Source organism: Brienomyrus brachyistius, chromosome 1, assembly GCF_023856365.1.
Source record: "Brienomyrus brachyistius isolate T26 chromosome 1, BBRACH_0.4, whole genome shotgun sequence".
Classification (NCBI taxonomy): Eukaryota; Metazoa; Chordata; class Actinopteri; order Osteoglossiformes; family Mormyridae; genus Brienomyrus; species Brienomyrus brachyistius.
Genome location: NC_064533.1, coordinates 30513803 through 30657981, shown reverse-complemented (window position 1 = coordinate 30657981; position 144179 = coordinate 30513803). Strand labels below are relative to the sequence as shown.

At 43.9% G+C, this 144179-nt stretch overlaps 3 protein-coding genes and 2 long non-coding RNA genes across 6 annotated transcripts; 2 read left to right on the top strand and 3 right to left on the bottom strand.

Moving 5' to 3' along the window:
* Positions 1–4768: 4768 nt before the first annotated feature.
* On the bottom strand, positions 4769–24717 carry LOC125746022 (transcription factor ETV6-like). The gene is made up of 8 exons (XM_049019559.1): positions 24130–24717; positions 20636–20763; positions 9979–10143; positions 8026–8154; positions 6873–7355; positions 6617–6759; positions 5386–5486; positions 4769–5284 (listed from the first exon to the last, which is right to left on the bottom strand). The coding sequence occupies exons 2-8, from the start codon at positions 20670–20672 to the stop codon at positions 5182–5184; spliced, it is 1161 nt and encodes a 386-aa protein (XP_048875516.1). The 5' UTR covers positions 20673–20763; positions 24130–24717; the 3' UTR covers positions 4769–5181.
* A 13545-nt stretch (positions 24718–38262) lies between these two features.
* On the bottom strand, positions 38263–46392 carry LOC125738602 (uncharacterized). The gene is made up of 4 exons (XR_007396870.1): positions 46271–46392; positions 44732–44941; positions 38881–38972; positions 38263–38787 (listed from the first exon to the last, which is right to left on the bottom strand). It is a non-coding gene; the product is annotated as an uncharacterized LOC125738602 (long non-coding RNA).
* Positions 45782–130757, top strand: syn3 (synapsin III). 2 transcript variants are annotated; one of them, XM_049007703.1, is made up of 14 exons: positions 45782–45874; positions 52220–52761; positions 61506–61563; positions 71607–71698; positions 82449–82605; positions 83047–83136; positions 108788–108850; positions 114014–114156; positions 115369–115443; positions 115769–115871; positions 125289–125420; positions 125861–125897; positions 126656–126818; positions 127859–130757. In XM_049007703.1, the coding sequence occupies exons 1-14, from the start codon at positions 45800–45802 to the stop codon at positions 127986–127988; spliced, it is 1860 nt and encodes a 619-aa protein (XP_048863660.1). In that variant the 5' UTR covers positions 45782–45799; the 3' UTR covers positions 127989–130757. The 2 variants fall into 2 exon arrangements, with proteins under 2 accessions (XP_048863660.1, XP_048863670.1); XM_049007713.1 differs by lacking the exon at positions 45782–45874 and adding an exon at positions 45883–46680.
* Positions 63386–64290, top strand: LOC125738609 (uncharacterized). Its single transcript, XR_007396873.1, has 3 exons — positions 63386–63408; positions 63530–63583; positions 64165–64290. It is a non-coding gene; the product is annotated as an uncharacterized LOC125738609 (long non-coding RNA).
* Positions 84001–95888, bottom strand: LOC125738575 (metalloproteinase inhibitor 3-like). The gene is made up of 5 exons (XM_049007725.1): positions 95487–95888; positions 90067–90149; positions 88816–88927; positions 87607–87728; positions 84001–85801 (listed from the first exon to the last, which is right to left on the bottom strand). Exons 1-5 carry the CDS (start codon positions 95611–95613, stop codon positions 85541–85543), a joined length of 705 nt encoding a protein of 234 aa, XP_048863682.1. The 5' UTR covers positions 95614–95888; the 3' UTR covers positions 84001–85540.
* Positions 130758–144179: the final 13422 nt, after the last annotated feature.

The window sequence follows — 144179 nt, the reverse complement described above, 5'->3', positions numbered from 1 at the left end:
ATATAAATTCCCCCATTGTTTGTGCTATGGTAAATACTTGCATTGTATTCACTATTTTCGCGTTTGCCCTTGTCGAGTAATATCTGAACGCAGTCTGATCTTAGCGTGTGGATCAAAATGATTCAAATCAACACATAACTACAAAATAAACAAAACTAAATTGAATGAGAAAAAGAGATATAGACACAAAAGGGTATCCATTAACTTACCAGTACGTCCTATTGAGTAATGTCCGAACGCATTTACGTCTGAGGTCGATAGCGAACAATATACACTGATCGAGAGGTGCCTGCAGCATGTTATTACAAGTTACCGTAAATAAATAATACACTATATGAGCACAAATCACTGATATTCTAAAAAGTACATGACACAAAACTTACATATTTTGCATACAATTTTGTATAATAGCGGAGCTCATTGCTCATCAATTCCTTTGTCAGAAAGACGGAGATTGGCAGATGAAAGATGGGCAATTTTGGACAACAGCGGAGCTCACTGGACATGAATGTTGACAATGTTAAAGAACGGCCTAGCTTATTAAGTGTTAATTTTGGAAAGCGGCAGAGGTGGTTGGTAGTAGACGCACAGACAATCGACTTCCAGGTAGAGCAATCTGGTCTGTAACAATAGCTAGAACTGCTGTTTTTAAACATCTTGGCTCCACTAAAGGGAGGAGAGGAAAAAGGAAGCAGGCATTAAACTTGAAATAGTTTCAGTGCTTTCATCTGTGAGGGATTATTTTTCCTTTCCTGTCCTTTTTGTGAAATGACGGTGGAAAGCCTAAATATCTGTGTGTGAATGCCTGTTTCTTGTGTTGTTCTTGGGAAAGTCTAGCGATTGAGATCAAGCTAAAGATTAAGGCCTAGTTTGAGGCCTAGGAGGAGCCCTGCTGTAATGTCCAACAAGAAGCAAAATGTTTCTTTGCAATGTCAATGAACGCACACTGTGAAGTTCTTAAACACTGAAATACATAAAAACCTAATTACTTATATGCATTTTATTGCAAATTTAAACCAAAATCCTAATTCGGGAGGGACTCAGAGTAGAGCCGCTGCTCCTCCGCATCGAGAGGAGCCAGATGAGGTGGCTTGGGCATCTGATTCGGATGCCTCCGGGATGCCTCCCTGGGGAGGTGTTCCGGGCATGTCCCACTGGGAGGAGACCCCGGGGAAGACCCAGTACACGCTGGAGAGACTATGTCTCCCGGCTGGCCTGGGAACGCCTCGGGATCCCCCCAGAGGAGCTAGATGAAGTGGCCAGGGAGAGGGAAGTCTGGGCTTCCCTGCTGAGACTGCTGCCCCCGCGACCCGACCCCGGATAAGCGGAAGATAATGGATGGATGGATGGAAACCAAAATCCTAGCCCTAATTCCATGCTCAATCCTTATTCTAGCTAAAACCCTAATGCCAACCCTAAGGCTATTAGCAACCCTGACCATAACTCTAATAATAATCCCAACCTTAACTGAAATGCTAACCCTACCTATAGTACTAACACTAAAGCCAACTTTAGCCATACAGTAATGCCTAACCTAACCTTAGCAGTTATCCTAATGCTAACCCTATCCGGATGCCTAATACCAACTCTAGCCATATCTCAAATCCTAACTCTAAGTCAGAGTACTATAGGAAATCCACACAACAGGTGAACATGCCAACTCCACAGAGAGAGCAGGGTTCTGAAGGTATGAAGCCAGAGTAGGATTTGAACCCACAATCATGGAGACATGGTACAACAGTGCAAGTCACTTATGGACGACATAATGACCTTAGAAATGTATTTACAATATAGTATGTATTTAAATCTGTACATCTTTGCAACTGATTATTCTTGTTATGACCCCGGCCACAATTGTTCTGTTCTGCCTTTCAAGATGTTTGTTTTAGCGTTTGTCTTTGTCCTTCCATTACATCACAGTGCCCCTTTCCCCAGTTGGCCAGTTCCCAATTTACGATTTCCTCAAATCTTCAAACAGTATCTTGGGTTTGTTTTCTGTAACTTTAGTCTGTTGAGGATTGTGCTTTCATTGTTTTGTGCTGGAACATGCCTAACCTATTTGAAAACTTAAATAATCTTGAAAATAGGGTGTATTGACAACTGCATGTCGTATTTGGAGCACCTACTGACAAAAGACCTTGTTTGCTGCAACACCAGCTGGTTGAATAGATGAGCCGCACGAGGATTTGCAAGGCCAAAGCCAGTATGTGGTAGAGAGTGAAGGGTTGAAGGGTGTAATACTCATGAGGCTGAGGCTGCCAGGTTATTGATGTCAATCCATAGAAAGTGTGTCCATTAAACATGGTATGAGTGATCATACAACAGAAGACGGATCTACATGTAATCTGTTACTCCATTTGTCAGGGTCAGCACCTGTCCTACCCTGCCCTTTGTGTCTGCTCCCCATTTGGCCAGCAGGTGTTGCTGGGCATCTTGTTCTCTGTCCTGTCTCTTGTCCTTCATCCCCAGTGTGCTCTCCCTGTTTCCCAGCCCTTCGCATGGCTCAATGGGCTGAGTGTGTGGCTCAGAGACGGAGAACCTGCCAGCTGTGGGTTTGAGGCTAGCTTGTAGTTATTTTTGCTTCTCTGTTAGGTTTGCCCTGTTTGTGTCCCGTTTAATTACTTGCTGGCTAGTTTCAACCATTTTGGCTAGCTCAGTTAATTTAAGAATTTACATAATCTAACATCATTTCGTTTACATTTTTGGCCAGCATTTGATATTGAATGAGTGGTTGAAGTGTAAGAAGGGTAAAGGGGAGTTCCTGTTATAGAGATACAGGCTATCACATAATTTCTCCATCTCAAATATTTTCTTAGTGATGTGATGTTTATGAGTTCAGAATCCAATCATTTGTGTGAAATATGCTACAAAGGAGCATATTTAGTTTATGGAAAGCCCTAAGGAGTTATTTACTGTCACACTGACAAAAGAAAATGATAAATGATGTATATACAGACCCCGTGCATCTAATATTTGAGTTTCTGGTATATGCTTGTTATATTTACAAGGAACACACATAATATGGCAAACACAGGACAAACTATCATATGGAACAAAATTATGAGCGCATATGAGAGCGAACTGGTTTTTAAAGAATGATTCAGCTTACTGGCCAATATTTTACTCCCTCTCATCGTGGAGGAGTCGCAGTGTATTCAGCGGCTTTGGGCTCACGCAAGCATCTTGCTCATTGTCTTTTGCTATGTTTTTTGCAGAGAGGGCAGTTCTTAAGGATGCCAGGACTAATTACAACAAATGTCAGGTGCATGAGAAGGTTCCCTGTGCAGATCACAAGCAGCCTTGACAACAGCAGGAAGCCATAACCTGCTGTTTTGATGGGAAGTAATGTCACTATAGGAATGCAGGTGAGGCTGTGATGTCTTCCTAGATGTGATGCTTCTGACTAGGCATGTGTAAATATTGGTACCGAATGGCCATGTTTTGTACGCAAGGACTCCTCCCATGACAAATCCGTCGTGTGGAGTGGGAAATTGAGGCTGGTGGCCCTAATCAGATACATGGTTGGCAGGTAGAGATGGAACAAGCAGGCTTCACTAGTAGCCAATGGAAAGCATTCATGGTGTGGCTGGCCTGTTCAGTAGCCCACCAGTTCTATAATATTCTCTCAGAGAACAGGATTAAAGCTGTGTAGAAAGGCTCTTTCGGGCTGCCATGGCTGGCTTTCAATGCAGTATTTTCAAACCCTCTATTATTAGTTCTGATACTGGTTTGTGAGGACCATGCTTGCCAAAGTGGTGAACGTGCTTTGGTATTTGATATTATTTATTCTCCCCTGTTCCCCAATTGTCCGCAATGTCCATGTGTCCGAGTGTGCTGTTGTCCTGTTGTGTCGTAAGTTGCACCTTTGCTCCCTGGAGAACGTTATTACGTCTCACTGTGTGCTTTAATATATGTGGTTGGGAGGACAATAAAGTTGTACTACTAATACTTCTGCTACTATTTCAATGTTATAATCAACTCAATTAGTTGCAGCAGCATATATGACTTCAACAGAATTAAGCTTTTCTTTTAGAAAGTGTCCTTCCCAACATAACTACCCCAGAGGGCTGTAGCCATCCATACGCATGTATATTATGGAAGTGGGCAAAGCCAGAAAGACAAAGCAGATGAACAAACACTCCATGTTAGACTAAAGTGGGTCGGCGGGAAGGTACTTCAGGGGAGTCAACGTTTCACTGGCTATTTTGGGCACCGTAACCATACCAGTTTGCACTGGACCTGGATCTGCTACTTACTATTTAGACATCAAGTTAACTAGTTAGAGTTTCTTTAGCGTTTCTCACCATATCTTGGCATTGTGATGTGGTGGGGAACCATGTTTGTTTAGCAGTATTTCAGTCTTACAGGCTCAGTCCCAAACCCATGCGGCATGTGACTATGAGCCTTGATCAAATTCAATACTGATAAAAATTGTTTTCTCAGTACCCATCCTGCAATGGTTATGGTCATGTTGCATCTGCTAATTCTAGTGTCCCCAAGCTTATCGACGTGAAGAATTTATCTCCGTGATCAGTAGATGTTATTTTATCTTAGACAGATTCTTTTTTTCTCCCAGTAGTGTCTAGTAAACTTTATATTTACTTTCCAAGTGGCTTTTTTTTCTCCTTGCATAGATTCACTCGCACTCTCCATTACCAACATCTCCATTACCAACATCTCCATTACCAACATCTCCATTACCAACATTCCATGCAAATGTAAAGTTCCAATGCTGCTAATCTATACAAATAAAGATATAACTGACAACTTTGACTGTTGAATTTTAAATATTTATTATGCATTGAACACTCCCGCTCTGCATTTGCAAAGAATGTCTATCAGCACCATAAAAAAATCCCAACATCCTGAAATATGCACATAAATGCACTTAAATGGCACATAAAGAACATGAACTGTATATCCAAAACACTGGATCCATATCGTAAATCAAGCATGTATAGTATATATCCAAGAGACACTACTTTGGATGTTTTATTATAGATTCATATATAAAAGATATAATTGATCAAAATTATAGCAAACTTCACATAAAATCTGATTTTGAAGAGTGAATGTGAAATGTATTTAAAGTTGATCCACAGATTTAAGTTCCTCTTGTCCGGAAGATGGTTTCAGATGCTTTTCAAAATCCCCGTTACTCTGGCGGAGTGTCGAGCACATTCAGCATTCCTCCTTTACGTACATCTGATCATCGAGGTCTGAATCGAAGTGCTCCAACCTGTCGGTCTGGCCACTCATAATCTCGTCTGGTGTTTTCATGAACCTGGAACAAGGAGCAGATAACAGGGACAGGAGGAGCTGAAAAAAATGCTCTTGTGGCTCCAATGAAGCCAGTGACTGTTACTAAGCAAGAGGCAGGTTTACCGAAACAGCAGCCTCTGGCCCGGCTCCTTCCTGATGATGTTCAGCTTGTAGTAATGTCTCAAAGCTCTTGACATCTTCTCATAAGTCATGTTAGTCCTGTTCTGATTTGAGGAATGTAAATCACAGAGCTGTGTTAGTCCTATCAATTACCAAAATACACAAAATCCCAACTCCCAGTCTGACCCACAATTAAGCATGAGATAGTAAGTGCTCAAAGTTCCATCCATAAACATTCAGTTTTGTCAATCCAGATGGATAAGATTTAGCTATACTTCACCCTTAGAAAGTATCTGACTAGCATGGAGGTTAGTGCATGATGCACCAGGGCTGCCAACTCTTACAGCAAATCTATGTAATTCCATTATAAACCTAAAGTTAGCAACCTTATTATTGTCGGAGTAGTTTGTAAACCCTACAGACTGTTTACAAGGTGATAAAAGTGTTACGTACACGTAATTGTGTGTGCAGACTTATCTCGAATTGAAAATCTCACGCCAGCCAGCTGACCGAAGTTAGCAACTTGCTACATGGAGGAAACGGAGCATGGGGTGTCATGGTGCCTCTGGCCACATGGGCCTCCGAATGAAGCTCTTCCATTCAGATCCAGGTCTATGAATCAGGCCTCAGAACTTTTTTTTTTTTTTAGAAGCAGGCCTGTTTATTTTTTATGGCAGGTAACTGACTGTAATTATGCCCTTTGAACTGTGATCCGATTTTTTCCCGAAAGTTTAGTTTTGGTAAAAAGTATTTGAGAAAGTTTTCCTGTTTTATTCACCGTTTTTTTAAAGGAAATGTAATCTTGCAGTGCGTAATTCCATGACATCGTGCATGAAACATGTAGCGATGTATTTTTTTACAGCGGAACACTTGGAATGAAGCTGAAATTTGGGGATGGTTCCAAGACTGGCATCTATAACACATGATGAAATGAGCCTTAAACTCACCTGCTAAGGTAACGGTCACTTCCTGCAGCAGCATAATGACACTGTTATGCAGAAATCACCTGCACTTCTTAATCGGGTGATTCAAATTCCCTAAATCTCCCATACTCCCTAAATTTGCACATACAAACAGATTTTTTTCTCTCAAATGCATTAAAATCAAAAACACTGGCACTTATATGATCATATATCCATCTTCGGGGTCGTGGGGGTCCAGAGGCTAGAGGCAGCGAATGACCCAGGATGGGATATGATCCGGGACTTTGGATATTGTAATATAAGAATGTTACCTTGTGATTTCCCCAGAGCTGAGCGAGTCCATTCGGATCCATAATGCGAAACACTTTGCTCTCCTTGTCCTCCCATCGAATGTAGTTCTCATAGCGGCTATCAGAGAGAAGCTGATATACATAGTCCCACAGTAGCCTGCAGTCTGCAGAGGGGAAATGGCAAAGGGCCTTACTGCAAACAGACTGGCGGCAGCTGCAGCTCATTGTCAGAACCCTGGTGAAACAACAGCCCCTGGATCTTAAATGCCGGGCCTACCTGCGATTCGCCCAATCGGCAGAGGTGGCTCCTCAGGGGGAGATGAAGGCACCAAGATGTGGTTCTGGTACAGCAGCTCCTCCCGATTGGAGACCAGCGTGGACCCATCTCGCCCACTCATAGGGGTCATCCGTGCGCGTTTAAAATCGGCCATGGACATGCGTGTGTTAAGGAGGATGGGGTGCATGGCAGCACTATGCACCAAGTGCGGGTCGCCCTCATGTGGCGAGACGCAGCGGCCATTTGCGCCCTCTGCCGGTGACAGGGACAGCTGGTACTGTTCCTCAGGGTGGTGGTTGCTGTCAGGCAGCTGGGAGGTCAGCTGTGAGGGGTCCTCACGAAGGCCCGGCTTTGGGGGCGAGCGGCAGGAATTTGGCGATGGCTGCCTCGGGTTAAGAGGCGACCGGGGACGGTGGCGCAGCTCAATGGTGGGAGTGAACTGAGGAAGAGGCTCTGTACCTTGTGGAGTTCGACGTACCGTTTCTGTAAAATGGATTTATGGTTTTTAGGTTAAAATGGTGGATGGCCACACATCTTAATAACATATCCTACCACACCTGGAGATTTCATATGTTTAACCTACAGATAAGATTATCAGTGATTTTATAATATTTCCACTAGATGTCACTGCTGTACTACAAATTTAAATCCAAGAGGCTTGGATTTCAATGAATTAGCCAACGAATGAAATAAAATACACAGTCAACGGATACTTTACAGGCAAATTTGATTAAAATACACAATTTAACTCGCTGGCAAGAAATAGAGAACAACAATAAGGGGGACCATTTAATTAAGATCAAATTAGATTCATTTAATGAACGTCAGCATGTCCAGGAAAGACAGACGGTTGTTTTTTTTTCCCTGCTAAATTTTAAAAACCTTCCTTCTTATTTTTTCTACACTTTAAATTACAACCAGATAACATAATGAACATACTGTATAAACAATTTCATAGCCATTTGAGAGCCATTGCCAGGCTGTTGAAACTGACACTATACACTAGTTAAACTGCAAAGAAGTTGAGCTTTATGGAAGAATTCCACACCACTTTGCCTCTGATCATTTACCCTTGACGTTCACCAAATAGTTTAATAGTACAGTAGATGTCGAGCCAAGTGAAGTTAGCACATCCAGCCTTCCTGTAGCTCACCTTCAAGCCTGTGAAGCTGATGGTCCCCTGGCTGCGAGTGGAAGTTCCCCTGGTAGAAGCTAGGGGAGTGTAAGCCATGGGTCTTCCTCTGTCTCAGGATGTGCTGAAGCAGCTCATAGAGGACGTCGCCTGTGGATTAAGATGGATGCGTTAACGGGAGGCATTAGGCCGGCAGAGTACGGACTGCGTTTCAGAGGCCTGTTGTGCTTTTGAGCGGGATATTTAACCTTATTTATTTCAGTTAATATTCCCAGTTTTGTAGATGCTAAAATAATATGTTATAATATTTTGATCACTTAGTGTCTAAAAATGAGGCAAGACTCTACTTGAGGGGACACAATTAATGCAGTAGCATACTCTCATTTGATGTATTAATTATCCAGAAACTAAGTGTTAATTACATACTGAATCCATGTTCATGCATCATTAATCAATCATGATGGTTCGTGTATTTCATGCAGTGATTATATTTGTTTATTATTTGTATTTGAGTAGTAACTGAATTACTTGTGCTCCCTCAAGTGAGGTGTAGCCGGAAATGATAATCAGGAAATAACAACCTGCCACACATTTTACACCGGGTATTGTGAGAAGGCAGATTTGTCACACACATATACACGCAGTTCATATAGTACACAGATACTTAGCCTTAGTGAAAATGGAGACTTCAAGCCATGCACAGCTGGTGCTAAAAAAAGAACACTGGATTTGATCAGGTGACCAAGGACCAAAGATATGGCTGTACAATATATGAGATGAGCAGTATGCACAGCCTGCCACATAGTCCTTTAATAAGAAATATGGAAGGTGAAGCTTAGGACTGGCCACATTCAAGGACATGGCCTGTGAGGGAAGGTGTAGGCGGTGGACGGGGAAGCCCACTATTCACCGCCATCGAGACACTCATTTCCCACCTAATGTCCAGTACTAACACCCTGCTGAAAGGGTCCTCGCCGGCCAGCAAACACATCTGTACCTTCAAGCTGTAAAAAAACGTATTACCAGGGATCGACATAACTGGTACGCAGGTACGCATTCACATTTAAAAGCGATTCGTGCGGCAAATCAATTGTTGTAACGACGTGAATGTTTACGTGTTTTATTTGCATTTGCGCCGATATGACAAAAATATTGTGCATTTTAACCTTTATATGCTAATTCGTAATTCATTTGCGGTATACAGGTTAAAATGCACAGTCATTTCTTGTTATATCAGTAAAAATGTATATAAAATACGTACGCATTTGTGCTGTTACATTAATCGATTGCCACACGTATCACTTTTAAAGGTAAATGCGTATTTGCGTACCAGTTATGTCAATCACTGGTTATTACCCTAATATTAAATGCATCCCCCCCTCCCCCCCAAAAAAAAAAAAAAGTTACATACATATTGAAAATAGAACCAATGTGAAAACCATAATGTACAAAACACATTTCAAATGATGCCTTTCAATTATTAATCTTTCATTTGATTAATCATTAATTGCAATCTGGGGATGTGTGTGGGCCAGTGGGTGAGTGCCCGGGATCAGAAGGTTGTTCGTTCAAATCCTGTGGCCCACAGAGTTATGTTACTATTGGGCCCCTGAGCAAGGCCCCTACCCCCCAGCTCCAGGGGTGCTGCATGCTGGCTGACTCTGCCCTGTGACCCCCAAGCTGGCTCTCACCTATTTATGTGTTGCATGGAGTGCATGACAGGATAGGCTCGAACTCAGTTCTACATTCTAAAATTTTTCACCTTTAAACTTACTACATGAATGAAAAGGTATTTAAAAGCAGATTATAAAGGCTGTAGTGTCTAATGTATCTGCAGTCCAGGATTCCCCCAGCTTACCATGTCGGATTAGTTTTTTTTCCATAATAACAATGATGTCATTAATAGGTGAGACCTCATCCCTGGTAAAGAAGGGGACAGGTTCTCAGCCTGGCCCAGAGTGGAGATCCCCTCACCTGAGTGAGGTGAGCGGTATCGGAAGTCCTCCTTGGTGAGTAACAGCAATGCCTTTCCGTTCATCTGGAAGGTGTTACTGCCAATGGGATGTAGGGAGAACTCCCGCTCGGCCCACTTCAGCCACTGCGAGACATCCTCTCTGCTCCAAAGAGCGGGCTGCAGACCTGGGGGGGGGGCGGGACACAGTCAGCATCCGGCCTCAGTGCAGACCGACATCAACAGTGATGAATAGGGGTCAGGTTCACCATGAAGGACATCAGTTCACGAAGCAACGACAAACAATGGAATGATAACAAGCACTGTAACAATCGTAAAACAAGTTATACTAATAACTCTCAAAAACACAGATAGCAGAGATTCCTGAATGTGCTATACTGATACTGTACTTGCAGATCCGTTTTAAGGAACCGTATGGAGACCTGACATTACGTCCGGTTTCACTTGGGTATACAAATGAGCTAACAGACATGAGAAAGTCCTTTGTCATCACCAATGAGAAACAACAGGCCAAACAACTGTCAAATCACAATCACAGATGGTCGTTGAAGGAACATGAAGGATGTTATGGGTACAAAATCATGAATGGTTAATCGTGTTGCAAACCACACTTAGGCAACAATCAAAATGTTTAAACATCTGCAATAGCTGAGAACTTGCCAAGACACGAGAGCCTGTTTTCCTACGTCACAGTGTGAAAAGTGAAGAGAAACCAATGAAACAGTCAAAGAGCTGCTAAGTCTCATCAACCATGAGATGTTGCCTCCATGCCAGCAGGTTCGAGAGATGAGTCACTGATGCCTTCAGGGCTGACTTGCCAGTAGTGGTCCACAGGCTATTGTTAAAGAATGATTTAATAACTTATACCAAGCACCATGACTTTTTGGCCTTGGGGGGATCTTTAAAACAAGACAATGACTCCAAACTTACACTGAAGGTTTTGCAGGGCTGGGAATTGGTAGATACCTCCTGAATTGATGTTTGTTTGATGAACCGATATAAATAACATTTTTATAGTTTTTGCTAAAGAGCATTTCAGAACAAAATTTTAAGGGCTTGATGTTACACATATTTGTCGTGAGCTTTTGGTTACATTATTTTCAGTCTGGAATGCACAATGAAACAAATTGATACATTTCTTGTCAAGGGCAAAATATAAATTCACAAGTTCAACATAGAATACATTATGCTAATTGTGGTTATGATTTGGTTAAGAGAGCTGAAATACCCTCCCACATCACTTAAATCAGGGAACATTTTAGTTTCCCAGTAAATTATATCAACACCAAAGGCAGAGTAGATTATAAGACCAAGACTGTCAGTCGGCTCTGTTATACCGTACTTGAGATGACATAACTTTAGTATGTAACACCCTAAGCAAAGCAGAAAGAGCCTCGGCAAGTTAGTATGGAGTCATACGAGTACCATAAAAAAAAGAATAAATCTGTAAAGAGATAAGAAAATAAATATTGAATAAGAAAGTAACATAAATCCAAATTTAAAAAATTAAAATAAGAAGATGCTTTTCTTTATTGCTTTTGGTGTTCCTCAAAGAGGCAAGCTGTCAATCAACAGGTTCTGGGCGGGCCTTCCCACTGGAACACGCCCCCTCAGATGGAGTGAGTGTCAAAACATGCTACAACATGGCTGATTTTAGTCAAGGAAACTGTGAAACAAACAATTATTTGCTTATATTAAAGCCAGCTGGACTCGACAGGGATACATCCCTTCCCAAAGGACCAGTGGACCTTAGCCATTGAGATATGGCCAGCAATCAGGTTTCCTGACAACATGTTTTGTAGAAGCTTTTTAAAATGATCTGGTTGTCTAAACTTGTTTTGTGGAGTAGCCCTTTATAAGGAAAACTGGGGCTTCATCCTGTATACCCCAGTTAAGCACAAGCGTACTGAGATACTACACACTCTGGTACTGTAACACATATCGACAGAAAATGCAAAATGCTTAAGTGTACAGTATATAAATAGATCAATTGCCCAGGCACTACAACTATGTTATCATTTGTGTCTTCTTGTGTTTGGGGTTGTTCTTCACCGTAGCCTAGGCTATGTAAACATTCGTCATACAACTTCTGCACACTCATACTGAAACTTCTTAGGAGGCATGCTGTGATACGCCGACAGACTTCCTCATGTTCGATGTGATGTAAAGATTAATCGTCAGTGGTGCGGTGCATGGTAATCTATTCACTTAGCTGAAGATGGCTTCCATGCAGTACTTGCCAATGTGTGGATAAAGTGCACATTAAGGGCGCTGCACTTGGCATATTTGAGGAACGGGACACCCTTGGATACTTGCGCTAAGCGTGTGAATACTCCAGCTCTTTACATACACTTCCACACTTTGCGCCTTAAGTCAACACACATCACCAATGCGTTCAGCATCTCAGTGCGCTTGCAATTAAATGGGGAAAATGGGATGAAGCCTCTGTCATGGTGGGTCTCTCGCAGTCATGGTTCCACTGGGATTTCAAAATAAAGGTCACTGTGGCTCTCACAGCACTTCCTCCATCATACCTCTAATGTAATCTAATCAACTGCATAATAACTGCATTACAAATAATCTAATGAAAATCACTAAAGATACCTAAGGCTTCTGAAATTTCCTGATTTCCTCTGCACCTCCTTCCGCAATTACCACTATGATTCCCGAAATTCGCCTCTTCTCCTCCATTATTACCAAGGGACACCAGTTTGCATACTGCTACCGCCTACAGTACAGAGTGACGTACAACCCGACACACACAGTGAGCTACCCCAGTACAGCCTGTTCTCCTGCCAGCCCCTTATCGGAAGGCCCACTCAAAGCCAGTTTATTGACAGCTTGGCCCTTGGGGAAAAAGCAAAATCAATATGGAAAAAGCAATAAAGAGAATGCAAAGGCAATAAAGAAACACATTTATTTTATTTATTGTATCTTATTATTTTTATGGCATTCCTATGACTATTAACTTACCTTGAATGCCACGAGGAAGCTATCTTTTACCAGGAAAATCAGACCAGGCTGAAAAACGACTACTGAGGTTACAGGACTGTTTATTGCTACAGATATGTGACTGTACTCTGTAGGGGAGAACATGGGATTTCATTAATTATGATTGTTATGATGCAGTCATTTTTGAATTTTTATTTTATGAATTTATTTTTACAGTGCAAACAGGCATTTTGTTGAGTGGTTTTGTCATTCGGACACATTGACAGACACTGCCTTATGTTTATAACTGTTCTTATACTGTGTTTGTAGTTGTAATAATAAACAAACAATCTTAACACGAATGGTTTCCCTGCTGAACTAAAACTGCACTGAACTGTGAACCCAATCAGATACCTGCATTCATGCCTAGGTGTTTACTTTACAGATTCCAAAGTTTGCCCATTTAAATTGAGATGGCTGGGAAAGTCCCTGCAAACGATTGCTCATCCATGATAACGCCATACCAGCCTCACCTGTCAGTCCCTTAAACCAAGCCATGTGCAACAGGGCACGTACACATAACAAAAGTAACCAACATAACTATACTAACCTACATCCATCCATCATCCATTTTCCAAACCGCTTACCCTACTGGGTCGCGGGGGGTCCGGAGCCTATCCCGGAAGCAATGGGCATGAGGCAGGGAACAACCCAGGATGGGGGGCCAGCCCATCGCAGGGCACACTCACACACCATTCACTCACACATGCACACATACGGGCAATTTAGCAACTCCAATTAGCCTCAGCATGTTTTTGGACTGTGGGGGGAAACCGGAGTACCCGGAGGAAACCCCACGATGACATGGGGAGAACATGCCAACTCCGCACACATGTGACCCAGGCGGAGACTCGAACCCAGGTCCCAGAGGTGTGAGGCAACAGTGCTAACCACTGCACCACCATGCCCCTACTAACCTACATTTAAACTAGTATTCCAGAAGCAATTTTTTTAACCCTCATGGTGATATAAAAATTTTGACCTTGTAGAATCGCCCACCCCAAATGTTTTGCTATGCCCACCTTTGTCTCCATAACTGATACATTCACCCACAGGAAGCAGTCAATAAGAATAAACCTCAAAATATCACCCATCTTGAAAGGTTCTGCATAGAAAAATCATCCAAAATCCCATGAAATATGTTCCCAAAAGCACTGTAAAAATTATAGAAAACTACCAAAATTTCCTCAGAGAAACTATACTGAGTTCTAAAAAAAAGCTTCTGCAATCAATTAATTGAAATTGCAAATGCTGATATAATATTACTTTCTTTTTTTTTATCTCAAACACAAAAGCTGAGTGCTGTATTCTTCTTGGGTGATGGTAGAGTGTGAGCGGTAGACCTTAACAAAGGCTCTGCTTTAGCTCCTCACCAGGACGAAAGCCAGTCTTTACCCACACCATTTCTAACAAAAGAGATTTAAAAGAAAAGCAGGGGTTAGACTTTGCATCTTGGCGGAGCAAATAGGAGCTCCATTTTCCGTGAGAGTGAAAGATATGCCTGGAGGAGAATAAGAGAACGTGAATGAATCAGAGTTGGAGAAGCAGGGGGTGACAGAGCACCCCGCGGAGACGTGGGAGGGGAAACATCTCCCCTTCGAGATAAAAATCTCTTTACTGACTCACCAGCAATGGAAGGGCCAATCTCTCTCTATGGAAACACAACCTTAACAGTGCCAGGCAGACTGAAATAGGCTATGAGTTACACATTTGGCACAGGGAGAGCTAACTGGTCATTGTTTAAGGAATAGTCAATGTCAGCTGACAGTCCAGTCTCGTGAAGAAATGGAAAGGCTGGGACCACAAGAAGTGCACAAAGGTATCCGATCTGTGCTCTACCATGAAGGAGGCCTCAACTTCAATGGGCTGAAAACACACTGGTGAAATGCATGTATGTAGCACAGAAGTCATTCCAAGAGCCCTGAGCACATAATCACACAGACTGTCTGCTTCCACGCTCAGCGAATGACACCATGCTAGAGGTATAACTCAACCGTGCAAAGCAGGACAGCGCCAGCCGTGACGCGTTCCGCATAATATCGCTTTCTGTTGAATTATCGGCTGTATCGTTGAAAATTAAGTTTCCTGAAGATGCTGGTCTTGATATTTTAGTCACCAAGGTTAAAAAAATACTAAAAATACAGAGTTAAAAAATACTGACAGTGTACTATTATGATGAGGCTTTCCTCACTGTCATCGTATCACAGAGGTTGATGTCCCCACAGCTGTATATTCCCGTATGTGTGTGTGGATTCGGCTGCTCTGAGACAGTTCAGACGCCTCCCTTTATTATCTTGCGTGAAAGATTCCTTAAGACTCACCACAAGCTTGTCTCGTCCCCCACTCATACTGACTCACTGATATTTTGCTTCCATAAAATACAGGATCCGCGCTTAGCAGAGGGAAACCAGCACAGTGCTGTTATCAGTCTTCTGGGCATGCCACCGGAAGGTTCAAGGATCTTAACCCACTTCTGTTCTATCCTTAAATTAATAAAAAAAATAAGCTGTAAATAACTAGCTTGGTAAATAACTGTACAAAATGTACCTTTCTAAATATGCTTCTTTGTTCAAGCTAGAGTCAAAAGATATCATGGAAATATATTTGTTTTCTTATACTGCACAAACAGAACATTGTGGAGTCAAAGATCTGAGAATCTGCTTGGAAAATATACAGAATAACGGCATCGGAAGCCCATAAAACAAACACTAGGGTTTAAAAGGCTGAATTTTATCAGCTTCGCGTCGATGCCGTGTGTTTGTTCTTTCTTTGAAAGTGCGAAAACGTGGCCGATCCAGAGCTGCAAATGCGGGAGTGAGGCCGTCACGTGAGCCCGTGTTTACAATATGCACTCCCCTGCAATATTCAGGGGTCTCCCGCTGAATGGCGGAAAAGGCAGATTTGGGCAGCCCCCGAGGACCCCGCCGTGACCATCTGCGATGGCCTCGCGCAGCTGCTGAGTGGGAGGGGAGGAAGCTCTAAACAACTTCCCACAAAGCGCCCCCCTTGGCAGGAAGTCCCCCCCCCCCAACTCTCTCCTTCCAGCACAGGAAACTTCCTGTGGTCAGGCCCCGCAGCAGCTGTGCTTTTTATCACCAGCGCGCAAAGCAGAGCGGGAGAGACAGACAGAGGGAGGAGGAAAGACCAGAGAGTGATAAGAGAAGGTCTGGAGCTCTGCCACATATCCTTCTGAAGAGCTACCTTATTTTACAAGCTGCCTGTCTGCCAACCATCTGAAAATCTATATGCTTCACATGTCTGTACTGCCTCCACAGATTACCCATTTCTTTAGTATTGCGTTTGTTGTGCAAGTCTCTTAATTTTTTTATTAATTCTTAAGAAATGCCTGTATGTCACAATGCAAGGAATTATTATTATTATAAATCAATACTTAAGGACAGAGTCAACATTTCAAAAACGTAGCCCACTATTAAACAAGATGCATCTGCATATTTAAAGTAGCAGAGATTGGTGATTCATCGGTACAGTTGTGATTAAGATCACTTAACTGACAACATAGTTAACAATAGCTCTGATATAAACCAAAATTTAGATTTTGAGCAGAATTCTTTGTTTTTGTGGGGAGGGGGGGGTCACTTCCTGGTGATATTATTCTTAGGTAACCTTGGAGTAAATCTTAGTTGTTTATTTTGTTATGGGGGGGGGGGGTCCACAAAACAAATTAAGGCTCTTTGGGAATAAAGAAGGATGCAGGATGTAAGACCTATCACTTCTGGGGGGTGGGGGAGGGGGTCACCAGTATTTCCTCACTGTCAGATCTGCCCCCTCCTCTTATTCACACTATAGAAAATTTGACCTCCCTATTAAATCCTCTCCACAAAAACCACCTTGTTACATGTGGCACTGAGCAAGAAATTATATGCGGACATTTTATAAGGTACAAAAGTGACTGTATTTGTAAGACGGTGGCCTGGAGGTGCTCTTTGAGGAAGTCAATGAGGCAAAGCAACCAAAACTGGTTCCACAAAAAAAAAAAAAACAGAAAGCAGTCAAATTATCCTCCTCGGCACTTTGATTATAAAAGCAGTTTTCTTCTTTGTTTATTTGTTCTCCATTTCTTTCAGCCATCTGTAAACCGTCACTTTCTAATGAAGGAGGAAACTGGATCCCGGTAACATCAGCATGGGAATTACCCTAATCTCCTCTGCCCAGTGAGACAGGAAGCATACAGAAATTTCAAAACTGCAAAGGCACTGCAGGCCCTTACTTACAAACTCTTTTGTGTGCATGCATCTCTAAAACTCTGGTTACTTTCATTATTTATGTATAGCATTATTTTTGAATAATTCTGAAAACATATCCCACAAAGGCATATCTGTTCTCTAAATGAGCATTATATGGGGTGGATTGTCATCTATTCACACCCATAAGTCTATTTTTATTTCATTGGGAACCTGAGGTCAATTTTTTGCATCTATATAAAAAACACAAATGAGGTGTATATAAAGCAACCCAGGAAATGAAAGATTTAAGAAAAAAAGTAGTAGAAGAGTAATAAAAAAAAAGGTCATTTACTGATGTTTGTTCCACTTCACTGTGAGCCGTCCCTAAACTCGTTCAGCCATAAGGAAGTTTACGATGTGCCACGTTTTCACACCACGGCCACATCAATTAGCCACATCGATATACGCCCGAGTTGGAGATGAAACCACACTGCCGTACTCGAGATGACCCTCTGCGATCGAATTGAAACACTGCAAGTACAGCGCAATGTGAAATGAAGGCTCCGCCTTCACCAGCTTGGCATAACCTGAGCCGGCTCGTCTCACAGGGGAACGTGAATCATAGAAATGCAGCCGCGAAGTTTGATGGATGTTACATTTTTTTTTCAAACATAGCAAAAACATGTTTACGACGCAGCAGAAGTGAAAGCAACCTCTCTAATCTGCAGCAATCGCTGTGGTGTGAAATGGCATAATCATGCTATTAATCATCAAAATTTCACTGGTATTATTTAAATTGTACCAGTAATATTAAGGGGAAAATACAATGTTTCAAGCTATAAATAACAACAATGCATAAAAAATGTAGAAAAGGGAAGATTTTCACAACCTCACCCCCCTCCCCCCGACCAGCAAAATATCACCCAAAATCTGACAGTACATTACATCAAACCCTCTTTGACCAAAAATCTAAATCTAAGACATTCTCATGCACATTGTACACATTGCAGAAAATTAACTAAGTTAATTTTAGTTACAGAGTTGAGCTACATTATAATCTACCAAAATAAACTCATGCTTGTCCTAGCTTGTTTGCCTGTACATGGATCTTGTCAAATGATACATTCTTAGTTGGAAATATACATGTCCTATAATAAATAAATGTAATTAATTCCAATGAAATGTCATTAAAATGCTGTCGGCCTTTTGTATACCGCCAGACTCGAACCCATGGTCCCCAGTTTCATGCTGCAAGGACCATTGCGTAATTAAGGTGACCGGTGCTGCTTTTATTTGCCACCAGCCCAAGCTGTAGCTGCCACAGAGAAAGCCGTGCAGAAACTCCACCCTTTCATTTCATCAGCTGAACACATGCCCCATGCATAAAGATCTGCTTGCCTCAGCTCACTTTGCGCTGCTGCACAGACCCCGTTTCCTAAGGAAGATACCGAACTCTACAATCCGTGTTTTATTCCACCCTTGGGATGCAAGAACAGGCTCCCTTACAGATTTTTATTCTCCATTTTTCAGGAATGGCCTTCTGTCACTCAGGAAATTGCTGCAGAAAAACAGTGGCTTCCAGGTGTAGGAAATTTGCAGGAAATTTCCCTCCGAGACACAGAGAGACACTCTGTACTTCGGTCTGTCGGAAGTCCCATCAGCTTTCAGGACACCTAACCACGCCACAGCAGTGCTTTTTCTAGGGCTGCTTTTTCCCAAATTGACTCTTCATGAGCAGAATAAAAACCGAAACACACACCAACATATTCAAGCTGACGGAGATGCCTCATTGTGCAAGTCCTCTTACTCATTTCACACTCCTCCCCAGCTCAGGGAAACCTTCACACTGTTATGGATGGAAAGGGTGACTCGTGGCATTTATCCGAGGTCTCCTGTTCACATCTGTCACACTGGTAACATTCTTAAAAGATTATGGCCAGGCACTTCACTGCAGGCTTTCGGAAGGTCACGGCAGAATGCTTCCATGAAAACGATAGCCACTCAAACAGGGCAAGCTAGTCCAGCTAATGTGGCACCGGTGCCCGAGTAGGGGTCTGTACACCCGCCGAACCAGCTGCAGAAACAGAAAGTCCCCAGTCGAGATCTGTGGTCAAACCCTGCAGACGAGATTACCGAGAAGAAACAGTGACGGGCACAGCTGCAACTTCCTCACACTTTAATGGGCTGCACGGCGAGTTCTGTTACAACAGCCAGCTGTTAGATTACAGCTCTTTGTGGTCTTTGGGGGGGGGGGGGAAAGGGGCAGTTCATACTACAGTACCTCTAACATATTCTTCTCTTGCAGTGGGAATGAAAGTGTCACACATACAAATGTGAGGCAAGAGAAGCGGAGACGGTCAACCTACAAATCCATTTTTATGGGGCCATTTTTCCACTTAAACTTGCCAATTTTTCATATGAACTCTCAAAGGCCATTGCTCAAAAGCTTTATTTCTTTGTGACTGATATATTTTTTAAACTTTTATTCATTGCATCAATGTCCAATCAAGGACATTCAAGTAACTTATTTTCAGGCGTATACAGTACAATTTTTACAAAGAAATTCTTGCTCTTTATTCATAAAAATCACCCTGGCAACTTGCTTTAAGTATATGTGCAGCACTCATTTACACATAAAAATGCATTTAAAAATGTGAATGCAAAAAAAAATCTATTTTTACACTGCAAATATATCAAACTGGTTTCCAAGAGGCTACTTATTCATGCAAAACAAAAACCCTGGAATGTATCACAGCTGATTTATGACGTTACGCCAAGTGCAGTATATTTATAGTAATAGCTCATAACAGCTGTAAAGAGGTATGCAAAAGAAAATTTACTTTTCAAAGAATGCATGCAAGTGCATCTCCTGCGATGAAACAGCAATCTAACACAGCTGCAACATTCAAGATCACCATGGCAGGCAGAAGCAGACTGAGGATTCCATTTGTTTTTACACTTGTCTTCTTATGTCTGAGGCACTGAGGTGCAATAGCAAATTCACAGGTACGAATCTTTGCATTGTAGCCACAAGCGAATGGTTATTTCCTGATGCAGTCTCTGGGTATTTAGCTTCCTCAGAGGTCTTCAAACTCATGGACTAGTCACAGGTGAAAAGGGAGGAAGACTAAATAATTTATAGCTTGCAACGTTGTATTTTTCTTTTAATATTACTGGTAAAAAGTATCTGGTTAATTCATTGTGATTAACCTACATTACATTGTGGTTATGATCTAATCAATGTATTATGATTAACCCCCACAGAACCACTGGTATTGTGATCTCTCATTGAGTTTCATATTTCAGTACATTCCAGGTGTAACAGAGGTATCTCCTCCCAGCAGCCATGCAGAATTACAAAGACACATTGATGTACTTCTGGTATAGGAGCAACAGAGATTAAGCCAAGAGCACACAGCAAGGCTGGTCATCAAGGGAGTTTGCATACACATGAGCGGGTGTTTGTGCGGGTGTTTGTACTCACGCAGGTGTGCCGGCAGGCGAGCGGGCCCTTCCTCCATCCGGCTGGCCGGCCGCGGTGCTGGCGCATGGGCAGGGGAGGAAGTACAGTTTGGCAGGGCGCTCGCTCAGAGGCTGAAAGGGGATCTCCTCCTGCTCCAAGGAGATACAGAAACAAAGGCATATCTAGCGGGCCACAGGCTCTCCAGAGGCAGCAGCTGATACTGTGGCAATATGAAAATGGCATCATGGAGGTCCGTTAAAGAAAAGAATTCAACTTAAAATATCAACTGATAAAGCTCTTAATGTTATAGAACAGGGCTATTACAGGACACACCATTCCTGTTTATCACGCAAGAGCAAAATCGCAAAGAAAGAATAAGTCATATGTGATCCAATACTTGAAATAGTTTAAGAGGTCATTTTTGTGTTTGATGGCTTAAATTTTATATTTCATATACACACACACGTACACACATACATATACATACATACATACATGTGTGTGCATGTCTGCGTGCGTGTACTATATGAATAAACGTATTGGGACAAACATTGATGAAACAATGGACTGTTCTGAAGAGCTCAGTGGAGGGGATGCCAGCTTTGCAGTAAGTCAGTTTGTGGAATTGCTGCCCTGCTAGATGTTCCACGGTCAACTGCAAGTGGTGTTATTGCAAAGTGGAAGCATTTAAGAACAGAAACTCAGCCACAAAGTGGCACAAAGTAAAGTAACAGAGCAGGCTTGTTGAGTGCTGAGGCATTTAGTGTGTTAAAATTGCCAACACTCTGTTGACTCAATAACTGCAGAGTTCCAAACTTCCTCTGGCTTGAACCCCAGTACAAAAACCGCGCGATGGGAGTTTCATGGAATGGGCTTCCATGGCCGAGCTGCTGCATGAAAGTCCCACACCACAAAGTGCAATGCCAAACGTTGGATGGAGTGGTATAAAGCACGCCGCCACTGGACTCTGGAACAGTGTTCTGTGGAGTGACAAATCACACTTCTCTGTCTGGCAGTCTGATGATCGAGTCTGGATTTGGCAGATGCCAGGAGAACTTTACCTGCCTGACTACATTGTGCCAACAAAGTTTGTTGGAGGAGGGATAGTGGTATGGGGTTGTTTTTAGGGGTTGGGCTAGGCCCCTTAGTTCCAGTGAAGGGAACTCTTAATGCTTCAGCATACCAAGACATTTTGGACAATTCTCTACTTCCAACTTTGTAGGAACAGTTTGGGGAAGGCCCTCTTCTGTTCCAGCATGACTCCGCGCACAAAGCAAGGTCCATAAAGACACAGTTGGGTGAGTCTGGTGAGGAAGAAATTGACTGGCCTGACCTAAACCCCAATGAACACCTTTGGGATGAACTAGAATAGAGATTGTGAGCCAAGCCTTCACATCCAACATGAATACTTGACCTCACAAATGCTCTTCAGGATGAATGGGCAAAAATTCCCACAGACACATTCCATAAACTTGCGGAAAACCTTCCCAGAAGAGTGGCAGCTGTTATAGCTGCAAAGAGGAAACCAACTCCATATTGATGCCTATGGATTCAGAATGTGATGTCAAAAAGGTTCTTGTAGGTCTAACGGCCTGGTGTCCCACTACTTTTGTCCATATAGTGTATGTCTATCTGTGTAAGAATACTTAACAATGCAGAATATAATAATTCATTTCTGTGAATCAGACCATCTAACAACTAATTAATTAATAGAAAAAGAATCCCTACCCAGCATTTCCCCATAATTAACCATGTATACTATCGATCTAACTTTTGGTATACCTGAACACTTACATTTTTCCAGGTATGTTTTATAAAAAAAATCATCTTCACAAGAACTTCAGTCTCATGTATAACTTTAACACATAACAAAAATAACGTACATATTTTCCATGCACATTGCAGGAATTCATCCCAGCTAGTGCTTGGCATTGTTAACGGGAACAGTGTCGGCCCCCTTTCCCCAACCATCTGATGGGAAGATGCCCTGACTGAGCACCTGACTACCTCCTGTCGTGCTGTAATGAAGCTCGCACGGGGTCCAGCAGACTGCAGGGTCAGTAGCCAGAGTGGAAAAAACCATGGTACCATTACAAAGAGAACAATGAACCTCTAATCAGCACAACAAATAATTATGGCCTGATTCAGTGCAATATAAATTCCTAACAATGACCACAGACATTCATTTCATGCACAAAGTCCAAAAGAAACATAAATTAGAAATTATATAAAGTTATCTTACATTCAAAACTACTCTCCACCCATATTAGATTTGTGATGAGCCAGCGAAGTAACAATGTAAAGTATAAGGTGCAGAAGCCTAAATCGAGTATCAATGCAACACAGGACACTCTCTGTCTCTATCTCTCTTTCACTCACACACACACACAGGTTTTTTTTTTATTGTATCTTTGTGGGGACTCTCCATGCATTTCTACAGGGAAAACTCTAATCCCAACATGATGACCATAATCCCTACCCAGCTCTAACCTGTTTCTGTAGAAATCTGGATAGGAGTCAAGCTAAAATAGTAACAAGAGCCCTCATCAGACACACACACACACACACACACACACACACAAGTTTGCAAGTTCATATTGTCACCCACTGCCTAGGATATACAACTATGTAAGCTTATGACAAAAATACTACAACAAATGAGTGACGTTCTATGCCTGGTCCAACTGAAACCCTAAGGTTTACATACAAACACATATTTAAAATGTCTTTCAAGTAGATGCTCTGCTAAACTTCCACTACATTTCAAGTGAAACAGGGCCAAGGTGAATGTGCACATCTGGAGAGTGATGATGATATGGACCTCACTGCACAAACCTAAGCAGAGTCACAGAGTCTGTGATCTACAAAGTGGGTGAAGGATATATTACTGTATAGAGCTTCACTGGAATAAATAATTTTCACAATATGATTAATTCTGGGCAGTGGTGGCTTAATGGTTAGGGAAATGCACTCATAATTGAAAGATTGCAAGTTCGAATCCCTAACCAACAAACCACTGAGCAACGTACCACCCTCAAGCACTGGGCGCTGAATTAGCTGCCCCCTGCTATGTCACGTATGCAGAGAATGCATTTCATTGTTGTGTGCTGTGGTGTGTCACCAATGTCAATTAATCACTAAATTCTAGTTTTAAACCACAGCTGCTCAACTCACTGCAGAATTAAACGCGCATCTCGATTCTTCGTTAAGAGCTCCACAGGGTCCTTAAAAGCAAATAAGTGCTGAGAATCAATTATGAATTCACTACTCGTTATCCAAAGGAACCCGGGACCATTTACCCACAAACCAAGATCCATGAAACCGAAAGAAAAAACCGTGTCGCAATGACACTTTCTAAAGCGTTTCGTAAAGAGTGTTTTCAAATAAAGCCATAAAGCGCACTTTTCAACAAGCCGAGCAGAGCCTGTTGCAGTTTCATGTCAAAATGCACAGCATGGAGACTGTAAGGAGCCACTTTTGACGGTGAAGCGGAATCGAGCGAGCACGTCACTTACCGAGCCTTGTGTACAACAAACAGCACGATCAAAAGTCCTTGCAGCAATAGATAACAATAATTACGCGTCCCTCCGTAATAGTATCCTTTAATATGAGGATTAGATACAATAAAATACATCGGATGTGAAGAATCCGCGAATATCTTCAATGCACATCGCCTGGAGGTTCAGACCATGTTTTTCGCAATTCAGGAAGTTCTCCCTTTCCCCACTTTTCCTCTGTTTTTCTTTAAAAAATAATCCTTCATGAACACACTACCACTGATTTTCGGTCGCGATCCATTTAAAAACCATCCACGCCCGTTTGTGTTGTTAATGTTCTTTCCAATCTATGGTCATTGTTCACAAAGGACAAATTCAACTTCTCCGTTTCCTCCTTTCATTTCTCGGCCCATCGTGCCCCGCCGTCAGTTTCTTCCTGGAAAAGGCTGAAAGCAGAAACGGCGGATCGGGCAGCCGCTCATTGATTTTAGGCAGAGATGAGGAGGATCGAGCGCTGTGAGGCGCTGCCCCCCGTCCAGCGGCACTGCCCCCTTAAAGGGGACCGCGCTGCGGGGAAGCCCAGCTCTGCAGCACGGTGCGCAAAGCGGCGCATTGGGGAACAATAGTGAGATCATGGGGCCCGCTGAACTCTAAAAATGCATGTGCCTTTCTGATTGCTACAATCGATGCAAGCTTAAGTTTCAAGCTTTTATGTGTTACCTACACAAACACCGTACACACGGGTAGTGAATTGCTATACATACATACATACATATATACATACACACATGTGTTTATACTGTATGTGTGAGTGTGTGTGTAAATATATATATATATATATATATATATATATATATATATATATTTACAGCTATTGCACATTCTACCAGTAAGAGCAGAGTGTGAAGGTTGAATTAGCAAAGCAATAGCACAGCTGTGTATAAAATATTGCACTCCGCATATATAATGGGAGACATGAGAGTTCAAAAGAGGGCAAATTGAGGTGTGCTTCTCACTGGTGTATCGTGAGCCACGGTATCCAGAATAATGTCGGCACGCCACTCTGAAGGACGGACCGCATCTAACAGGAGTAACTGTAGACACAAGAGGAAGCTGTCTGACAGGGATGTCTGGGTATTAACCCAGGTTGTATTCAAAAACATTAAACCACAGCTGCTCAACTCACTGCAGAATTAAATGTGCATCTCGATTCTTCTTCAAGAGCTCCATGGGGTCACTGTTCATGGTCGGGCTGCTATAACCAAACCTTTCGTCACTCATGCCTATTCCAAATGTCAGTTTAAATGATAGCAACGGCACAAATCTTGGGCTGTGGACAAATGTACTGATTATGCACCAATACACACAGCAAGACTGGTGACAGAGTGGTTTGATGAACATGAAAGTGCAGTTCAACATCTCACATGGCCTGCAGAGCCAGCAAATCTACATGTTATTAAGCCACTTTGAGGTGTTTTGGAGGAATGAGTGAGGAAACGTTTCTCTTCTCTCTTCTCTTCTCTTCTTCTCCTCCACCAGCATCACATAGTGACCTGGCCACTGTTCTGCGAGAGGAATGGCTGAAAATCCCTCTGGGTAACTGTGCAGGACCTTTTGTCTGTCATTCCCAAAATATATCGATGCTGTATTGGCTGCAATAAATTATTGTGGTCTGAAACCAAGTGTTTCAGTGTCTGTGTGTGTGTGTGTGTGTGTGTGTGTGTGTGTGTATTTTATATATACACACGCGCACATACTGTACACATACACATACACCCACACACACTAGTAATGTTGTAGATAGAACATATGTTTATTAAGGTAAAGTCTCACTTGAGTATGATGGAAAACAGCGCCACTTGTCGTCAAAAATAAATCATTGCGTCTTGGCGGATATAGAACTGAGACACATGTCGACTTTACAATAATTTGTATATAAATAATTTGTGGATTAAATGCCAGTTCTTAACATTTGTTTTTTTTTTCTACAAACGAACAGAACGGAGATATTTAAGATCATGTATATTTAATTAAATATATTAAAGATCAGTTATATTTATTAAAATCTCTCTCTGGGGTTTGTAATTGTTCATCTTGGTTAAGATGGTACAGGAGCCTAAGTACCAACCAAAACGGTATAAGGGATACAAGGTCGTGAGTATTCATGTCAATACTGACTTAGACAAAGTTCTCATAATCTGACAAATTGTAGTAAAGGCTTAATAAACAGACTTTAATTTTAGCTGAAGAAGTGTTACTTTTTTTTGGTGATATTTTGTAACTTGGCTGAGAAGCCTTTTTGCTTTAGGCAGAATTATAAATTCCTCCATTTGACGTTTCAAATATATATATATATTTTTTTTACTTTTTTTTGCTGCCAGAAATCTATGGAGAACCAACTTTATTTCTGTTTAATTTCTTCAGGCTGTTAAATGTTTGGCAGTGAAACAAATATACAAATACTGTCAGTTTTATTATAGTGGTAAATATTAAAACCAATACTGGGCTGACTATTGTCTTGCATAAACAGGTATCTATGTTTCATGAAGGAGATTCAGTCTTCGAAGCCTTCTCTCACAACATCTCATGATCTAACGGGGCCTGTTCTTCATTCTCTTGAATTTTCATTGGTTGTGATGATTGAGTTTTTCCAGCATGTTGATAATTGTCCTTATGCTCCTTTTCAATCATAATGTTCTTCTGCAATAAACTAGGTCTAATCAGTATGTGCACAAAGTCACTTTCATCTGGTCATTTGTGATTCAAGTGAAAACATTTATGTAGGACAGTAGGTTAGAGCTCTGTGGCTGCATCCAGAATATTGTGGATTCCTATCCCTTTGTTGGTACACTGTCAGAAGAAAAGCTCATGGGAGTTTTACTTACACAAAAATGTTCTGAGGGCAGAATGGAAAATGATTGGTTCATAGGGTGTCACGGAACGGGGCGGTTCCGGTGCGAGAACGAGGCATGATGTCAGCAGAAAGGTGGGCGACCCACTTGTGGCTCACCAGACAGGGGTTTATTTACCGAAACAGAAAACACTAGGAACACTACAAAAACCAAAAGGACCACAGGGGACCAAAGGACCAAGTGTGTTCATGAAGGGGATAAACAAAGACTAAATTTACAAAAGGGGATAAACAAAGAGTAAATTTACAAAAGGGTTAAGACAGGCAGGCTACAAATAGAATATTCAAAACTACACTAACATCCAACTATCACAAACAACAGAACATTCACAATCAACGAACCACTCGGGAATCAAACAGAAGGAGAGACTAAAATACTAAGGCGTAATGAGACTAACACTGGACAGGTGAGACTAATTAACAAAGACTGGGAAAACGGCACAGATGAAACTAATTAACACAAAGGAACTAAAACAGGGAAACTAAAAACTAAGCAAGGAACAGGGAAACAGAATCGAACACTGGGGAATTAGACAGGTAACAATACAAACAGGGGCACAAGGAACAAAACAAAATACAAAATCACCAGACACAAGAACTAGAAAAACTCATACAAATGAAACACTAGGGAGTAAAATACGAAAACAAAGGAAGCAGGATTTGAACATGCAACAGAGCGGTATAGATAACCACATGCTTAACAATTTGAGCCATGTAGCTGATAAGGAACAGAGGAAGCACTGCAGACTGATAACACGTGGGACGGGATGGCCAGCGACACCTGCTGGCCAAACGTGGAAGGGACACAAAAGACTGAGACAACCGGCATAGGGATAATCAATCAGATTGTAGAAGAGGTGGGTCCAAGCAACTAAAGGTGGCTGTCTTGGTTCTACCTCCTCTAGATGCTTGGACCTGAGCTCCTCTACAAGGTCAGGTCAGGTCACCCTCCCTACCCACCCACCCAACGTAACTGGTGAAAAAGCAGATGAAAACAGGAAAAAAGCAGAGGTCTCTCCTAGATGTGATTAGCAGTGAAGGTTAATAAATAACTGCAACACTAAGACATAACTTTGTGCGTCACTTAGCCAATTCTGTGATAGGCTATTATGAAGAAGTATTATACTTTGAGTTTAATGATTAGCTGAGTAGGGTTCCCTTTATGTGATTATCCTTTACATTTTGCACAGGTTGGATTATTTTTCCTTAATCAAACTAAGAGCTACATACTGTACAAAAAATATTAAAAATCTTCAGCATGACTGAGTCTATTATAACAAAACTAATTTGCAGCAATCATGGGGTTCTGGATTTCAGTGAAGTGACTGATATTGGATCCGGAATGATGGATTTAAAAGGCAGTTTTGAGATGGACATGCAAAACCGAGATGTGTTTTGTGTTGCCAGTTTCAATTGGAGGAAAATGGTAATTTACAAAACTAAAAGTCAGATTGTGCACAGAAGTGGAATGCACTCAGCATAACAGTTTGCACTTATGCAAGGATTTTCTTTTGGGTGTTGTGAAAATGGAACAGGGTAAGTGATTTAAAATTACTGTGGATAAGGAGCTGGGGATACTGGAGCCAGGAGAAGAAGGGCGCATCTCGAGGCCTCATTTTAAGGGGCCTTTGAAATGGGACAGCTTTGTCGTGCCACTGTGATGCAGTCAGTCGTCAAATGCAGTGTCAAGGACCTGGAGGTTCTGGCACACGGACATGGCATAGTGCAGGCATGAACAGAATGCAGACGACCCACTGGCGGCTCACAGGAACACGGCTATTCGTTGAACAAAAGTGAACGCACTAAGAACACTACAAAATAAATGGACAGCGTGGGGCCAAAACTAAAAAGGGGAAAGACAAAGACTAATTTCAAAAGGTCGGGGCAACAAGGAGCAGGCAGGCAACAAAAAACAAAACACAGGGTTACCACTAAGACACGAAATACACCTAATTGGCTAATGTACACAACAAATGCTACACTGACAAACATCAATGACTCCAGGAGGAGCAGAACAGGATCAGGAACTTAAATACAAAAGGTAAACAAGGATAATACAGGACAGGTGAAAACAATCAACCAATCGGGGAGGATGCAGGACAACAAGCAATCAGGGTAGAAAACACAAGGACTGGCACAAGAAAACAGGCAACAAGTGAAACTAATAATTAACTCAAGGAACTCAAAACAACCAACTAAGAAATAGAATCTAACACCAGGAAATAACAAAGACAGGTAACACAACCAAAGCACAAAGAAAGAAACCAAAACCAAATACAAATCACAGAACACAGGAATGAGAAAACTGATAGAAATGAAACACAAGGGAACAAAATCTACAAAAATAGAGTAGGTGGGATTTGAACTCAAGGCAGGGGTACACAGGTCAGCACACATTCAGCTGATTCTGCCAGCAGGACAGGATGGCCAGTGACGTCTGGCAGATGACCGGGGAGGTGAACTTGAAAGACAGACGGGTGCTGACTCTAACCTGCAGTCTTAAAAGGCCGCAGACCCTGAATTGGGCCAATGCTTGCATGTTCAGAGGAGCAAGCATAGGGCATAAGTCAGGCGAACACTCTGGATAAGGTGCCAGTGCATCACAGTGTATAAGTCAGGCGAACGCTCTGGATAGGCTGCCAGTGCATCACAGTGTATAAGTCAGGCGAACACTCTGGATAGGCTGCCAGTGCATCACAGTGTATAAGTCAGGCGAACACTCTGGATAGGGCGCCAGTGCATCACAGTGTATAAGTCAGGCGAACACTCTGGATAGGCTGCCAGTGCATCACAGTGTATAAGTCAGGCGAACACTCTGGATAGGGTGCCAGTGCATCACAGTGTATAAGTCAGGCGAACACTCTGGATAGGCTGCCAGTGCATCACAGTGTATAAGTCAGGCGAACACTCTGGATAGGCTGCCAGTGCATCACAGTGTATAAGTCAGGCGAACACTCTGGATAGGGCGCCAGTGCATCACAGTGTATAAGTCAGGCGAACACTCTGGATAGGCTGCCAGTGCATCACAGTGTATAAGTCAGGCGAACACTCTGGATAGGGCGCCAGTGCATCACAGTGTATAAGTCAGGCGAACACTCTGGATAGGCTGCCAGTGCATCACAGTGTATAAGTCAGGCGAACACTCTGGATAGGCTGCCAGTGCATCACAGTGTATAAGTCAGGCGAACACTCTGGATAGGGTGCCAGTGCATCACAGTGTATAAGTCAGGCGAACACTCTGGATAGGGTGCCAGTGCATCACAGTGTATAAGTCAGGCGAACACTCTGGATAGGGTGCCAGTGCATCACAGTGTATAAGTCAGGCGAACACTCTGGATAGGGCGCCAGTGCATCACAGTGTATAAGTCAGGCGAACACTCTGGATAGGGTGCCAGTGCATCACAGTGTATAAGTCAGGCGAACACTCTGGATAAGGTGCCAGTGCATCACAGTGTATAAGTCAGGCGAACACTCTGGATAGGCTGCCAGTGCATCACAGTGTATAAGTCAGGCGAACACTCTGGATAGGGTGCCAGTGCATCACAGTGTATAAGTCAGGCGAACACTCTGGATAGGCTGCCAGTGCATCACAGTGTATAAGTCAGGCGAACACTCTGGATAGGGCGCCAGTGCATCACAGTGTATAAGTCAGGCGAACACTCTGGATAGGCTGCCAGTGCATCACAGTGTATAAGTCAGGCGAACACTCTGGATAGGGCGCCAGTGCATCACAGTGTATAAGTCAGGCGAACACTCTGGATAGGCTGCCAGTGCATCACAGTGTATAAGTCAGGCGAACACTCTGGATAGGCTGCCAGTGCATCACAGTGTATAAGTCAGGCGAACACTCTGGATAGGCTGCCAGTGCATCACAGTGTATAAGTCAGGCGAACACTCTGGATAGGGCGCCAGTGCATCACAGTGTATAAGTCAGGCGAACACTCTGGATAGGCTGCCAGTGCATCACAGTGTATAAGTCAGGCGAACACTCTGGATAGGGCGCCAGTGCATCACAGTGTATAAGTCAGGCGAACACTCTGGATAGGCTGCCAGTGCATCACAGTGTATAAGTCAGGCGAACACTCTGGATAGGGTGCCAGTGCATCACAGTGTATAAGTCAGGCGAACACTCTGGATAGGGTGCCAGTGCATCACAGTGTATAAGTCAGGCGAACACTCTGGATAGGGTGCCAGTGCATCACAGTGTATAAGTCAGGCGAACACTCTGGATAGGGTGCCAGTGCATCACAGTGTATAAGTCAGGCGAACACTCTGGATAGGGTGCCAGTGCATCACAGTGTATAAGTCAGGCGAACACTCTGGATAGGGTGCCAATGCATCACAGTGTATAAGTCAGGGGAACACTCTGGATAGGGCGCCTGTGCATCACAGTGTATAAGTCAGGCGAACACTCTGGATAGAGTGCCAGTGCATCACAGTGTATAAGTCAAGCGAACATTCTGGATAGGGTGCCAGTGCATCACAGTGTATAAGTCAGGCGAACACTCTGGATAGGGTGCCAGTGCATCACAGTGTATAAGTCAGGCGAACACTCTGGATAGGGTGCCAGTGCATCACAGTGTATAAGTCAGGGAAACACTCTGGATAGGGTGCCAGTGCATCACAGTGTATAAGTCAGGGGAACACTCTGGATAGGGTGCCAGTGCATCACAGTGTATAAGTCAGGCGAACACTCTGGATAGGGTGCCAGTGCATCACAGTGTATAAGTCAGGCGAACACTCTGGATAGGCTGCCAGTGCATCACAGTGTATAAGTCAGGCGAACACTCTGGAAAGGGTGCCAGTGCATCACAGTGTATAAGTCAGGGAAACACTCTGGATAGGGTGCCAGTGCATCACAGTGTATAAGTCAGGGTAAGACTCTGGATAAGGTGCCAGTTCATAACGAGACATAAGTCAGGGGAACACTCTGGATAAGATGCCAGTTCATCACGGGACATAAGTCAGGGGAACACTCTGGATAAGGTGCCAGTTCATCACGGGACATAAGTCAGGGGAACACTCTGGATAAGGTGCCAGTTCATCACGGGACATAAGTCAGGGGAACATAATCTTTCTCCCAACAATATGATAGACCAATTTTGTGAACCCCTACATTTATTCTCTGTACTTCAGACAAATCTCTGACAGCCCATTGTAAAATGCCACATGAATGGCAGGTCTTAACACAGCAAGGATAGTTGGCAATTCTGGGCAATCAAGGCATTAAAAGAATGTCCTGAAACTCTGCCAAAGTGCACAGGCATGTTGAATGTGTAAGTGAACAATCCAATCATAATGATAATTAAATGCAATCAAAGCTGACTGTAGCTTATAGCCATCTATACAATGCTCTATTCAAGTATCTCATACAGAGATTCCTATGTTTTCAACAGTAAGAGGGAGAGTGTAAATATCACAAAGCCTTACAAAAATAAAGTAACCTTGTAAGGTATATTTCACATGATACAATGAAAAGTGCAGTACTGCACTTGCACCTACCACCCAATATGCCCATGTATTTTTTGACTAAACCACAAACATACCATGTCTGGTTAATCAAATTTTGATAATTTTTGGGGAGGGGCGGCATGGTGGTGCAGTGGTTAGCACTGTTGCCTCACACCTCTGGGACCCAGGTTCAAGTCTCAGCCTCAGTCACATGTATGTGGAGTTTGCATGTTCTCCAGATGTCGTCATGAGGTTTCCTCCGGGTACTCCAGTTTCCCCCCACGGTCCAAAAACATGCTGAGGCTAATTGGAGTTACTTAATTGCCCATAGGTGTGCATGCGTGAGTGAATGGTGTGTGAGTGTGCCCTGCGATGGGCTGGCCCCCCATCCTGGGGTTGTTCCCTGCCTCGTGCCCATTGCTTCCAGGATAGGCTCCGGACCCCCCGTGACCCAGTAGGATAAGCAGTTTGGACAATGGATGGATGGATAACTGTATTCTAAATTTAAGATTTCAGAGTGCTTAATATTACATTTTGCTTACCCCAAAGAAAATTTATGTAAAGAGAAAATGTTACATTAGTCTTTCACAAGCAAAACTAAAAGAAAAACACAATTATCATTGAAGAGATTCACTAGGCAATCAGAAACTAAGTGGAATTTTCTCTCTTCACCATCAACTGATATAATAAAAAAACAGTTTTAGTTATTTAATTTATAGCAAATTACTATCCATTCAATTCAATGCACTTTACAATGTTTAACCTGTATAACTATATGTTTTCTTTGTGACAATCCTGAGCCAATAACCCAATTAGTAGTTACCATGTGCCTGGTGGCAAAAAAGGAAAGAAAGGACTGCAGCAGAAGACATATGGTCTTGTAAACACAATAACTCATCTCCAGTTAAAGAATATAAAAACATTACAACCACTGCCGTTTATTAGTGAAATCAATCAAACTGCTAATTGAAAGAAATTTCTCTCCAAATCAGATAACTTCTTATCTACCAGACACTGTTCTGTACTAGCAGACAAACAGGAAGAAGAGCTCACCATGAGTACCGGCACTTATTCCATCCATTTTTCACCACTTATCCTGGTCATGCTAATGGGGGCGGGGGACTCTGGAGCTCCCTGGCAACATAGAACACAAGCCTGGGGTACGTCCTGGATAAGCACGCCATGGGAGATATAGAGACACCAATTAACCTAACTGCATGTCCTTGGACTGCATGAAGAAACTGGAGCACCTGGAAGAAAGCAGCATGACACAAGGAGAACATGTAAACTCCACACTGACACATACACAGCAGGGACAGGATGCAGACCCTGGAGGTGTGAGGCAGGAGTGCTACCTGCAGAGCCACCATCCTGCCCACCTGTGCAGTATATATTTATGGACATATTAAAAAAAAAAAAAAACACCCCGAATGAACTAAAAACCCTAATCCACAATTAATGTCATGCATGATCATTCATAAAAGATACATTATTCATTGGGCCTGATATTGGCACAGAATTGATTCAATTAGATTCAGATTCACAAGCTAACGATTCGATTCAATTCAATTTAATTCGATATCACTACGATAGGATACAGAGTGTCTGTGACAAATGTGCCCTTGAGAGGTAAAGTGGGCTATCCCACATTGTTGACCCCTACCCCCTTTTTATTGAGTATTTTCAATCGGATAAGTTGCTATCATTCCTCTGTGCTACCTATGATATATATCAATTGTATGTTTTTCTCAAAACTTTGTTTTTGTGGGATAGCCACGTTACCTCTCAAGGGCACAAATGTAAAGGATTCTTTTGGATTCCAAAAATTGTAAAGAACCGAGATCCTGAGAGGAGAGAAAAAGTTTCGCCGATCACAAGAGTTACACAAAATCTCAAGATTATGCTGAGAAGAACGACTCTAGCACGACATCTCAGAAAGAGTGAGCTCAGAATTTGGTGCTCGCCGAATGAGACCAATCCCATGATTCCTTGTGGCCCAAGTACAGTCTTTGCATTTTTGGTATTGAGACTCACCCCATGACTAAATATGTAACAAGATGGCAGTGTGAGGCAGTTGCGCAATACAATTGCAACTTTGCTATAGGTTAGAGAGAAAGTCATGCCACATATTGGATAAGAGGACTGATGCAGGTAATATTCAGAAAATATTTCACAGTGAAAAGGCATAAATGAAGTAAATCGGTCTTCGAATTTTATGAATTGATTTTGAATTGTCAAAACCAGGATTGCGACTAATCAGAAAATCAATATTTTTCATACGCTTAGTTATTCAACACTTGGTCTAAGTTTCACCAAAAAAACCCATCCTAGCAAGTTGGAAAAAGGAAGATAAACCTCTTTATTGACACAACAGTGGACAGTCCTTATTATACCTGTTAGTGGAATATTCTAAGTAAACATACAAAGAATCACATTACAATATTTTGGGGTCATATGATGGTAATAGTATTGGTGTTTTTTTTTGCATCTTTATGAATAAACGGTCAACACTCTTGATTTGTTATCAAGCCAAGCATGTTTCTTGACCTTTGTACTGAGTATGGTGTACTTTTGCCAGCCCTGTCCCACCCAGTAACCAAATAAACACCATTCATCTGTATCATGGTGTCTGCATTCTAAGAACTGTTGAACTAAATAGTTTTGTTTTGGTCAACTGAACAACCCAGCTAAACTCAGGCATAGGTCATAGGTTTAAGGATAAGTAAAGGGGTCCTATTATCCTTCACTGATTTTTCCCTTTCCTTTAGTGTGTTACATAGCTTTATAGCTTTAGGTGCCTGTAAACAATCTACAAAGTCTTAAGGCCCAAAGTACATGCCAAAGTGAGTAACTCTCACCACAGAAGCTCCTCTTCTCTAATCTGCCTGAAACGATGTGCAGAATTCCTTATGACACTTGTATGTACAGTATTCATTTAATTGTCCATTTTATTTCTTAGTCGTTAACTGTTTTATTTATGTTTAGTCTTTTATATGTCTTCTTTTTCTTAATTGTTAACTGTGTGATCCCAGGAACCACTAAGCAAATTCAGTTGTAACTAACAATAAATATAATAGCATTCAATTCAAATAAACTCAATTCAATTCAAGACTGTCATTTTTTTTACAGTTTTATGTATATATATATCCATCCATTTTCCAAACCGCTTACCCTACTGGGTCGCGGGGGGTCCGGAGCCTATCCCGGAAGCAATGGGCATGAGGCAGGGAACAACCCAGGATGGGGGGCCAGCCCATCGCAGGGCACACTCACACACCATTCACTTGCACTCCTATGGGCAATTTAGCAAGTCCAATTAGCCTCAGCATGTTTTTGGACTTTAAATATATATATATATATATATATATCAAGAATACCAAGAATAAATGATCTTTTCATTTAGAACACTTTTATATTAGAAATGAAACTTTTTATTAACCATAGACCTTCACCTGCTTCTTTTATCAATGTACACTCACTGGAGATGGCTTCCTAATGCAGCATTTCCCTACCCAGTCCTCGGGGGAACCCCAGACAGTCCACGTTTTTGCTTCCTCTCAGCTCCCAGCACACCTGTACCAGGTATTCGGTGTTCCTGATTGGCTGGGAACTGGGAGTGAGCAAAAACGTGAAATGTCCAGGGTCCCCCGAGGACTGGGTTGGGAACCACTGTCCTAATGGATAATGATATCATAGAACTTTTCCCTGTCAAGAACTGAGAAATACAGATAGACTGGATGCTACTATCTGACTTCATATTTCCTTAGTGCATTTTCGAATGGCAGTCAGGGAGCAATATTAACAGAATCTATAAAATTTACAAGTAACAAATGTAACTGCATAGGATTTGTATCAGTCGGCGGGACAGGGAATATTGTCTGACTATCAGATGTAGGGGTCACTGGAGAGCAGTGTTTCCCAATCCGGTCCTCGGGGACTCCCACCTGGAAGGGAGCAAAAATGTGAACTGTCTGGCAGGGAGCTGGGAGGGAGCAAAAACATGGACTGACTGTGGGTCCCTGAGGACCGAATTGGGAAACATTGCTGTAGAGCAGGGGTAGGGAACCTGATCCATGGAGAGCCGGTGTGGGTGCGGGTTTTTGGGATGGCCTCTCAATCAGCCAATAACAGTGGATTCCAAGGACTGGAGTTGAGAATCGCTGCTTTATTATTGGCTGACTGAGAGGTCATCCCAAAAACCCGCACCCACACCGGCTCTCCATGGATCAGGTTCCCGACCCCTGCTGTAGTGCATCACTGTGGCAGTATGCTACATCATGTGATGGAATCCTACATGTGCAACTTCTGAAAAAAACATCCAGCTAGATGCTATGGAGACTGTTTAAGTTTTTAGAGACAAGATATTTTTTAAATTCTGTTATATATTTGACAGCGATGGGCTGGCCCCCCCATTCTGGGCTGTTCCCTGCCTCATGCCCATTGTTTCTGGGATAGGCTCTGGACCCCCCACAACCCAGTAGGATAAGCGGTTTGGAAAAAGGATGGATGAATATATTTGACAGTGTAGGAAAGGAAATATGAACTGAAATTCTCCTCTGTAAAGTTTAAAAGTGGGAGTTTGCAGGAATGAAGTCTTATGGCCATGAATGCATGGACAAAGTTTTCTGCATCATTAACAGCACTTTAGAGTCTGTTCCAATGTTCTTTGGTCAGTGTGCCTTCTGCACGCTGCAGATTTACATTTTTTATGGCTGATGCATTGGTAGAAAATGAGCTCATCAGAATCAGCTGGAAGTAGGCCTGATGGGTCCTTATTCAAAGTGAGGAAAAAGTGTGTCCGACAGAATAGGGTTATACAAGAACAATGCAATCCATCTGCATACCGCAAGGTCTAAAATGTGATCATCCTAATGAGTGGGACCTATTACATTTTGGACAGATCCAAGAACATTTGCAAAAGAAGACCTAACATGATCACTTGAAGATTCCATGTGAATATTAGCCCTCTCCTTTAATTATAAACTTGTGAGGATATTAGCAAAATGAGATAGTTGGCAGGAAACCTGAAAAAAACAGTCACATGCAGAAAGGAGAATCACACATAGAGAGGAGTGAGAGCCAGCAGAATAAGCTACCTGGAGCTTCATCGGTGCACAAAAGAAGCACTTGAACATGCTCAGCTAGACGGAGCTTCCGGTAATAGGCGAGGCTGAGCTTTCAATGAATTACCAGCAACAAGTGCAAGTTAGCATTAGTGCACTAGCTATACACTACAAACACAGCAAGAACCTCATACAGAAGCTGCCCAAATCAATGAGAAGTGCAAAAAAGCATTCAGCATACACAAGTGTCCACCTAAGGGATCACTGTCATTTGCCATCGGCTGAGCAGGGAACAGGGAACCAGGACGCAGGAAATGGAGAGTCGGGAACAAGGGGTTCATTCCGTAGAACAAGCAGAGTGAGGTACAAACAGCGAAAGACTTCAATGACGGAACTGGAGATACATACTCTTACACAGGACTTAATGAAACAACAAGAAACAGCTGGTAACACCGGGATTTCACATGAGGCTAACGAGAGGGGTGTGGCACATGGAAGGATCGGAGGGGGGCGTGTCACATGGAAGGATCGGAGGGGGGCGTGGCACATGGAAGGATCGGATGATCGGGCATGACAATCACAGGAACAGTTCAGTTGTACAGAGTGTTTTTATTAAAGGAAGAGTCACACAGACGACTTCATTAATATAATATTCTCTAAACTAGGTCCTAAATTATCATGTCCAACTAATCCATACATATTCCAAACACTTATCCAACACACGGTTACGTGGACAGGCCGGGGACATCCCCCAATGGCATGCAAGAGATTATAATCAGTGATCAGATTTTTTAATTCTTTCACCACGTATTTGCTTGATTTATTTGATTTATTGTGTGACGAAAGGATAGCAAATCTGCTCCATAAACTTGTGACTGACTTGTGTTAGAATTACTTTGACTACTGTCCAAATTTCTAGATAAAAGAAATGAAATACTTTCCTCGCGGGCATTTTTTTGTGATCCATAAAGCCCTTTGTATGTCATATGAATCAGACGACCAGGATTTCAGTGATGTTGACGTTTGATAGGCCACAGGAGCAGGCCTTCCTTTTGAAAGCTTCCACTTGTGTCAGTTGAACGTCACTGGATAGTCAGGTCTTGAAAATGTAAATGTACTCTAAGCATGAACTTTCAGATTCGATTTGAGGTTGCTGGCTCTGGCCTTTAGAATGACCATGGAGACCTGTGGTTCATCCCTTTCATGATTGGTCATCAGAGACTTCTCTCTGGAGCTTTTCCTGCAGTAGGTCTGTTGGTGTGTGGGGTAAATTGGTTTTCACATTGGTTTTCCTGCATGTAGATATCCAGTAAACCATGATAAAATTGTTTTACCACTAAATACCTGTTGGAGTTCAGCTAGGAGATGTGCTTCCATATTGGCTGAGAAGTTGCCGGACTTGGTGCAGCTCCTGGATATACTGGATTTGGTCCAACCTGTACTGGGTAAGAGGTTAGAAGACGGATGGATCATTGGATGGATGGAAAATCAAATCTTCGTTTTTGGTGACATTTTCTATTTCTAATATTTTTCCGTTTTCCGTTTATGACATTTCTTTGTGATAATCTAAAATAACAGGGACTTAGAAGTGGGATGAGAGGCAGTCGCAGTTCCAGCAGGAGCTTGAAGAGTGCTTCTATGTTACAGAGATCTGTGGAGATCACAGTGCAGCATTTATCACCAGTGAAGACCTGGAGAAAAAGTATCTGAGGGACCATGGTGGGATTCTGGAGTTCACCGCAGGGTCACAGGAATATGTACTGAGCTCCTGAGGTAATCTTCAAAGTAAATGTCATTTTAAAAACCCAGAGCAATCTTAGAAATGCACATTGATAATAATCCTGCTGCTTCTGTGTGAAGGCTGGTCACCTTCTCATTCTACCTTACAGATGTGGAGCAAACAAACAAGCTGCCAGATGCCAGGAGGCTGGTCAGAAGACGGCCCGTGTTTGTCCCTGCAGCAGCCATGAAGTCTGCGGGGAGAAGGTGCTGCATTCTGGGAGATATTTCACTGACTACAAAAACATGCACGGATCTTTGCTTTGTTAGTTATTGAACTGTGTGTATATTTCAGGCCAAGCAATTCAGAATTCTGTCGGGTGAACATGCGAGTGCTTCTCCTGCCAAGCCTTTATAAACCGGGTGTGTACTGTATATGCACATATATGCTAATGATGAAACATAACGTAATAGTGAAAAGACATGCAATTTAAATATAATGAAATCATATACATGCTGTGTATTCCCCTATAATGTGCTGCCATCCCACCCCTGCATCTCTAATATCACTCATTCTTTTCCTCTCCTTCTCTGTGGTTTCCTGTTGGATGGAACAAACTGAAACCCAAACTCCACCAAATGCAACACTCAGCTTTAAATCAGATCCCAGTTATATCCCAAATTAGATGGAATCCTCATATTTCCCCACAGCCATGTTTTGCTTCTCTCTGGGCCATTTTTTAATTGCACACTCAAGCAGGAATAATACAGGAAATACTCATAATAATCATCTCCATGAAGTATGATTAAAGATCATAAATCATTTCTACCTCATATTACCACCAAATTAGCATAAACAAGCAAATCTAATAAATTTTAATACACTGTACAAAAAAAAAGATTTTGAATAAATATTCAGACAAACACAGATAAATAGATAAATCCATCAAGTTATAGTTGATAGTTGCATGAATAAATTAACATAGAGAAAGAAATAATATAGGTCTTTCTTCTCTGTTCATTATTTAATCAGTCTGTAAGAGATAAGACTTCCATAAAAGCTAAACACAAATTCACAAATAGTGTAATTGTTGTGTGTGTATGTGTGTGTGTGTCTTAGTGTATGTTATGTATATTTAATTGTGGGGACTTAATGTCTAAATAATGTGAATGTGAAAAATGTATTTTGACATTGTGGGGACCATTTTTTCGGTCCTCACAAGGATAACCTTAATTTTTATAAAAATCTGTGACTGCAATCTAAAAACTAAAAATGTCACGTCTCGCATTTTGCTTGGTTACTTATGGTTAAGGTTAGGGCTGGGTTGGGGTTAAGGTCGTCATGTTGGGATTAGAGTTTTCCCCATAGAAATGAATGGAGAGTCTCAAAAAGATAGATCAGAAAGATATAATTACACACCCATGTGTGCGTGTGTGTGTGTGTGTATATATATATATATATATATATATATATATATATATATATATATATATATATATATGTGTGTGTGTGTGTGTATAATAATGGTAATACACAGAGATCCACTGCAGGTAGCTGCTTTTAAGTTAAATCCTTGTAATATTATTTCCAAGCATTCGAGTAACTATATTCTGTGTGTGTGGAGTTCACAGATTCTCTCTTGGGTTTCAAGTCAAAGCCTATGCCCAGTAATTGATTGGCATCCCTCTGAAAGGCTGGAATAGATTATGATCTCACTACAACCCTGTATTGGATACGTTGTCAGGGAAAACTGATGGATACATGCTCTCTAAATGTGATATGTTCCCAGAAGCAATACCTAAAGAATGCTAATATAGACAACGTTGCTTAAATCCCTACGAATCAATCAAATGACAGGATGTTGTTTTTGGCGCTGTCTCTTTAAATACATCATACAGGATAGATCTGATTGTAATCAGACAAGACTAGTCTATTCTGAGCAATTTGGCTGTAAATCAGATGAGCCGATGTCTCTTTGACAGACTAGTGACATAATATGTAACATTCAGCTGTGCCCCAAACCAGTGTTACTGAGGTAGATCCAAAGTTCTAAATTATTCATGAAAACATTGTCCTGATCCAAAGTAAAGTACATAAGTGAAGGTCCTAGCTAGTACAGTACATGCTCAGTGCCTGAGGGTGTCAGACAAACCTCAAAACAGGGCATCACGTCCATATTTCCTATGACTATTGTTGACTATTGTTTCGCAACCCAGTCCTCATTACTCATTGTGTGGGCCAGGTGTTCTGGGAGATGGAAGGGAGCCAAACTGTGGACTGGGTTGTAAAATACTTTTCTAACCTAATCACAATTATATTGCAACTCTATTGCAAATCTCACCCCAACCCAGTACAGGACAGTAGAGGGAACATGGACAGCGGTAGCCCCTGATGAACAGAAAGGAGACTGTTCTCTGAACTTGTCGTTGTGTGGGTAGCTGGTGGCACTCATGGGACTCTGAGGGCAGAACAGAAAATAATTGGTTCAGAGATATAACCAATCAGACTGTAGAGGAAGTGGGACCAACCAATCACATGTCTTGGTCCCACCTCCTCTAATTGCTTGGATCCACCTCCTCTATAATCTGTTAGCACGTTGCTGTACCTAATTAACTGGCTACTGACTGTGTAATGTGATCTAAAGGAAACTAAATGGAAGTTGGTATGCTGATGCTCAGCCGGTTCTCATGTGAACCTGCCCTATGGTAACAACTTAAAATCTGGAGCTCTCAAAATGCAAATTGCATCCATTTTACACTATGGCCACTTTATGAAATGGGGCAAAGCAGAAAGCCTAATCAATAGAAAGTGTTTTCTGAAATTACCTACTTCCATTAGGCCTGACAAATTGTTTGGACTTCTGCCCGGAGTGTGCCCAGGGAGCAAATGGTGTCACAGAGTGGCTTGGTGGCCCTCTGTTTTTTATGGGATGTACTGCATTAGGAAGGATCGCCTGCTATATCTTCCTAAGGCATTCATCGTACAGGAATACGGATCCTCTCTGTCAGAATGCATCAGCCGCCCTCCATGTCTTCATTTTACCTTAATATAAGTAAGAGTCACCACGGTAATGTAATATAAATCCCCCATGTGGTAGGACAGCAGCTTACAGCCATCTTGGTATTTTCTAGTTTCCAGGACACTTGCTGAGAGCAGAAGCCCACCAGCCGAGTGTGTAATAAGCAGCATTGCTGGTTATGTACTGGGCCTTAGCTTATGCTATGCCTGTGTGTTCAGGGTTATTTACAGCTACTGTGCAAAATCGATGGTGCTACGGAGTCCCACTCCTCAGAAATTTGGTGCTGCTTTTGCCCAAAACAAGCAGAGGGCAAATTGCTCTCATTTGGGCAGTGTCCGGCTCTGTGAAATAAGACTTTGCGTCCATGATCAGAAGGTCTCCAGGTCAAATCTTTTGGCTGGTAGAGTGATTTCACCATTAGGCCCCTAAGCAAGGCCCTTAACCCCAACTGGTTCCGGAATACGGCCAGACCCTGCTCTCTCATCCTTACACTGTGCTATAAGTGTAATTTTATTTCCAGAACTGTGATTGGTCAATTCACCATTTTAATTGTAGGTGATGGTGTAATTGTGGTAATTCTTTCATATATAGTACATAATGCAAAATTGCCTCAAGCAGTGGTGGAGGAACTTCATTTTGGGGTGGGGGTCATGCTGTTTAATATTATTTATCGGGAGACTGCCTTATTAGTATTTGGAGCACATATTAGCTGCCCTGTGCAGAGTGGGAGTAGTGTGGGAGATGCCCTAAGGACTGTGGAGAGGCACACATATGACATTAGACATAGTGGATGAGTTTTTGATGTGCGTTACTGGTGGGGGAGGGCACCAGAGCTTCAAGTTGGGAGCATTTGGCAGGAAATCGCACACCGGGATGCTCCCATAGACCAGTGTGCATCTCTGACTAGATATTCTGTTTAAATATTTAAGTTGATTCTCCCCCAGTCAGTGGTGCTGGGGGAGCTCTGGTTTGCCCTGGAGGGGAGTCAGAGCCTCTGTAATTCCATGGCTTCACCTCTTGACAGTAAAAATAAACCTCTTATTCTACATCATGCCTCTGCATCGCCACAGTCCAAACGAGGAAGCTGAGCAAACGAGGTATAAGAATGATTTTATATGCTGAGACTATAGTAAAATTTTTGGATTAATGATTAAGGCAAAATGTGCACCTGAAATGTAATGCAGCGCAAGGCTGATGGATTAAACCAGGGGCTTGGCAATCGCTGCATGAGTCACCACCAGGAAAGCTCACCTCTGACCTTCTGTTCCAGCGGGGGCCAGGCGAGGTTTACACAAGGTCCCCAGGGAACGGCTTTCCTTAACAATGCTCATGTGCCGACATTATTCTCGCATTTAAGTGGTGCTCTGTGACCCAGAGCAGTTAGAATGACCACATCATGATGGACTGTGTCAGTGGTGATTCTTACACTCCAGTTCCTCCGACTGCTTTTACTATGTCGGCCCTTCGTCCCTAATGGGTTTGCTGAAGCTAGTATTTGAGCGATATGTGATCTAGCCTAGCGTACAGCAAATCCAAATGAGCAGGTAGCCCTGAAGCTAATGCATGCTGGAATTTCACAGCACTGTGTGGACACTTTCACTGGAATCAGACAGGAAGGACTAATGGGAATGATTTCAGATTTTTAGACTGAGGTCAATCTTGGTTATTTGTATCGTCCTTGTGAAATAACGAGATCAAGGATGCCGTAATGTCAATATTAGCATTGCATCATTCGTGAGATGACGGATGGCTCAACAGTGGCGGTGTCAGAGTTAAATCGAATGCCTGCCAGCAGCCACCTGAGTAATGAATCCCAGTTAGCCCAGTTTGGCTGTTGTTCCCTTGTGACTTTATACAGGGTCAGCTGGGTGGATTTGAAGGCCAGTTTGGGGAGATGAAGGATGGTCTGAGTACCCTATGCGCAGATCTGCAGGCACCCCCCTACTGTATTTGTCTAGCTTACATTCTTCTAGTAGATTCCAGTGTTATGTTTTGCATGATGAAGAATTTTGGTTACTTGAACCTTTCTGATCAGTACATTTGTCCTGCCCTTTTTCAGACCTGTTACCCAAAGCCCAGCAGACAGTTTAGTATCATTACCTTATTTTATTTGTGTCCTCGCATAAAATATAGGAATTCATATCTAACCTCAGTTGAATTAATCGGGATGCTGGAGCCCAAGTTGTCAGATGAATCTTATTCTTTCCTGATCAGTCTGCGCCCCGATCCTTACCCTTGTTCAGGCCCACGGCGCATGATTCTTGGGAAAAAATGACTTCAGCCTGGCCACCATGGTGTGCCACCCCTTCCACCAGGGCCAGAACTTTTCAGGAGCCCCAAGCCAAGCCTTGGGAGACCCAAGGATCAGTTGGAGGATCAGTTCACGTCCTCTACAGCACAGGTAACTCGGGGTCCCTAGCAACTACCTACTGTCTCAATAGCTGGAACCGACCTACCGTTCTCCTAGGCTCTCTGCTGGACTCCATTGGGGGCCCACGCCTGGGACATCCTTCCCAGTTGTCACCCAAAGAAGGTGGGTCTGCCTGTGGTTAGGAGCTGGGAGTAGTGACTCAGCACTGATCAGCGCTGCTGGGCACAGTCTCCATGATCGTGTGAGAAGCTTACAGATCTGGAATGGAGTCTCTGTTCCATTGGCCTGAGAGGACCTGAAATGATGTGGGTGTTTCACAAAGATGTTGTCGGGTCAGCTTCCAAAGGTGGGTATATTATTCATACCCATGACCATGTACAGGAAAACGAGTTGGAACATGGATGGATGGAAAATATAAAATAACCTCATCATTATTTTAACATTAATATTAAATTTGCTCATAAGTAACTTTGCCTGTGGAAATTTTTCAGCTGAGGGCGATTTTTCAAAACCACCCTGAGTACAAACAGTACAATTCAATTAACTGGCGATTATACTGATCTAGAAACCTTGGCTTTTCGTGGGAGCCTGAGGAAAGGGCAAATTGAATTAGTACACTACTTCCTTACATCATAGGACATTCATCAAATAGCTAGTGTACCCATCGACTGAGCAGTCATTGAAGCTAATGGACCAGCAGGAAAATAAAAATATATTAATAAAATAGCATGCAAGAGTTGAACTATGGACCCTGATGGATATTCTTATAAATATGAAATGATGCTTAGGACAACCTTCATGCATAGGTCCAGGCGAACATTATTATTCTCTGGCCGCAGGATCTTAATAATAATACAGTAACAGACTTTGAATAAGAGATGCAGCTCCTATTGCAATACTCACTTTAGTTTCTGTTACATATAACAGCCCTTTCGGCTATATGTATAATAAAGTCGTTGATGTACTTGCCGACAATGTATGATTGGTAAAAGGTTGGTAACAGTTCGGCCATTCAACGGCGGGTGCGTGACATTACCTAATTTTAGCGCTGTTTAAATATTAATGCCATATTTGTAGGACTGAATGGGGCGGGGGCTAGGGGCGTCTTTTTAATTTCTGATACGACGCGACCAATGAGAAGCCGGCAGCATGAATGAAGGCAATAAACCGAGCGCGTCCCCAGCCTGCTTTGTTCAACTGGGAGGCGGCGGAGAGCCCCGAAAGACAGGTAAATAAGGGCGTCCCTTTGCAAAATACTAGTTAAAACGATTTTTAAAGCATTGCAAAGCGCTGACATTGGCATTATTAGTCGATCTGGAGCGTTAATTGCATGATCGGGTAAACGGAAGGTCTCAGTCGCTGGCGTGACTTTCCCATAAACTGAAGCGATCGCTTGTCAGTGTGTAACGTGGCACCGCTGTATAGATGTTTAATGAAATCTATAAATAAATCTTTATTTTCACAGTTGTAGGTATTGATCAAGTATATTATCAGATATTCAGATGATTCTTAGTTAAAGGGTCATTTTTTGTCGTAGCTCCGGGATTTCTTTGTGCCCGATCGAAACACAATGACTAATATTCTCTGCCAAGTGTAATAAAAATATGACGAAGCAGTCGGATACCTGCATGTATCCAATGCGACAGGAACCGGCGCGGATTTGGGGGGTGACTCAGACACGCCGGTGCGGTGATGCACTTGTTGAAAATACCTCTGGTCTGCCCCCCAAAACTAGATGCATCATTTTTTTTCTTTTTCTGAAACTGATAGTTTGCTACCACTTTTAAAAGATGCTGTACGTTTTTGTCACACCCGCTGCACAAGGACAATACTAATAACAGGCTGTCATATTTCCTGTAAAGGATGGGAAAAAAAGGATTAAAGTGACAAAAGTTGAAAGTGTTCTTGTACGATGAGCGGCTTTCAGGTCTGTTGTAGGATGATGTGGAAATGCAGCTTTGAGAGGGTGACTGCGATGCGGATCTGCTGCAGACCAGCGCTGGCACATGGCTGGAGTGGAGGACGCAGCTAAAGGTCCTTCACGTATCTCACTACATTACAAACCGACTGCCTCGGGGTTTATACTCACTCATAATGTACAGATGTTTTTCCCCACTTAAATGTCTGTTAAACCGCCACGATGCATTATAAACACTTCGCGCAAGAATATGATAATACGATTGCCCCTGGTTTTCGCTTTCATTTGTGACTTTTAACGTTGAGGTTCAGGTTGGTCTGATCCTGTGACCATGACATGAATCTAGCAAAAAAAAAAAAAAAACGCAGACGATGTACAGCGAATGCAACCGAACTCCCTATGGCGCTTCAGATTTCTATATGTTCTCCCACAGTATGCGTCCTTCTTTAATAATGCCTCTTTTCATCTCACGATACTTGCTGCATTTAATTAGTCCCTTATTTAATACTCTTCACAATGAGCCAATTTAACATTACTCTTTTGAGTAATTGCAAAATTATCTCTGTTGTTAGGTTACTTATGAAGGCAGTCTTTTATGAATGAACATTTGCGCTGATATGAAAGATATATGTTTTGTTGTTGTTATATCCATTTAGTTTTTAAAAGCCTTATTGGAAGCTATGTTAAGGTTTTCCTGGCCCGATGAAGGTTACTCCTAAGGGTAAATGCTAATCAGACTTGGGGTAGTGGGTACATTAGTATGACAGGCTTGCTCACGCCACAATGAGAATAGTTTGATGATATATGACTCCCACATTAATCAGACACCGCTTTGTGTTTTGCACTTCAGTAATACTGTATTTGTGCTGTATAACAAGATCATTTTTAAAACTTGTGAAACTTTGTTGCATTCATTGATCAGTACTCTATATGAATTTGTAGGTTAATATACGATGGTAGCAATATCATAAAAATGTCCCCATGTTTATTGCATCTGTACATTTTCTACACTGCAGTTGGCTCAGATGATGCCCTTCCTGTTCACCCCACTTCTGGGTAATGTTACCAAACACTGCAAACTGTGTGGGATTTTGGCAAGTGTGTGATATCTGACCCTCATTTAGGGCCATAACAAGGTGATTTGTGCTGAGAAGTGATAATGCAATATTGGTTGATCCCATCGGACCAAATAGTGGTGACCTGCTGATATACGTGTATTTTGTTTAATTAACACGGGAGAGAGAATTCTTCCAGTTCACGTGATCTGTAGCTTGGGTTGAAGGTCAGAGGTGAGACCATAATCCTGCAGTAGTGAGTAGCATATTGCATTGGGTGAGCAAAGCAAAACACCCCCATTGTTTGAAAGTCAGAAGAAATGTGCGAGTAATTAATTCTGACAAAGTCCAGTGGCAAATAATACGAGAAAATGGGGAAAAAAATAGAAATGGTTGCTTAGCAACAAATGGGGAGGGAGCTGGATGTGGTTTCTCGTCAGGCTCACGCTGGAGAGTTTCAGCGGAGTCACAGTAATTAGGTTCCTGTGCACTGAAGGTGTGACATGATGATATTGATGCAGCAGTACGATGACCTGTGGTGACTGGTGACTTTCTGCGTGACGTCAGACTAATCATGCAGTGAAATAAGTAATAAGTCCAGTATGGAAAGCAGGATCTCTTGATTAGTGGACACCTAGAAGTGAAGCTTGAATCTCCACGCATGTTGCCTTTTGAGGGAGCACACACAGCTGTGTGGATTCTCCTCACGTTTCAAAGCTTTCACTTATCTGCAAACCCTTTATTATGTCAGTACTTGTTTGCCCTATAGAGGAGGATGTGGGATGGATATTACAGACTCCACTAATCGCCAAACCAGTTCTCCCAGCAGCTTTTCTGCTACTGGAACCAGTTTTATTGTCACGATACTTTAACTCTGATACCATACAGATGTGATTTTACCAGAAAGTCATATTAGATCATGGCTGATGACAGGTCAGTGAAGCTGATGTACATTTTAAAGCAATTATTTATTTAGGATATTATTCAATCTGGAAATTCTGGTATGGGTGTCTAACACTGAAGAGATCAACACTATTAAAATATATTGAATCGATTGAATTGTTAAGGTAGATTGTGAACTTATTTTTTTTTTATGTTATGGGGACCATTTTTCAGGTCCCCACAAAGATCTGTTAATGCCATCAAATTGCGTGTTTGATTACTTATGGTTAAGGTTAGGGCTGGGTAGGGGTTAAGGTCGTCATGTTGGGATTAGATTTTTCGAATAGAAATGAATGGAGAGTCCCCACAAAGATATAATTACAGACGTGTGTGTGTATGCGTGCGTGTGTGCGTGTCTGTGTATTTCACAATGGTGTGGCGTCCCATCCAGGGTATCCCCTGCCTTGCGTCCTGTATATCCTGATTAAATGACTATGGGTGGGTGGGTAATGATGATAAAGATCAAAGTCATGCTGCCCTTTTCTTGGTGTTGGTACAGACTATTGCGTCGTCTGTCTGATTACACAGACTGAGCAGAGAGCACAACATGCTATTTACCGCGTCCGGAGCGTCGGATGTGTGTTGTGATTACAGAGCGGTGCAGGTTCGCGGGATGGCACCTGAGCTCCCAATGCGCGGCCAGGGGGGGTTCCTGAGACGGGCCCCTGTTCCAAGCCCTGTGTACGTTACCCAGCACTCTCATGGGCATCAGCTGGCAGTCAGGACAGAGAGCTTTACCTCACCTGGGTATTATTGAGGTTAGAAGGTGGTGCTTCGGGGCCAAATTGGTTTCTGTGTCTGTCCCTTAAGAGAGAGGCTTTCAGGACCATGCACAGGGGACAGCTCCAAATAGCCCCCACCCCACAGCCACTCTGACGTGTGTCGGCCTCAGGTTAATATGTGTGAAGAAATGGCATTTCAGGAGAATCTCACAAATTTTGTTTTTTAGAGTTTTTGTTCTGTGAACTTCATGGTATGAGGGAACTTCTGCGGAGTGATATGTGCTTTGGGTTAGACATTACAGAATCTACCAGGCCAAGAAAATGAAAACTTCCGTAAGATGCTGAAGTACAGGCAGTCAGCCTCCTGGTTACGAACAAGCTCAGTTACGTAAGTCTGTCTTTAAGGTGAATTTGTAGGTAAGTTGGAAAAATAATCATATAGTACATAATAATAGGAATAATTATACAGTAATAATTAAAGTAACTGCATACGGTTCTGTACTGAACCTCAAGCTAACGAACCACTGAAGCTACACGATGTTTTCATGAGCGTAACAAAGTAGTATTTCGTTTGTTATTATGAACCATTGTATTTAACCCAAATTTTTTGTATAATTGGCTTTATTGCAGTCCATTCATATGTACAAGTTGTCTGTAAGTTGGAAGTTCTCAACCCGGGGATGACCTGCATATAATTTGTGTTTTTATTATTTTATTTTTTTTTGGGGGGGGGGGGGGGGGGGGAATCATTACATTGACTAATTCATTTTCTACTACATTTACGATTTCTCAGCTCATTTCCTATAGTATATGTTTTTGTGATAGTTACACATTTTCTTTTTTGAAAGATTCATTTTTATGTTATAAGAAGGCTGTATTTAAATTATTGGCATTTATTATACCCAATCAACCCAGTTCTTAATGAAATGGCCAGTAAATTTCTAGACTTGAATTTCCTGACTCACTAAATAACTTTAAATGCTGCGTTTTAAATGCGATTTCCTGTCAGCTTGGTTTGACCTATGTGTGAAAGCCCCTAGGCCAGGCTTTAAGCGCATTAAAGGCGACGCGTCCGCGAGAGAGCTTCTCCATCACGCCAGCTATCTGCAGCCTCTGGGTAATCTCTCAGCATCTTTATGTGTATCCTTTTATCCTTTTGGTTTTTCCTTTTTTAGAAGTTTTTTCAACAGTTAAGACATTTGATTGGTCACGAGCAACAAGTGAGTTGGAAGGTTTCAGGTATAGCCGGAGTGAAGAGGAACTAAGACAAGAACACAAGAACTAACACAAGAACTAGCAAATGATCAATACACAATGGACTAGAAATGTGGAATTATCAGTGCTGTGAAAACGCATAGACCTGACAGCTCGTGACATGTCGGGTCTATGTAGTACTGCGGTGTTGCATATTTAGCTGTTGATGGTTTTGACTGCTTGGGGAAACAAACCAAAAAAGCTGCTAGTCGTTGTTCTGATGCTGAGAAACCTGCCAGCAGGTGCGAGAACATCTTCCGTCTTGGGCTCTGTGATAAACCTTCAATCTTATTATACAGCTGCAGCTGAAATATATGTGTACTAGAATATACACACAATTTTTCTTCTGCTGTATGATATAGTTTGTCATTTTTCATCTTGGATAGAAGTGAAATATATATATGGTTTTGAAATGTCTGATGTTTAATAATTATAAATTACTGTTAGTGGTCGGAGCAGAACCTCATTTGTCATATGCCCTTATCCGATGTGGGTCTCGCACAGTACAGTCGCACCTTTTTGGACTTCTGGAGCTGAGTACCTGTGAGAAACATACACAAGGGGTGAAAAAGATTGAGAGCTGAGGCGTGCTGCCTTCCATCTCCTTCCCTTAGCTGGGTGTGAGAACTCTCTGCCTGAAGGGGCCTTTTCTGTCTTCATTGCTCTTACGTCCTGTCTTCACCATGCAGGCTCACGTCTCCCTACGGCGATTCTTGTGCTCAGTGCTCATCATGCTGGTCACCAAATGGAAAAATAAGCCTCAGACAAACTCATCATAACACTTTCGATCCAAACACGCATGCGATGCCTCCGTTATCCTTGACGTCAGCGTTGAGTTTCCACATGCACGTTTATCCAGGAAGGCTTTATGTACCATCTCGAGGTGCTCATCCCCAGATCAATATGGCAAATGTTCTTTATGCTTGACCCTCCTGTAAACAAAATATTGCTTGGTGGGGTTCAAATCCATGTTTAATGGTTTCTATTTCAGAACTGGCAGCCCTATTGATTGATATTCAGCTAAGAGGTGTTTTACAATTTGAAATGAAAACATTAGACATTAGTACATGGATTTCATAATGTTTACTAAATTACTCGTCATTTCGAGGGAATCATCTCTATGAATACTTAGTATTGCACGTTTACTAATGTTTTTCTTTAGCTGCTTAATGGTTCTGCACTGCAGTTATTTAAGTTAATACGTATGATTCGCTGTAGGTTCAGTTTCAAGCACATAATCCTTTGCTGGCCATTATCGAAACTCATTCGTACATTTATACTTTATGGGAATACCTGCCTTTATTCAACTATTCCGATATTGCAGTTGTGATGGGATAATTGTGGGATAATTTCAGGTGAAATTATTTTGGTACTTTTGATTATCTTGTACAATTTTATGTTATTTTTGTGACATTTCTTACGTCTCTGAAATTTCCATTCACCCCATGATAGAATATTCAACATTTTGCTTTGGTACTTCCTTCACTCCCTGGTTTGAAGTTATGAATGTGCTAGTTTTTCCCACACAAGCAGCATGCGAAATGCAAGACGTTCTTAAGCCACCTATCTTTGAGTTGCCGATTGTGCTAGTGGTCCTGTAGGTGGCGTGGGTCAGCTTTCCCTCGCCTTTTATGCACTTTCCATTTCTTCCACCGAAAGCTGATGTCATGGTGTCTCCACAGGAGTGTGATCCATCCCAGAAAGGCCTCGTCCCACCGTCCACCATGAACTACCTGCGCAGGCGTCTGTCTGACAGTAGCTTCGTGGCCAACCTACCCAACGGCTACATGATGGACCTGCAGCGGCCGGACGGACCTGCCACTGTCCCTCTGCCCTCCCAGCAGGGCTCCACTGCTGGCCCAGGCCCTGCCTCATCCTCCTCTGCCTCCTCCTTTCTTAGCTCCTTCTCCAGCGTGGTCAAACCCTCGCAGAACAATCAGAGTGCTGGACAGGCGGACGCACGGCCTTCTGTACCTGCCATCTCCAAGCAGGTCCCGCCCACATCCGTCCCCTTGAAACCGGCCCCACCCACAGCTACCCCTTCCAAGCCGGCCCCGCCCACAACCATCTCCTCTAAGCCAGCCCCGCCCACAACCATCTCCCCCAAGCTGGCCCCACCCACGACCGTTCCTTCCAAGCCGGCCCCAGTTGCGACTGCCCCACCTACGCTAGTGCCACGCAAGCCCAAGATTCTTCTGGTCATCGATGACCCCCATACCGACTGGTAAGAGCACCTAAACCACTGGGCCGCATCCCAAGAGCTCGCCAGACTTCCTGCCCTGCTCTCACAGCTCTGGGCATTAATGTCTGTCACACAAACGGCAATGAATGAAAAGGTGAAGAGGGATCTGCCCTGATCACAAAAGGGGCGTGCAGGGTTTACACAATGTCTTGTTGTTATTGCCCCATCAATGACATAAGCAGTTATCATAAAGTGAAAAATGAGCAGGTGCAGATATTATATGGCTTCCTTTCTATAGTTGATATCATCATCATCATCATCGGAACCCTTTATTGCTGATGCAATATACCATGGCACCAGTCACAAGTACCGGTGAAGAGCAGGCCATCAACCGACCTTACATATACACAGACATCACAGTAGGGGGAAGACCGGCCGGGAGACAGGGGAAGTGAGAAGAATAGAAACAAGATAACATGGTGGGAGAGGAGGAGAATAAAAAAACACCCCCCAGAATGCACTCCAGTAGGGAGTACATTGTGGGAACCGAAAAAAACACCTCAGCAACATAAGCACATGGGCACTACACCTTACATAAAAATGACACGACTTGCAACGGGTAGCGGAAGGGGGTGTGGAGGTGACCCAGCAGAGACAGACAGCCATCCGGTCCTGCTGCCATAGAAACGGCGCTGGTCAGACCCGCCTGTTCACGCTGGGGGTATGAAGCGGCGGAGGCGTGGGATGGGGTGAGGGTAAGTCCTTGGGATTGGGGGAGAGGAATGCAAGAGAGTCTCACTGCCTTGTTCTTCTGGGGGAGTTGTTAGTTCCAGCAGCAGCCTTGGCCAAGGCCAGTGCTGATATGGGGGAGCCAAATACTTGATAGAATAAGGTTGTTTGGGTTTCCATGCGGGGAGCTGAAATTTCCAGCTCCTCTAATGTCCACGCTGATCTCCGCCATCCAATAATTTTTGCAAAGCTGTTAGCTTCTCCACGATGTTATCCAGTTTGCGATCCATCTGCACAGTCTGAGTGCTAACAGCTCTGCCCACTCCATCAATCATTCCGGCCAGCCTAGTGGGGCTTTGAGAGGCTGTCACCGTCTTCTTCAATCTTTGATAAACCAGGGCAATGCCTAATCCAATCAGCATAATACCTGTAATCATGGTTCCGAATAAGTAAATGTCTTCAATGTCCTCCACGGAAAGAGCTGCCAGGCACACGACCCTCCACCGCTCCCATCCGTCCATCGTGTAGCCCGCTGCGTACGTTCCTGCAGGACAGTCAGGTTCCCCCGACCCTAGGCTTCTCGTCGAGAAGATGGTGTCAATTGCGTTGAGAGACCAGCTGATCAAATCCATAATTTTTCGTAGTTTGGAGAGCAGGGCTGAGAGAGTCTCTTCACAGACACAGTATAAGACAGTAGACTAGACGAGACGAGAGGAGCGAAGCAGGGAAGATAAGGGGAGGGAGAGGGTAAGAAGTGCGACCGCCTCCGATGAGAGCCAAAGCCAGTGTTATTCTAGGATTACAGTACATTACAGGAGGCTCGTTTATCTTTTATCCCTGATTTAGAGCATCAAAAACTGCCCCATCCATTTGTGTGTAAAGTCAACTCTATTCTATGAAATAAGTCCATAAACTTTTGTTGCCCTGGTTACCGGAGCAGGTACCTGACCAATGGCTGCTCAGGACGCCTGTCCGCGTTGTGCTGCCTTCCATCTTAAATTGGATCATCCCTTAATATGGCTCCGTATCCCATTGCAGCCCTTGGGACTGGGGCTTGTCTGTGAGGCTCAGCTCTTTGTGTTACTGCCGCACCAGATCACATGTCATCTCTGTGGGTTTTTAAATCTTAACAGAAGTAACGATAACATTGACTTTATGAGGCCAGGTATAGTCCTTGGAGTTCAGGTTTGTAATGTTCACTTTAACCCTACAGCTGACCCCTTCCATACTGGTCCGAATAAATAGCATATTTTTATGTTTACACTTTGAAGTTGGAAGATTATGTACACGCAGGTTGAAGTTATTAAAACTCATTTTTTAACCAGTCCACAAATTTCATGTTAGCAAAGTCGGTTAGCGCATCTGTTTTGTGCATGACACAATAAATTTTTTCCAATGATTGTTTACTGACAGAATGTTTAAATTTTAAATCACTGTATCACAATTCCAGTGGGCCAGAAGCTTACATGTACTCTGTCAGTACTTGGTAGAATTGCCTTCATATTGTTTAACTTGGGTGATGTGTTTCAGGTAGCTTTCCACAATAAGTTGCTGGAATTTTGGCCCAATCCTTCGCATAATTTTCCTTCCGTTTTCGTTTGTTAACACAAAATCTATGGAGTGTTTAAAAAATGAATTTTAGTGATTTCGACTAAGTGTATGTATACTTCTGACTGAGTATTGTATTCTTCTCCTTTTTATGCAGTACTGTGAAGTGTTAGGCTACCATAGAAAATGACGCTTTAATGATCTGCACTTTGGTGATCTTATAGCCATCTAACAAAGTATCAGTAAATCTCTGGGGAAGAAATTCTTGTGACATTTTATGTTACTGTGCGTCTGCATCATTTTAACTTTTAGTTTGTGTATTTTCCTGAGCAGATATACACCAACTACCCAGATAAGTCGCAGATAAACTTTTAAGAAACTTGTTTTTGCTTTTCGTTACTGTTTAGTAGTAAAACAGTTTCAGAGTTTGCGGAAATATCTGAACAATGAATAAATTTGCTCAGCTGTACCAAATTTAATTACTATCAACATCGGTTTTTCCATAATGTAAATTAAAACCCCCGATACTTAAAGATAGACTAGTTTGCAGATCTCTCTAAAGTCTGCATTATATGAAATTCCCTGCATTGCAAACTTGCAGATTAAAATCTTTACATTCTGCCGTCTCTTTGCCGTGTTTGGTGTCGCCCTGGACAAGGATTTACAGTCAACAAATGGCTGCTCATTGTAAAGCTGTTTCAGGGAAACGTCAGTGCAGTGAAATAGCCGTGTGACGCCTCTCCGGCGAGACTCCAGGTTCTGTTCCCGGGCGCCTGTGTCAGTCGCACTTGGCCAAACGGCCCAGTGAACGGATCATTGACTCCATCATTCGTCAGGGTGTTATCATCCTGCTGACATTCAGCTTCACCAAGGCCCGTGGGTGGGACTGGCAGAATGGTGCTTTCCTCCAGAGGCGACATGTGGAAAGGAAGTGGGCGGATGACAGCGTACACACTGGGGCAGGGGGACAGGGGTGCTGACCGTAGTTCCCCCAGGAGGGTGATGTGGGTGTTGTGTTGTGTGTGGTTTACAGGTTGCTCTTTGGCCATTCAGCTGGGTGATGTCACTCTTAGGTCGTGTAGCATGAACTTGGGCTCTGGCCCATTTTTGTTTCATACCGTTGCAGGAGGATGGTCTTTGAGATGGAGGCAGCAGCAGCAGGTGCTGGCAGGTGGGAACAATGACAGCAGCAGCTGACTGTTAGGGCAAAGCTGACGGTCCCAGATTAGAGCGTCTAACCTGCGAATGATGATGGAGATGGGGGATGTGAATCGCTCACGTGATCTACGTCTCTCCCACCTCTTTCTTCATGTTCTTAAAATAAACCATGCAAACTGAAGCTAAGGACACATGAGTTATATTGAGCTTCTTTTCCCTCATTGATCAAATGTTTTGATATTTAATATCACATTTTTCATGCTTTTTTGCATGGGAATTTCTGAGTATTTCAATAGTGTGTTTCATTAAAAAAACTTAAGAGATTCTTCCACAATGCATCTCTGTTCTTGAGGAAGTACAATGATGATATAATAGGCAAAAAGGGCTACCAGTCTGGTTATTGAACAATCACAATACAGAATTGTGTCTGTCCAACAGTACAGTAAGGATTCCAGACATTATAGTCATTTTTCAAGTTCTCCATGAGGTGGCGCTGTTGTCCAAGCGTTAGAATGGCACATGACCAGGTGACTCGAGCTGAATCTCAGCCAAAAAAACATGACAAACAGCAGATGGTGCTGGTTGTTAACTCAAGGGTACTGTTTGAATATAAAAATCCCACTGAAAATGTAGCGTCTTCAAGTACCTAGTCTTGGTTCTTCTATTACTTTGGTCTGGAAAAACACAGCACTGTTTAGACAGTGTGGCTGATAACACTGTGGTTAAAGGCATAAACATGGGACTGTAGCACCCATTAAGGCCTTCAACCTTAAGCGATCCTGCAAAAAGCCCAGTGGAACAAATGGGCTGAACATTATAAGTTGTTTGCTTTTAATATCATAAGGGGAAGCGAAATAAGTGCAGAATCGGTTTTGGTTAGTGTCCTGTCTCAGACTACTGTGAGCCTACACTGTTCCCGGACTTTGAACCAGCAATGTTCCAGTTAAGCACATGTTCTTAGCCTTCCAGTCAAGGTTCTGTCAGTGAAAACAGATTTTCCGTATCACATGTCTAGAAACGTTTAAGCGGGCCTCTTGGGAGCCTCTCCTGCTGTGTGACTTTGACCGCAAAACTCACTTTCAAATGAAAGTGTTTGGAAAGCTGGTCCAATGTTGTCACAAAGCATGAATGGCAGTAATAAAGGTAATTGTCTGGAAAATTACACATCACAGCTGATACAAAAATTATTCTGCCTTTAAATGCTTGTGTTTTTAATGGTTGTCTAGCAAGTTAGCACGATGTTAAGGCTTTATTTACTTTTTAAAGAAAGGCAGAAATTAAAAGACTTATAACTGTTAGTTGCACAGAATCATTATATGAGTAACGTTGATAAAATTCGGATAATACTTATCCAGTGAGCATGAAGAGACACGGTATTAGAGTTTGGATCTGGACTCCTATTGATTTACTTGACAGTAAATCCCAAGGTTGTTAATATCTACCAGTGGAATATTTTTTGTGGTTTGGACAGTTTATTACTGTGAACTGCAAATTCTGTGTACAATTTTACAGCATTGCTGTGTAGAAAATATGAGATTCTGAAATTCTCTCCTGTTGCAGTAATTCATTCGGTCCTGCTTACTAGCATACATAATTTTACAACTGTGTTTCCATTATCAGCCGTCTCTAATGTCTAGGTCTGAGTGATGCTTATCTCTCATGTCAATTAACATATAAAAGTTTTTTGTCCCCTGTGACTGACTGCCATCCCATCCAGGCTGTACCCCAGCCTTGTGCTCTATGCTGTCTGGGAAATGCTACAGACCCCCAGTCACCCAGACTGCGATAGGTTGTTGGCAGATAGATGGTTATCCATAGATAATCCCTGTCTGTGTATCTTATTAAAGCAATTTATGTAGGTAGCATAAGCGCTTTTCACTTTGTACTCTGCGAGTTCTCCTGCAGATGCACAGTACCCCGAGAGAGCTGACTTTTCTCACACTAAACTAAATAGAGGATACAGTGTGCAGTGCAGGTGACTCCAATGTCGTCACGGTTCCAAGAGCCTCAACGTGCCTCTATAGATATTGTTTAAAAAGAAAATACACAATTCCCAAAAAGATATCAGATATGGTTACGTGTGTGCACTCTCCTGCACTATTTACTTCTTACTGAGGACATCGTTTAGTTTAGCTGTTAAATAGTGATAATTTTATATGTTCTCTGAGTCTAGAGTGCATCTCAGAACCTCAGCAGCTGGGTTTCAAACCAAAAGCCCATAACTGTGCATGTAATCGCCGCTGTGCATTTCGGCCTCATCCAGATGGGACAATATGACCCATTCCAAATGCATTTATGAGAGCTTCAGGCCGTGAGCACGGCTCAGTGTTTTCAAATATCCCCGCCGCAGTCATGTCTCTCAGACTGGCCCTCACATCACTCCATCTGAATTACGCCAGATGGTCCGTACATGTCTTCTTGTGGGGATACGTCCCATGGTGTCCCCTTAGCTCAGCCCTGCCTGTGTGAGGATGTCCCCCTGTAGGACTCGGGCACAGGGCTCGGACCTGGCTGGGCCTTCTGAGTGTGTTTCTGGCTTGTGGGAGTTTTACTTGCAAAAAGAGGTTCTGAGGGCAGAACGAAATATGATTGGTTCAGAGACATAACCAATCAGATTGTAGAGGAGGTGGGTCCAAGCAACTAGACGAGGCGAGACCAAGACATGTGATTTGTTGGTCCCACCTCCTCTAGTTGCTGTGAATTAATGTGAAGTCTGTAGATTTTGATCAGTCGAGACACGTGTGGGCACGGAAGGCTCCAGAATTAGTGCTTCTCCTTTCAGTTATTAACTCCTTACCAACCACTGTCTGACTAGTAACTTAACCACTGGCTGACCCTTATCTGACTGCTGCCTGGCTACTCGGACTAAGTAGAAACAGAAACTGCTTTATAGCGATTTTAAGTTTAGAATTAAAAGTGTAATGAGCAGCAATACAAACATTACTGTAAAACTGTAAACTATAGGAGTGGTGTGGTCTACAGCTAAAGTAAATATAACATGTGAAACAGAGAAATATAGGGAAAGTGAGGACCAATCCCAGGCCATGCTGATAGCAGCTGGTATGCGTCATGGACCCCATGGTGTCACAGAGTTAATGCCACATCTGGTGTATAAGATAGGATGGCTGGTACAAATTCGTCATACTTTCTGGCTTCCTGGAATGCTGCCGTTCACTGAATGATCAGCAGGGATAGTTTACTAGAATCTAATATTTGATGGAGTGGAATGTGGCCCATGTTCGGAAGGTCGAAGGTCATTGCTGGGATCCACGGGGCAGTGGTAGAATACCAACTGCTCAGTGTTTCCAGAACATGCGGACGAAGGAGCTCAGCTCTGGAATTTAGCCTTGAGGAAAAGATTTTTATTTGATACCGGCCATCAATTCCAGTAAAGCGAAGGCGTGTTTAGTTAGTGTTTTTTTAAGTGAGAGTGAAGCAGACGTTTTCCGTCTGTTTTACCCATAGAACATTTATATGAGCCTGGCTGAATATGTAACGTGGTGGGCACAGAAAATTGGACGGGCCAGACGTCTGTGAGCAGAAGGAAAGCAGAAGGGCAAATATTAAATAAGCTCGTCATAAGAAAAAAAAATGCCTGTTTCAACATTTGTGACTGAAATTGAGGGAATCTCCTTAATTCTGAGGGCGTTCCCACACTTTATACAGCTGTGGAACTTACTACTCACTTTGTGTGCCAACACACTGTCTGAAAACATGTTTCTGTCATGGTTAAAAAAAAGAACAATAAAACCTGGTGTAAATTGGTTTTGCTCATTAAATCAGTCTGCCGCCTATCCTACAACTGTTTATCCACTATAGTGTGATTATCCAGGGGAGCTGAGGGTCAGTCTTAGTGTGATGATGCAGGGGAGCTGAGGGTCAGTCTTAGTGTGATGATCCAGGGGAGCTGAGGGTCAGTCTTAGTGTGATGATCCAGGGGAGCTGAGGGTCAGTCTTATGTCTGATTATCCAGGGGAGCTGAGGGTCAGTCTTAGTGTGATTATCCAGGGGAGCTGAGGGTCAGTCTTAGTGTGATTATCCAGCGGAGCTGAGGGTCAGTCTTAGTGTGATGATCCAGGGGAGCTGAGGGTCAGTCTTATGTCTGATTATCCAGGGGAGCTGAGGGTCAGTCTTATGTCTGATTATCCAGGGGAGCTGAGGGTCAGTCTTAGTGTGATTATCCAGGGGAGCTGAGGGTCAGTCTTAGTGTGATTATCCAGCGGAGCTGAGGGTCAGTCTTAGTGTGATGATGCAGGGGAGCTGAGGGTCAGTCTTAGTGTGATGATCCAGGGGAGCTGAGGGTCAGTCTTAGTGTGATGATCCAGGGGAGCTGAGAGTCAGTCTTAGTGTGATGATCCAGGGGAGCTGAGGGTCAGTCTTAGTGTGATTATCCAGGGGAGCTGAGGGTCAGTCTTAGTGTGATGATCCAGGGGAGCTGAGGGTCAGTCTTAGTGTGATGATCCAGGGGAGCTGAGGGTCAGTCTTAGTGTGATGATCCAGGGGAGCTGAGGGTCAGTGTTCTTGTATAGCAAAGCCAGATGTCACCAAGTGGGAGCTGAGAGAGAGAGAGGATGAAAGAGAGAGAGAGAGTAATACATAGCGATGGGGTGATGGTACTAAAAAATAATTATTGCACAGGTTAATTGGTCTATTGTACAGTCAATTAAAGGACAAGGAAGCACAAGGAAGAGGAGGCGTTTGTCGTCTGGTCTTTTCCTCTCCTTCCCCTTCACTCCTGCTGCTTTTACTTTCAATTACTAGCCATTATGTTGATTAGGACACTTTCTGTATAAATGTTCAAGTCAAAATACTTACATAAATAAAGCTGTAACAGATCATTCATCCATCCATCCATCCATTTTCCAAACCACTTATCCTACTGGGTCGCGGGGGGTCCGGAGCCTATCCTGGAAGCAATGGGCATGAGGCAGGGAACAACCCAGGATGGGGGGCCAGCCCATCGCAGGGCACACTCACACACCATTCACTCACAAGATCATTCATGTAGTAAAATTTTATTTTATCTTCACCATGTCATGCTTTATAATGGCCAGTATTGTGAAAAAGGTTTTGGCAGAGAACTCTTTATCTGTCATTTGCAACATATCTCTATTTTATCCCTTGATTATTTTCTTTGTAAATGCTTTCCTTTGAGGTTACTTGCATAGGTCAACATTGTTGGTGTTTGTACAAAGCTGGTTATTTTAGAAAGCATTGCAGGCTGACCTTTCCCAACAGGGAAATCAAGGAGAGCCTTGTAGAATCTGTACTTGCAATGCTGCAGTTTCACATTTGGTCAGAGGCCTGTTCTCTAACCCGTTCCCTTCATCTTTTCTCTGTCTACCTTGCAGGGCGAGGTACTTCCGGGGAAGGAAGCTGAACGGGGCGTACGAGGTCAGAGTGGAACAGGTCAGTAGCATGTCTGAAGAAGCAGGAATGCTAGCATGTACATGTACTTATGGGTGAAATGGCAGTAGCTAATGCTGCTTGTGCTCTGGGAGGCCTACATTTAAGACTAGCATTATGGAAAAGGCATAAATCTGTTGATTGTCACATGAATGGATTTTGGCATAATAACTAGCACTTTGCTAGATTGTGTATAATGACTTGAATAACAAGCTGGGCAAAGAACAAAACATTGAAAAAGGAGGTTCAGTCCTTTACACGGATGATGGTGTTTGAATTGTCTGTTATTAAAATGGAATGTAAATGCCCACTTTTCCAAGTAGTCATACCTTTAGCTCACAGAAAAATCTGCAATTTATTTTCTTCCTGTTACTGTACATTTAGCAGGGTGGCCCCTTATTAAAAATTCCCAAACCTCTGTTATGTTTCACCAATAGTTTAACAAATTCCTTGCAATAAACGCATTCAATATTCAAAGTTTCTTTTGGGAAAACTTCCATTTATCTGATGGATTTCTGGTTTTTAAGTGTTTGCTGAAGATGCCTTCAGCCTTTTAGTTATGCTAAAGTAAAATGAATGGAGCTGAATGTTACAGTCTATTGTAATGTTTCTATGTAGTCTTTCTTGTTTCCTAAAAATGCCTGTTTAGCCCATAACACACCCATAATGGTTTCTTACTTGGATAGATGGACTTGCACTAAGACAATTCCAGTTGTCGCAGATGATTTTGCTTCTCTCTCCAAGATGGAATATGAAAGTCCCCTTCAGGGACGCAGCAGCCCGATACGAGTCCAGTCCGCTCTCCATTTGCTAATATATTGCATCATATTTTCTGGTTATAAGGAGTTGTCTTGTAAATGGTAAAACCTGTCGTTGTCATTACTGGAATGATCGTTAATCAAGTACACAATCTGTCTGCCTGTCTTCAGTATGCGATTAGGGTGTCCCTGGATGGGGTGCCAGCTCATCCCAGGACCCCCTCTCCCTCCCCCTCTCCCTGTAACATACACACATGCACACTAGAGGCACCAGTTCACCTAAGCACACAATCTTGAACTGTGACGGGAAAATTGGATTAGTTGTTAGAAACCCACCATGCACAGCGAGAACACAAACTCACAAGCCCGTGTCTGAGGGCCCAGTGTTTCCCACTTCCGGGTTTGTAAATGAACGGGTTTGTTTCATCCTGATGTAAAGCTGTTTCTATGTACAAACTGCACAAACCTTCACAAACATGATCTGCTCTGTACCTCTTTTCCGATACTAGATTTGATAGAGGTAATTGTGCTAATTTTATAGTATTGTTAAAATATCTCTGCAATGACCGCCCTGTCCTGGGTTGTTCCCTGCCTCGTGCCCATTGCTTCCGGGATAGGCTCCGGACCCCCAGCGACCCAGTAGGATAAGCGGTTTGGAAAATGGATGGATGACCCCCCCTGTCCTGGGTTATTCCCTGCCTTGCACCCATAGCATCTGGGATAGGATCCGGACCCCCCACGACCCGGAATAGCAGTTACAGAATTTGGATGGATGGATGTTAATATAGCAATGCTAGCATTGCCCTTACCAGCAGGACAGCACTACTTACTTACAAAACACTGATGGACGAAAGTGCATAAGGAACAGGTTTGCGCTGTTCAGTCAGTGTTACCCACCTCTGCACCGTGCTTTACAGTGAATTGGCGATGCCTGCACCCATCAGTACTTCCATCAACATCACCATGTGCCAGGACTCAGCTGTGGCCATCTTCAGTCCTCCTGGATAGCATGACATCCATAGAAAAGCTGTCCGGCTTTGTGACTGAAGGCATGTGCTCTGTGTGGAGTACAAAGAAGGGCTTCATGCAGGTGTCGTCAACTTGGCATCTACACATTCGCAATAGACGAGCCGAATTAGCTTGTTATCAAAGGTGCACTGTAATACCACCCACTATTGGCTTCAAAGCCTAATTTCTTCCTTTACATTCAGCCAGAAACTCACCTGCCCCTGAGATCAGCAGAAGTACTCTAACAGCAAGTGAAGGTACCCCAGCTGATTAGCTGATTCTCCCTTTCCATTTTGGCATAATTTTTCTGCCAACAGTGTCCAATTCTGAGTGGTCGATTGACCTGTGATTGGAGTTGATTGTACTCTTTATTGGAGCTGATTGGTCTTATGATTAGAGCTCGCACTGTAGCACCAGTCCGATTTGACTGATTGAGCCACTCAGTAAATCAGTATGCTGTTTACTTTATATAAAACATGTACCAACTTTTAGCAAACCTGTCTTAGCAATTTCAGTCAATAACTGGCATCCTATTCGAGGCTAGTTTAATAATATATATGCACCAATAGCAAATATTTGATGGAGGTCAAATAGCTGTATCCGTGTTTTAGAGTATGGGAATTTTGGAGTTTGGGAATTTTGGAGTTTGGGAATTTTGGAGTTTGGGAATCGTGTGTTTGCTTCTGTTTCTGCTTTCTGTTTTATTTCTGCCTGATCAGGCTAATGTTAGCTAAACTTTTGGCTTGCACCATGGCTCCCAGACGTCTCTGCATGCAGAGGCACACACCCAAGCTTGTCAGCACAAATTACATCAATAACAGGCCACATCGCTTTACAGTGCTTCAAGAATCTTGGAAGAAGAGGCCTTATTTGGATGCAGGCCTCCTACCCATTGTTCCAGACTACCAGATCTACAGAGAGGTCATGATTCCGGAGTATGAAGTGAGGTCAGGATGAGGTGGGGTGTAAAATACTTGTCCTTTTCCTCCCAGTTGACCCAGGATGACATTAGCTCTTGGGTCATTCGGGGCAACATCTGCTGGATGTAGCGTAAAGCTCTGAGAGGATCTGGAGGCCCAGTCACCCATGTTTTACACGATGGTGGCTGGGCCATACTTGGCTGTTCTGTGGTCGTCATGTCCTTTGATGGCTCATCTGCGTGGGCCAGGTGGAGGCCATGTGAGACATTCCACAGTGCTAGGAGAACCTGTCTGAGTCCAGCACTGTTCCCACCCACATCCAGTACAGCCTCGCCGTGGGCTGGCCAGCATCTTAGGAGGCCACCCTGGACAGCCAACATGGTGGTCCCACAGTCGGTGCGGGGCAAATAGGTCACACATTAAACTGTTAACAGAAAATCAATGTGCTTGCAGTATGGAGAACACCTGTATCAATGTTTTGGGTGGACAAAGGATACAGAGATCTTAATGACATTTACAGTACAGGTCATCCAAAGGTGGTCAAACTAACACTGTTTCACTGCATAGTCTATACTGCTGTGCTGTCATGTTCCCCTGGTTTGAGAGCCCACCATTTCAAACTATGATAAATGTAAATACACAGTATTTAATAGTAACCCTTGATTTGGATGGTCCACCTGCGGAGTATTTGTAGTATTTCAACTACTTAGAGATTCAACAATTCACAGCTGATTCGCTGTGTCTATATATGTTTAACAGAATATATACCATCACCATACCTACATATTCTTAGATTAATTTAATTGAATTTGACTACTCACTCAGCCGATTTTATACAAATTGCTGAATCTCAACTAAGTTGTTGAAATGTTACTCTGCACTCTGCATACTCTCTGTAGGAGGACTATCCAGAATAAACAGGTAATACTTTATTTGCTTGCTAATTACTTTTAGATTTTTGTACGTCCTTGCGACTGAATAATTTTCTGACGTGACCTAATACAAATGTTCTATTATTTTAATTATGACCTGAGGTGAAGACGTTAATACAATTATTCATTTCCATGGCTTCATATATCATGAGTGCGTTAGATCACATTTAGCGGCAGTTATTGGAGTAAGCAGGCTGACTGACTCGCCTGTGCTTTGTTAGGATAAGCTGAGCTCAGTATTGTGTGATTTTAGGGCAGAGCAGGTGAGGGACACAGAGAGGATTAATGGCCTTTATCCAGGGAAAACAAATTTTTTTGGCCAGGTTTAGTTGTTTATAACATAATGGTGAGAGGATCCAAATGCAGATGTATTGAGTTTATTTCCAAATCCTGAAATCCGCCTAAAATTAGTAGTCAAAACATGAGCAGGGTGTACCCCAGCCTCCTGCTCGCAGGGCAGTCAAGGGCATCGTGGAGAAAAACACCAAACGCAGAACCTGATTGCAAACCCGATAACCGTGCCACACGTCAGACAGAAGAACACAATAGTTAGGTTCCAGTGGCTCGGTGCAGTGTATATACCTTGAGTGGTGACAGAAAACTGACTCCTAATTTACCAAACCAGCTAAACAGGCTAATAAGCTACAGGTCAGGTATTAATCTGGTGAGGCAGAGACTTGCCTGGATGCAGGTGTGACATTGTTTCACCAAAGAGGCAACTTTAACCCAGGCTGGCAAAATATGGGGTGATACAGTGGCTCAGTGGGTAGCACTGGAGCCTCATGCCCACTGGATTGTTGGTTTGAATTCCACCTTTGCTCTTTGCTTGTCTGCCTTTGACGTTTACATTGTATATGGTTATGTTTGAGCCCTTGATGGACTGGCAGTGAACCACAGTCTTGTGCCCTGTGAAAAAGCCTCCACGGGACCCTGGGGCCAAGGCAAGTGGTCAGAAGAAGGAAGGTTAAAAAATCTCAGTGGTTTATTGTTATTATTTTAAATATTATTCAATTAACCATGTTTGAAAACCCTAATGCTGCGAATGTTTATTTGTACAGGAAAATACTGGAGGCTCACTCAGCATGGTTGACAAAATTGTTGAACTTTGTTTTTGTAACAGCTGAAGGAAAATCCATCCTAAATTAACAGAGTATATCTCACATCAATATAAACACATGTTTACCCAGCATTAAACAACTGAAGATTTGTGGTAAGATGTGTAACAAGATAAAATTACACTAATTTGTAAAGATTACAAGTTAATACTGTAGCTTCATTACCTCAAAACAACAACGCTAATTTTCTTGGGATAACCGGTTTATTTATTATGAGAAAATGACCAATAAAGTTGTCATGAGAAGACAAGCTTGGTTATCATGAGATAACGAAATTAGCGTTAAAAAAATAATTAGAAGCACGGCCATTCTTGGCTTCCGTGGGTTTTAGGATTGCCTGTTTGCTTTGGTGGTGATTCTAAGAGACCTCAAAAATAATTTTTTTAATTAATACCTATCAGCTTTGAATTAGTTTTACTGATAAGTTAAACTGATAAGAAAACAAGAAAAGCAATTATATGCTGTATAGGTTATTAAACAGTTATGCTGTGTTTTAACACACACTTATGCTGTGCATAAGATTGTCATATGAAGTGGTTCATATACTTTCTGTAATGAATGCGAGTCAGATATCCATATCATACACCCGTTCACATAGCATTCAGGTTCACCTGCTTCTTCTATAATTAAATCTGCATAATCAATAAACAAACAATGGATTCCTGCATGCGGACCTTCCTGCTAATGAAGAGATGCTTAACCCTCCTGATCTGAGTATCAGAACCAAGATAGACGTTAGAAAGTCACCACAGTCTGAGTCTGAACAACAGAGGCTGGGGTACACCCTGTACGGGGGTCCATCACAGGGCACGAGGCTGGGGTACACCCTGTACGGGGGTCCATCACAGGGCACGAGGCTGGGGTACACCCTGGACGGGGGTCCATCACAGGGCACGAGGCTGGGGTACACCCTGTACGGGGGTCCATCACAGGGCACGAGGCTGGGGTACACCCTGGACGGGGGTCCATCACAGGGCACGAGGCTGGGGTACACCCTGGACGGGGGTCCATCACAGGGCATGAGGCTGGGGTACACACTGGACGGGGGTCCATCACAGGGCACGAGGCTGGGGTACACCCTGGACGGGGGTCCATCACAGGGCAGGAGGCTGGGGAACACCCTGGACCCCTGTCCATCACAGGGCACGAGGCTGGGGTACACCCTGGACGGGGGTCCATCACAGGGCACGAGGCTGGGGTACACCCTGTACGGGGGTCCATCACAGGGCACGAGGCTGGGGTACACCCTGGACGGGGGTCCATCACAGGGCACGAGGCTGGGGTACACCCTGGACGGGGGTCCATCACAGGGCACGAGGCTGGGGTACACACTGGACGGGGGTCCATCACAGGGCACGAGGCTGGGGTACACCCTGGACGGGGGTCCATCACAGGGCAGGAGGCTGGGGAACACCCTGGACCCCTGTCCATCACAGGGCACGAGGCTGGGGTACACCCTGGACGGGGGTCCATCACAGGGCACGAGGCTGGGGTACACTCTGGACGGGGGTCCATCACAGGGTACGAGGCTGGGGTACACTCTGGACGGGGGTCCATCAGAGGGCCACACACACACTCACACACAGGTTTGTATTCATATCTTTGTGGGGACCATCCATTCATTTTCATGGGCATAACCCTAATCCCAAATTGTCCCTGCAAGGTCAAAGTAACAGGTTTTATCACATTGTGGGGGCATTTTGTCTCCACAATGTAATATATACATACCCCCCCCCCCCCCCCCCCACGACCACCACTACTTCCACACACACATAGACATACACGCAAAATCATGCTCTAGGGGCTAGAAACCCCCCATGACATAGGGAAGACATGCATACTTCACACATGCGGACTGGATGCAGGATTCAAGCCATGGAGGTATGAGGTAACTGACCAGGGAAATTGAGATCTTAAGGCAACAGTTGAACTGGTTACCAAGCAGTTGCTAGGCAGTGAGGTCACTAGTCTTTTACTATGGCAACAACATCTGCTAGTAGATGGATAAAATGAGCTATGCACAGCACACAACGGTTCTTCTGCCATTGATGGAGCTGTCGTCATGTGGTTGCTAGGCAATGTGGTCACACTTCCCAGTGTGTTTCCTGTTGTTAGGATGCAGAGCACCAGCTCTCTGCTAAGATAACAGTGGGGTAAAGGGCTGTGTTTGTGCATAAATGCCCTTTTTGTTGCAGTAAAATGACTCTATTTCCTTCATTCACATGCAAGTTGATTTGCCACTTTCACGTTGGATGTCTAGCTGTGTGTATTGGGCGGCTGGACATACAATGAAATCTCACTAATTGCCAGTTGATAAGTTTTTTTTTTAATACTCGTATTGTTCAAGACTCAAGAATCACCAGTTTATGTTCCGTGTAACATACATTTTTGTTTCCTTTCAGGATTTTGCAGTGTTTCATGATTAATTTTGATCATTATAGTGCACAAAATAGCAGTGTGCTACATCAAAATTATTATTAAACTCGGTGCGTTGGCGACTGCCCAGGATTGGTCACTGCCTGCACCCATTGTTCCCGGGATGGGCTCCGGTCCCCCCCCCCCCGTGACCCCAGTTGGGATTAAGCAGAAAATGGATGGATGGATTTTTAAACCCCTCGACCAAAGTAACTTACATGGCTTGTAGTATTAAATCTTTCCCATCGGAGTGTGTTTGATGAAATGTAACTTGAAATTTGATATATGAGCACAACGATTTCCTCCAATAGCTCCGATTGGTCACTTGGGGCATATCCAGTATCAGTATCTGCTTCTCTCAACATTGCTGAAAGGAGCAGAAGCTGTGAATGTAGTGTCCTCCTCAATCACCATTCAGTGAAGCCCCCAGAACACGATTAGCAGCTTCTTCTACGAATTAACATCATCATCTCTATTGAGTGCTCCAATGTAGAGCAAAGAATAAACTCTATGTAGCAGATGCCAGGTGACGCCCTGTGAGGTTTACAGGAGCTGCCTCATAATTTAAACACAGAGAAATGGACTTGTGCACAAGACATAGCAATTTGTTTGCATTTCTGTTCTTCTGGGAGTCTTTTAGGCTGACAGCAAAGATGCACATTTTATCAGAAATACACAAAATTAGCATATAGCCTCCTTTTAGAAATGTTGCCAGCTCCTTTACCTGCTCAGAAATCGTGTAACAGCATCTCGAAGATAGATTTAGGAGTCAGTGAATTCATCGGCTTTTGTGTCGACTGCTTTGCTAGGAATTAATCCAGGAAAGCAAATGTATTGTCTAAATGGTTACCATGGCAGCGAGAAACGGGCCCCATGATTTTTAAAGGCCAAATCCCCGACTGCTCATCCTCAGTGTCCTCGGTGCTGCCGACTTGGCCGGCAGGCTCAGGAGAAAGCTAGACGGAGCCAGTGCCATTCGCTTTTAAGGCATTATCTGAGCTCGGCCATCCTCTGCGGGAGTGTCACCACAAGCTTTGCCGGTCTCCTTGGTAGCTCACCTCCATTTACTACAGTTTTAGCACTCGATTCCTTCGATCCTCATTAAGTCTGTATCAACAGACAAAAGCATCACCAATTTGGATTGTGAACCATGAAAACCGTTGGTCTCTCATGTTGAGAGAGGTCCGTCCAAAGAATTATGGGTCTTTCTATTAGAAGACTGTTAACCACGAACCCCGCTGATTTGCTGCTGCAAAGCCTGCCCATCTGTCTGGCAGAGGGACATCTAGCGAGTATCTGCCCGGCGTCCGTCACTAACCCTACACACTGGCTGCTTTCTTCGTGCAGTGGCTAGTGTCAGTAGAGTGTCCATGCGGTTAAAAAGGGATCGAGCCAAGTTCCTGTCCTTGAGACAAGACACACAATCAAGACAGTCTGTGTCTTACTCTGTGTGTAAGATGATGGCACTCACCCCACATTCTGCTAATGTGTGCCCACATTCAGAAGCTCCTCTTCTGCAATCTCTGAAGTCTAGCAAAATGGTCGATTTATTTCTCCTCAGAGAAATCATTGTTCTCCACAGAGAGGAGAGACTGGCCAGTCTCTCACAGACTGACTCATCTTCATTTCATAATGATGGTTGTGCTTTCTTTATGCATAAATACTGCAGAGTCCTCATGAAATTCGCATTAAAATGCATGTTTAGATATAAACTGTATGATTCCTCTGTGTTCAGTGCTGACTGGACATCCCTAAAAATTCTGCACATTTTACACAGATGATATACGTCTGATATTCTGGCTTGAAAAGATGCAGCTGAACAGAGACTTTTTGTGGAGACATTCATCGAAATTTCAGCCTTAGGAAAAGCTTCATTTTTTGACACAGCCTTGTATTACAGGTGGCTCTGAAACCGAAGGGTGTTTTAATATGCAGGCGTCTGATTGAGGTGCTGGGTGTTGCAGTATTTTTTTCCTGTCCGTCTTCCTGAAAACAGCTGAGATGAATCCGCATTTGTGGAGCGCAGGATTTGTTGGCCGGTGCTATGAGTATCCGCTGCTGCCCAGAGGCACTGCAGCCACAGCCCTGTCAAAATATGATAAATCATAAATGTTTCTCTTAATATTACGCACGGCTAACTACACCGGTATTTTCCATACACACATAAATTGCAATGCTTTCACATTTGAAAACAGAATAGTTATTCATTTTAAGGTCATCATTTGGAAAACTCCAGACATCACGAAGGTCACAGATTACTTTACAAGACAAAGCAAAACTTAATAAAGGTGAACAAATATGCAGCGTTAAAAAAACAGGAATTAATAACTTTTGTCGGAGGAAAAGTAAACGTAGTGTTGTGCTCAATAAATTATATGTGATGTGTGAGCCGTGGCAAGTCCCTACACAATGGATGGCAGAAAGGCATACAAATATGAATGACCCACAGTGCCCAAAGAAGAAAAGCGTTTCTTAAAGCAGTTGTGAGGGACCCCCTGGCTGCCAACACCCTTTCACCAGGTACTCAGAGTTCTTCATTGATTGGTTCATGTATGCTGCAAGCTGGGAGGGACCACTGCTCTAATGTGTTAGACTTGGGGGTCCCTCCCCCTTCCATACCTGTAGGGAGACAAAGACAGAGGGACATTGGAAGAGTCTTGTATTTATTTTCACCTCTGAAAATCCCCGTTGATGTGGTGGTTGTGTATTCGGGGGGAGGCATTTGTGAAAATGGGTAATTGGAAATTCCAAATTGGTAGAAAAATAAGAGAAAAAGTGTCTTCAGGGGTTGATCAGGAGGCCCTTAACAATTAACATCCCTGCATGATGGGAATTAGTGGCAGACGCGGGAACATTTCGGTTATTGCACTTTTTAAAGCATGCTGTTCTGTTTTGCAGGCCGAATTTTCGGAGATCAACCTTGCATCCTACGTCAATGGTGGATGCATGATTGACATGCAGCTAACGAGAGGCGGGACCAAAGTGGTCAGGTAGGCTGGGCAGTTTCACATACCTCTAATGGCGTTCCTGAGGATGACCGTAGCTAGCTAATGGCACTGCAGACATTGCTGCATTAGTGTTGGACTATATTTCCTCTCATTTAATCATTGACATTGTATCTCACACTTATAATTTTATGAACCAATTGACCAGTTATGGGGTGGTGTGGAGCTCTTTGGGTTAGAGTGTCTGTTCGAATCGCGAACAGACTGATGCTGCTATTGGGCCCTTCAGCAATCCAACCCCCAAATCCATGGGTGCTACATGGTGGCTAAACCTGAGCCTCCTCCCCCCCCCAGATATAATATGTGCATCATGGAGACTAAGCTGGAGTATGCAAAAAGACAATTTCCCCTCCAGAATCAATAAAGTACCAGTAATTCATTTTAAATTTTAGAGTGGTATGGTATGGTAGCTCAACCAGGCTTTGTGTTTGTGGATGTTCCCCTTGTGTTCCTGCAGATTTTCCACAGCCACTTACACAGGTTTTCACTGGAGTCCTGGTCATCCATCCATCTTCTGGCCACTTATCCTGGTCAGGGTCACAGGGGGCCCACGACCCGTCCCAGATATAAACCTGGGGTACACCCACACACTGTCGACAATGTCTCTGGACTGCATGTCTAATGGAATCTGGCAAGAAATCAGGTTTCACTTCAAAATGTTATTTGGACATAGGAAATTGTTTGGTACTGAACAAATTCAACTGATGGTCATTCTTGGGTGGAATTTCTCTTTAAAATTGGTTGTACAACAGAAAGTATTACATGGAATTTTCATTGTTTGTGTTAAAATATTTTCTTAGTAAGAGGTCATGCCATCGTAACTGTAAGCGAGATGCTCAGTGACTATCAGAGCAAATTGTTTTGTGAAGTTAAAGATTTCCAGGACCAGTCATCTGGGCCTTTTGGGTTATTCACGGAGAATATGTTCCATCCATCCATCCATTTTCCAAACCGCTTATCCTACTGGGTCGCGGGGGGTCCGGAGCCTATCCCGGAAGCAATGGGCACGAGGCAGGGAACAACCCAGGATGGGGGGCCAGCCCATCGCAGGGCACACTCACACACCAGTCACTCACACAGGCACACCTTTGGGCAATTTAGCAACTAAAATTAGCCTCAGCATGTTTTTTGGACTGTGGGGGGAAACCGGAGTACCCGGAGGAAACCCCACGACGACATGGGGAGAACATGCAAACTCCACACACATGTGACCCAGGCAGAGACTCGAACCCAGGACCCAGAGGTGTCAGGCAACAGTGCTAACCACTGCACCACGATGCCATCCCATGTTCTATGATTGAATTACACATTGCAAAGGTTGTTCTGTAACAGGCAAGTCTAAAGAATAACATATGTAACAGATTATTATAACAGCATTGCCTGTGTGTTTATGACTGTTATTCTGTAAAAAGATCAATGGAGCATTGAAGATATTAAGACATTGTTTACTTTAGCATTTAGCATTCAGTATCTAATTGAGGAGTACAAAAACAGAAGCTTTTAGCCTCACATGCTGACTGAGAGGTAGGGAAGTACCTGGACATATTGCATCTTTTAAAGAACTGTCTGCAGTGTTACTGGAAAAATATCTGAATGGCATCCTCATACTGGGGCACCGCTCTGTAAAACTCACTGTTAATCTTGCTTGTGTGCTTTGTCATGAATCAGAGGTGTTCGATAATAATTTTATTGTTGAAGTCATCCATCCATCCATTTTCCAAACCGCTTATCCTATTGGGTCGTGGGGGGTCCGGAGCCTATCCCGGAAGCAATGGGCACGAGGCAGGGAACAACCCAGGATGGGGGGCCAGCCCATCGCAGGGCACACTCACACACCACAACATTTAGCAAGTCCAATTAGCCTCAGCATGTCTTTGGACTGTGGGGGGAAACCGGAGTACCCGGAGGAAACCCCACGACGACATGGGGAGAACATGCAAACTCCACACACATGTGACCCAGGCGGAGACTCGAACCCGGGTCCCAGAGGTGTTCGATAATAATTTTATTGTTGAAGTAAATGAGGTAATCTTTACCAAATTTGCATGGTTTACTGTACAAATGGAAGTCAGCCAGGCTCAGCTTGAATGTGCTACATGGGACTGTTTTCCCGTGGGCCCAGCACCTGCCATAAGGAGACATAATGGTCCTGTGTGATGTGGACCAGGCAGCAGTCAAAGGCAAAGACCTTGGTCAACTGATCCCCAGGTCGTGAAACTGGTTTTAGGGGCATGAGCTAATATGGAAGGTAGAGAGATACCATCTAGATATATAGTCAGGTTCACCTGGACACAAAGGGCTCTTGAACTAAAGTCCTGGAGAGAGACTGGATACTTTTCCACTTTGGAGTTGCCTTGAGTGAGAGGCGTGAGGTGGATTTGGGTCTACTTATTAGTTTGGAGCCCGTACTTTGGAGGTCTACGAGAAGGTTGACAAGATGGTTGCCTCCCTTAGACTTTGAGTCAGGGGATAGGCTCTGTGCGCATCCACTGAACATCAGTTTAGAGTGTCTGGCCCTCTTGGAGACCTTAGGTGGGGTGCTGGTAGGCTACCCATCTGGGGACTCCATTGTTCTCCTGTTGACTTTAACGCTCACATACAGTAGGTAACGACAGTGAAACCGAGCAGGGTGGGCTTGGGAGGAACGGCCTGCCTGATCTGAACCCCAGCGGTGATCTGTTACTGGACTTCTATGTTAGTCATATTTCGTTCCTAACCAACATTGTGTTTGAACATAAATGCAATTGGCATCAGATCACCCTAGGCCAGGGTTGACCTCTCAGTGAGCCAATAACAGTGGATTCCAAGGACTGGAGTTGAGAATCGCTGCTTTATTATTGGCTGACTGAGAGGTCATCCCAAAAACCCGCACCCACACCGGCTCTCCATGGATCCGGTTCCCTACCCCTGCCCTAGGCCATAGCTCTATGATTAATTATATAGTCGCGTCATCAGGTCTGAGCCCATATGTCTTGGACACTTGGGTGAAGAGAGTAGCTGAGCTGTCAACTGATTTGGATCATATGGTGGGGGAAGTTGCTGGACAGACCTGTTAGACCTAAACGTATAATGAGGGTGTGCTTGGAACATTTAGCAGAGGCCCCTTTATGGGAGATCTTCAACTCACACCTCTGGCAGAACTTCTGTCGTATTCCGAGAGGAGCTGGAGACATTGAATCCATGTGAGTCATGTTCCTTGCCTCCATTATTGCGGCAGCTGTCCAAGACTGAGGCCCTAAGGTTGCTGATTGAGGCAGCAATCCCCAAACCTTATGGCAGACACCAGCAGTAAAAGGAACCATCAGTCTGAAAAAGGAGGCCTTCCGAGCCTGGTTACCTTATGGGACTCCAGAGGAAGCTGACTGGTACCAGCAGGCTAAGCAGAATGCGCTTTTAGCAGTTGCAGAACTGTTGACCTGAAATGGGGATATAGTCAGTTGGTGGAAGGAGCACTTTGAGAACTTCTTGAATCCAATTGACACACCTTCCTTGGAGTAGAGCTGGAGGACTGCCCTATCATTAGTACTGAAGTCACTGAGGAATAAATGAGATTCACACTGATTTCCTGAAGGTTTTTGATGTTGTTGGGGTGTCTTGGCTGACATGCCTTTTCAACATTGCTTGTAGGTTGGGGACAGAGCTTCTGGATTGCCAGACGGGGGTAATGGTCCCGATCTTTAAGAAAGGGGATCCCACTCCTCAGCCTGACTGGGTAGACCAATTGGGCTGTGACCTTCAGCAGGCACTGGGGTGGGGTGGTTGGCACCCGAGTATGAAACTGCCGGGATGAGGATCAGCACCGAGAAATCTGAGGCTATGGTTCCCATCCATGAAGAGGTGGACTGCTCCTTCAGGTTGGGGATGAGTCGAGGAAATGGGGGGTCTTGTTCACAAGTGAGGGAAGAACGGCAACTTGATCATGCAGAGCAGTGCAGTGTGAGCTGTTATGCGAACATTGTACTCGTCTGTCATGAAGGAGTGAAAGCCAAGTTGAAAGGAGAACCTATTGATTTATCAGTCAGACTCTCTTCCTATCCTGACCCTGCGACCCAGACCCAGATACAGTAAGTGGTGGAGAATGGATGGATGTATGCATACTGTATACATTCGGAGTATTAATAAATAAAAACTGAATGTTAATACAAAATTTAAGTCATGTTTTGAATCATGTTAATTCAAAAGCAAAAAAAAATTTTTTCGCTGAAGGAAAAGAAGTGATTACATAATTCAACTAAAAAAACAGAGGAAAGAAAGATCTTAAAGAACTAAAAAGTTTAAAAGTTCTGCTTAAAAGTTCTGGGACGGAGTGGTGGCTCTGAGGCTAGGGATCTGTGCTAGTAACTGGAAGGTTGCTGGGTCAAATCCTATGAATGCCCAGAGTGATTTTACTCTGTTGAGCCCTTGAGCAAGACCCTTAACTTGCAATTGTTTCTTCCTGGGTATGATGTTAATCTACATCCGGCCCTACAAGGAGATTCTCCAATTTACAGGGAATAACTTTGGGGTTGGTGGCAGGATTGGCACTCCAGCCACTGGGAAAAAAACTCACACTGGTCCATTCGGACTAGCGTGGCACTGAGATATCGCCCACCGCATGGCTGCACTCAGGTTCTCATCCCTGAGGTTGTTTATCGTGTGGTGGGTGTGGCAACGCACTGTAATCAGTGCACACTCCTTACCTCTCCTTCTTCTTAGAAATTGTACTGCAAATCTTTTGATAAAATACCTGTAATGAAATATTTTTTGAAAGATGCTGTTTGTAGAAGTTTATTAATGACATTCTACAACATTTTATGATCTTTTTGTGGAATTATAGTTGTCTATCATATATTTCTGTTGACCATATGTGGTGACCATATGTGCACAAATGAGCATATTTAAAGAAAAACTCTGGTCAGTGGGAGTTCACCTCACCATTCTGCTGGGGTGCACATGTGCACCAGGTTAGTCGAACATGATTCATGCTGGAAATTTGTTATGTAAGTTTTAAGTGATCGTGGCCTGGACACTTACCAGTCATCAACGTGGCGTTTGGTGTTTAGGATACCAAGGTCTTACTTGTGAGAGATGGTGTCCAGGGGGAGAAGCTGTGCAGGGGTATGGAGTGGGGGCTCGTGCAGGTCCATGTGCTGCTGCAGCTGAGCTGGGGGGGGGCGTAGGCTGAATTATGAGGTGCAGATGGGGGGGGTGGGGGGGGGGATAGTGAGATGGACGACGGGCTGCTAGGGAGATCGCAGCTCAACACATACGTTTGCTCAGTGCTGGTCAAATCAATGACTTCTGAATGGACATAAGCATGTAAACCACCCTCATTATCAAAAGTCTCCAACATAATGGCTGCACGTGTACATCAGTGAAGTGGAACTTCAAATTATGATTGGATTTAAATGGCTCTGCTCTAAATTTAAGCCACATTTACACATGATGTAAGGTAGGTCTCAGGCAGAGAAGGTTTGCCTGGCTGATGTTTGCCTTTCCTGTTGTAATCTAAGAATAACAAGATTAAGAAGCCGCAGCCAACCCTATAAAGGAATTCATTCTGCTGCCAAGACTTGTTCCCCCAAAGAAAAGAGCACCACGTTTCTGAAAACCAACCAGCTTCCTTCAGGCTGGGTGGAACGTGCCACAAGCCAGGCACTACTGTGCATGCATAGCTCACAGGAGAGTTGGAGAAAATCAGGTATGAGTATTTACTAAATATAGTCCAGGGTGGAATCTCTTATTCTGTCAGTGAGTGATAAGTAAATATCATATGCCAGGGCACACATCCAGTGTGAGCCTTCACTTCTTTGAGTTGGGCCATATGCTCCCCATGAGGGGGATTGAAGAGGAAGACCCTGCGTGTGCTCGTGCCATCTATGGAAGGATGAAGAGGTTCGCGGCGATCTTCAGCACGCTGAAGGATGCTTAGAAATGCACTGTAGTGACAGTGAATGCTCAATGGTTCATCATTTCACTGGCCAGTTATCAGATTGGGGAGAGGCAGGAGCAGCTGCAGTTTAGCTGTTAAGTGAGGAATTCCTCGGTTCCGGTAGGCTGATGACCACGCCTGATCATTCTGTGGTGCTGGGGAGGCTTCAGAGCCAACATTGTAATGAGGTTATCCACAGGAGACAGGTTGATGTCCACGTCATCGGACGAATGTCTCATAAAAGCGTAGTCGTGACATCTCTCTCAGCAGTTATTATGGGTCATATGCAGTTGTTAGCCTGGCTTTGGTGGTGCAGCAGGATACCCTAAGGATGATGCCAGTGGAATGTGTCTGTCACAAGTGGGCAGCCTTCTTCATGCAGACTGGTACTTTGCTTGGGTACATTTGTCAAAAATAAAAAAATGTGAACTACTTAAATCACAAACAGTTTATATACAGTACCAGTCAAAAGTTTGCACACATCTGCCCATATGAAAATGCATTAGTACTATTCTGTACATTTTAATTATAAAGACATCCAAAGTATAAAATAATGAATATGGAATTATTCACAGACAAAAAAAAGTATCTAAAATAAATACATTTGTTTGGGGGTAGCCCTGTGGGTTGGGACTCAGGAGTTTGTCAGCCGAAATCCCAGGGTCGGTAGAGTTATCCCACCGTTGGGCCCTTGTGCAGAGCCCTTAATCCCAGTTGGGACTGGCTGACCCTATTGCCTCCTTTATGCCAGTTTCATGGGGCGGCCTCCTGGGATGCTTTTCCAGCTGTCCTGGAGGAGGTCCCATATATGCTACGCACTCATTGGCCATTTTTCCTTCACCATTTTCACTGTGCTCGGCTAAGGTGGCTAACTTTTGGCTGGTACTGTGTGATGTTCGGTTTGAAGCTGCCGGAACTCTTACCATTCTTATTGTGTTTGTTTAGTAGACACTTTTGTCCAAAGCGACATAAAAGTGAGAAGGCAGGGTCAGCTGGTGTCCCGGGAGTAATTAAGGTTAAGGGCACTGCTCAAGGGCCCAACGGTGACATCATCCTGGAAGCCACGGCATCTGGCGAGCTTCCAGTTATGGGCACGGAGTGGTAACCTACAGAGGCACGCACTGCCCCATCCAAAAAAAAAGGATATAAATAATAATGACATAAAAATTTCAGTACATAACATTGTTTTATTGTTGGCGGATCCTCAGGCCAAATGAACTTGTGTGAGAATGCAGATGGAGTGCATTAGTTTGCTGTAAAGATATGCTCTGCTTAGCTTATGTCACTGGGAACCGAGCTCAGGTTGCCATGAAGTCGTAACATCTGCTCTCCTGTTTGGAAAGTCGTAAATCACGCATGCGGAGTATGCTAACAATTCTTCTTATCCCATCTTGTATTGATTTAGTTTCACATACTTCAGATTGCATTACAACCGTGTGAACGGTTGTTTACCTATCATTTGATTTATTTTAGCTTTAATTAAGTTTTTTTAAATAACCTCAAGTCTCATCTAATCTTGATTTCATTAACAGTTTATAATCTTGGACATTAGTTGTCAGTTAATATTATAAATACGGAGCATTTTCTCTGGCATCATGCAAACTGCATTACACAGTATTAGATCACACACCCAGTTTGAAAATGAGATGCATCCCTCCCAGTTGACGTATACGGCAAACATTCATTCTCCTGTATCTTCTGATCCACAGTCACTCATCTTATTGTAACCATTTTCACAGGCAGAGATTTTATTTCGGCACTATTTTATATATTGCCGTGGAACTCAAAGGAACAGCTGCTTGTTCCTTAATCACTTACCGAGTCTGGGATTTCACCTTTGAATGACATCGGTAACCGAGGAGCTCCATGTTCGCCCGTGACAGTTCAGTGCTGTTTCAGCGGCCTCCCCAACACTTTCCATCCTGCTTTGGAGTTTCAAGTAATCTCTCCAGCTGCTCAGTGTTTTCCGAAAGGCGAGGCAGGGCTGATTGGTGGCCAGTAATTGCTGAAACTTTAGTCATTTGAAACAGGGCCGTGAGTGGCACTGTAGTATCATAAATCCTGGGTTAGGGGATTGATTGTGACCCCGGCTGTTTCTTCTGGGCACTTTTTGGTGAACTGTGTTGTGTGATGGACTGGCTTCCTTTGTCAGGCTTAAGGCTCACCATGGCCCCGTACTGAGTAAACTGTTATGGAAAATAGATGAGTAATATGTAGTAGTTATGTGTATGTTTATATTACATTACCCAAGTTTAGGTGCTGTGCAGCGATCTGATTGGTGCAATTTCCCACCAATCATAGTTCTGTGTTCATGGTTTGTTTTTTTGCCGCCAGTCATCTTTCTTAGCCCGTTGGCTTTGTGGCTCCTCCCAGTTGGTGGCTTTTCACATCAAACTTCTGCGCACTTCAGAAATTTGCCAACTCTGGCCATTCAGTTTAATCTCCTCCACTGGGTCTGGTAGTAGTATTCAAACAATCCTTTATAACGACCATTTATTCAGTTTTACTGCGTTGATTTTATTTAAAAAAATGAGCATATTAGCTGTTAAAAAAGGGCTGTTCTCAGTGGTCTCTGGGTGGCATGGTGACTCTGAAGTTAGGGATTTGTTCTAGGAATCAGAAGGTTGCCGGTTCGAACATTGTGAATGTCAGGAGTGGTTCTGCTCCGTTGGGCCCTTGAGCAAGGCCTTTAGCCTGCAGTTGCTTCGTCCTGCGTATGACGTTAATCTGCAAGCAGGTCCTCCAACTTACAGGGTAAAACTCGGCGGTTGGTGGCAGGATTGGCTCTCCAGGCACCAGAAAAACCTCACACTGGTCCATTCAAACTAGTGTGGTGCTGAGGTAACACCCACTGCACGGCTGCACTCAGGTTCTCATCCCTGAGGTGGTTTGTCGTGTGGTGGGTTTGGCAATGTGCTGTATCAGCATGTGCTCCTTACTTCTCTCTCAGTTTTTTGTGCAGTGATCTTATCCCTGCCTGGAATCTTCTTGTGCACATTCAGGCTTTAATATACAGGTTACTAGTGTGCTGAGCATTGGATCACATCACATTTTGAATCACTCAATACTGCATTAACACGGCTTGGTGTTAATCATGTAGTTTTTAATTCTCTTTAATACATGCCTCTAACAGATAGTGAATGCTGTACCCCGTGTATAAACAACACCAGGACATCCTAATACGCTGTCATATCATGGCTCGCCAGACACAGCAAGCAGATCTCAGATAGTCCTCATACTGTTTGCTTTCTTTTCCCCTATGAATGGCTAGACAGCCAGACAGGCTGCTGGTTCCGCACAGATACACAGCGATTATATCCTGTAAACATGTCTGACATCCAGTGCTTGTGCTGCACGGCGCATGCAGCCCGACACGTTGTAGGACCAGAGCGGGGAAGTGGTGCCCTGTGGTCATGGTGATGTTATGGAGGCCGCATGGCTTAGCGGCCCTCTAAGAATTCCTACTTCTTCTTACAGAGACACGCAGCCCTACCGCAGATCTCATCTCAGGTCCATTCTTCTGAGTAGGGCGAGATCCCACTCTGGACAATAGGTGGTGTTTGACTATTAAAGAAACATCTATTGCTCTCTGGCATTTACCAATTACAGCCAGGGCTGGGGGGGCAGGGTGGCAGGGCCAGGTCCTGGTCCTGGTCCTGGTCCTGGTCCTGGTCCAGTTCCTGGTCCTGGTCCTATACGGCATACTTAAACATGGCTTCACGTTATTCCACTGAAGAAAGACTTTTCCCAGCGAATGCATGTGTGGCTTCAGACAGTTTCCTAATCACCCACTGATGCACTCTAGCTCTGTCCAACCGGCGGCGAGTCAGAGTTCAGCCCTTGCTGGACCTCTTCCCGGGACGCTTTGAAACGAGCGGGATTTAGCTGTGTTAATTAGGCAGCCTGTCCCACGCTCCATTCCAGAACAAGTGCTTGTTTTTCCTCCTCGTCTTTCTGTACCCCTGAAAAACTCCTCCCCTGCAAGCAGTCGGCTGAAATGTAAAATGTGACTGTAACGCCTTTAACTAAGAAGCGCTAATGCGATTTGTGGTGCTTGAGAAGCAGCAGCTGCTCACACCAGGGACCAGACATCTCCGACTCTGGATTATCACGAGAGACTGAGTCAGTGTCCATCAGATCCCTGTTTAATTCATTCAATCATTAAGCAGCGCCCTTGCATGTATGGCTTTGCCACGAGACTATAATTATATGTAGCACAGAGGGTTGCTACCCGAACCTCATCTGTTTTTCTCAAATGACCATTTGTCATCAAATCACGTTAAAAATATCATTGTCATTGTCACACAGATGGGCAGTGACTACATGCATTTATTATATAATCACGCTAATATTTTATGTCACTTATGTTGTGCTGAGAATAATTAATTCCATGCCTCCCTTGAGTTAGGTTGAGCGTGGGAAAGCCAGCTCTCTGGCTGTTGTATTGATTATGCTCTGGAGCTCCTGTAGACTGGGCTACAGTCTGCTGGGAGAATCACAGTTGCTCATTTGATGTAGGCACCTTCTTAGTCATTCCCAGCATTGCAGCTTAAATATAGGTTGGGGTCCCATGAGACGCTACTGTATGTGTGTAATAGATGAAAACAGGGTGTTTGCTAATTTCAAGATAAAACTTAACAATAATGATTAAGGCTAGTAATAATCGAAGAGGATTTTTGGTCGCTGCTGTCATACCAGAATTTCATAATCAGGATACTGTATTTCAATTCAGGCCTTTTCTTTGCTCACTTTGGCCGGCCTGCACAGTGCAGATAGAGGCTTATTTTATTTTGTGTTCTTTTTCATGTTGTTTTGTCTCCCCAGGTCCTTTAAGCCAGACTTTGTTTTGATTCGCCAGCACGCCTACAGCATGACCCCGGGCGACGATTTCCGCAGCCTGGTGATTGGCCTACAGTACGGGGGTGTCCCTGGTGTGAACTCGCTCTTCTCCATCTACAACTTCTGCAGCAAACCTTGGGTGGTACGTCTGCTTGCCTGGCCTGACTGATGTACATGGTTTAATGGCTGTTATAGCTAGTGCTAGAAGAGGCAAGGTTTTAAAACAGGTGGTAGGTGGTAGGATTGCTGTGTCGTAAGAGACACTAATAGGCTAACACCAATGGACATTTATGAAGTTGCCATATTTGGTGATTTACGGTATACTGTAATCCATCCATCATTGGTTTCAGAGCCTCGTGCCTGTACATTTACACGTGTTGCTTCTTGGCATCACTTTCTTCATAATCATCCCACCGCAATAGCCAAGGGGACTCATGTTATTATGGTGCCACGTGCTCGTGACCAGTGGTGTAAAACACCATTATCAGAATCATAATGACAGTCACCATCATCGCCATCGGTCATTTATCTGGTGAACCGTGTGGTCTAACATGCAGCATTCATTGCTGTTTCATTGCTCCAGTTCTCCCAGATGATAAAGCTCTTTCATGCTCTGGGCCCTGAGAAGTTTCCTCTGAATGAGCAGACCTTCTACCCAAGCCATAAGCAGATGGTGAGCTCTCTTTGCCTCCTACTACAACTTTAAATTCACACTCTCCTACCACCATAATGATGGCTCCTACAGAAATAACAGCAGGTTTATAAGATGTGTGCAGAAGTGGGTATTGCTTATACCAGAATCATTTCTAAGTGCAAGTGCAGGGACTGCATTGTTAGGATCGTATTGTCTGATGATAATCAATTTGTGATTGTAATTATTCTGGGCAAGGTCATTTACTTAGAACTTTTTAGAACTTAGGCTTTGAACCTTTTTTTCTGGTGTCATCACACACATAGATGCTAAAACGTTAAGACATCCGCTGAAAGCAAAACATTGTTAGATAGTGACAGGGGAAATGATTTCAGACGTATAAAGATAAATGCTGTTATCTTTCAGAGTGAAGTAGCAGGACAGACATTTCAAAGCTCCGTTTTAAATAAGTCTCCATAATTGGTTTGAGTCTGCCAGAACAGCTAATTATTAAGCAAAGCAAATCACCAAAGGCTAGGCAAGGAATGGAGCTTTTTAAATTATTACGATGACATCAGATTTGAGCTTGGGGGGGGGAGGGGTGTATGTTTATCTTCCTATGTACTGTCAGGAAGCTCAAAGGAGGGTTTCCAATAGATGGCCTCTCTCTGGATTCTTCCTGCCATCATGTATGATGTTTTCATGAAGATTGGAACTTGCCGGCATTGCGAGCCAGACATTCCTCGCCCTGCAGATAAATAGGGAGCCGCGGTGGCCTGCCATCTGTTAGGGCCGGGCCACTTTCGTGGTGGACGTGTGGAACGGGGCTCAGACACACTCCTTACACAATTCAGTTACGCTAAAGATAAAGATAGTACCCAAATAATAAACACACTAGACATAAGGTACTTTTCATTAATTCTTTATTATAAAAATATAAAACAGAGAGTGTTAAAAGTCAAACATTTCTGTAGCTCCTACCAGAGACGGAAGCCCAAAGAATGTGTGCACACATAAAAACAGACGACGTCAACAGTACAATCATCGGTTAAATTGCCCCTCACTTAATCAAGGCCACCATGATTCCTTCCCATGCTAAGCAGTCTCTATACAGAAATGCCAACGATAACAAGTGACATTAGTAAAACTTGCCATGAAAGCTTGGTGTGAATCTTACTGTAGCATGTAGAACTAAAATAAACAGGACTAGTGATGATGGGAGTCATGGAGAATCTACACAACCGGACAGTGACTCACACCGTTTCACGCTGGAGACCCTAGAATCAGTTGCCCGAGTCTGATTGTGGGATTGATTTTAAGTACAATGGCATAATCTGCATCAAACAGCAATGATGATATGTGGATTAGCCATGACCATCACGTATGCTTGAGTTAAGCATCTTGCGTAATTACTTCTGATTCTCACCGGTCAACATACATTGATGTTATTCATGCACTGGACCTCAGTAGAGCGAGTTTTATTTCACTTGTCACGGTACTCAGAGCTCTTAAAATGTGTGTCTACAAATCCTTTAGAGGCCGAGAGAGACAAAAATATACATTTTCTGCTGTCTTCTGAAAATAAGATTTTAAACTAAAAGTTTATTGGAAAAAAAACATGAAAAATATTGTTTATCTAATGAATAAGTGCTTGCTCTTTAGTAGAAAGTTATAAAAAAGGGTACCATTAAAAAATAAAATTATTATAAGGAGTCATCAGCTCTGTACAGACCTGACATCATAAATACTTTTTTTATAATAAAAATCTATATCATATGTAACCATCTGTTCATTTTATGGAGCTCATCATTAATGATGATGCATGAATTTTATTTATTTTTTTAAATATTCATTCAGCTTATTAACCAAATACTTGTATGAATAAATTAGCACTAAGAATGGCTATAGATTATCGAACACATACAGTAGGGGTTCAGAAACCAGAACACCAATAAATATATACCATTTGCATTGTGAACAGACAAGTTCACGCACATATATACTACATCCTCAATATTTCAAAATCATTTTTTTAAATAGCTGATATGAACACTGCTGGCAAATACCTCAGTGGCAAGAACGGGGCGGCGTTGTTTTAATAAAGCCTGTGTTATGGTGCCATTGTCCTCGCTGGTGACAGTGCACACTATACTGTAGGTACAGGGAACGAACATTGAAAGCTTAATGGAAGCACAAACATAACGCTCAGCTTGGGAAAGTCACTTATAATCTCGCCGCAAGCGTCTCTACGGTTAGGCTCTTCTTGAAGGAGCAGCCCCGCTGGGTGGCCGCGGCGATTACGCATGTCCTGTGTGCGGCTTTTGGTTCGGTCCTTTACGGCAGCGTTTGGCCGACCTTAGAAGCGAAGGGAGTCGGCGAGCCGAAACAAAACAAAAAAAAAAGGTATTGCTTTAGATCTGAGTGCCGCCGCTGTGCCCCTAGAGCATCACGGTGCGACGGTCATGGCGGCAGTCGCGAGGGGCACCCTAAGCGTGGCGAGGGGGGTGGGCTCGGGGCTCAGGGGTGCCGGTGGCTTTTTTTTGTGGGTCAGGCTTCCTCTGTACCAGCTGCAGTGTCCCTCCTTTTGCTGGATACAGGCAAAGTGGCGGAACTGGTGTCCGGGGAATTCGGAGTGGGAAAGCCTGTCCGTCCACAAGCATTCGCTCTTGGAAGTCAGAAAGCAGGGCGGGTAGTGGCAGGCTTTAATCTACAAACACACAAGCAACACAGCGGGTGAAGCCTCAGACAGACAGGAAGCAGTATTATCGAGAGAGAGAGAGAGACGCTCGGCCCAGGTTCAGGGTGACCGAAGCCATGCACTGAGCTTTGCGATCAGCCCACAAAGACACCAACCTGCATCATCAGGCACTCATTCACACTGCATCCCTTCACTCGATGCGGAGCTAAACCAGAGTGTCACATTTCAAACTTATCTGTATCTCTCTGCTACTCCAACGCCATGTCACGGAAATCCGTTAAAATGTTTTTTCTGCAGATAAGCCGTCGTCGCTGACAGAAAGTGATAGTTACAGCAATTCTTTGAGAGAATTGACTGGAGAATTTACTTTTAGCTCTTAGAGCATTTGAGCTAAAGTTAGGTGTGATTTGTGAGAATTATAATTCTGTACTTTGCACTGTGCCCCCAAGTTCCCGTACTACAATGCATGCATTATAAAAGCCATGAAGGTGTGGGAGACATTCACAATGTGTGTAATTAAGCGTTAGGAAAACATCACAGGAATCAGGAAGAGCTGCAAAGAGCAAGTGGCAGGAACAAAACAGAAGAGGGTTAAAGGTTATGCAGTACGTGTGTGATCCGGAAATATCACAACCGCCTGCCTAGACTGGAGAGTGAGGACAGAGAACGAGGAGGCAGGCGCTTAATGTACAGCCAGCAGCTCGAGGGTGACGCCTGCGAAATGTATTCTGCTGTTCCTGGCCTTAGTACAGGTAGTGGGGGTGCATGCGGGTACAGACAATAGTTTAGTTCATCATAAACATTACAGCACCACCCCTATTTAGCCAAGTCTGCACCTCAACATGTCTGTCGCATAATGTGTGTGTCTTAAAAGCGGCAGGGAGGAAAGAAAAGGAAAAAAAAAAAAAAAAACACTAATAATTGACCCCTAATGCTGTTCAAATCACTCAGGTTTCATACAGGTGCTATAATAAGGAAACACTTAAGTTTTTTCCCCCATTTTGTCAAGTCGTAACCCTGCAAGTGACTCCAGAAGCTTCTCCAACGTGCTGCATACTCGACCAAGGGCCCCCGCGCCGTTCCCCCGGCTGTCAACTCGCTTATTTGTGTCGTTCAGACCAAAGTCCCTGTGGCAGATGTTTGCAGCTGCACTGAATATTTACGACTGCTGTGTCGTGTCTGGCAGTGGGGGGGGGTTTACATATGTGGAAGAATGTCTTTGTGTCCCACACTGAGGAATGTGGGGTTGGGGGTGACAGAAAGCGTTGGCTGGCCGAATGGCTGAAAGATTAGCAGATTCCCTCCCCCAAAATGCCCACGGTTCAGCTGCGGGTGTAAGGCTTCCCTTCGTCTTCTCACCGTGTCAACTTCTCATCATCAGCCTTCACAGCCAAACTCTGCACTCCTCCCCCGAACAAAATGTGCACAAATTGCTAGTTTTTGACTATCCAAAGCCTACAGGTGGCCTCCCAGATACTACATGGACAGAATGTGCTCAGATGCGTCAGATCGATTGATATTAATAACAAAAATTATTTGAAATACAAATAAAAAAACAGATGAAATATGCTGTAGCTAATTCTGATTAGAGCCGATGTTGGGTTTGCGCTGCCTGGTCCAGGGCCTTACAGATAAATACTGAAAGGGTAAAACCAGTGGGTTGGTGGGGCCCAAGCGGCCTTCCGGAAGGATCTACAGGGAGCGGCTCAGAGGAGGGTCATGTGCTTGGGAAGGGTGCTCTGCTTGCCGGCAGACTTCCTGGTGCCGAGACGCCGGTGCTTGGGCCCTCTGCTGACGCACGGCTGTCCACTCACCCTGCAGTTGCAGCCCTGCTGGTACCGGTGATTAAAGCCCTTTTTCTGGGCCAGGGTCAGTTGCTCCCACTTCTCGTTGAAGTTACAGAGTCCGGTGTACACTTTGCCATCATACACACGGCCTGGGGGGGGGAATAATGGCATCAAATCCAGCAGATCAGAATCATATACAAGCAAAAAGAGCTACTGATAACTGAACAGTGCTTGAGGGGATTTCAGCCGTGGCTTCAAAGCAGTTTACTACAGTAAGATGATATAGTACAGTAAGCACTGGCAAACCGCAGCCCCCTATTTCTGTATTTCCAAAGGTCACCTGCGTTATATTAATAGGAACAGGCCACAGGCGGCCTGCTACAGAGGTGGAGATTACGGCCAGGAAGCAGGTGCTCCACAGAGCTCTGAACTCCGTCATGCGAGACGCCGGTCATGTGAGGATGCGGCACTTCGCAGCCGCTTATGCAGCGGATGCAGACACAAGAAACTGACATGGATGAGCAGCCTGGACATAGTGTCAGGCCTGGAAGGATCCGACCCCCGACTTCCCCCCCCCCCCCCATCTCAGGGGCCTTGGGAGGACTCAGTTTGGCCACATTACAAATTCTGGTAACATAGCAGGGCTAGTACGCTCACCCAGCTAATTAAGGGGACAGAACTTAGTTGTGAGGTTTTGGATTTCTATATAGTCATAAGAGATCATTAATGAACAATTATTCCTGAGGTGGGGGGGGGGATGGGCACATACATTAAAAACCAGGCAAGATGCTTTCCCTGCTTTATCCAGGGAGACAAAAAAAATAAATAAAAAAAAAAAACTCACCACACTATTCCAGAAAAAGTGGAAAAGTGTGGGGGGTGGGCTAACCAAATGCATTCTCCCTGCACACTACTGAACTCCACCTCAAAGTTAACTGGGAGTTGTAAATAGTGGGGAAGTGTGTTCGTACAGTTAGGGCATTCTGCAGGGAATTTGCATGAAATGAGTCAAGTTGTGGTTAGCTGCTCTGCCGGGCTGGGGAAGCCGCAGTGTGGAGACACAGTCCTGCAGTGGGCCTCAGAGGGCTCTGCAGCGATTAAAGAGGCACCTACCCACTTAGAGAGACATTCACTCTGATAGGAGTGACCTTTACATGTCAACAGAACGTCCACAAGGACCAGCATTTTAAAGATTGAGGGAAGTTAGTTTCATTCAGTCCAAATAGCAGCACTTACCTGTGATTAAGTACTGGTATTTGTTGACATCAAATTTGACGCCGCACAAGCTCTCAGAAGCAACAGTGTAGATGTGCTGGACATGTTGAACCTTATCAAATCCTTTATACATCTGCAAATAAGGGGAACAGACAGCTAATTAAATATCACATGAGGGAGTTTTGAATCAACATGAAAAGTATTGAAAAACAAAACGAACAGCAGTTTAAGTTGACTTGGCTCTTCATATAAATACATATAGTGTCACTATACATGTTATCCAAAGCTACTACAAAAACAGGAAATGTCAAGGATTAGAATGAAATGGAGGAAGGATAGAGCTGATTCTGTTGTGACTTAATAGAAAATGTTTAGCAACTGTTGCTCTAAAAATGCCTCGACATATCTGGAAAAGCACATCATTCAAAATGAGTTTCCGTTAATGTCGGAAGCCTGATACATGTTCACACATTTATCTTTCTTGTGGCCACGTTGGGTACAAGTCATTCAAGGTCATACTATATTTACCCCAGAGAAACCAGTAATGGTGCAACTTCCAGGGCAGTTATTCTGATGACCCCCCCCCCCCCAGATACCTGATGTTTTACAGCATTCCAGAGTATCTCTAGGGGGGTGGGATCTCCCCATATCCCCAGGCCTTCTCTTCATTCACCGAACACTAATGGTCAGGGCATTGCAACACTGTCAATACCGTTTTTTTTTTTTGTATTCCTTCTATTCATCAACAGGAAATCTCCGTTTATAGTAGGAAAAAGAACTCCCAGGATGAGGAGCTGGAAATAGCACGGGAGTAGAAGCCATTTGGACTGATCGTTTGTCTGAAGTAGAGGCTTCCTAATACCTTCTACGGAACCGCTTTCAGAACCACATACAGGATCCCAGAGGAGAGTTCAGAGGATACGATGCATGTCAGTCATAACAGTTTTGTCTGCAGGAAGCAGTTGTCTGAAGACCATTAACACTGCTGGTTACAGCAGTTTAACAACCCTGCGTAATCACTGGGCTCAAGCCGGCTCTTAAATGGCAGGATGTACCATTTTCTTTAAAGTTAATTGCAGTGTGCAATCCGTTTAGCTACAAAGCACATGTAAATCAAAAATTCCCCTCGTAAAAATTTCCCGTCTTAACAGCGGTGTCAGAGTGTTTTTGCCGTCGCCTGCTTTAAGAGAGGAGTGTCCCCCGTCCCTGGTTTATAGGCAGCCGTGATTTAAGAAGCACAGGTGGCAGTAGCTTAGCGTGGGGCAGGCTCACCTTCATCTGCTTGACCGTATATCGCATGGTGCCGAATGGGCCATCCTTGAGAAGCTTCTTCCCCACCACCTTGGCCCGGATAACTGCAACACAACATAAAACCCCCCCCCCGATTAATTGAATGGCAGGATGACAAAAGCAGAACAACCCTACCCTGCAGCGTAGGCCCTCCAAAAGCCCTGAACAGTAGACTAGCAGGTCCGGACTCATGTGGGTAGAATCTCACAATTCTGTGAGGTGAAGTACAGGCGAAAGCAGCAATGTGAGATTATACATTAGGCGTATCATGATGATACGATGCAAAGAACACACAGCATTATGGCTAAAACCCGACATTTTTGCCGGTGTGCTCACATCGTAATGCATTTGAAGCTCTTCAGTAGAGGGGTCTCAGACTAAATGCAGATGAGGACCGCTCCCTGTTTTTATTCCCATTAACTTTGGCATTATTCTTAGGAATGGTGAAACGTTATTTGATTTGTGCATCCCTAGAAAGGCCTCAAAAGGTTCAGGAGACCATAAACTGAGCCCCCTTCTTTCCAGAGGGCACCTCCAGGGAGAATGGCACCAGCTTCAAAGAGTGTCGAAGTGGAGGGGGTCCAGACCCTAGTGCTGCCATATTTTTTTCCCCGGGGGCTTCACCAAGGACTTGGCTTTGGACTTCTCCAGCAGACCATCAGAAGGCTCCAGAACAGTCCTAAGCTGGTCCAGTTTTCCCCCCTTCCAATTTTAACCATTTCAGATGGTCTTGTTGCCACAGTGATAAAGGGGAGTTTGAGGTAACATTTCTCAGTCTGGAGTCTGTATAAGCCTGGATACTTATTACACTATTCTGCCCTTTCAGGCAAAGATTGCAATGCGTCCCTTTAGAAGAGCATTACAAAAAGTTGCAGGATGTGCAGAATTTGAGTCTTTCTGGGACATCATTCAGCATAGTAAATTTTATATTTCGTGCCACTTTAATTCATTTATTTCAATAAATAAAAAGTGGCTACACTGATACGCTCCCCGAGCATCTTTTCAGGGACCAGTTATTCAAAATGTGTGTAGTAAACTGGTGCCTAGAGATGGATCAGTATCAACACAAATTATTTGTTCATGGTCCACCCCACAATTTACCCAGGCTGCACATTCCTGTGGCTGTCAGTCATTCCAAGACTGTCATTGTGGGGTTTTGTGACCTTTTATCATAGGGAGCCACGGTCTAGTTCTTACCCACATACAGACACTCAGAACTCTGCTATATCATCAGGCTGTGATTTACAACCAGCAGTCACTCACTTTGACAGGGAAGTGACCTGCTCTTCAGTTATTTTCACGTAGCCGTCTTCCGTTTTTACGCAGCACCTTGGGTTACCGTGCAGGTGAACCCACTGCTTATGCGATACCATGCGTGCCATGGAAGTGTTGAGGCAAGTAATCCAGCAGGTGTATTAAAACGCTTGTTAAAATGGCTAATATCACTTAATCTGTAAATACAAGTCTTAAGGAATCAACTTTCAGAAACAGTGAAATTCACACGATTCTAATTATAGAGGTTGGTTTCTCTCGTATTGGGTTACTTACAAATCTGAACGAAGGCCACACTGCTAGACTGAATACATAAAGGTGTGCATCCAATAAGTACCTTTTGGGCCATCAGTGATCTACAAATAATCTGTCGTTTACTTCCATTCGTCCATCACACAAACATTTATCCCAGTCTGGGTCATGGAAGGGTCTGGAGCCCAACCCAAGGCAGCACAGGGTACATGGCTGGTTTGTAGCCTGGGTAGGGTGCCAATTTATCACAGGGCGGTGGTTAAAATTATGGTCTCATGTAATTAGTTAATGATACACACATGTATTGTTGCTTAGGATAAACATGCTGTACTAAAACAGGCCAACATGATGAGGCAGATGGAGAGTTAGCCAACAATTCTGGGATGACACCAATTTGATGTTTATTGCCAGGCCCTTTCCGTCTTACTGGACCATAATCCTGGGGATGAACCCACATGTGAAAGTTCTCACTTGCCAAATTAGACGAGAGCATCCAAAATGGACCGATTCACTTCCTGCCTGGAACATGCTTTGCATATGTTGTGCATGCAGCTCCATGCGTGTTTGATATGCAGCCTGAACCAAGCAAGGGGGGGGGGGGGGGAGGAGATGAGGAACTGCACTTGGTGAGGTAGATGGAAAGATGCTAGCACACACAGATACCAATTTGAAAAGTAAATAAGAGCTAAAACAAGGTTTACTATAAACCCATTCTGAGTGTTGAGATGGAGTAAGGCAGCGTTTCCCTCAACCTGGTACATGGGGACCCTCAGACTCCACATTTTTGATCCCTCCTAGCTCCCTGCCAAACACCGTGGACTGTCAAGGGGTCCCAAAGGACTTCACTGGAAAAACACTGAAGGCAGGCCGATTTGGTGGCACTGTTCTTTAAAAGCAGGCCTCACCCTGGGAAGTGTTCACTTCAAAGGCGCAAGGGCACCCAGACATGTCACTGTCTGGCCAGTTCCTTCAGCGCTGTGCCTGACGGAGTTGAACTGGCACAAGTCTTCACCACAGTTTGATAATTGCTTGGCCACAAGTCAAGCGTCTGCCTTTGTTTAAGTCTGCGCAGGCTAAAGGCACACTTTCACGGTCCCGTAAAGAGCAGCTGACTTAACGCACGTTTACTCAAGGCCACAAGACAGAGAAAGTAGAACAAAACGAGGCACGGGTGTGAAAAAGAAGGTTGTAGATGTTTAGCTTACTTGTGTGTTTATCTGGGCCTACACCTAGTTTACCCAAACCAGCAGACATGATGCTTCGGCCCTGAAGATACTTTGCAGAGCAAATACATGCAGCTGCATTCGTTTTTGTGGTTCAAGACTTAAGCTGAGAATACAAAAGGATCCAACTCCTTAAGACTTGCTGCCTTGTGACATTTTCAGACATCCCCTTCTTTTGCATTTCAGGGCAGGAAATTTTAGAGACATCCGGCACCATACAAAGCAGATTTTTCTGAATATCACTTAACAGTCCTGCTGACATGACTGTCTTTGTCCTTGATTATGTCCTCAGGCTTTTACATGCTGGTCCATTTGTTGAATATTATACTAAAAGTTCAGATAAGCTGATGGCTCTTAGGAAAAAGAAAAAAAAAACCCACCCAGAGCATAAGTGGCTAGTAGAATTAGGAATAAATTGGTGGAGGGGGGGGGGGGGGGGGTGCAGGTCCAATATGCGTGTGTGTTGTACAGGAAGTAGGACATGCCATATATACAAAATTCATAATCATTCAAAACCATTTAACACCATTACAATTTAATTCTAGAAGTATCACCTTACGTCAGCTCAAAAATCCCATTTTCTTACTCCTTAGGTAGATGTGGGCTCCAAATTATTACCTTTATTTTGCCTTAACGCTACCATTCTGGGTTTGTTTCTCTCATCTAATACTCAATTTTATGAATAAGTCTAGTTTAACAGTAATATACCTGTACATCCATCCATTTTCTAAAAACGCTTATCCTATGCAAGCTCACTGCGGGTCAAGAGCCTATGGGGGCAAGGCAGGGTACAACCATGGATGGGGCGCCAAGCCATCACAGGACACACACACACCTCTACAGAAAGTCTGGCAACGCCAATTAGCTTCAACGTGTTTTTGGACTGTGGGGGGAAACCAGAATATGCTGAGGAAACCCCATGCCAGCACAAGGAGAAGATGCCAACTCCACACACATGGAGTCATGGTGGAGACTCAAACCCGGATCCCAGAGGTACAAGGCAGCAGTGCTAACCACTGCACCACCATGCCCCTATCCCTCTCTCACCTATTCTATGTAAATTTAGATGACTTACTGTGTAACAAAGATGGACCTGGTGGAGGCTTAGATGGCGGAGGGGGGCTTAAAAGTCTTGCTTTTTAATTAGGGATTCCCTGATCCCACAAGGGACATTCCTGCCCAACCCTGAATGTGGGATTGAGGAACTTTGTGGGTCGTGCACCCTGACTCAGTCCCCCGCAATAGAGTACCCCTCTCCCACCAGCATGCGAGCTGCATCACAGCCCCATCTGACAGTCGCAGATCAGAGCATCTCTGCACCCCACCATACCATCAGTAACTGTTCACCATCCAAGTATCAGCATAGTGCAGCTCCCCACTCCGTCAACACTTCCTGTTGACAAATCCACCCCCAATTGAAGTAGCCTCCAGCTACAATCGTGATTTAGTTATCAAATAATGCTTTATTCCCACTTATGAGTCACAACTCACTGCAGCCAACGCAGCCCCAGAATCCAGTAATGGTGGAACAGATTTCTAAATGTTTAACGGGTGGCTTAAAAGGCATTCCTCGATGAGGCACTGGATCAAATCAAGCGAATCTGTTGGGTAGGACGCTGCAAAACGGCTACGCAGCTCCGCAGCTTTGATGGTCTTATCTCAGCAATGACAGCTAACTAGAGCACCAGCAACTTGTGTGGCAGAGCATGCCTGGTGATGAATGCACCACACATTTTCAAGCAAAATTACAATATCTGCATACAGCCTATTCTAATCCAGATGTCAGTATATAACAATACAGCACAGGCATGGGGTCACAGCATGCGCATGAACGGAACAATGTTCTCCAGCATGAAGCCAAAGTTTCAATAGTGAGTGGGCTACTTTTATTATAAACCAGTTTGAGGAGGAGAGTGACATAAACTTGGTCATGTCTGCCACGTCTGCTATCCGTCAGCCGTGCAAGCCGGCAAATCCAGTGATCGGGACTGATCTGATCAGGGATAGAGAAGTTTGTCCGCCTTATTCAAACAGTATTGAAATATCTGGCAACCTGCTGTCTCGCAGCCCCGTTTTATTGCTCTGCGAGTGGTCTTTTTGCCCTGAAAAACATAACACTGCCACTGACTCGTTCCCATGGACACCGTTAACTCTTCCCATTACTAGAAAGTAGAATTACGCTCAAGTAGTTTTTATTGCCGGTTTCGTTGAACTATTGTAAAAACATGTAAAAACGTATATCAAATTGCAATTACAGATTAGTTATGCCGTCCCGCTTCTACGATATCACTGCTAGAATAAGATCATCGCAGCGTTGAAATTTTCCTGGAAGCCTACATATTTGCCAGCGGACACTTGTTTACGAAAAGACGGCAAGGTTTCTCAACGGACGATTGCACATTTAATATAAAAATATTTTTTTTAAAAATTCAGATACTCCGTTTACATAAATCGACCACCTGTAAAAGAATAAATGACATTTAAAAAAGAAAACCGTGCGCGTAAGGTTATTACCTCCCGTAGAAGTTTATCTGCTGCGCAGCATGCTGGAGGAGCGTCACTTAGGACAAAAACGCTAGTTCCAGTATTTAACAGACATTCATGGATACAAACATAGCGTCTGCAAAGTGTAAAAAAACACAATCATAGGCTTACCTATGTCCGAGTTGCAGAAGGCATCCTGCGGGTGAGACAGGGCGCAGGAGCAAGCCTGTGCGACCTGGTGCAGCGGCAGGCAGAGCACCAGCAGCAGGCTTATAACAGCGCACTTGAGTGACCGCATCCTCGCTTTTGTACTGTTAAATAAAGTAGCGCACCGTAGAAAGTCAGCTCTGTCTCAGCGATCACACGAGTGCCTCCGATCCCCCTCGGTCTCTCTGAACGCTTCGGACTCACATATTACATATAGTGCGCTGGAGGCGAACGCCACCCACCGCTAATTCAGGCCAGCTGCTCGGCGGCCAATCAGCGCGCCGCCGCTGAAATAACAGCAGCATGAGCTATTGGAATGGACTACTCAAAGAAGCGCTTTTCCCAAACTTTTTATTTTTTTGTGTTCAGTGGAAGATTTCTGTTCCTGTTTGAGCAATAACATTCACCCTTCCTCGGAGCTGGAGGAAACTCCGTGTTAGATAAGCCACATTTTATAAGCTGATGTCATAGTGCTTTTATAGAATATGAGACATGGATAGAGTATGGCAGTGTGTATTTATCCGTTTTCGTATACTGTGAATGTCTTTGTGCATATATATATATATATATATATATATATATATATATATATATATATATATATATATATCTCGCTTATTTCGTGATATTCTGTACGTAGATCTCATTACTTGGGAATGGAGACTTTGTTCACTCTTTTGTGTATCCATGGAGCCACACGACCGAAATTATTAGTGGCAACAGTGAACATGATCAGATCACACACCAGGAAACCTGTTCAACACAGATTTCTTTTGGGGTCTGAGTTGCAGTAGAAGAACTAAACGCAACTCTCTGTTTGTTTGTTTTTTTATTTTTTTGACGTTTGAATATATAATGCTTATGTAAAGTATTTCAGTACGATTCATACGTTTATGACAGACTTGACAGAAAGACAGTTTGAGTAATGGTGAGGCTACAGCCTCATAGCCTCATAGCCCAGTTTCTTATAGGCCTAAATGATGGGGTTCTGCTTTATATAGATGCACCCTTTATATAATTATTACCAAAACATTTGTACTCTATAGACTGTTTCATAACAAGTTTCGACTTGCACATTTATGAATGTTTTCTTTTCTCAAAATAACTTATAAACCGTTACCAGCCCTGATGTAGCGCCTGTGGCAGCACAGCCATTGTCCTGCTGACATGGTGAATTGATTAATTACTTCACACTTGTTTCTGTGTTGTTAAATATCAGAGTGTATAAGAGGTGATTCTGAGCCAACTGTGAAATTCATTAATGACTCCATTATCTGTCTTATTGTCCTGGCATGGTTTTCGGGTTACCATAAATTATGGATTTAGATGAAGTGATCTTTTCCTATTAGCCCTAATATGATAATTTGAATGGTGTTTGTTTTTGAAGTGATAATAATTGCAGCATTAATGAACAGTGATTACACATATGTGAAATGTGCGGAGCGAAATGAGTTTTTAGTCATCACTTTTTGACATCTGTTTATGCATACTATGGGATAGCTTTCTGGGTAATTGTTTTCATTGGAACAAAAGACCATTTCACATCACTTTACAGGTCAACAGGCAAATTTCTAAGACCAAAGCGAAAAGGTCAGTGGTTACTAAGTGAGGAATTCCTGAGAATATTGTCCTAGGTGCAAAGCCAGCTGAAGTCTGAAGTTTATCGAGGTGCATGCTCTGTGGCAGCCTGACAGGAGGCTGGCAAAACAAAGGAGTACATGCCAGGAATATGCAGAACTTCCTGTTTTTTTGTCACTTATCTCTATGATGTCACCAAACTGACAGCTCAGTACCATTCAACTAAACCTTAAACAATTAAACATTCATCAGTACTGCATATAGATGAAGGTGTGAAGACGTGTTTGGTCATCACATCTGTATGAAGGAGCGATGGTCAAGATAGTTTAAACCCATCATTTACGTTACTGGCAATAGGAGTCTTGACAGCTGTCAAAATATTAAGGAATAAGGTAAAATAAGGTTTCACTTGAAAACAAATGCTCTCGACGGCGGTGTACCAAAAGTAAAATGGCAAATGGGTAAAATGAGCTCATGCTTGTGATGGTACGCCCACCACCAGCAGATCTGAGTCCAGATGACTAGTCTGCACTCTACACAAGCACATATTTTGTGTGCGGTCAGAAGATGCCAAAATTATTGCGTTGAACTGCATAACTGGGTAGTGAGGCAAAATTGTGACATATGAACTATGCGCATATGACCATTTGCTGGGGGAAATCGGAGAAATTTTCAGAGATTTTCGGGAAGACGAAGCCCAGAGTCATTGTAAATTCTGGCCCAAAGTCAGTGTTACCCCAGAAACATTCTTCTCATGTTATAATTAGGTTAGTTTCCTTCCTTCCCTGACTTCCTGCAGAAGCGGGACATGGAGTGGGGTGTGGACCTCAGAGACCAGGCAGTGAGTCAGCACACAGCAGTATGGAAAACCTCCTTGGTTCACCATGGTGGCCAGTGAGCATACTTTGGAACGAGTTGGTCATTTTGCCAGCTGGTGTTCTTGGGATCTAACACTAGATGACGTCACTGGATCACATTCTTCCTACACTTTCTATGAGCAGCCCAAGTGAGGCAAACAAATCAAACTGCATCTGGTAACCATGGGGAAAAACCTACACAAGAAAATATACTTACTACAAAATTTTGGGTGAACTACATGGTTATTTTATTTATTTCAACTTCATAATTTGTTCCTATGGTTTCTCTATATCCAATTCTCTTCATTGCCCTCGACTCGTAATGCTCTTTCTTTGGCATGAATAGAAATCACCACCTCAATGGTGATGGTAGACAAGATATGCTGTCTTCCCACAGATTGCTACTAGTGGAGGCATCTTCTGCCTATGGGGTGTCTTGCGTGGTGCTGAATAGTGGTAATCTGAAGTCATCAATGCTCTACCAACAACATTCCACAAGGAAAACATACCTCACATTCTAATTACAATGTGATACTATTCCCACGCATGAGGGCAACTATCCATCAAGAGCATGTCGAAGGAGGTAATCCTGTTATGCAAGCATGCTGAAGTCGGCTTTATCTTGCTCTTATGTATGCAGTTGTAGCTGCCACTGTATTTATATCTCAGATAATAGGGAATATTGTCCAGTTTGTTGATACTTTGGTCTTACAGGTACAGTGTAGTAAGACATCAGCACCTTATGTTGGTGTGGCATTATCTACTCGGTCTCCTCCCTAGAAATATGAGCACGCGTCGGTGCCTAACGCAGCTGTTCGAAATCGCCTTGAAGCGTGCCTCTGAACTGCAGCCATTTGAATACACATGTTGCTCTCCAGAATCGCCACACTTCAGTAATGTGGCTATAAAAAGAACAAGTGGGCCATGACTGATAGCTAGTGGTGGGAGATGAAGGAGCAGCAGAGCAGATGCATTTCGGGTGGCCTTGTGGAGCGGGCAGGGAGGTCAGCCAGGAGTGAGCTGAAGAGGGCCTGGACCAGCATCTTAAAGGATTCAGAGCAGCAGGCAAAAATTCCTCTGTCATTGAGCTTTAGGACCATGCAGGTTTTTGTCAGACAATGTACATTTTCTGATATACTGTCAGAGAATGTGTTCTTAAGCATGACCTCGAGGATCAGGGGAGCCAAAGCAATCAATGTACTTTACAAAGTGCAATGATGGGATGTCATTTGTGTATTTGCTATCTTTTGATTGGATCTCTTTCTTTGGTGACCTTTATGTCAATATCCACAAGCAAACCCTGTTTGTATCCAGAGAAGGACTAAATACAGAGAACTTTTTTACCTTCTGATGATGAAATATTGATTTCTCAGCATGGGTCTGGCTGTATTTTAGGACATTTGGCAATAGGGAAACGAAAACAAACCTCACCCACGGTCAAGACCAGGAAAAATTGTGAAAATAATTGAAATGTTCTATTTGTTGTTGAAGTACATAGTTGGCTATCTCAAGGGGCCTTTCAGTTAAGATCACACCTACCAGTGATCTATGAGGTTTTGCCAGGGTTCACGCAATGTCGATTGCCGTTTCTGAATGAGAGAGGAATGACCTTTATATCATACCAATACTTTAAACCTAGTCGTTAGTCCTTGGGTTGTCGGCCACTAACCCCTTGAGATGAATTCCCCTCATCCCAATCACTGAGCTGTTCTCCCTCATTAATTGAGAGGCTGTAGATTTATCACCTAAACACAGGCAACAGTTACCTCACAAAATCCCTTAGGGATGAGTGTGTTGGCATATGGTTACCATAGGAGGGGGGCAGTTTGCAAATTACTGCCATCCAATGGTGCAGTCAGATGTTACACCAACATTTGCTATCACAATCTATAGTGACCCTCCTGTTATTCTTCTTTTGGGGCTGCTTCACATTTGCTAAGTTAGTTCATGTCTGAGGCAACCTTGTCGTTTAGAGTGACATACATTTAAGAGTTGCTTCAGACGAAGCAGCTCTTTACCATCTACCAAGCATCTCCGTCCTCATGCACAACAGCTAATTAATAAGGACACCAATTCATAGCTATTGAAGTGAAACAAACAGGCAGTTGCTTTGGCCATTGCTGCCTTGTGTATTTCTCAAAAATATATAAAAAAAATGAATGAAGTGAGTATGGGAATCAAAGGAATAGGTTGTTTCACATGTAATTCACATAAAAAACTGCCTAGCCAGTAAACGAGAGCTGTGACACATTCCTTTGATTTCTATCTGACAGTGGCCAGGGATTATTGTGAATTGAAACCCATGTTTCGGGTAGTTCCGGACAAATTAAAATGTTGCCGGCAGTCAAGTAACTGGAGAAGGTGACGCTAATCATTCAACAGAAAGCCTGAGTGATACAGCCCCTGAGCGCGAAATCAGCTCATGTGTTTATTCACATAGGCGGCATGTTAAAATGACATTTTGCTAGCTATGTTGGGAAATGCAAGTGCGAGAGTGTTTTGGGAAGGTATGGTAAAGAAAAGCATATTACACAGGGGGTGTGCCGGGGGGATGAGGTCTATAAGGGAGGGGGTTTCCTTTTTAGAGCTAGAGTGAATAGGGTGGGAATGGGATTCATTAACACAACATGGAAATAAAGGAGCTTCTGTAAGAGTAACAAAGATCAAATTCCAGAGTGGGTCAGGGTCAAAAATAAATACAGTTTTGCTGCAACAGGTCTATGGACCGTGACAGGACTGTCGTCATTGTCCCTGTGGGAAAAGCAAAGTACAACATACAAGTCATATGTACATCCAAGGCAGCTATGTTCAATAATCAGGGTCACCTGACTCATCCCCTCACCAGTGATTAAATTCTTCAGCTATGTCTTCTTTGCGCTGTATATTTACACAGTTCCTACTGTATGTGCCCCTCCTGTTATTTTGACTATTAATTAAACATATTTGTCAGTTGCCAACTTGCATTCTTTTCCTGCCACATCCTGTCAGAGTAACAAAAGGCCTGTGTTTATTCATCTGTCCTTTCTTAGTAACAGTTTATCCAGCTATGGTTGCGGTCACCCAGAACTTACTCCAAGAAGCACATGGGTCCAAGACATGGTTTTCCATGGTTAGGATGCAAGTTCTTTGTGGGACCCCAACTAGATGACTGAGACAGGATGTCTTTGGTCTGTGGGAGGAACAGACTGTCCTGTTCTGCAGCAGGCATAACACCTGCTGCCCAGCTTTCCCAACCTTTACCTGGCTCTCCCCAAGCCTGCTGCCTCTGCTTCCAGTTAGAGGCCCCGGCTCAGGATCACAATAGCCAGTCCCTGCCCGGATTCCTTTACAGCCTCGGTTTATAGGATGAAACCTCTTTTCTTCAGCCTGGGGTCAGTTCTTTACATTTCGCCGTTGGGATCAAAAACTTTGAAGTGGGAGAGACTATAAAAGTTTAGTATCTAAGGATTCTGGGCACCGATCTTGGATTCTTTCGGAGTTTAACGATTGGCATGCATGAATGTTATTAAAAAACTGAAAACTGACAGAATGGAAGCTGACCTCCCAGCCAAACGGGAAAAATGAAGAGAGCATTTACTTTTTTTTTACTTAATGCCAATGTATAGCTGCTCGAACTATATTTGAGAAAAGACACAATTGCAAATCTTTTTTCTGTTTTTTCATGATAGGGCTTTTTAATGGTATTTACTTTATTAAGTCAAAGCCATTAAAATAAGCTGCAGGTCAAGTGTTTTAAAGTTTTAATTTACAGTACGTTTAATGGTCTTTAGTGTATACCCTAGTAGATCTCAGCTCAGACTCAAAATTGATGAGGGTTGTGACGGATTTTTGTTTATTTCGTTGACTGTTTTGATTGATTGATTAATTGATTGATTTTATTGATTCATTAAACACATACAACTCCCACATAAGAAGAACCCATGTTAAATATGGAGGTTCTGTGTTTAAAACACCAACCTCCTGTTTGCACAATTTAAACCAGCGTTTATCGGCAGGAATAATAGCATTTTATTGTTCCTTTTATTTTTCGGAATGGGCTATACAGTAAAGCACAGTACAGGCTTTATCGTAAAACTCACCTGTGTTTTTTTGCCGTAGTAGCTGAAGCGGTTTTCCCACATATAGCACCATTTTATAGTCCGCAATTAAACGAGGCCATTTTCTGTGATTATTTTGTCTTTAATACAAATGCCAGTGGTAAGAGTGGGCTCGAGTGCCTGCCATTATACAGAATATGAAATAGCCACCTTCTGATTGTTTAAACAGTATGTTTGATAAGGTCTGTATTAGCATTTAAAAATAACAGATGTATTAATCTGATTACTTTGTTCCATTTATCACAAGGTCAAGAACGAATGTCAGCAAACTAACTGCAAGTATGTGGATTTCTGCTTTAGACAAATGGGAGAAGTCTAAATTTGGCGAGATTAAATTATTATCATTATTATTTTGTTCATGTCTTAAAGCCTACTGAAAAATCCAGCCTGCTTTATATGTTTTGACTTGATTGCGACTTGCGGAATCAATGAGGGTGCCTTGTATTATATAACAGTGTCGGTAAATTTGCCTTTAAAATATTTAGCTACTTTACTCACATCACGTTTATGGCTTATTTTCACAAGAGAAATGTGGCTAAAATCAGAAACAAGTTACTTTTCCCACCATGTTGCAATATAATTCCGAATGTTCGCAAACCAACTAGCGGTGAAAAAAAAAATGGTAAAATAAACCCACCACTGGGTTGTGACTAACGGCAAACATCTGTCTGGACACTTGTTCCGGGAAGAGGTGGCATTAAAGTGTCTGGACGTCCCTCTGAGGAGGTTCTTCTCAGGATCATTTTTTTGCTTTTAGCCAAATTAAGCAGTAGCAAAGCATCCGTATCTGTGCTGTCTGTCATGGGGTTCATTTTGAGGGTATTCGAGGTTCTATAAGGGCATATATGATATGTGATAAACAGAATCTGTGTTGAAGGGGCTTATGATCCCCTTGGTATAAACTCTTCCTGAATGTTTTGGTCCTAATGAGAGACTACTGTAGGGCACAATGGAAAACAGATGGACCTAAACTTTATGACCGTAATCAACAAAACCATTAGATCTCTGTAACGGTTTGGAGGTACAACACAACAACAGGAGCTGAAACAGTTCCTGTGACTCACGTTATGAGACTACCGTAACTGTCAAATGATAAAAACACAGTGTCTGGGATATTCTTGCCCCACAGTCAGACTGTGGCGGCAGTAATCTCAATGTTTCACCTTCTCGGGTAACAACTTTGCTAATCGCAGCCAAACAGACTTCCTGTATGAGAGCACAAAGCATGGATACCTCTGAAACATTTTTTTGAATCGATCGCTAGGGGCTATCACTGGTATGCGTGGCAAAAATGGGCTATCAGCTACATATTTTTATAAAGAAGATATTATGATTTCAAAAGTGGTCTCAGTCTGTCGCAAGTCAAACTAATAGCATAAAACTACATCTTAGCCTATAAAAATAATTGAATGTTTTTTTTTTCTCTTTAGAGGGAACGTGCCCAGCCTTTTGTGTAGCTAAAAAGGTAATGGCTAGTGGCTACGGTCATGAAATAATCCATGCGTATGAAAGGCAGACTTGCCTCACCCACTGCAGGTACTTGGCCTTTGAAGCCACAGAACCATCTGCCGGCCTTATTTAGCCCATCTCCCTTGGATGGCTGTATCTAAGTGAGTGACATCGCTCCTCTTTCCCTGCCAGCAAATCTTTGGAAGGTGCTTTGAGCCAGGATCCCTCTACCCTGTCATCTGCGTGGCTCGATGCTCCTTGGTGTGGTGGCTTTGAAAGACCCCAGCAGCAGCTAGGGGATGGGTTAGGGATCTAAGGACCACATTCCCTTAGCTGTGGTGACAGTGCTGGAGACAGGGTCCTGCTAAAGACATCTGGAGGCCTTAATTTGGACGTCAGTGCAAGAGGACTCTAGCTCTGTATATTCAAAATCCTATCCACTATTCATTATTGTACCGAGAAGAATTTCCTGAGTCAAAAAGTGGCTTTACTTTGCAATAAGACAGGACCATCTGGGCCTGCTTTCTGTTACAGTTACAGATTGGGCAAAGCGTCAATCATAACGTGACTTTTCTGGAGCCTCGTGGGGGTTCGAATTTCCACATCACTCCGACTGTGGATTTTGTGGATGTTCCTCTCATGTCAGATGCATTTCCTCCTATAGTCCAAAGACTTACAGTAGGTGAACTGATGCAAGTGAATGACCTGTAGTGTGCATGATTCTGTGTGAGCCTTGTGAAGGACTGGGATCCCAACCAGGGTGGACCCATATCTTGTCCCCTATGCTAGTCTGGATGGGCTCCTGCTCTTCCTCCGTGACCCTGTACTGAGAGACCTGGTAGTCACTTCTTGAATCGTCGTAGCTCCATGGTTTGTATGACCGGATTGAACCTGAACCCCCTGTTCTTTAGAATAAGAAAATACTCTTTTTTTTTTCTAGCAGGATTCTGGTAAATCTATGTTGTTTAAGGGTGAAATGGGCGTAGCGTTTTGCAAACTTTACCCATTCGTTTTTCAGACCTTGAACACAAGTTTATTCACGGAGCTGGAATGTGGCATGCTGGTGTTTGTGAGGTCAGGCAGCCATGAGGCCAGCTGAATCATCCCCTTGTTTCACTGTTGTGTGACTGTGTTGGTGGACGCCATGTTTCAGCTTTAGCATGAAGGATTCCCAGCAGTATTTTATGGAGGCCCAGTTGGGTCTGTACACTGCAATGATCAAAGTCACTTCATTAAGCTAAATCATGCTATAATTAATCTTTACATTGGCCACTTAATAGGTATATTTTTCACAAAATTTTTAACAATCACAGAAAAGCCTTCCTGTATGGACGTAATGAAATGACCGTATATTTGCTGACCATTTATTTGCTGCCCCCATGTTACTCCCCATGAGACACACATAGCATGTGGGTGACGTCAGGCTTGGGGCTCACACTGCAGGGTTAGACAGCATGCAGCACCCTTAGAGGTGGGGGGGGGATCCCAATGGACATGTATATGACTATTCTGCCAAGGTTTGAACTGGTGACCTTCTGATCACAGGCACAGAGGCTTAGCCCACTGAGCCACTCACTGCCCTCAGCTGCCACATGATCTTTCTATATTTTGCACATTGCACAATGTGGACAGTTAGGAGAGAAGTTTTCATTTCATATCACACCACCGCTTTTGTGTAAAGATACATTTGAGTGTGGGCCAGAGAGCAGCGTCAGCCAGGGTTCCTGCAGCAGGGTTGATGTTACTCGGCCAACCATGGGATTCGAACAAGCAACCTTCTGGACATGGGGACCCACTGAGCTACAAGATAAAATCTGAAGCTAAGCAGGTCTTCTGATTAAGTGCTATCATAAGAAGTGAGGACCTTTTGATGCTTTCTTAAGATATTCACGGTAGGTTTCGACCTATGGTGTTAGGAAATACTTGTGTTAAGAATAAAATGATTATCAGGAAGGCATTTAGATATATATGTCAGTAATTAATACAACTGAGCTACCTGTGTTTTCCTTTCTCGGGCCTTCTCCAGTTTTAGTTAGATACGGTGGGGACTTTGCTCTCAGTTAGTTGTCCCAAATGGTTAAATTGAAGGTGCACATCATCCGTGAAATAGTTAACTCTTGCGAAAGAGCACAAGATGTTCCTAAACAAATATTTACCCTAATTTGATATTTTTCCGGCACTAATCCTTTGCGTTGTACTTCGTAAACCATGCATGAAACGGTTTTGTCTGAAATTTCGGGAATATAAAGTTCTATAATTGCTTGCGTCATTGATGCATCTGATTGTGTCGGGGTGTGGACGGCATCTAGGACTCGGCAGACTAAATACTGCGCTCTCAGTATGCCGCAGCACGGAGTCACAAGGCCCCAGCCCGCGTTAATCAGACAGGGCGCGGTTGCTGTTTCACCGGCTTGCTCTCCATCTGCCCATAATCCTCCGCAAAGGAAGCAGAGACTCCCGAAGGACATGGTGAGTCCTTTTCACAGGACGGCTTCTGTTCTCCAGAGCCGGGGGTGGGCCCCATTTGATGAACGGTCAAGCAGAGGACCCCCAGATCACGGCCAGGCACCGGGAAAGCTCTGTCCCACCCAGTCCAGGAAATGACCATTTTCCTTAAGCATTCCCAGCCTCTTATGGCATTTGGGCTCAAGGTGGCCAGCTCACTGTCAGCATGACCCCACAGCCCTGAGCTAAATACACCAGTCTGCTTTTCGCTTTATCTCTTTTATCTTCATGCCTGTGGCTAAAGTAGATCTCACCACCCCATTTTTCTGAAAGCTCCCCTATTTCACATAAATTTGAGTATTTTAATTTAACATTTTTTTCACTGCATATAGGATGCCCATTGATATCATGGATGAGTTGTTCTGTTTTATGTTACTGTGTAATCCTTGTTGTTATGACACGTTTGTTCTTTAACTACCAATGTGTCAACCTCAAGAGACAACCTCTCTTTCATTTTCTGAAAATAAGGGAATTAATAAAGTACGTTTCCTGTGAGCATTGTAAATATGCCCTCTGTGTCATATTTGTTTGAGCTAAAATACTGTAAGTTGTACCACTTTCAAAAGTTATGACAGTAAGGTCAGCATGTATGAGATGTTTTTCGAGGTATTCGAGAAGGTAAAATCCATCAATATTCTTTCCTCCAGCTTATCCTGTTCAGGGTAACGGGACAAATGCCAACCAATCACAGATTTAATTTTTATTATTGTAAGTAAAGAAAGAAATATGGCAAGGTCTAAAAGCTATTCACGAAATAAGTGAAACCTGAATAGCCTCAATATGTGAGAGACATAATAATCGATACTTTATTGATCCCTGTGGAGAAAGTGTCCTTACATCTCCCTCAACTCATAGAGTAAGCTGTCTGTGAAGGGCTGCCACCTGTAGTGGTGCCCAGGGAGCTGGGGGTTAAGGGGCTCGGGCAAGGACCCGCAGACGTGCTGAGGCTCTGTTTGAATCAGTGACCTTCTGATTACAGGCAGACAGGCTTAGCCCACTGACCCACACGCTGCCCCCAACATCAGTGATAACTACCAAAACGATAAGCTCCAGTTTATTTGAATGTCTTTATGGGAACTTGATGTTGCATCAAAAGAACAAACCATTTGCATTACCTGGGGAAACCCTGGAGGAGTTACACACCATGACTACAAGACACCATGCAAACCTGTAACCAATCCGTTCCTGTAACGTGATTTTTCCACTATTTAGCACTAAATGGCAGCTGATAATGAAGGAGCTAAAATAGGATAGCAGGATACTGTTCTGTATTATTAAGAACTAAGAAAAGAACAAGTAAAAATGTTCTCAGGACAAATAACTACCAACATAAATGCTGCATCACATGCGAAATGCATAAAAGCAAGGCAGGGTCACCTGCAGAACTTTATCGCAGGCTAAGCACCCCCCCAGCTTCCCCCCCACCCCCACCACCAAACAGACATATCACAGGACTGTGACATACCAAGTGACAGGAAGAGGGGGTAGAAAAACCAGTGTTATAATCAAGAGCAGATTAGATTTAAGTTCATGTTAAGTATTTCTTGCATTTGGAGATGCTTTCCTTAAAAAGCAGGAGTGTAGCCTTTCTGTTCTGCAAAGTAGGTGTGACAGCTCCATTACCGTAAAGATTGTGCTTTTAGTGATGCACTGATGTGGAAAGTTTGACTGATACTGATAAGCGATATATTTTTCTCTAATATCACCAATACTCGTAGCTGGCTAATCTCAGAACTACATGCCAACTGGGTGGTGGGGGGTTTGCCAGTGGTGACACATGCCAAGCTTCCTGTTTATTATTTTGTGGAAGATGAAAGATTAATATACGGGCCAGACTTAATACTGAATTATAAACATATCACAGCTGATGCTTTGAGGCCTCTTATTAATGGTGAATGAACCGACAAAATCCCTCATCCTCCACTACGGAAAACGTTTGACCATCCAAAGCAAATCATCTCCATTCTTTTAGCAGTTATATCATTAGCTTTGGTATTGCTAACACAGGATATTGTTAAAGTTTAAATGTCAGCTGGCAATATCGGTATCGCACGTTTCCATGTCTTGCTTGTACCGTCTTCATAAAGATGATATCTAATTAATAATTAATAATGAGGAGAAATAGGTCCACATTGCTCAAGAATTGTGAGAGAAAATCTCAATTCTCAGTGGGAAAAAATGCGCAGAATCATGCAGCCCTACTCCTCTTTTTACGACTCTGTCACAGACTTAATGAGGAAAAAAAAAGAAGTTACGTTACGTTAGGCAAAAGTCTGAATACTAAGGCCGCGCAGAGCGCTTAGAGGCGTACAGCTGCAGGCTCCCGTGAAACCGAAAGCATCAGAACAGCTACTGTCATTTTAAAATTCTAATCCTTTGCCGTGAAGCGCCTGCCATTGTAGATTGCTGCTTTTTTGAAGCCTCTTGTATAGCTTGTGTTTCCTCTAATAGTGTTTCCTAATTAAACATGTAATAACAGTGCACATTTGTGTTGGGTGAGGCTAGTCATCTGCTCATATTTGCTAACCGGGAAACGTACATTGGAAAATTGTATGTTTTAACACTAATTCTTTGTCCAGACATAAGATCGCATCATTCTTCCTGTTTCTTTTTAAAAGGCCTCCTTTAAAAACTCTAGCACAGTCTCACCACACTAAAAGGATGAATAAACAAGTTGAGCTTACGTATTCATGCAGGGCTGGGATCTATTTCCTCATGGTTTCCTACATTTTATTTTTTTTTCTGAGGTGTGACGTGCTTCACTTGTGTTTTCCTTCAGGTCTCTACGTCGGTCTTCCCAGTAGTGGTGAAGATGGGACACGCCCACGCTGGCATGGGAAAGGTAAGGCCTGTAACACTGCTCTGTGGCCACGCCCCACTGACATCATTCTCCCACCTCCCATTGGCTAAGAGGGTCGCCCACAGCTTCCAAGGCCGAAGGCAGAGCTAGCAAAGCTGACAAAGGCATAGTGTCAGCGTGACGCTAAATTTTGAATCTGGTTCAAGTTGACACATGCGGCCTAAGCATCTGCTTGTGCTTAGGGAGGTATTGAGAGACCTACATTTGAAGGCCTGTCATCATTCTAGCTGCTATTTCAACTGTCCCATGCGCAACCACTGTTTGTAGATTGGAGAAAGCTGATGATATGTCCTAATAAAACATTTCACAAATTAAAATGATACAAAGCACATTTATAGTTATACACAGCATACAGTACTGTACAAAAGTCTTAGGCAGTCATAGAAAATGATGTTTAAATAATCTTCATATTGGTGTAAAAGTTTGCTACATATCTATATATAATACATACTATACATAGCTATTATATCTATTAAAATGTGTTAGCCTAACCATTTAAAAGCCTCTCCTAAATCACCCCAGTATTTGCAGCAACTTTCCAATACATCCATGTATATTTTGATGCAACCACTACCTTACTGACCTTATAAACTGTTTAAATTAATTAAGTGAGCTTCTGGTGAAATTTACCAAATACACAGAATGGCTGTGGTGCCCATGAGTAGAGGTTTGGGAACTGAAGCCAACCATGAGATACCAGTACCTTTTGGAAGAAAGGAAGAAATTATTGTTAATATGCATATATTCTGATGTTAAATTGTGTGGGCTAATATATATTTACTACCTAGATAAGTCACTTTAAACATTTCATTTGACTACTTAAGACTTTTGCACATCACCATATTTACTTTCTAAAAGTCAAAAGTAAATTTTTCACTTATCCACAATGCCGTCCATCCATCCATCCATTTTGTGTTACAGCATGTCCTTTTCATGGTGGCAGGGAATCTAGATTCTATCCCAGAGACTACGGGCACAAGGCAGGGACCAACTTAGGATGGAGCGCCTTATTATCCAAATACAATTTTAACACAATTAACCAACAAACCTATGTGTTAATGCAGGTATCTGATGCACACATATTATTTTGTCTACCTATAGGGTATCAACAAACCGCTTATGCAAAGGTGTACAGTACTAGAATACAGTTATAATCTCATAAGACCATCAATTTACTGAGCTTTGATGGTAAACAACTGCATTCAAGCAACTAACAAAAACAGCTACCAAATACATGCATAATATCTTTTGAACGGGCGGCATGGTGGTGCAGTGGTTAGCACTGTTGCCTCACACCTCTGGGACCCGGGTTCGAGTCTCCGCCTGGGTGACATGTGTGTGGAGTTTGCATGTTCTCCTCATGTCGTCGTGGGGTTTCCTCCGGGTACTCCGGTTTCCCCCCACAGTCCAAAAACATGCTGAGACTAATTGGACTTGCTAAATTGCCCATAGGTGTGCATGTGTGAGTGGATGGTGTGTGAGTGTGCCCTGCGATGGGCTGGCCCCCCATCCTGGCTTATTCCCTGCCTCGTGCCCATTGCTTCCGGGATAGGCTCTGGGCCCCCCCGCGACCCAGTAGGATAAGCGGTTTGGAAAATGGATGGATGGATGGATGGATGGATGGATGGATGGATGGATGGATGGAATATCTTTTGACTCAGGTGACTGGGCGGGGGTGCCTCTCCCAAACTCCACCAATAGGGACAAGGTTAAAACCGAACCCTGTACACCATCAGAACAATTTGATAGCATTAGGGCAGTTTAGAGTAAAGTATCTCTGAAATACTAGGTCAACCTAAATCAAAAGGCCTTGTAAAATTGATCTTTTTAAAAAAATAGTCTGCTGGTTCTTGCTCTGTGAAAGTTTTATGTTTTAGAAAGACATGGCCTGCAATGAACTGCACAAACAGGGATGGCAAGCAGCAGGTGACCTGACCCTCTATGCCTTTCACTCCAAGGCATGTCATGCGAAGGAGGACGTCTTAGATTTTATTTCTTAACCAACTGATTATTTCATGGGAAAATTAAGTTCCTAGGGAAAGAGCCGGACCCTTCCTGAGATCTCTGGTTGTATGGTGGTTATATCAGCAGCCACCGTGCATGCAGAAGGACACCTTTCTGATGTCGCATTGCTGCCGCTGGAATGCGTGACTGGAACGGGGCTCTGAATTCTCCCTTCGACACATTCCACTGACCCCCGCCCACCCATTTACTGCTTCTAGATATTGAGCCAACCAATGAAAAACGAGAAGTGCCTTATACGCCAGGCCTGGGCTATGGACCAGCCAAACATGTGCGAGGGAATGTGTTTTCCCGTTCACCTTGTGTGCATTCTGATGGAACAGCAGCTGAATTATCGCATTCCAGTACCTCACGGCAATGGAACTGTTGTAAATGACAGTGAAGATTACAGATTTAGCATGTGACTGTTCCCTGGGGCGGTATGCTAGGGAAATATTGCATCACTCCAGCTAAGCAGATCATTAGCAAGTGCACCATGTGCCTCATACACACACACACACACACACACACACACACACACACACACACATGTATCCATGCTTATGGAGGGCAGGTGCGAAAACAACAGCTCTCAACACCCAATACTCTCGAGGACTAGTGTGTCCAGAAAAGCTCTTTCACATGGCATCCACTGAGCAGCGCTTCCCATTGGTTAATTTCCCTCAGCCAGTAAGCTGTCTTTCCCCATGTGGCCCAGTGCGGCTGTAGAGTTCCAGCTGCCAAGCGCTCCAGCTCTGCTTTGGTGCTCTGCATAGACCGTCACGTCGGCAGCGTCACTGGAGCCTGAGAGGAGCCTTGGCCTGGAGCTAGAGTTCCGAACATCATACCGTCTTTTGCTGTCACGCTTCGGTTTTTCTCTTTGGCTCTCCTCAATCGGTTACCAGTATGTCACGAAAAGCGAATCGAGGCCTCCGATCACTTGTGGGAGCGAATTCGTTTTAATTCTTCGGCTTTGCATAATGTCATTTTGCCTGACTCGGTTTCAGGCTCTTGCATCAACTACGACCGAAGAATCTGCCATAAAATAATGCTGTACTAATTAGCGAAACCTTGAAGGGTCTAAGCATATTCATTAGATTTTCTTGCAGGAAATGTACATACCACACACTAGACTAAAAGTGACATCAGTTTTACAGCTCTGACAGTAGGGTGTTTAAGACTGTACAGCTCTAATGGTTTGCCAGGAACCAGCATGTTGACATGGTGTTTTAAGGGGGCTGTTAGTATTTGTACTATGAGTAACAATTCTCATGCTGGGGAGGCTGAGGTCAGGGTCACCCCAAGGGCCACAAGACGTTCGGCTCTGGTAGAGGAACAGCTGGGAGAGACTTTTGTTCCGCAATGAATCATGACATTTCTGGTCTTGTGGGATGTTGCCCCTTACTCACCACCACCACCTATGTGGGCGGGAGGACCCATGATCTCTCATCCACAGCGCTCTTGTGGTGGCTCCAAGTCATTCCCAAGAAAAGGAAGGTGAATCATAGCAACAGTGACTGTGGTCACAAACAGGCTAAATATGGCCTGAGAATGCACAAAATCTTGGGACACCCCTACCCAGAACCGCTCCCTAGCAGGAACCAAGGGCAGATTGGGCCAAGCTCTTTAAGAATCCTCCATGGGAAAGTTAAACTCAATCTCCATTTAGCTGTTTAGGGTGGAGAAATACCCCTTTCTTAGAGAGTGGACATAATTTACAAGCCTGTACATGCAGTTGCATTTAGATTTATATCTCAAGCCTTTAAAAACAATATTTCCAGCTTTCAGAATATAATGAAGCTTCTTAATACCTGTGGATAATAGATTATGCTAATTCAAAACTTTGGTGAGCTCTTACTGAGTAGTACTAAATAATTTGTGTGGGCATCACATTATTGAATCACAAATGGATCTGGCAGATTGTGGTGGAATTGCAGTGATTACAGATGACTCTCTATGCCCTGGACTTTAAGTGCAGCTCTGACTAGTGCAATCTACAGAAGTTCTGTGATGCATCAATGAAGAGCAAAGTGAGGTCTGCTAGAGAAATTTTCGGGGTGATGTTAAAGCTCAGTGTTGGGATGACATCAGCCGCGAGGAAGGGGTGTGGAAGGTAGACTGATGTCCAGGCTGTATTCTGTTCTGAATGATGATGCCCGTCATCTCTACAGGCATATTCGAGGAACACCTTCAGCTGTAGGCCCATGTATGATCGTTTCAGGTGCTTCTTTGTGTCTATTGCCATTTGTTTGCTTAAAGCTTCCAGTCTCCATCTCCTCACCCCCAATGGACACTGACCCAGCTCTCTTTCACCTGCGAATTTATTGTTCCATTAGCACTAAATCATGCACCATCCATGTCTACATGCCTAATCATACCTCACTTATACCATCCACACTGTTATGTGCATATATAGTGATTTATGTTGTCCGTTTGTTTATTTGGACAGTCTAATTTAATAGAGGTTAAATCTGCCTCACCTGTACCACCTGCAAGGTGCTTATTAGGCGTAGACTGTCTTATTTGTTGTTTGCTTGTTTGAGGTTGTTTGAAGGTTGTTGTGCTGGGAGTCGTTGTAGTGCCATGGGACAAAACAATGTCTCCCCCCCCCCCCCCGGAACTGAAATACGTTCTGCCTTATCTTATCGTATGTGGTATCTTGTCTTTCGGATTCCCAGAAACCGTTTCACTGTATCAGAAATTTAGATTCTACTATAAGATTGTATAATTAAGTCTACACTTGGCGCATTGAAAGCCACAGAAATGTACACATTGGGCTTTATATTAATTACTTGAAAGAATCACTCCATCTGATGAACAAATCCACATGACGTGAAAATGGGCCACGGGATTTATTGGAGAAGATGTTTGAGGGTTTACAGTTCAACCCACAAGGGAAATTCAGCAAAGCGAAAGAACTGTTTTGCAAGAACTAAAGAGCAACAGAATTCAGGGTTTGTGTCTGGATCACATTTGGTTTTACTTGTGACTGAGAGCTAACTAGAGAATCCATCTTTTTGCATGGTCAGATACGATCAAGGGAAGGGTGAGGCGAGTCAGCACAACTGACCACGGTCACCTGCCCCATGTCCACCCTTCTCAAACTTGTCTAACGGCCGTGTCTCTCGCTTGTCTTTCCATCAGATTAAAGTCGAGAATCCCCATGACTTCCAGGATGTCACCAGCGTCGTTGCTTTGGCCAAAACCTACGCGACTTCTGAGCCTTATGTCGACTCCAAATACGACATCAGGATCCAGAAAATTGGAAGTAATTACAAGGCCTATATGTAAGGACTGAGATGCAGTGTGTGGCTTACGACAATATGTAGGGTTTGATCAACAGCAGCACGTTTGATTATTCAATTAATTATTCAATATAGGGACAGAAATGACACCCCAAACTAATGGTAAAGTAAGAGATGCATATTTTTCAGAATTCATTTACAGGTGGAGCAGTTAATAAGGCATCATCTCACTTCTATAGCTAAAATAATTTACCGTTTTATTTTTTACTTTAAATTTTAGTTTTTTTTTACTGCTTGTGAAAAATTCTTACATTTTCTTCTAAACTGCACAACACCACTACCCCATTAAAGGCCTTCTAGTGAAGCTTAATTATGTAGTTTTACTGGGGCTTAAACTTAAGCTCCATGAAGAGGATGTAGAAACGGCTTGTGAGTAGTCATGCTTCAACTCGGGCATTCCTCCATACCTCCCCCGGCTCTCCCTCATCAGGTCCGCATGAGCTGCTTTGCTCTTCACTTGCTGTAGGGACCTCGGGAATGATACTGTCGCAAGATCGCCACCAGGGGGCAGGATTCTCAGAGGGGCTGGACTGACCCAGTAGTTAAGTGGAGGATTGTGCAAGTAAAGGGCTTCATTGAGTGTAAAAGATACTGTTTTTTTAAGGAGTCCTCACAGTTAAATTACCAGCTAGTAAAAGCCATTAAAAACTAGAAATAAAAGGTGAGATCAATCATGTCACGCACTGTCCCTTGAGCTGATATTTTCAATGGTACATCCTTGTGCTTTATGCCCTTCAGTCACAAAGGCAAATGAGACTAGGATTTAAATTTGAAACATTATTGCAACTGAATAAACGGTATTATCTGTGTATTAGTCATGGAGAGTAAAGTCCTAATCTTCTCATTTACACTGCTAATACTCTTCCTAATGGAATGGGAATCCCAGCTCTTCAAATTCTATAATTATATGCATGCATCTATTTGTTTAAACGGGTAGAATAAGTAACGATCAGTACTTACGAACTCACGGCTTCTTTTTCCATGAATCACTTTATTTTTCCTGTGGACTAATTCGGGTTCAGCTTGAGGCACCGGAAACAGGTGAAGCAGTTTTTGATAAACACAGCGTCATTCTGTTCGGCTACAGAGAGGCCTCAAGTCTCTAGGGAAGACCTGAAATAATTAACCTTTTGATCCTGGCCTGTTATTCGTTTGTAATCCGTCATTCTTTCCCTCCCACCTCCGCCTCTCTAGGAGGAAATCCATATCAGGGAACTGGAAAGCCAACACTGGCTCTGCAATGCTGGAGCAGATCGCCATGACGGACAGGTTCGTCACTCCCTTGGTGTTCCCCTTTCTCATAAAACGACGTCTCATGTGCAGATCAAAGATCGTGATGCATTTGGTGAAATGATCTTAGATGCGTAATTTCACTAGTCATGAATATTTTTTAACTCTTTAAAACACAACACAAGCAAGTGCTAAACTTGAATCATTTTACACCCTTAATGAACCTGGGAGCCTTCCTTACAGAAAGGGAAAGGCTGCTTCGCTTCCCTGCTAATGTGAAAGATGGATTGTACTTCTGTTTGGGGAAATAAGTGATCCTAGTAAGATATATTCTTTATGGTGCTTGTGTTTGCCACCGCGGCAGGTACCGTCTATGGGTGGATGCCTGCTCGGAGATGTTTGGCGGCTTGGACATCTGTGCTGTGAAGGCCGTGCATGGGAAAGACGGCAGTGATTACATCATTGAGGTCAGTGCTTCCCTTGGAGGGCTGTCGGTACTGGGTGAACATTAAAACTTCAGTCACAGGAAGACATGAACTAATCTAGACATATTTATCAAGGGCCATCAATCTTGGCATCCATCTCTCTTCCATAGCTGCTTATGCAACCTCAGGAAGCACAAGGCAAAGGATGCCAGCCCGTCACAGGGCACACCAAGGGCAGCTTAGAGACAGTAGTAGCCCTATTCGCATGTTTCAGGACTGCAGGAGGAAACTCTGCACAATTATGGCAAGAACATACAAATTCCAGACACAGTAGATAACAGACACAGGAGCTGAGGGTGAAAATGAAACCCGGAGCAGCCAAGAGGTGTGCGGTTGCACTGTAGAGCCAAAGTGCTATCACATCAGTCACATCAGCCAAGCCTACTCTATCTATCCATTCAGCCAAGAAGCAGGGGAATAGTTCTCTTTTCGTCACGTGATACAGTAGCATTAATAATAAGGCTGTGTGGAAAACTCACAGAACATGTGTGCACTGTGATATTTGTGCAAACCTGTATCTCGTTCCTGTCCACTGTAGCATGGTTGTAAACCCCCCCCCCCCCCCCCCCCCCAAGCAGGACATCAAGATGAGGGTTGAAGCGTTGTGTCGCTTGAATGGATCTGACGACATTTGCGAGTCTTTAAATTTTTCTGTATTTTTATTATTTAACTGGAAATGTTTAGTACGGTTGGGGAGAGACAATCAGCTAACAATGAGATGCAAGTGGTCATGCAACAGCAGTCCACTATTATTTATCCTGGTAAAATAGGATGATTAACACTTCTGTAATCCCCCAGTTTAACTTATCACGTTTGCTCAGTGTTGTGAAGTTTTTCAAAGTAAGAGGAACTCTAAATAGTTTAAACATGAAGCATTACTTGGAAGAGTAATAGTTTATGTTCTGTCACACACCGATTGATCCAGCCAACCTTCTGATTCTTGGCACAGTTTCTACAGAGCAATCATCTCCATCGACATGGGTGCGGTCAGATAGGGCTGCATTAAACTGCCAGCATGTCACAGAACGTTAGCATGGGAACAGCATTTAACCTGAGGCAGCAACTCAGACATTTTGTTTATAGTGGTGAAGTTTGGGCCAGACTGAGATTTCATTTACTGTGTTACCCCAGAAAGGCATGTTTGAGCAGCCAGCAGGAACACTTACAACAACCAGCTTTCTGTGGAATAGCAATAGTCCATTAAGGCCTGATAGTGGAAAAAAAGCAGAGATAACCCGTTCTACTGTTTGTTTGCGTCAGTAAGCATCCGTCTTGCTTATATAGTACATGGCTGAAGGTACTATAGGCATGGTGCCAATCCGAAGGAAACAAAGGACACCTTGGAAAGGATGCCAGTCCACACAGGCGTATTATGGGCAATTTAGAGACACAGCTTAGCCTAACTGCTTGTCCTTGGACTCTTGAAGGAGATTGCTGTCCTCAAAGGAAGGTCACATGATGCAGGGGGAATATGCAGCCTCTACAGACACAGAAAAAAATGCATGAAAACTGACGACTGTCCAATCCCAACAGCCTCTGTACTTGCAGGTCCTCGGCATACAACAGTTACGATGATCATCCCACTAACCGAAGTATTTACCTTCAAAAGCAATATTATTTACCATCCGGGTCCATTGTTAGGTCTGTTGTCAGCTGCTTGGTGTGCGGTATGATAACATGGCTACTCCTGCTGCCACAGCAGACAAAACAATATCTGGCAGCTTTGTCTACGCCATTCAGTGTTTGGGTGTTGGGAGACATAAACAAACAAAAGTGTCCATAGTGATTGTTTGATACTGTACTATTGCTTAGGGAATGACAAGCCAGAGGAAAGACGAAGGTTTTGGCTGCAGCACGTGCTGCTTACAGTTATATTTTATTCATTTAGCAGATGCTTGTAGCCAAAGTAACATACGAGCGAGTCAGGTAACACGCTACATGCATACTTTGTAACTTTTAACTTATGGCCAATCTGACTTATGACCTGTTTCTTGGCCCTAAACCCCTCAAAATATGAGGAGTATCTGTACTTATGGGCAGTAATGGGTTCATTACATTTATTAAGCAGTGCTGTGGTTTTATACTTATATTTACGTGCTGTGGATTGTACTTGTATCTATGTGCTGTGGATTGTACTTGTATCTATGTGCTGTGGATTATACTTGTATCTATGTGCTGTGGTTTTATACTTGTATGCATTTGCTGTGGATTGTACTTGTATCTATGTGCTGTGGTTTATACATTACGGCGGATCCAGTTTGACGCTTCTTCTTCTCGCACCTGTCGCGGTGCGTCTCTCCTCCACAAGCGACCGGAATCTTCCGCTCGCCATTTCCTTTCCTTCCCGCACGCTCATGCCCATATACGGCGTGGAGCTGGGGATCCGAAGCGGCCGTAGGGCAGGCGGCAAACGGAGGGCACGGGCCTGGCGGCGCGCGCCTCCTGCTCCCCCCTCTCCTCCCCGTGAGATGGAGGCCAGATGCCTGCTGGCCCTCGTGCCTGTGATGTCACCGCCGGCCTGCCCGTCTCCTGCAGCATGGCCGGAGCGCCCTGAGGGGGGAGGGGGAAGGCAGAGAGACAGCAGGGGAAGCTCCCGCAGTTACAGCTGCCTGTGTAGTGCGCTGCTCTCCTTTGGGCGCGGCCACGGTGAGGCAGCCTCAGCTACACCCCCTACCCACCCTAAAGCACAGCAGGGGCTGCATCCCCCCAGCATGTTTACTGTACAACCCTTCATGCTGCTTCACATGCGGTTGTAATAGTTTATACTATGAGAACAAACAAATGAGGACATGCACAGGTCACATGATGGCCTGTGAATTTAAGGGACAGGCAAGTAATTCAAGGGGTCTGACATATAGATGTAAAACATCGGACTGAATTTCCCCCCAGTTATCACTAGGGCTTACATCATAATTAGTCCAGCCTTGAAATTATTGCCTATACAAACTTAATTTTTTTATATCCATATTCTTAAGCATAAGAAAACAGAGTCTGGCAATACATGATTTAATTCTATTTTCATTACCTTTAAATTTTCGCTGAAATGCGTCAGATAACATCACAGACACAACACATATTTTTAAAATACATATTTGGGTGAAAAAAAGGTGGTCTACATTACTTCTGAATTATTTTTTTATTTGTCTTCACAATTCGAATAAAAATTAGGGCATGCTTTAAAAAATAGTCAGCGTTTCTTAATTATCATTTGGAAAAACGTAGGTCTTTTTTGTTTATTTGGAAAAAAAATCCATGAATTGGAACCATGGAGCTTGATTTGCATTATTATTTATTTGATGTTTAGGTCCTGTGGATGAAGTCTGGTGTTTCTCTGGCACTCAGAATGCCTGAACCTGCGTGTGCATGTCTCACAAAGAGCGTGTCTTCAGCTTAGACATCATAACAATCAACGTGCTCAGGAAATCGCTGCTCTTCTGGGAAACAGTGACACGATGCATTCCTCCCTGACAACAGGCAGGAGCCCCAAACGGGAGTGAATCAGCCTTCCGGAATGCCTGATGACAGCAACGACAACATGAGAAAAGGCACCAGGAATCTCTCACTCCCCCACGTCATTGTGCCTCATTACTGAGGGGGACGATGTCGTCATTCCCTTGCTAAGTAAACACAGAAATTCCACAACCATTAAATAAAAATATGTATTGCTAGATCTGTTTTCTTTAGCTGAGCAATATGCTTAAGAAAGTACAATACTGGGTGAAAGAAAAATGTGCATTCCTCATATGAATGCAAGAAAATTTAAATGTGTATTGGCAATGAGCAGGGGGCGGCATGGTGGTGCAGTGGTTAGCACTGTTGCCTCACACCTCTGGGACCCGGGTTCGAGTCTCCGCCTGGGTCACATGTGTGCGGAGTTTGCATGTTCTCTCCATGTCGTCGTGGGGTTTCCTCCGGGTACTCCGGTTTCCCCCCACAGTCCAAAAACATGCTGAGGCTAATTGGAGTTGCTAAATTGCCCATAGGAGTGCATCGTGCCTCGTGCCCATTGCTCCCGGGATAGGCTCCGGACCCCAGTGACCCAGTAGGATGAGCGGTTTGGAAAATGGATGGATGGATGGATGGCAATGAGCATTAATGCAAAACTGGATTAATTATAATGCAGGTAACTGGGGGGAAATTCAGTCCAATTCAGACCCCTTAGACAACTTGGAGACCTATGGAGACACCAACTGTGTGTGTTTAACCCTGGTTTCTGAGCAAAGTGCCAAAGGCACGGTGTTAGGGGCAGAAAGAGAACCCCAACATAGCTATATAGCTAGTATACATAAGCCCTAAATAAGTCGGGCGGACCAGGGATCGCTCTCCTTCCATCATAGAGTCTGCAGGCACTGCGACTAAGATAAGCCTTCATCTAGAGAAGGGCTGTGCCTTCTGCTGCCAGCCCAGGCTCTGGCTACAGCCAAGCTGCACTGTCTCAGAACTGCTGACTGCTGTGGGCCTCCCATTGCATTGTGGGAATTCAAACCAACACAGCAGTGGATTTTTATAATCCAAGGCCTGTTCTTAGTGGAAGAAGGCAACCGTTGAGAGACTCTTCTCATAGTGGACTGTCTGTGCATTTATAGATGAAGCATAGATGCAAAAGTATAGAATGGAGCTGGGGGGGTACTTTCTGGAAAACATGGAAAAAGCCTTTTCAAGAGTTCTGATGTAATGAGAGTGTTTTCATAGAGTGCTCAGATACCCTGTAGGATCTTCGTAGCCTAAGAATATACCCGCTTATTTCTGATGGGAGGAAATGTCCTTCAACAATAACATTTATTTTTTCTCATCAAATGTACTGGCTTTGATATTGCTGTTTTTCTTTATCCAAGATTTTCCAGGAGATTGGTGTTTTGTTTATAACATGATATGCACTCCCCAAAAATATATATTACTCACAGGGTTGGGGGTTTGAGTTCATTGGCATTCTCTTCGTATTCTTGTGCATTTCCCGTGGGTAGGCAGGTCCTGGCTCCTTGTTCTAAGATGCTGTGTGGATGTGATTGTTTACTGTAAAATTACACTTGAGTGTGAGTGTGTGTGACTCCATATCTGTGTATATGAGACCTCGGGGTCTATTGTATTTGTCCATCTGCCGGTTTATATGTGGCGCCCAGATTAGCGCAGCCAGGTTTAGAGGGACTGGATATTGGATATATTCAAGGACGCCTCACAAGACTCTCACAGCAGGCATCCAGCTGGGATTTGAGCCCAGTTCTTTAATTGCTCATTTTTAATATAAGCTGACAACAAACAACCTTCTCTTTTGCCTACAGAAAATGAAATAGGTTTTTTTTCCTATGAAATTGTTAGGAATTTAGCTGGTCTTGACATGTGTCTAAAGTGGCTTCTGTCAGCTGCATATGATCACTGTTTGAACTTGCCTGTAATGTAATATAGTTTCTTGCTAATGTATCTTAGCCATCTCAAAATTTATGCAAATAACAGTTTTTTTCCCAAGCTTTATTTTTGGAAAATTTCTAACAACTTTCCATCCATCCATCCATTTTCCAAACCGCTTATCCTACTGGGTTGCGGGGGGTCCGGAGCCTATCCCGGAAGCAATGGGCACGAGGCAGGGATCAACCCAGGATGGTGGGCCAGCCCATCGCAGGGCACACTCACGCACCATTCACTCACACATGCACACCTACAGGCAATTTAGCAACTCCAATTAGCCTCAGCATGTTTTTGGACTGAAGGGGGAAATCGGAGTACTCGGAGGAAACCCCACGACGACATGGGGAGAACATGCAAACTCCGCACACATGTAACCCAGGCGGAGACTCGAACCCGGGTCCCAGTGGTGTGAGGCAACAGTGCTAATCACTGCACCACCATGCCGCCCCCTCTAACAACTTTAATGTTAACAAATATTTCCGTGAGTTTAAATAGATGGGGGTCTCAGTTGGTAGCACTTGCTTCATATCTCCAGGGCTGAGGGTTTGAATTTCTCATCCACTCTGTTCCTTTGGAATTTGTGTGTTTCCCTCAGTCTTAGAAGTTACCTCCCATAGTGTAAAGGCTAGTTGGTCTAAATTTCCTGAAGCGCATGACTGTCTGTGCATTTGCCCTGTGATGCACTAGCATCCGTTCCAGGGTGTCCCCAAGCCTTGTTCCCAATGCTGCCTGAAGCAGACTTCAGACTCGCCATAATGAGTTGGAAGATGGAAACTCGCAGAGGCATTGAAACGCTACATGTTAGGAAAACATCCCTTTGAACCAATAACAGGGACCAGATATCTTCCAGTTTTGCACACAGGCTCAGACTGTTTTTTGCTCATTCTTCTCTTGTTGGATGTTTTTCACATCTTTCAAGTTGCATGGATGGTGCTTCTGAACCCCATCCAATCGTGTCACGTGTTTTCAGTGAGATTGATAGTGGATTATTGACAGGGCCGCTGAAGAACTGCCATTTTTTTTCTATCTCTCCAATGTTGCTTTGACCCAGTACATCAGTGCCCTGATACAATTTCTAAAGGTACATGACAGTTACACTTTCTAACAGATGTAGACTAGACTAGCCCTGAATTCCTTTTCACTTCAGTCTATATTCTGGTCTTTCAGCCCTAACAAGATGCTTAGTCCCTGCTGACGACTGGCATCCCTAGAGAAACACGTCGCCACATTCCAGAGAAGAGTTTCTTCTGGCATATGTCAGCTTTGTACCTTACATAGAGCTTTCAATTGTTGCCCACAATCTCCTGTGTGTTATCTGACCACAACATCTTCTCCCACACCGTAGCTGGCATCCTCTCATGCCTTTTGTGGATCTCCCGGCTTCACTTTGACAGGTGCCTCCTCTGTTGCTGCCTCCTTTACAGGCCAGTCTTACACAGAGTCCTTTGTGTTGTTGACTGCAGGCTCTCTTTTGTTCCTTATTTACACCCTGAAATCCGACTGCATCCTTTCCTACGCAATGCTTGTGTGATGTGGTGCAGTTGCCTATATCTAATCACTGAGATGGTCAAAGACTTTGTACCATTCAACCCATTAGGCGACACAGGCAGCTACCTGGTTTTCCATCTTCTGAGGGTCTCTGACACAGCAAGCCAGTTTCACTTTATCTTGGATGCCTCATGGTGCTCTACATGCTCTTCACACCCATAGGAGGTCTCACGTCCTCTGTGTTTCCTGCACATTTACATTTATTTTTCTAAAGTGATGTTTAAGTGAGAGAGTAGGGTCAGCCAATCACTGGAGCAGTTGGGATTAAGGGCCTTGCTAAGGGTCCAATGGTGGCATCACTCTGCCAAAGACCTTCTGGGTCCTGTAGCAGAGAACTACACAGCGCCCTCTAATGGCATGAGGCAGATGACGCCCCCCGACAGGATGTGAGCCCAGTATACACTCACACACAGTGATAACAGGTTACAGAAACCAGCTCACCTGGGGAACATGTTCACTCCGCCCACCTGTAACGAAAATTAAATCATAACCCTGTCAACAAAGTTGAGTCACGGTCAACTGCCATTCCAATTGGCCAGGGTGTCCCTTATAATTTAATTTGATCAAGCACAACATGAAATAGCACAGAGGTCTGACTACTTTTCCAAGGTCCTTCATGGTATTTTTGGAAAATTTATTTTAAACAACCAAGATAAGTCTCCTTTGTTATGTTACATTAACATGTTGCTATAAACAAAGTGTGTTTGTTCCTGGCTCAGCTATCATGTCTTCCCAGACGTTTAAAATGTGAATTTTCATGACTGGCTCTTTCCATCTCGAGACACTTAGCAGCTATTTGTATATTTCTTTAGTCATGAAGAATCCAAGTTTGGCCAAATTTCTGTTTCTGGGCCTACAGGCCAACATATATAGTTACAATAGTTTAATTAGACGTCCCAAAGACTTTAAAAGTATAAAAAAAAATTTTAAGAAGGAATTTGTTTTTTAGTAGCCGGTATCAAATGAAAGTTTTCTTAAATTGTATTAGATAATTAGGGTTAGGGTTATAGCAAGGATATCTACGTCTATTTCCAGCAGTAGGACTAAAATAACCACATAATTTGGTTTATGGTGCCCTCTGGTGGCAGTTGTGCATACAACCTGTAAAACGTAGAGAGTAAACCCAAAAAGATTTTTGGTCTTCATGTGTTTAAACATAGGGCATCATGGTGGTGCAGTGACAGGAACAGCTCTAGGTTGGGGGTTCAGCCTGTCTGCTTTCCCTGTGTTGTGCACGTTTCTCCTCAGGTGATATTGTATCTCTCAGGTGAAATGGTAAATTACAAATAGTGTGCGTGTGTGTATATGTGTGTGTGTGCAAGTGGGTATACCTATCCTTATGGGGACACAATGTCCCCATAACATGATAAATATCCATCTCCATAAGGGAAAACTCTATTTTATAAAAATTTGTGACTGCTATGAAAAAACTAAAAATTCAAAAACTTATATTTTGCTTGGTTACTTATGGTTATAGTTAGGGCAGGGTGGGGGTCAAGGTTGTCATAGTTAGCGTTTTTCCCATAGAAGTAAATGAGTGGGCCCCATAAGGATAGGTATACCCTACATACTGTATGCATGTGAGTATGTGTGTGTGTACTGTAATTATCTGGCTCCCTCTGCAGGATGTCTTCTTGCCTTGCAGCTGCCACCAACATACTGCAGCTAATCCTGTTATTATTGCAGAGGTGGGGACTCAGATTACTTGACTTGCAACTCAACTCAGACCTCGAATCACAGATTAGATGACTTGTGACTTGAGCAAAAACGATGGAGAGACTTGAACTCGATCAACTTGGACTTGAGGGCAAATGACTCGGATTTGTAGTGTATTGATTTGAGGCTTGACTCGGACTCACCAAGGACTGACTTGTTCCAGTCTTTGGTTTATGGACAAGTTTGTAGAAGAATGTGTAGGAGAAAAGAATTAAAAGTTCTAGGAGCCCATTTGTCGAAAGCTTATAAATAATCGTTTCTATCCACTATAAGTCAAAGGTGAACTAAATACATCCCTGCTTAAGCCCAGCTGGGGTTGCAGGAACCTATCCTGGGAACAGGCAGGAACCAACACAATCACTCACAGGGCCAACTTAGAGTTGCCAATTAACCTATCATGCACACTTTTGGACTGTTGGACGAAACCAGAGCCCCAGCAGAAACACACATGAACAGAGAGAGAGCACACAAACTCCATACAGAAAGGTCCTATACCAGAACCAGGGATCAAACCCAGGACCTAAGGGATCAAACCCAGCGCTAACCACTGTGCTACCCTGCCACCCTGAACTAGACCCGCTCATGTAAAATCAAGGTGTGTTAGCAGTAACATGCACAGCTTAGATAAGCCTCGATCGAGGAATGATGTGATCTGTTCCGAGATCATTTTGCTCACCGGGCCAGGCTACTCTCTTTTTCCATTGAGGGAGGGAATCTGTTCCTTCTTCCCAGGTGATGGACAGCTCTATGCCGTTGATAGGGGAGCATGTGGAGGAAGACAAACAACTGATCGCAGACTTAGTGCTGACCAAGATGGCCGCCCTGCCGAACGGCTCTTGCTCTCCTGAGATGTCAATGGGCAAGGTGATTCAGTCTTATTTTATTTTTACTTTATTGTCACCTTATTTTTTTGTACATGGGGTCGACAGGCTTTTATTGAGGAAAACAGAATTTGGAATGTTAACACAACAAGATGAATTTTAAAATGTAAAAAAAAAATCAGAGCTAGACATTTCAGGTTCAGAAAGTAAAAATCTATATCAAGGTTTTGTTTCAACCAACCAGTTGAGTACTCTGTTACCGTGACTCTAAATACTGAAATGGTTAGTAGAAACAAAATCCTTATCTGTTTTTTTTTTTATGTTCTGGCCTGAAATGTCCACATCTGGAAAAAAAATGCTGAGGAGTTATTTAGTAATTCTGTAATAGGAGGTTGGGAACCCCTTTTCTAGAATATAAGTATTTTTGGTGGTGCTGTGAACATAGTGATATTTCATTGAACATGAGGATTGTTCCAACAACAGGTGCAGCCCCAGACGACCCAGCCCAGGAGGGCCCAAGGTGAGTCAGAACCCTTTCCTTATACATCTTTTGGGGTTTTAACCGAGTCAGTTGCAATTCTCAGTGTACCTGGACTCCCCTATATACCCTGCTGTTATTAAACTTTTTCATCAGTCATGAATTAACTGGGGGAGGCATGGTGGTGCAGTGGTTAGCACTGTTGCCTCACACCTCTGGGACCCGGGTTCGAGTTTCCGCCTGGGTCACATGTGTGCGGAGTTTGCATGTTCTCCCCATGTCGTCATGGGGTTTCCTCCGGGTACTCCGGTTTCCCCGCACAGTCTAAAAACATGCTGAGGCTAATTGGAGTTGCTAAATTGCCCATAGGTGTGCATGTGTGAGTGTGCCCTGTGATGGGCTGGCCCCCCATCCTGGGTTGTTCCCTGCCTCGTGCCCATTGATTCCGGGATAGGCTCCGGACCCCCCACGACCCAGTAGGATAAGCGGTTTGGAAAATGGGTGGATGGACGAATTAACTGGATACAGGGGCCACATAATTCCTATGCTAGTAATTTTATTGTGTATTCAAGCACTGTGGCAGTGTGCTTGCTGCGTGCTGCCTTTGTATCTGTTAAAGTATTTATGTTTTTGACCTGGACGTTTACCACAAATGGTCTCACAAATTGGTGTATTTGCTCGTATGAATGTGCACAGCCTGGATAGACTGCTGTCATGCATTTGCCATTGTCTAGAGAAGTACAGTAAATGTTGCCGGCTATTTTGAGGTCACATAGCTGTTGCCCTTCCTGCTGGCACAGGTGGCCCGCGCTCGGCTTCGGCGTCCCCCTGCCACTCGGCCCAGGGCTCCCCGCAGCGTGCCCGCTCTGCCTCCACGTCACCGAACCAGGCCTTCCAGCCTGGGCCTCTCCCAGCATCATCCAGCCGAGGCACAGCCACACAGAGGCAGCTGCCTCAGCTCAAGTACGTGCTGCTTCACCAAGTCACCAAGGCCTGTGTAAACAATTACAGAAATGTCCGGCAGAGCCTCAGATAATTCCTTAATGGCTTCCTAAATTAGCCTTACCTCAATGTCTTTAATCACAGTAATGGTTTAATCAGCAACAAAACCAAAGGCCAATATAATTATGTGAATAAATTAAATAATGAACAAATTACTTAATAAATAGTGCAACATGACCTCTAGTTCTGCGTTTAAAGCAATATTTTAAGCTGGTAAGTAATCCATCAAGCATGATTACATTTCAAGCTATTTCAGGGATATTGTAATTAGCTTTAGTCTGAAGCCATGAACTTTATCCTCTTATCTGAAATGGTCTTACAGAAACCTCACTGATTCATTCTAACGATTTCTTCCCAGTAACATGGACTTGCACGAGACAGGTCTTCCCAAACACAACACATATTCCAAACAAGTATATGCTAATGCAGTGTTTCTTAGCGCAGTACTTGAAGACCACCAGACAGTCCACAATTTTACTCCCTCTCATCTCCCAGCCAATAAAGAACTCCAGATATCTGGTATAGGTCCTTTGGGAGCGGATAGGGAACAAAAAAACTGACTATCTGCAGGTCCCCGAGGCCTGGACTGAGAAACACTACTTTGATGTAAGCTCTGCAAAATCTTAGTTTGTTAAAAAATATAAAGTTTGTAAAGCATTTATCTTTAGAGACACTTAAGATGGTGGGGCATTCCCCATGCAAATTCTGGAAATCTCTATAAAGTAATGAGTTGTGTCTGATTGATGTTACTGTATTTTTTCATGCCAATGTTATTCAGGTTAAAGCCCCTGCAGCTGTCTGTAGCTATTACCTAAAGTGTCAAATTCCATCCTTTCATGTAGCCGTTGTTCAGTTTATGAAGGGAAGTGACTCAGCCAGTCTTAGGTCATTAGGCCCGCAGTCCTAACCGCCATGCTTCTAAATGTCCCACATGATTTTGAAAGCCTGGCTTATCCATACTGTGCTGCAGTCGAGCGAAATTCGTCTTGTTATTTCTGCAGCAAGTCCCGGTCACTGACCAATGACTTTGGCGCGACTGAGACCCTGCGTGGCAACACCAGCGAGGACGAGGCCAAGGCCGAAAGCATCCGTAGCCTCAGGCAGTCCTTCGCCAGCCTCTTCTCGGACTAGCTGCTAGCCGCCCTGCCCATCCCCAAGGATTCACCTACTTCCCTTCCTCCTCATCGTCTCCACGGAGAGGCGCTGCTCGGAAGAAGGGTGCTTGTATATCTGCGTTTAATTACCTTCGTTTACTCTTCGCCCAAAGTCATCGTTATGCCAGTCAACACGTCGTACTGGCTTAAAATTTCACTCCAGCAGTTGATGAAGGTCAGCAATGTGTACATACACGGCAATACAGATCGGAAGTGTTATCAAGCGGTTCACTATATAGGGTCTACGTCAACTAATTAACTCCTGATGGCTTCTTTCTCTCCATGGAGTAAAGTAGTACATCTACCTACCATGTCCTTACTGATTATGGTGCAGCTAACAGCCAGATTTGCTGCAGTTTTTTCTGTTTTCATTTTTAATAACATTTGCAGGTTCATTCATGCTTAGCCACTAGCTTGGGATCCAGTGGAGCCACACTGGAAGCACTGCTCCTTTCTGTCACTGCAATCCGGAACCATCTAGGACAGAAAAGAAAAGACTATTTCTGTGTTAATTGACTTGCGAATAGCAACCAAACGTACGAAGCTAGAATATTATGAAATTCGGCTTTGAGCAGTCTTCCATCGCAGCTCAATCCCTCAATCATTAGACACGGTATTAACGACACTGTGCGCGCTGCATTGTAAATAAATCGCCAAAGGGGTTTTTCTACGGTTTGGATATTTATGTCTCTGCTAGAAATTTCTTGAGCCATAAAAGTTGAACAGCTGTTAACACTGAGGAGCTAAAACCAGGAGGTCTTCGCCCTGCTGCTTGGCCTCCGCCGCTGTCAGCTACTTTGAAGCCTTAATTTGGGAAGCGTCCACCTTGCCTGCTGCTTATCAGTCAGGAGATGCCTTGCAGTTGGTCCCTTTGGATTGTATACATTACTGAGAGTATGTATGTGTACAGTATGAATATGAGAAAAACATTTCCTGCGGGTGCCGATGGTGAATTCATGCAGATGGGCAAATCAGACCGATGAAATTGTTTCTTTGTTTGTCTTTAAGCACATTTTGCCAGCATTTTCAAACATTATTTAACTGGGATCTGGTTTCACTGGTAATCACACTGGAATTAGTAATTATTCTTGTCTGTTTTAGCAGACAGGATAATAAAGACTATTCTGCCTTTCCTCTGTAATTCCTGCATGCACCCTCATGGCAGTTAAGGGCCATTTCCTCTGAAATTGTTGTTTTCAAATGTTCGGTCTCCACTTATGAGTGCTGAACCTTAAGTGTGCTCACCTTGTTTCACCTTGTTTATGGTATTGATAGTTTGATTTATTAACTTATTTATTACCTGTAACTTTTTTTGGGAATGTTGAATATTAATTGTATGTAACATGCAGATTTTAATCCTTACCTTCTTAAGTTACTAATTTCTTTGATCTACTCTAATTTATTCAATGTTTTTAAAACCAGTATTTATTTTGAATTTGACTGAAATGTTGACATGGATTGAGTGTACCGCATGATTTTCTGTGTTTTAATGGCCATTACTGAATCAGGGTATTGGTTGTTGGTTCTGAGAAGAGGTTTGACTTCTGATGAACAGTCTCTGTATGTGCATCGATGTTTGACTTGCCAGTGTTTGTCAAGAAGGGCCAAATTTTATGCTGGAGTAGTGAGACACTTTCATGTCTTTGTAATTCACTATGGGCTGAGCTGATAACTGGACAGATTTCTTCATAAACAGTGAAATTAAGTCTTCTGTATGCATTATAAAAGCCATAATATTACAGACCTTTAAAATCTGACATGTTCGCGAATTTATTTTATCACTCATTTGGTGGAGGACATGTTCGGTGCTTTGGATCTGAATGTCCATTGGGTTACTGCACGGTCTGTTTCTCATTACAATAAGGGTGGACCATAGAAAACCACGCGTGCTCTTTATCTTTATGCATTAAATGGAAAATGAATGCTTTACAAAGGGGTGCATTTTCACGGTGTCTGTCCCTTTAAGAAGTTCTGGATTTATGCTTTTCTGTAAACAAAGTCCATTCTCTTTTAACTGAAGATGGTGTATTGAGAGACATAATTGTCCATTGGGGAATCTAGTTTGGACCATACTGCCTGAGATACTACCTCACAGCCATAATCTATTATCTTCGGTCTCATCACATTATCAAAGCCACATTTTTTGTGTTCCTCTTTATGAAACACTTTTTCTGATTAAAAATAAAGAACCACATGTACGGCATTTGTGTTCTTGCCAGGCCAACAGTGAACAGGGCAGCCAGAAATGCCTGTAGCTCTTTAAAACATCCTTCATTTTCACCCTGTGAGATACAGGTATTCACGAATCACAGGCCGTACTAGATTTCATTCCCTGCTTGCTCTGCTCTGGCAAAGGGACATATGATTTGCAAGCGTTCCCATCAAAATAACCTTCCTCAGTGACTGTTGTAGCAGATGTGGTTTTAATAGTGCCGTGACGGTTCCACCTTCAGATTTTGTCATGCGATTTATGGCTGGTTTTCCTGCGACCGCACTCATAGACTCATCTGAATCCGCTGTGTATATTATCTGCCTCTCTTGAAGTAGTGAAGTGGACTGCTGTATATGAGTATGTAGACAAATAGGCGTGTTGCACATGGACCCAGGTTCTCCGCTCTTCTGCTCTTCTGTTCTTCTGCCTTGGTCCAGATGCTCCTGTGTAATATGTGTAATTCATCCTGTCTGTGTAACTGTGAAATGGACCGTTCGGTTTTTGGAGTTAAACGATTAAAAAAGACCTTGTTTAATACAACGTGAACAAATGTGCTTTTTTGGTTATGAACTGTACTTTTTGGGATTAACACCAGGTCACTTTTGCTTTAACTTTCTACATCAAGGTGATGTAGCAGTCTGTGGACACAAATACCCAGTCAAACTTAAAAAGGTGCAAAAATATCCATCCTGGAGCAGAGTTTGAGTCTCTGCCAGGGTTCTGTGAGTGGAATTTGCATGTTCTCCCTGTGTTATTGTGGGGTTTCCTCTTGATACTCCAGCCACCCCCCCCCCCCCCCATTCCAAAAAACATGCTGAGGTTAATTGGAGTTGCCAAATTGCCCACAGATGTGCAAATGTGAGTGAATGCTGTGTGGGTGAATGGTGTGTGAGTGTGTGTGACTGGTGTGTGACTGGTGTGTGAGTGAATGCTGTTGGTGACCCATCCTGGGTTGTTCCCTAACATACACCCATATCCTCTGGGATAGTCCCTGGACCCTCCACAACCCTGAATAGGACACACATTTTCAGAAAGTCGATGGATGGATAGAACACCCATCTTCCACCTTTTTATCCACAAAGGACTGCAGGGAGCCTGGAGCCCTTCCCAGGAAGCTTTGGAGACAAGACAGGGCTCCTTGAATAGGATGCCAAACCATTGCAGGATACTTACACACACTATACGTAATTTAATGATGCGAATCACGGCTCCTCCTGCAAGTCATGGAATGGGGGACGATACCAGAGCACCCTGTGGAAACCTGTGTAATGGAGAATTTGGTAACCCCACACATTTTCTGCTAGGATAGGATTCGAACCCACAACCCTGCTATTATGACGCTACTGTGATACTCCCCCACATTAACAGTATTTCAGAAAGGTTTAATTGGCTTTTAAGGCATAACTCTGGTGACACATCAGCTCAGTACTGTAGGTGGCGCTGTGGTTCACACATCCTGGTATGACCAAGAATTCTTCCAATCCAAGGAAAAACTGTTTAGGATGTGTCTAATTGGACAGGTAGCCACGAATCCTCAGGCGGCTATAAAAAAGCTCTAAAAAGCCAACAGAATGTTTTCCGTTCATGTCGTGTGCAGTTTCCCCCTTACTGTGTCAATCTCTATTATTCATGTCAGCGCAGAAATCCAGGGGCAGCCAGCCGAGACCTTTTAAAGATGTGTAAGGATCACTGTGACCTCACACCTCCTCACAAGATGAATAAAAACAGGTCCGTCTCTCAGGAGAAACACACGCCCTGTCTCTGTCTCGCTTGCCCTTCGTCTGCACCCCCATACCAGATCTCATTCTGTCTCCCTGCCCTATTAGGTCAAGCTCCTCCTCTGTGCAGGAGAGGGGAGAGCAGCGCCCCCTGCAGCCACCCCCGCCTCGGTTTATGACTCTCGTAAAAAGCCCATTTTGTTGCCCTGGCCTCCGCATAGACCTCATCAAACGCTCTAGAGGGCTGCTGGGGTTTTCAGTTCAAGGGCGGCCTGCAGGCTGGGGATGAGGCCCTTTGCTGATCACTGGGTTCTGCGGTATTAACTGGGATTAGAGGCACAGGTGCGAGACATGTCAGTTTAATGGAACGTTCCAGAAGGGATGTCAGAGTAGCTGTATAATGTCACTCATGTCTGGTTGTATGTGCACCTCTATTTTCTACAACAGATAGAGACGGGCTGACTGTGGCAGGATGATTTGTGCACGCTGCTTTGGCATCACACACAGACCCATGCTTCCCTAAACCCACAGACATTCTCTGTGATTTTTGACCCTTAAATCCACGCGCGGGTAAACTGAACAGGTTTGATCAGGGACATGGGCAGAGGAGGGAGAAAATTTAACTGTGAATTAGTGACAACTAAATAACACAGACAATCCTAACAGATGAAGAGCCAGTGTGAAAAATGCTTGTATCGTGAATGTTGTGCCAAAAATCGGAATTATTCTCATTTGATCAGTGCAAATAATATTAAATTGAACGTGCAGAATGAAGAGGGATCTGCCAATGAAGGACAACACATCATACAAAAGGGGCAGACTGATCTAATACAGAGTACAGAATTGGTTTGGTCAAGCTGAAGCAGTGGGTTTAATGAGAAATCCTTCGGTCATCGTTTATGCTGCAGGCATTTCTATAGGCCTCTATCAGTATGTCTCTCAATGGGCTAAGCCTGTGTGCCTGTAATCAGAAGGTCGCTGGTTCAAACCCAGCCTCAGCACGTCTGCAGGTCCTTGAGCGAGGCCCTTAACCCCCAGCTCCCTGGGCCCCCCAGCAGGTGGCTGCCCTTTGCGGACAGCCTCTACAAAGAGCAAGTTCAGGGATGCGGGAAAAAAGACACAGGGAACAAAAATAAAAATATGGCATCCCATCCAAAGCGCAGTTCCTACCCATGACCGCAGAACTGCTGCCAGTCTTAAGCCTGCTGCAGTCTCCGGCCTGTTTTGGTTCTCTTGTCCCAATCTCCCCCTTTTCCACGTTTTAAACCATCCTGACCTGAAAAAAATGCCCCCCGTGTTTACTTTAAGGTGATGTTGACCCCGCTCCTGGCCCGTTTTCAGACTGCTGAAAATGAAATCCCCTTTCCCAATTAACCTGTCATTCCCAGCCTAATCCACATGTGGTGTGGTTCTGTTTGCCGCCCAAACCACGGGTATCCTTTCCAATGATTTTTCCGCAGTTCCTCCTTCTTGCCACAAGGTGGCACCATGGCCAAAAGAGTTACGCTCATATAAAAAAGGGACTACAGAACAAACAAGATTTCACCCAGCATGAAATGCTGGTTTATCTAATTTACTAGAGCAGATGGTTTTGCAATATTCATTTGCGGTGTTTTCTCTGCATTTATGTAGCTCATCAGACAGTTTCTTGACATGCTGTATTTTGAAGAAATCAACTTAAAATTGCATTTTCTTGATATTTTCCCTGCCTTGGAATCTGCATGCCTGGGTGCTTGGAATCTGGTGCACTGTGTGAAGATCTGCAGTGGAAACTCATTATCGCCTCAGTGTGAGCAAGGTGACTGTAGCTATCCGGAGGCCGAGAGAGCGTGGCCAGCTGTGGGGAGTCTTCTCACCAACAATTTCAGTAGCACCTTCACCATAGAGTCCTGGATATTCGCCAGCAACTTCTATTTGCTTGCTACCATTTGATACTAAATCAGTAGATTAAATCAGCAGATTGAATCACTGTAAATTACATCAGGTTTTACCCTCCAGTCTAAAAACAAGCCCTCCAATCAATGCTCATATTACATAGTGATCTAATGTGGAGTTTGTAATAATTTACATTCAGGGTTTGATTTCAAGAGAAACATTAGTGGTTTCAACGGGTTATCCGGTTTCCCAGAGCACTTTAATTCAGCTGTGTTTATTTTCTGAGAATGGAAGTTACACCAAACGAGTGTTGTCCAAACATTCGCCTTTGTTTTATTACCCCTAAGTCCACATTCCCCAGAATGCACTCTGAGTGACCCTTAAACCACGCACCCCTCCCCTATTGATGACATGATTTTAAAGGGGTACGGAGTTGGCGTGTTGAAGTGACATAGAACCGCTTTGTTCCCTGCAGCTCTGATCTTCACCTCTAGATACAGGAGGACCATGAGGTGGTGTTGGGTCACAAAGAATTACCCCTTGGGAAATACTGCAGGGGCAGTGAGGTAGGACTCTGTGCGCGTCATTGGAAGGCTGCTGACTCAAATTCTGTGATCTCTAGAAGGTCCCAAAGCCCAATTGCTAATTGACCAGCTTGATCCTGCTTTCTCACTTAGGATAAAAGGATGTGCTTAATTAATTAGGGATAGGCAGTCTTATCTGCAAAGGGCCACTGTGTAGGCAGGTTTTTGGGGTAACCTTTAGGTCATCTGTTCATTCCCAGGTTGCTTTAGCCAACCAGTCCTCTGATTAATAATCTAAGTAGGGAGTTGCAGCGAAAACCCGCATAAAATATGACCCCTTCTGGACAAGATTGCCTACCCCTGTGCTAGATTAATAAACGGACTGCCGTATGACTATCATGATATTCTGAATATAATAGTGTATCATTATAATAATATATAGGAATATGTACATTATCATATTTAATAATATGTAAAAAAATAATATTTAAAAGGAGAAATGATCTCCTGTAAGAAATTGCAAAGTGAATGTAAACAGAGCTAGGGATAAGATTTCAGGGACAGTTTCTTATCTGGCAAAGGGCCGACTGTATGGACAGGATACGGGCAAAGTCGCCTTCCAACATCAAAGAGGTCATGCAGAGTTGAACATAGTTAAGAAAGGAAACAATGAGTTAGAAAAATAAAAGACAAAGCAGCAGAAGACATTTCATTATAAATCGATCGTACACCATGATTCCAAAATAACTCACTTATTAGAATTGTGTAATATTTTTCGTTTTCTCCTGCGTTCCAGACATCAGCACTGAAGCCTCTGCCAAGAGCCATTGCCATTATCACAGCAGACAAGCTGCAGAGACACTACATAAGAGGAGCCCGGTCCCCAGACCATGTCACGGACTCCGCTGGGACCAAATCCCTCAGGTCTCTCTGCTGAAGCACAACCTTTGAGAAATGGATGCTGATTCATGTCACATTTCATCATTTATCTTGCAGTCAAGCAAGCAGACATCTCTTATTTTATTTTGGGAGGACAGAAGGAGGCATTCTTTAGTGTGAAATGCTGCCCTCCGTTTTTCTTATAATGACTTGTAGAAAAATTCAGATTTGTAACTGTTTTAATAAATTTTATAAGCCTATTTTGTTGAAATTATTGTGTTCACATTGGATACTCTAAAATTAATTGCAGTTTTTCTGTCTTGGGGTACAGAGGTGTACAAGTCACATCAGGTAACAACTGATGTCCCCCAAGGCTCGGTCCTTGGTCCTCTCCTCTTTCCTCTTTATATCATTTCTCTAGGTCATCCAATCACATGCACCAATCCTACCACTACTACAGATGTCTCTGGCCTTTTACACTCATCGTTGATTGAACAGCCCTCTACAGTAATTAGGTTCTGTGTTGCTGGTGTATTCTATGTCATTGGGTGATGTTAACATGTCTGTTCTGACGGCTACCCCATGGAAGTTCAGCATAGCCGCACTTGTTTAGTTGATTCCTGGATACCTGTATGATTGTAATGTGCCTCACTTTGTCACTTTTTACAATAGTGTCTTCTAAATAAGTAAATGTAATGGAAAATATAAATGTGAATGTAAATGTGCAAAAAGAATATAACTATACATTACTTCAGGCACATGTGTAGGTGAACTGGAAATCTGAGTGGCACAGAATGCCAGTAATAGGACCCCATGAGCACTATAACAGTTTAATAACCTCAACAAACTAGACTGGAAGTACTTAAATAATTAGACAATATCCTGCTTAATAGGCATGGTTCCTATGCCATAGAAAATAATGGTTCCAGATAAAAGTAGGCTTTCTTTACCTCAGAAATCAGTTTTACTCCCTGTCAAGCCTCAAGTTTCTGTGCAAGTCGTCATCTGTGGAATCTGGAATTTCCAGGCCTGTCAGAGACCAAGGGGAGGAAATGACCTCATGGAAGCCGTCATTGATGAGGCCCAAATGCAAATTTTCCTTCAGACGGTGACTGTGGTCTTAAATAAACCAGAAGAACCACAAAACATTTCTTCCTTTTGCCTGACATTACACCAGCGACTTCTCATTTGAGTAATCCAAACCAACAGCAATCTCAAAGACAAATCCTATGCCTGTTTGTTGCATATTCTTCGTATTTTGAGATCAGAGGAGATATTTAACATGTTGTTCTTAACTATTAGACATTGCAAATCTGCATTCAGCAAAAGGGCTTTGGAAAGTAAGGAACTGCTTAAGTAATCACATTCAGCATTACTCTTTCCACACCTTGTTAGGATCTATCACCTAAACCTTCTTTCATCCTGGAGAAAAGCCCATGTGAAAATAAATAACAATGATTTACAACAATGATTTTTTGCTTCAAAAAAGTTTTCATTTAAGAAAATTCCTTTGGTGTATAGACATGCAAAAATTTTTTAACTGTACATGTACGACATGAACTTGAGTTCAAGTGCTGAAATACAGCTGAAATTGACAGTGATGGGGGAAAGGAGGATGCATAAGGCATTCTTAGTCACTTCCTGCTGGCATGTGGCAGCGTGGACAATCATCCTTCATCACTGGAGTGAGACTGAAGCCTCCTTGGAGAGAAAGCTGTACGGGATGAATGGGATGCCAGGCCATCATAGGACATGAGGCAGGAAACACCCTGGATGGGATACCAGGCCATCATAGGGCATGAGGCAGGAAACACCCTGGATGGGATACCAGGCCATCATAGGGCATGAGGCAGGAAATATCCTGGATGAGATGCCAGGCCATCATAGGACATGAGGCAGGAAACACCCTGGATGGGATACCAGGCCATCATAGGGCATGAGGCAGGAAACATCCTGGATGAGATGCCAGGCCATCATAGGACATGAGGCAGGAAACACCCTGGATGGGATACCAGGCCACCATAGGGCACGAGGCAGGAAACACCCTGGATGGGATACCAGGCCATCATAGGGCATGCGACAGGAAATATCCTGGATGAGATGCCAGGCCATCATAGGACATGAGGCAGGAAACACCCTGGATGGGATACCAGGCCATCATAGGGCATGAGGCAGGAAACATCCTGGATGAGATGCCAGGCCATCATAGGACATGAGGCAGGAAACACCCTGGATGGGATACCAGGCCACCATAGGGCACGAGGCAGGAAACACCCTGGATGGGATACCAGGCCATCATAGGGCACGAGGCAGGAAACACCCTGGACGAGATGCCAGGCCATCATAGGGCACGAGGCAGGAAACACCCTGGATGGGATGCCAGGCCATCATAGGGCACTAGGCAGGAAACGCCCTGGATGGGATACCAGGCCATCATAGGGCACGAGGCAGGAAACACCCTGGACGAGATGCCAGGCCATCATAGGGCACGAGGCAGGAAACACCCTGGATGAGATACCAGGCCATCATAGGGCATGAGGCAGGAAACACCCTGGATGAGATACCAGGCCATCATAGGGCATGAGGCAGGAAACACCCTGGATGAGATGCCAGGCCATCATAGGGCACGAGGCAGGAAACACCCTGGATGGGATACCAGGCCATCATAGGGCACGAGGCAGGATACACCCTGGATGAGATACCAGGCCATCATAGGGCACGAGGCAGGAAACACCCTGAATGAGATACCAGGCCATCATAGGGCACGAGGCAGGAAACACCCTGGATGAGATACCAGGCCACCATAGGGCACGAGGCAGGAAACACCCTGGATGGGATGCCAGGCCACCATAGGGCACGAGGCAGGAAACACCCTGGATGGGATACCAGGCCATCATAGGGCACGAGGCAGGAAACACCCTGGATGAGATACCAGGCCACCATAGGGCACGAGGCAGGAAACACCCTGGATGAGATACCAGGCCATCATAGGGCACGAGGCAGGAAACACCCTGGATGGGATACCAGGCCATCATAGGACACGAGGCAGGAAACACCCTGGATGAGATACCAGGCCACCATAGGGCACGAGGCAGGAAACACCCTGGATGAGATGCCAGGCCACCATAGGGCACGAGGCAGGAAACACCCTGGATGGGATACCAGGCCACCATAGGACACCAGGCCACCATAGGGCATGAGGCAGGAAACACCCTGGATGGGATACCAGGCCATCATAGGGCATGAGGCAGGAAACATCCTGGATGAGATGCCAGGCCATCATAGGACATGAGGCAGGAAACACCCTGGATGGGATACCAGGCCACCATAGGGCACGAGGCAGGAAACACCCTGGATGGGATACCAGGCCATCATAGGGCACGAGGCAGGAAACACCCTGGATGAGATACCAGGCCATCATAGGGCACGAGGCAGGAAACACCCTGGATGGGATACCAGGCCATCATAGGACACGAGGCAGGAAACACCCTGGATGAGATACCAGGCCACCATAGGGCACGAGGCAGGAAACACCCTGGATGAGATGCCAGGCCACCATAGGGCACGAGGCAGGAAACACCCTGGATGGGATACCAGGCCACCATAGGACACCAGGCCACCATAGGGCATGAGGCAGGAAACACCCTGGATGGGATACCAGGCCATCATAGGGCATGAGGCAGGAAACATCCTGGATGAGATGCCAGGCCATCATAGGACATGAGGCAGGAAACACCCTGGATGGGATACCAGGCCACCATAGGGCACGAGGCAGGAAACACCCTGGATGGGATACCAGGCCATCATAGGGCACGAGGCAGGAAACACCCTGGACGAGATGCCAGGCCATCATAGGGCACGAGGCAGGAAACACCCTGGATGGGATGCCAGGCCATCATAGGGCACTAGGCAGGAAACGCCCTGGATGGGATACCAGGCCATCATAGGGCACGAGGCAGGAAACACCCTGGACGAGATGCCAGGCCATCATAGGGCACGAGGCAGGAAACACCCTGGATGAGATACCAGGCCATCATAGGGCATGAGGCAGGAAACACCCTGGATGAGATACCAGGCCATCATAGGGCATGAGGCAGGAAACACCCTGGATGAGATGCCAGGCCACCATAGGGCACGAGGCAGGAAACACCCTGGATGGGATACCAGGCCATCATAGGGCACGAGGCAGGATACACCCTGGATGAGATACCAGGCCATCATAGGGCACGAGGCAGGAAACACCCTGAATGAGATACCAGGCCATCATAGGGCACGAGGCAGGAAACACCCTGGATGAGATACCAGGCCACCATAGGGCACGAGGCAGGAAACACCCTGGATGGGATGCCAGGCCACCATAGGGCACGAGGCAGGAAACACCCTGGATGGGATACCAGGCCATCATAGGGCACGAGGCAGGAAACACCCTGGATGAGATGCCAGGCCACCATAGGGCACGAGGCAGGAAACACCCTGGATGGGATACCAGGCCATCATAGGACACCAGGCCACCATAGGGCATGAGGCAGGAAACACCCTGGATGGGATACCAGGCCATCATAGGGCATGAGGCAGGAAACATCCTGGATGAGATGCCAGGCCATCATAGGACATGAGGCAGGAAACACCCTGGATGGGATACCAGGCCACCATAGGGCACGAGGCAGGAAACACCCTGGATGGGATACCAGGCCATCATAGGGCACGAGGCAGGAAACACCCTGGACGAGATGCCAGGCCATCATAGGGCACGAGGCAGGAAACACCCTGGATGGGATGCCAGGCCATCATAGGGCACTAGGCAGGAAACGCCCTGGATGGGATACCAGGCCATCATAGGGCACGAGGCAGGAAACACCCTGGACGAGATGCCAGGCCATCATAGGGCACGAGGCAGGAAACACCCTGGATGAGATACCAGGCCATCATAGGGCATGAGGCAGGAAACACCCTGGATGAGATACCAGGCCATCATAGGGCATGAGGCAGGAAACACCCTGGATGAGATGCCAGGCCACCATAGGGCACGAGGCAGGAAACACCCTGGATGGGATACCAGGCCATCATAGGGCACGAGGCAGGATACACCCTGGATGAGATACCAGGCCATCATAGGGCACGAGGCAGGAAACACCCTGAATGAGATACCAGGCCATCATAGGGCACGAGGCAGGAAACACCCTGGATGAGATACCAGGCCACCATAGGGCACGAGGCAGGAAACACCCTGGATGGGATGCCAGGCCACCATAGGGCACGAGGCAGGAAACACCCTGGATGGGATACCAGGCCATCATAGGGCACGAGGCAGGAAACACCCTGGATGAGATACCAGGCCACCATAGGGCACGAGGCAGGAAACACCCTGGATGAGATACCAGGCCATCATAGGGCACGAGGCAGGAAACACCCTGGATGGGATACCAGGCCATCATAGGACACGAGGCAGGAAACACCCTGGATGAGATACCAGGCCACCATAGGGCACGAGGCAGGAAACACCCTGGATGAGATGCCAGGCCACCATAGGGCACGAGGCAGGAAACACCCTGGATGGGATACCAGGCCACCATAGGACACCAGGCCACCATAGGGCATGAGGCAGGAAACACCCTGGATGGGATACCAGGCCATCATAGGGCATGAGGCAGGAAACATCCTGGATGAGATGCCAGGCCATCATAGGACATGAGGCAGGAAACACCCTGGATGGGATACCAGGCCACCATAGGGCACGAGGCAGGAAACACCCTGGATGGGATACCAGGCCATCATAGGGCACGAGGCAGGAAACACCCTGGACGAGATGCCAGGCCATCATAGGGCACGAGGCAGGAAACACCCTGGATGGGATGCCAGGCCATCATAGGGCACTAGGCAGGAAACGCCCTGGATGGGATACCAGGCCATCATAGGGCACGAGGCAGGAAACACCCTGGACGAGATGCCAGGCCATCATAGGGCACGAGGCAGGAAACACCCTGGATGAGATACCAGGCCATCATAGGGCATGAGGCAGGAAACACCCTGGATGAGATACCAGGCCATCATAGGGCATGAGGCAGGAAACACCCTGGATGAGATGCCAGGCCACCATAGGGCACGAGGCAGGAAACACCCTGGATGGGATACCAGGCCATCATAGGGCACGAGGCAGGATACACCCTGGATGAGATACCAGGCCATCATAGGGCACGAGGCAGGAAACACCCTGAATGAGATACCAGGCCATCATAGGGCACGAGGCAGGAAACACCCTGGATGAGATACCAGGCCACCATAGGGCACGAGGCAGGAAACACCCTGGATGGGATGCCAGGCCACCATAGGGCACGAGGCAGGAAACACCCTGGATGGGATACCAGGCCATCATAGGGCACGAGGCAGGAAACACCCTGAATGAGATACCAGGCCACCATAGGGCACGAGGCAGGAAACACCCTGGATGAGATACCAGGCCATCATAGGGCACGAGGCAGGAAACACCCTGGATGGGATACCAGACCATCATAGGACACGAGGCAGGAAACACCCTGGATGAGATACCAGGCCACCATAGGGCACGAGGCAGGAAACACCCTGGATGAGATGCCAGGCCACCATAGGGCACGAGGCAGGAAACACCCTGGATGGGATACCAGGCCACCATAGGACACCAGGCCACCATAGGGCATGAGGCAGGAAACACCCTGGATGGGATACCAGGCCACCATAGGACACGAGGCAGGAAACACCCTGGATGGGATACCAGGCCATCATAGGGCACGAGGCAGGAAACACCCTGGATGGGATACCAGGCCACCATAGGGCACGAGGCAGGAAACACCCTGGATGAGATACCAGGCCATCATAGGGCACGAGGCAGGAAACACCCTGGATGAGATACCAGGCCACCATAGGGCACGAGGCAGGAAACACCCTGGATGAGATACCAGGCCATCATAGGGCACGAGGCAGGAAACACCCTGGATGGGATACCAGGCCACCATAGGGCATGAGGCAGGAAACACCCTGGATGAGATGCCAGGCTATAATAGGGCACGAGGCAGGACGGGATAAGCGAAGTCTCATTTAAAAGGCAAAAAAGCAAAGATTAACAAGTACTGTGGTGAGATACATTCCGAATGGCCGTTCGTAACTTGAAATATTCGTAAGTCGTTATTCAACATCATTTTAAGGGTAAACGCAAGTACAATGAACTAGGATTCTGGGAGTACGCACGCTATGTTGCTGCGTGGTGAGAGTAGCGGCCAGAAGTCGTACTAGGCGGAATTGATTGGCAGAAAAAAAAATTGATGTTGCTGACAGGAAATGGGAGCCCAATGAACACAATTTGGACTTACAGTCTTCTTAGTTGGTATTTTGGAAAGTTCGTAGGTTGAATTTCCATGAGTAGAGGAGCGTCTGTACTCCTGCATTTTTTGGACTACTAGCACACATATGGATAATCAATACTTCACTGACTTTTTAAACTAAGCAATTAATTAAGTAAGCTAGTTGTGAAATGCAGTGGCCCTGGGTAGAGATTTGGGAACCAAAGGGGTGTTCAACTATCAAATTATCAAATAATTTGTCATGAAATAAGATAACAGAAATGTTCAAATGTTTTTTTGTTCTGGGAATATATACACTTACTACCTAGACAAAAAGCTGTATATGTTCATTTTGACTGCCTAAGACACGCAGTACACACACACACACACACACACACACACACATGCGCGCATATATATCATCACACACACGCTTATATATATACTAATGTATTCTGATTAAGTTCCAGAACTGAACACTGATGCAGGTGGACATACTATGACATTTGGTTAAGACAAGCATTAAAGAAGTTTTGCAGAAATGATTCATGACCTTTTACTACAGAAGCAGACATAAAAATGAATAAAAGGACTTTTATCTATCATCTTTATCATCAAAGGGCAACATCTATCTGCAAGTATATTTTGTATTCTGTCTAAGGAGTTGTTAGCTCGCTAATGTCAGCTAAGGTATTACTTAAAAAATATGGAAATACTTTTCTAGCTGCTATTTATAAACTGGATGGGAGCTACAGTCGGTGAGGTCAGGACAGACAATGTTGTCTTGGACAAGAAGGTTCCAGTAACCTCTAACATGTCGTTTGGGAGGTGAAGATCCCTCTTTTGGAAGCAAATTGTGTTTCACAAAAAAACATGGCAACTCTTAGGAGACTAAAAAACTTTATCAATATTTGTAACCTACTGACTCTCATTAAAATACAATAAGGAACATGACTGGTATTAGCAAAAGCCAGTCTGACGAGCCTGAGATTAAGCAATTGAGGGGTATAAGAATACCAAGACCTACCATAGTCTCCATGGGATTAAACAAAACTGCAGAAAGGTACTTTGAATCACAGAAACTCTAAAGCCCCAAGGCCTTAAGGATTTCTGGGCATACGGATACAGATTGACCTATTGAAATACAGCCATAACCCAGAATACGGAAACACCAATCAACTGTATTCAGACGGCACTCAAAGCTGCCTGTCTCGCGGCCTAAAGCTGTCAGATGATGACTGGAGATGGCGGCAGGAAGTGCTTATCCCCGCAAAGCACTAAAGAAAGCAAAAGAGAATTGCACAAAGAATCAGAGAATCAGTGAACGTGGTAAAGAAAGCATACAGAAAATGACAGACTGAAGCATACTGTAACATTCAGGAAATGAGAAAGTAAAGTTCAATCCCAAGCAGAAATATTAAAGGTCATGTTTAGAGAATGAAAAATGTAAACTTAAAGCCTGAGAATTGTAGTTTTGGTTAAGAACAGTTAAGGAAATTACGGGGATTATGACCAAAAAAAAGTATTCCTACCTATCTACTTATCTACTGATGGTTTCAAGAGCCAACTGAGATAGAGCCACCAAAAGACCATGTGAAGGGGGGTGCTGATCTCCATCCTTCATGGATTGGAGAGAGTTGGCTAGGG

What these genes read in the sequence shown, in the direction of transcription:
- LOC125738575 (XM_049007725.1), bottom strand. Translation starts at nt 95,613, where the DNA reads ATGCGGTCACTCAAGTGCGCTGTTATAAGCCTGCTGCTGGTGCTCTGC. An exon ending in CTTCTGCAACTCGGACATAG is followed by an intron (nt 90,150 to 95,486) that starts GTAAGCCTATGA and finishes GTTGTGTTGCAG; the next exon opens with TTATCCGGGCCAAGGTGGTG. An exon ending in AGCAGGGCTGCAACTGCAGG is followed by an intron (nt 85,802 to 87,606) that starts GTGAGTGGACAG and finishes GTGTGTTTGTAG; the next exon opens with ATTAAAGCCTGCCACTACCC.
- LOC125746022 (XM_049019559.1), bottom strand. Translation starts at nt 20,672, where the DNA reads ATGGAGGAAGGGCCCGCTCGCCTGCCGGCACACCTGC. An exon ending in TCGCCTGCCGGCACACCTGC is followed by an intron (nt 10,144 to 20,635) that starts GTGAGTACAAAC and finishes CCCCCCCCCCAG; the next exon opens with GTCTGCAGCCCGCTCTTTGG. An exon ending in ATACCGCTCACCTCACTCAG is followed by an intron (nt 8,155 to 9,978) that starts GTGAGGGGATCT and finishes CTTAATCCACAG; the next exon opens with GCGACGTCCTCTATGAGCTG.
- syn3 (XM_049007703.1), top strand. Translation starts at nt 45,800, where the DNA reads ATGAAGGCAATAAACCGAGCGCGTCCCCAGCCTGCTTTGTTCAACTGG. An exon ending in GATGACCCCCATACCGACTG is followed by an intron (nt 52,762 to 61,505) that starts GTAAGAGCACCT and finishes TCTACCTTGCAG; the next exon opens with GGCGAGGTACTTCCGGGGAA. An exon ending in CCAGCCCAGGAGGGCCCAAG is followed by an intron (nt 125,898 to 126,655) that starts GTGAGTCAGAAC and finishes CTGCTGGCACAG; the next exon opens with GTGGCCCGCGCTCGGCTTCG.